The sequence below is a fragment of the Delphinapterus leucas genome, chromosome 3 (genome assembly GCF_059928025.1).
Source record: "Delphinapterus leucas isolate spDelLeu-1000000601 "Yukka" chromosome 3, BTC_Dleu_Yukka2, whole genome shotgun sequence".
Classification (NCBI taxonomy): Eukaryota; Metazoa; Chordata; class Mammalia; order Artiodactyla; family Monodontidae; genus Delphinapterus; species Delphinapterus leucas.
The window spans coordinates 147,730,285-147,874,463 of record NC_143131.1 but is presented as its reverse complement, the minus strand read 5'-3'; positions in this window follow the sequence as shown (position 1 = coordinate 147,874,463).

Sequence of the window (144,179 nt, the reverse complement as noted above, 5' to 3'; positions counted from 1 at the left end):
GTCCTTCTGCTTGTCTGGCATTTTGAACACCCTTCAAAGCTTTGAAGAATTCTCTCCTCCTGGGTCTCTGACTCCCCAGAGAAGCCAGAAACTCTGTTTTCTCAGTAACTAGGGTGCAGGCACAGGAGCAGGCTCTCCGGTCCAGCAGTGGACTCAGATTCAGAGTCAGCGGCTCTAAGATGAAGCAGGTTCGCACAGATGGCGGGGAGGCGGCAGGGTCCAGGGGCAGAAGGTCCACGGTTACATCCGGGCCCTTTGGTATAGTGGCTCTGCTAGGTGCTGGCCACGGTACTGCTCCCTGGAGCTGCCCTGCAGTGGCACGTTTGGGCCGTGTTCCCACGGGCAGAGCCTCCAGCCTGGTCCTCGGGCTGCTCAGGACACGCTGGGAGCCCCCAGCATCCTGTAATCAATTCCGTTTCGGCATCTTTGAAAGGGAGGCATTTAGTGTACGGTGTGACGGCTGCGTGGCATGCCTTTTACCCTATCAGGCACGGCTGATTCCAAAACTAACCCAGACGCTCTGTAGGGTAAATAGGCCTCTAAGTAGGGTTATTCAGATTTAAAAAGTGACTTGGGGGCCATTTAGAGTGATCTGGCCTCCCGCCTCCTCCCTCTCTCCCACTCGGATCCATCCTCTCCTGTGTGGCCAGAATGAACTTTCTCGAACATGACCTGACTGTGCCACTGCCCAAGTGATAGCTGTGCTGGCACTCTCCCTGCCCTCACCCAGTCCTTCACCTCCCTGCTCTGCCACGAGGCTGCCCTGTCCAGGGGGTGGCAGCAGGCATGGGAGGGAGAGAGGAGAGTGGGTTCGGGGCATTTGTAGCCCTGAATCCTTCCCTGCCTGGTCACCATGGTCAGCTGCATCCCTTTCCCATGGCCTTCTCCATGCCGCCGCTGTCTATGGGTTCTGATCACCCCTCCCTGCCCGCCTCCTTGGGGTGGTCACAGCCTCCCAAAGAGGCGGGAGCACATCACTGCGGCTCCAGTCCCAGGTCTGCCCCGCCCCCTGTTCCTTAGCCCCGCCCACTCCGGAGCAGCCGCACTCCTCTTGCCACCCCCCTCCCACAGTCACCTGCTCCAGGAAGCGGTGGGGTTTCCCCCAGGGGTCCAGGGCCTCATCCCCAGAACTCGGGAGTGTCACCTTGTATGGCAGAGACTCTGCAGATGCCATTAAGTTACTGATCCTGAGACAAGGAGATGATCATGCATTAGCCAGGGGGGCCCTAAATGTCATCACCAGCGTCCTTAAAGAGGGAGGCAGAGGGGCATCTGACGACAGGGGACAAGCCCATTGATGACAGAAGCAGAGACTGGGCTGGTGTGCTCTGAAGACGGGGTCAGGGGCTCTGAGCTGAGGAACAGGCTCGGGCTCTGGAAACAGAAGGAGGAAGGGAACGGATTCTCCCCTCAGTGGTTCCACAAGGAATCTTGGCTTTAGCCAGTGACACTGATTTCGGACTTCTGGCCTCCAGAACTGGAAGGGAAGAAATTTATGTTGCTTTAAGCCATTGAGTTTGTGGTCATTTGTGATAGCCACAGGAAACTGATCAGAGGGCTTCCAGGACCCCAGGCTGGACTGGTGGCCCCATCTGAGCCCCACTGCCACCCACTGCTGACTGGTGGCACTTCTCACGCTGCAGGGGACCTGCAGCTGACCTGCCCATCTTCTCCAGCAGACCCCATGCTCGGCCTGTACGCTGTCACTCCTGTGTCCCCAGCACCCGCTGAGGGGCCGGCACATGGTGTGGCGGGAATGAAAACTTGAAGGACAAACTGTGCACCCGGCTATGTCACTCATGGACTGAAACGCCCCAAAGCCGGAATGCTCACTTACAGCCTTCAGGAATCCTAGAAACTCCTCCCCGTGACCCCTTGGACATCAATGCTGGCCCCCAGGACACCAGACGTCAACTTCCTTCAACAGCTCCGACGGGACCAAATCAGGGCTGAGACCCGGGTCCTCCAGTGACCCAACTCCTCAGAGGGCAGCGTTTCATAGCCCGAATTCTTGGGATCCAGGGAGAGTAAAATCTGGGAATAGTGTCCCATAAAGCAGGGGACAGGAGCGGAGGACCCAGAAGATGGGCACAACACCCCTTTCTGTCCCCCGCTCCCCACTGAGATCCGGGGACTCTTAGGAGGGGGCAGCTCAGCTGCGCTGGGATGGGGAGTGTGCAGTCTTCTCTGTGCACTCAGCTCTGTCCTCTGTCCCCAGTACCAAGGGACCTGGGGCCAGAGGCCAGGTCTTCTGCAAGGGATTTGTGTTTGTTTGTTTGTTTTTAGTCACACCACAGGGCTTGTGGGATCTTAGTTCTCTGACCAGGGATTGAACCGGACCCTCGGCATTGAAAGCACCGAGTCCTAACCACTGGACCACCAGGGAATTCCCAGGATTTGGGTTAAAATCACAGGGGTGATTTGGGTCCTCTCCATCCTCCTTCTCTGAACCTCTCCTATCCCCACTCTCCTGGCAACAAAACCCTACTTCTGCCATTGCACTCAGGTCCACTGAGCCCGGTCAACACTGTCACCAGGCGTGGGCTTTCAGCCTGCTGGGCTACCTGCTGAGAACCTCTGGTGTGGCCACCGCAACCATAGGCCACTGGAGGACCAGGTGGCCTGGACCCCATCACACCCACATCGCTCCACAAAGCTCTCCACGTAAGTCTCTGTACTGTCATCACCCCTCTACCACCGTCCCTCCCACTAGCCTGGGGAGTTTCTGAGGGCAGCCAACAGCAACTTCCTCTTGGGTCCCCCAAACCTAGAAATGGCACATACATTTGCTAAGTGAGGAAGCAGAGCAGGGCAGGGCGTGTGGACACTGGGTAGAAGGAGGGTGTTTACTATGGTAGCCCCTCTAGTGGCCACCGCTTTCCTCAGAATATAGGCATGGACACCCTCATCCTCTGCCCCTCAAACCTCATCACTCCTCTGCCCTCTCCTCTCCCACTTCTTCTCCTTGCTCATCCACTCCAGCCATACTGGACTTCTTGCTGTTCTTTGAACCTACAAAAATGCTCCCTGCCTCAGGGCCTTTGCATTGGCTGTTCCCTCTGCCTATCATGCTCTTCCCCCCAGATGCCCTCATGACTTGAGCTCTCACCTTTCCAAAACTTTGTTCAAATGGCATTTTCTGAATTGCCCTATTTTGATTATCCAATTTAAAATTGCAACCTCTAAAGCATACCCAATCTCCTTGGCCTGCTTATTTTTCCCCCTTTTAAAAAATAACAGTTATCCTCTAATATTGATTTTATTATCTTATTGTTTATAGTCTTTCTCCATGTAGGTAGGAACATTGGTCTGTTTTGTTCAAAGATGTTTCTCCCACACCTAGAACAGTGCTGTCACATAGTGGGCCCTCAACAAATATTAGTTGAAGAAATGAATGGATGAATTGAATGAATGAATGATTGGGGAAGCTTCACTGAATGGTGACAGTTAACCAAGTCATGCAGGAAGAGGTTGAGCAATGGGAATCACTGGGGAAGGAACATTCCCAGCAGAGGAGACCTGTGCAAAGCCCTGAGGTAGGAGCCTGCTGGTGTGTTTAGGCAACAGCAAAGAAGCCAGTGTGGCTGGAAGACAGCCAGGACAAGAAGGGAGGGGGAGAGATCAGAGCGTAGAGGAGGCGTTTACTCTGATATGGGACATGATCTGATTTATGTTCTATAAACATTATTCTGTCTACTGTGTAGAAAACAGACTCTAAGGGAGGTGGAGAAGAAGTAGAGAGACTAGTGAGATTTCTGTGATCACTCAAGTGGGAGACCTGGGGGACAGCCATGGAGGTGTGAGGAGGGGTTGGATTTGGGATGTATTTTGAAAGGAGAACTGATCAGATTTTCTTTTGGATCGTATGTGGAGTGTGAGAGAGGAGAGAGACATTACAGGCAGCTCCAGGTTTTAACCTGAGCAACTAGAAGGAAGGAGTAGCTGCCTCCTGAGCTGGGGATGAATGGGACCAGACTGGGAATGGGAAACTAGGTGTTCCATTGGGGCTTACTAAGCACGAGGCACCTATTGGAAATCTAAGGGGAGACGTCAAATAAACAGTTGCATGTATGAGCCCAGAGCTCCCGGGAGACTCCCGCTGGCTGGACAAATTTGGGAGTGACCAGCATTTAGGTGCATCTTAGGGTGAGGAGGTTATGAGCTCACCTGTGCAGGGAGAATGGGGACAGAGAAGAAGGTGTCCAGGGCTAAGCCCCGGGCTTCAGCGCTGAGAGGCGAGGCTGTGAGGAGAAACCAGAACAGGGCAGTGGAGGGAAACCAGAAGAGGGACGTGTCTGAAAAGCCAGATGAAGATGTGTAAAGGAGGGGGCACCACGGGCTGTTCCAAATACTGCCAGTGGGTCCACAGAGATGGGAGCCGAGAACGGTGATAAGGGCAAGATTTGAGTGTAAAGGACCCAGCACAGGACGGACTAGGAAAGGGGCTTCGCCAATGGCACTGTAATCACCCTTGAGGACAGTCATCTTCTCCTGCCTTCTTAGCAAGTCTGGGGACCTGAGGTCACAGGACAGGACTGGAGTCCCAGTTTTGTCACCACAGGCACTCTCCTTATCGAGATGAGACTCTGTTTCCTTTGGTGTCCAATGGGACGGGAAAGCCTGCCCTTGGACGGCTGGGGAAGAGATTGAACAAGAATTCTCAAGGCATATTGAGAAGTGGAAAATAGGATTTCATAGGAGAACATCCCCCATGGTTGGGAGAGGCACCTCTGGGCAAGGGAGAGGAGAGGGTGAGGAAAAACCTTTGAACTCCCCTATTTTGTAACAGGGATCAACAACAACAGAAATGCTAGCAAGGGCATTATTGCAACAATTGGTGAAATTTGAATAAGGTCTGTGATGACATAATAGTATTGCATCCATATTAATGTTCCTGATTCTGATAACTGGACTGGGTCAGGGGAGAGAATGACCCTGTTCTTAGGAAACACCCACGAACTATTTAAGGGTGAAGGATCATCATGTCTGCAACTCACTCTCAAATGGCTCAGATTTATAAAATAATATATATTTAGAAAGAGAGTGAATGATAAAGCCAATGTGGCAAAATATTAACAATTGATGAATAGGATAAAAGGTGTGTGGAATTTCTGCACTATTCCTGCAACTTTTCAGTAAGTTTGGAATGATTTCACAATAAAAATTATCTAAAAGGCCCTAAAAACGTTTGTAGTATGTTCTTCCATATTGTTTGAATCTTGTTCAATGAGAAAACATTGATGTTACTAAAGTGTGAAGTGTTTTTAGTTGTGAAATAGGCACAGTCAATAAAAACCTCTTGTGAACTGTAACTCATAAGCTGTTAAATATTTATTATATTTCTTTGTCATTCTATTCATTATTATTGTTACTGTTATTATTGATATTGTTAGTATTTCGAGTTCTTGAATTGCAGACAGCCGCCTGTTTTTGCGGGTCCCTGGTGCCAGGTCAGGTCATTTCGACCCCTGGGGCCCCGGGCCAGGTCGTTTTCTGCCTTCCCCACCTCGACCCCCGCCCGAGGGAGCTCTCCATCGCCCCCAGCCAGCTCGCCGGCTTTCGGCAGTGCCTCCCTCTGTCCACTAGAGGGCGCCCGCAACTCCTCCTTGTCGGCAACGCGGCTCCGCAGAGCCTGAGATGCCCTCGCTGAGCTGCAGGACCACAGCCCGCTGTAGGCTGAAGCGAACCTGCGAACCCCCGGGGAAAGGGTCTGGGGTCTCTGGAATACAACTCAATTCCCTGATCCCTTTTTCTTTTTTTTTTTTCCTGCATAGTTGGCTGTCGGCTCAAGGGTGACATTGAAAATGCATAAAATTTAATAATTCTGGAGACTGGATCGGGGGAAATACAACTAAATCAACCAACACAGACCACCTACTCCAGGATGCTGAGAAATACACAGAGGTAGGCGACACAGAAGTGGCAACAGAGCAGCCCGTTGGCCAGATTTGGCCCCCAGATGTCCTCTGTTCAGCTTCCTGGTGTCATAAACTGAATGGGGGTGGGGGTCACTATTTAAAAATTTTTAAGTTGGGATATTTCACATAAAATCCATATTTCTGTCTTTGCTCATAAAATGAGGTGAAGGGCCCATATCCTCACATGGGCAACCTCTCTGGAGCTATGGGGCAGTTACCTTCTTGGGACTGGGCATACACTCCAGCTCATCACAGTGCCCACAAGGCCCTATTGCCTCACCCCCGGGGGAAGACAGTTAGAAAGGTACATTTGTCAAGAGAAACTTTTAGAGCATACTGTATTTCATGGCTTGTTAGCTTGATTAGAACTCTTAACTGTTGAGCATAACATATGGGGTCTTCCCGGTACTCCTGCCTGGGCCTTGCATTTCCAGGGACAGACCTGACCACCGGCACCTAGAACACCAGTGACATTTTCAGTAGATGCTCAAAAGATCTGATTTGAAATGATGCACTTGTGGGCCTGGGGTGGGGGCAATGGAGGGGTTAGAGGCTGTCCACTACGAAGTGCAGAATGTCCTGCATTTGCCCGGTAGTGGGGCTGGATTCCAACTCAAGTGCCTGTGGCATTGGGATGGGAAGGATGTCCCCATGCTCAGCCATCAGAAGAAGCCAGATGACGGACTTCTCCAAGGCTCCAGAGTGTCTCAGCTTCGCATTGCCACCACTGAACGAACGTGTTTTTGCATCGGTTAAACTTAGAGATTTAATTTTGTGATAAGGCTACTACCCTGAGTCTGAGAGTCCCGGGTGTCTTGAGAAAGGAAGGACTCAGGAAGGACTCCAGGAAGCTGGTTACCTATGTGGAATGGGTCGGATACAGATGCATGTGTCACATGGTGGTGAACTGGCAATACCAGGCCCTGCATCACCAAGGAGCAGGAAGCCCACTGGACAGGTATGTCGGAGGCCACTCTCTGTTCTGATCTGGCTGGATCCTCTTTTTCCTCCAGCATCTAGGCTCAATTGAACCTAACCTTCTGCCCTCTGCCCTCTGCCTTCTCCCAGGTTGCTTTTTGGGCCCAGAGCTCTTGTTGCTGATTGCATCTCCCAATGGTCATAAATCACAGAGTACTCAACTACTGATTTCTAAAAAGGCATTTCCCCCCAATATGCTCTGCAAAATGCCTGCTCCAGATCTGACTGCCTGGAAGGCTTCTCCAATTCTCTGTTTTCTTGAGGACTTGCTTCTCTCACTTTCCCTGTGATACCCTGGAAATCACTCTAAGTCCACACTAGGCAACGTCAGGGATGCTCCTTAGAAGGAAGCCAGCTAGACGGAGTATCCCTTTCCCCTCCCCCTCCATCCTTCTTTCTGGAATCCGTAATAGGTAGCTGGAAATGCAACAGCCTCTTTGGTCCATGAGGCAAACTAGAGGACGAAAGCAAAGGCTAAGGATGGAGAAGCAAAAATAGTGAAGGAGCCTGGCACCCTTTTGACCATGGAAATACCACACCAGCCCTGGACTAACTACTTGTAGAACTGTTTGAAATGAGAGAAAAATCAACATTATTGTGTATAAACTACTGCTGTCCTAGGCACGGTGCTTTCATAGCAGCTGCTATGAACTTACTCTTACCCATTAGACCGTCTCTCCCCGGGCTGACTGCCAGCTGAGATACCTCTTCCCCTCCCTCTCGATGTAGAATCGACACCCAGTGAACTGCTTTAACCCACTTTGTGGGCCAGGATGTTCTGTTTCTCAGGTGGTTTGTACAATTGTTTATAAGAGAGAAGTGTGTGTGCTGCCTGGGTGTCTCTTGGATAAAAATGTCTTTCAGATGACCTCCCCCCAATCCTCATCTGGATAGAGTGGTCAGGCTGGGCTGACCTTCAGCCAGTATATAAAGACACACTTGTACTGGCTGATAAATTATAAACACTACCACGCAGGTTGTAAACAGCTACTGCTTCAAGCCCCACTAGTGTACCCCTACTCTGTCCCCAGTTTCTCCCTATAACTCTCAGACTCACATAATCCAGCAACTTGAAAGGTTAACACCTGGGGTGGTGAGGGTCTGAGGCTTTGCTCTAACTCACCTGCCTCGTGTGTGTTCTGATGGGTGATGCCCACAAGACGCCTCTGCATCCAGGAGTGGGGAAGGGGCCGCACACCACCCCGAAGTGGGAAGGAAGGGGCCCTGGCCTGGGTGCTGGCTGGGACCTGCTGACATCCAGAGCCATGACCATTCCCACCTGGTTGCTGGTGCCCTGCTGACTCTGATGCCCCCACCTGTGACCAGTGTGACCTCACAGCTTGTTCTTTGGGCTCAGAAACACCCCAGGGAGCACTGGCCATCTCCCTTTCACTGACTTGGTCCCCCCTGGACGCTCACTGGATGCAAACCCCAACCTCTCACCTTGTCCTCCATTCAGCCTGCTGGCCTGGTGGACCACCTGCCCCCCACCCCACCCCAGCACCTGGCTGTCATCACTCACACCACGTGGGCACGGAGTGTGGGCCAACACAGCGCCACCAGCTGGTGCCCCTGCTGCACCTGAGCTCACAGCCCAACACGCGGGGCTGCGTCCCAGGTGGCTTTAGAGCAACCTCTTCCAAGCTCCAATCCCCCTCCTCGCTTCTCTGCTCCCTTTATAGACTCTTCCTCCCATCTGCTCCTGGTTGCGAACCAATATACCCCTTAATCCCTGTTACTTTCCTGTGTAGAGAATTTCTCCATTCCTTTGTCTTAACCCCTTTTGTTTGGGCCAGTGGTTCTCACGAGGGGATCTTTGGGGCCGTTTTGGAAATGAGTGTGGCATCTTCAGCTATCTCAATGATTGGCGGGGAGCCAGTGATATCAGTGGAAAAAGGTTGACTTTTTTTTTCAATATTCACTGTAAACTTATTGAACTATGGCATGAATAGAGAAGCGTACATATATCTTGAGCGTACACACAATACATTTTCACAAAGTGAACATATCCATGTAACCAGCTCCCAGACCAAAACCAGAAGAGTGTCAGCATTCCCAAATCCCTTTGGATCCCCTTGCAGCCATGACCATCTACCAGGGATAACCACCACCCTTTTCCTTTTTTTTTTTAGACCTCCTAGAAATGACTTCATGCCACGTCTGGCTTCTTCCACTCACCATCATGTTTGTGAGATTTCTCCATGTTGCTGCTTGTAGTTCTTGATGGACACGTGGGTTGTTTTCAGTTTGGAGCCATTAGGAGTAGCACTGCCATGAACATTCCCTCACACACTTCTTGATTGATAGATGTACACCTTTCTCCTAGGCAGACACCAAGAAGTGAATACCTGGATCACAGGACAGACATACACGCAGCCTTAGTAGCTACTGCCAAAGAGATTTCCAAAGTTATTGTAGCAGTTGACATTCCCACCTGCCCAGTAGAAGCGTTCCTGTTGCCCTGCTTCCTTGTCAACACTTAGTACTGTCTGTTTCATGTTAGCCTTCCTGGAGGGTGTCCTGTGGTATCACACTGTGGTTGTTGGCCATCTGGATATCCTCTACTGTGAAGTGTCTGCTCAAGCCTTCTGCCCAGTTTACTGTTGAGTCATTTGTCTTTTCTCTTATTGATTTGTAGCTCTTTTGTATTCCAGGTATGACTTCTGAAATGAATATATGGATTACAGATATCCTCACCCATTCTGTGACTTGTCTTTTCACTCTCCTAAAAGTGTCATCTGATAAAACAGAATCTTTAGAGGGTAAAATTCATTAACTTTTCCTTTGAGGTTAATAACTTTTTGTGCTAAGTCATCATTTCCTACCTCTTTGTTTCCTTCTAGAAGTTTCATAGTTTCACCTTTCACATTCTGATTTATAATCCCACACACTTTTGAATGATCCATCAGACATCCATGAAGGTGAAAAACCTGTTTATAAGGATCTGACCTAGAGCCTAGCTCAGCTTTACACATAAACAAAGTATTTTTTTTGTACAGTTTAATATACACTGAGTTTCCCAGAATGTAACTCCTGTGTAAATTTAGAGACGATTATATTTTGTTTTATTTGGAACTTTACCAAGATTTGAATCACCATTTCAGAAGAAATACGCCACTGACAGGAAAGTTGCTTGAGTTACGTGAGTTACCCATATAACCCACCTGTATCTGTCTACATTTCTAGATGATTTTATGTTTGAAATAGGCACACATACTTAGTTGACTCCTTTTCAAACTATTTACTATAAAGGAAGTTTCGACAATCTTCATTGGATAATCGTCTTACTTCTCTTCAATCCAAACGTAGTCATTATAGCTCAGAGCACATATATGATCACTTAAGCTATATCCCCTGGTCTGGTCATACCCAGGTGTCTAGATATTGGTGCACATATGATTTTATCATAAATCACTTTATTTGTATTTCTCTCTTCGATTACAACTAGGGCATTAAATTACTTTGGGAGGGGGAATTACGTGTGTAGATACATTTCATTTCAGGATGGCAAAGGGGATCTTACGAAGCATTTTCTGTAAGAAGGAGCCATTGTGTCTGGTAGAGAGAGGACCAATGTGATCGGCTCTGCCAAGGGGACCTCACATTTCAAATCAAATAAGAACAGTAAGATTTTTTTTTTTCCTAAAATGGAATTCCTCTTAAGCCAACCAATTTTATGGTAACTATAATGTGCTTCCTCTCGTTACATATGTGAAATAGAAAGACCCATCCCAACCCCAGGAGAAACAATGTGTGCATGGCCTTTCTACTCAAAGGCACCTCACCTCCCGCCACCATCTACCTGCCTGAAACCACGCACTCTGGTTCTTCACTGGGTTTAGTTTCACAGGTAAAAAGGTCTGATTTCAAGCCCCAGTTCTGCCCCAGACACTCTTTATGGCCCTGGGCAGTGTGTTAGCCCTCTATGAGCCCACAGCATACATTCACAAAATGAAGAAAAGGAAACTTACTTGGCATATCTGTGATAGTCAAAAGGTAATAGCTGCTAACATGGACTGAGTGTTTATTCCAGCCCAGCTCCTGTGCTAAATACCTTAGCAGGATAAGCTCCTTTTCCCTCACAACCCTGCTATTTGGGTAGGGACCAATCCTGTCCCCATTTTACAGATGAGGAGAGTGGAGGGACAGAGCGTGTAAGTAAACTGCCCTAGGTTACACAGTTGGTAAACGGCAAAGATGAGAGTTGAACCCAGGCAGTCTGACTAGTTCCTGTTAAATAATAACTTGTAGGGAAAACAGTGCCGAGCACAGGGAAAAGATACTCAAAAAATGGCAGCTCTTGCCTACTATTATGTGCTCACTGTCTGTATAGTTCTGAACACGTATATGTATTGTTGCTTTCTCCACCCTCCTCCCCGCCGTAAGAACTGGGCACATGCCCTTGGTTTCATATATCCAACCTTTTCATATATGTCATAGTGAGTTTTAAACAACTTGATTTCTGGGACTTCCCTGGCGGCCCAGTGGTTAAGAATCGGTGCTTCCACTGCAGGGGGTGCAGGTTTGATCCCTGGTCAAGGGAACTGAGATCCTGCATGCTGCAGGGCGTGGTCAAAAAAATTAAAAGAAAAAAAGTAAACAACTTAATTTCTAATATCCCAATTGCCTAAATTTGCCAGGGTTTGTCAACAGGACACTAGTGGAAGTGATGTTAATTTTAATTTACCTGTGAATGATATAGAGAAGCCTGTGTTTGCACTGGAATTCATGCTGACATTTACCTAAAATTAAAATAAAATAAAATAAAATCCCATAAGCAACAAAAAGCACACTATGTCAAAAATACTTCCAAGCCCCAGGCCACTTATGCCTGGAAATACTTGACACGAGGAAACACAACTATTTCCCCCCCCTCCTCCCCACGGCCCCAAGTACTGGTTGTAACAGGATTTGACCTGCATGTCTCTAGATCCTTAAGAATGTTCTCTGATGCAGACCAAGGTCAGGTATGGTAAATAAAGTGGCTTCCAGTGCAAAATAGACTCCACTTCCCAGCAGGTGTGGCTGCTGAAATTTTCCATTTTTGAAAATGGTCCATGGGCTTAGAGAATTTTCGGGAGCTCTGTCATGTAAGGCTGTGTCATGGCAGCCGTCCAGACAGCTGAAGTGTGTGGTCGATAGCAAGCAGCAGGACCCTGGGCTTTAGAGCTGAGTTTCAGGGTGAGTCTCTGCTATCACCCAGCAGTCAAGATGCCTTGGGTCTCTGGGCTTTTGCTTCCCTCCCCATCAAAGGAAGAAGCTGAACAGAAGAATTCCTAAAATGTCCCCAGGTCTAAATTCTAGGAGCTAAGGAGTCAACACTTTCCACAGTTTTGGATCGGTTGGTGCTGGATCACATTGTGAACAAGCCAGGACTCACTTCCTTTGTAGCTGTGTGACTTAGACCCATCACTGTGCCTCTCTGAGCTTCAATTTCCCCCTTAATAAAATTACTGATAATAGTACTGATCTCACAGCCTTGTTGTAAAGATAACATTTAAAGGCCTAAACGTAAAATAAATGCTCAACAAATGTCAGTTTCGTGCTCTCACACATTTGCCCACCTTCTCATTTCACCATACACCCCACTCTCAGCACCATACCCGCCCCGTGCAGTCAGCCCACCTCTACCTGTGCCCCACCCCAGCCCATGCTGTCTTACCCCCAGCAGTACTGAGCGTCTAGACCCTCAAATCTTCAGTCACAAATTAGCATCCACTCACAGACCAACAGTCACAATGGGAACCACCTGATAAATTGATACATTTACGCTTGTCACTTCCCTGGAACATTTGCATTAAGAATTCGAACAGTAGGGAACTCCCTGGCGGTCCAGAGGTTAGGACTCCGTGCTCTCACTGCTGAGGGCCTGGACTCAATCCCTGGGTGGGGAACTAAGATCCCACAAGCCATGAGGCAAGACCAAAAAGCAAAAATAAAAATTAATTAATTATTAAAATAGGGATTAGGGAAAGAAAAAAAAGAATTCTAACGGTAGAATTTCAGTGCCTAGAACAGAGAAGAATCAGTAATTTAAATATGGCAACATGTGCTTCAAAAATTCCATTCCCTGGCTTCCTTGGTGGTGCAGTGGTTAAGAATCCACCTGCCAATGCAGGAGACACAGGTTCGAGCCCTGGTCCGGGAAGATCCCACATGCCGCGGAGCAACTTAGCCCGTGCGCCACAGCTACTGAGTCTGTGCTCTAGAGCCCGCGAGCCACAACTACTGAGCCCGCACACCTAGAGCCCATGCTCTGCAACCAGAGGAGCCACCGCGATGAGAAGCCCGCGCACCGCAACGAAGAGTAGCCCCCACTCGCCGCAACTAGAGAAAGCCCGCAAGCAGCAACGAAGACCCAATGCAGCCAAAAATAAATAAATAAAATAAATATTTTTAAAAATTCCATTCCCTGATGATGCTAAAAAAAGAAGCATTTGGAATAGTTTCTCTTTTCAACATATATTATGCATATAAGTAGCTGGTTCGTCCGTGTGATTTATTTGGTTTCATGATCTGTTTCTTTTTCCACTTGGAAAAATAACCCACTTTAGTGGATCCATCTCAGGAGTTTTAGCAGTGGGCAAAGTCTTAGAGCTTGGATTCTTGTTTGCTTTAGCCAGTCAGCCACCCCAAATTCTTTTTGGAAGTGGGTGGAGCATAAATGAAAAGTTGGTAAACAGAATTCTTTCTTTGGTCTCTTCTGGACAGGCCGTGGTCTCTTCGAGCTACTTCATGGCTCCCAAACTGTAATTATTGGTTGCTTTTTAAAGTGTCCTTCTGAACTGACTGAGAGTATTTAGTTGTTCTAAATTCATTTGGGATCCTTCTGGACCAAGAATTAAAGGTGACTCTTCATTCCTGTAAGTCAGAGATGGCCTCATCTCAGGAAACATTCCAGGGCTGTTGCCATGTTGTGTGGTGAGATGGGCCAATTAAAGCTGCATCCCAGCACCCTCCAAGTGGGACTCCAAGGTAGCCTCGGGAAGCAGGAAGCTTCCTTATGAGTCTGATCTCCAACCTGGATGGACCCTTCCCTCCCATAGCCCTAATCTCTGAGGTCCTGGAATAATGGAAATAAAGAAAGAGACCACTGGACCAGAAGAATTGTAGGTGGTTTTATTGACCACAAAGTCTCAGTAACATCATGGGTTTTGGGTAATGCCCTGAACCACACCTGACTTCCGAAAGAGACAGAGTCTGTTCCCAAAGATTCTATAAGGTCTACTATTTTATAATAGATTCTCAAGCTCCCTTCCACCAATCCTCCCTCCCTTCCAACACAACACCTTATAGAGGATTGAGGGTGGGATGTGAGTCTGGTCAGGAGACACTGCAACCTTTGCCATTTAATAGCAATAATGATGATAACTAATGACATTTATTGAGCACCATATATGCATTGCTTCATTTCATCCTCACAATGACCCTATGAAGTAGGCCTCACTATTATCCCCACTTTACAGAAGAGAGGACTGAGGCTGAGAGGGGGAAAATAAGTTCCTCAAGGTTAGTTAAGTGACAGAGATTCAAACACAGATCTGACTGGCCCCACAGGCCTCATTTCGACAACAGCCACAAATCTGCTGCCTGCTTTGCCTTCAGCCCGAGAGCTTCACACTTCTCTGTTCCACGCAGGCCCCAATCAGTTTCCTGCCGCCCACACCAAACCCCAAAGAGAGAACAGTGGGTGGAAGGGCAGGCTCTGGGGCCAGATGGCTCAGGTGTGAACTCAGGTCCAATGCTTATTCACGGTATGGTCGTGGGTAAGGTACTTTGCCTTTCTGTACCTTTGTTTTCCCGTCCATGCAGAGGAAGAATAATCCCTTATCAGGGCGCCATGGAGATGGGATGACTAGATATGTGTAAGCGCACAGACAGTGTTCGGCACATTGGAAGAACTCCATAAACACTGGGTGTTTTGGTCCGCTTTTCCACCTCTAGTCAACTGCCCGTTCGCCATCTCCACCTCGACATCCAACAGGAAACTCAAATTGGCAGAGCCAAAGCTGAACTCCTGATCTACCCCCGAAACTTGCCCTCTCCCACTCTTTTCCCTTCCAACATCCGGCAACTTTGTCTATCTAGGAGCTGGAAAAAAAAAAAAATTGGACTCCTTTCTTTCTGCACAGCTCACATCTAAGTCACCTGCAAATCCTTTCAGCTTTACCTTTAGAATAGACCCAGAATCCCTCCATAGCTCACCACCTCCACTGCTACCTGGTCCAGGCCAGCACCATCTCTCCCCTGGGTGCCTCCAGCAGCCTCCTCGCTGGGCTTTTTGTTTCTGCTCCTGCCCATGGCTCTCTTCTCCTGCCGTAGCCATAGCGACTCAGGATGCATCATGTAACTCTCCTCAAGGCTCCCGTCTCACCCAGAGAAAATGTCAGCAGCTAATCATGGGTTCACGGAGTTGGTCCTCCACCATGCTTCCTCTCCCTCTTCCTCTCCAGCCTCATTGGTCTCCTGCTTTCCCTCCTAGAGCTTTTGGTCCTGTCTTTCCCACTACAGAATACTCCCTCCCGCCCGCACCCATAGCTGCATGTCTTATTCCTTTACTTCCCGTGATCTCTGCTCGCACACCACATCATCAAAGCAGGTTTCCCTGACCATCCTGAATAAACAAGTCCCCAAGTGGACTTCTGACTGTATGTGTCACAAACCAATAAATCACCAACCTCCTCCACCCTAACCCAGCTTTCTTCATTTCCTCCCAGTATCACGTGTGGATCAGGCGCAGGAGAGGTAGAAAGGAGTGGCAAAGTGCTTGACAAAAGTATCTGATGGAACCGTGATTCCTTGGGTTATATAGGAAGACACTATGGAATAAATAAATACAGTTTATGGGTTTTGCTGGATAGGACGTGATTGGCTCAAAGTGCGCTTTGGACCGAGTAATGCTGAGGAAGTCATTTCAGAACAGACTTGAGACATGCCTGAGCTCCCTTCCAAAAGAACACCCAAGATGAGGTTGGAAATGCAAACTAGGCCCTTCTGAGTAAAGAGATTGGATTGAACACGAGCATCTGATTGCAGTCCCTCAACGGGAGTTTTCAAAGACATAAACCTAAAAGTGAAATGAGAGAGATGAAAATCACAAAACTTTGGAAGATGGAAAGCTTATGCATAAGAAGTCACTGCCTGAGTAGCCCTGACAGAGATGAGTTCCAAGCTCACAGCAGGAAAACGAAGCAGCTAGATTTATACAAAAGAATGCACAGAGAAGCTCAGGAACCTGTGGCACCAGGTACCTCTGGAACTCAGAGCAGAGCTTTGGGGAGGGAGAGCATAAAATAATGGACATTGGTTGAAATCCGTTTAGTAGCAGTTAGATGCCTGGACCTCCCCCGCTACACTGCTGGGTACCTGCCCCTCCCTGACTCTGGCAGAAGACTGACCATTTGCTTTCCAGGGAGGATAAAACATAAGGGCTCTGGTCTGTGTGACATCAGACCCAGTTGATGGGATCTGATACCCAGGGAATCGTATAGAAACAGGGGGATTCAGTGACTGTGGACATGCACCTCTCCTCTACCCCTGCCCCTATTGAGCTTCCAGAATGCTGGCAACCAGGCCTTTGCCCTCCAGACAGGAGGTTGGAAGAATATTCTCTGCTATGTCTAACAAGCTCAGGTGGAACTCTCTGAAGATACTGACACAGGGGATCCCCCATCAACTGGCACAGCATGGCACTCCACAATCAAGCTCACGGTCAAGGAGCTCCAACTATTCTGACAACCACGGATGAAGATATTTTTCAGGAAAGCCTCCACAAGGTAAATCAGAGTACAAAATAAAAGCAACTTAGAGGAAACAGAAATTATGCAAGGAGAAAAAAACTTCCCCAAACTAGCATTGATGACATTCGCAAGATAAGAAAAGACATTGCATCCATGAGACAAGAACAGAATGTTATAAAAAAAAAAAACACTTAACAGAACAAAAAATATTTCTTGAAAATTAAAAATGTGAAAATAGAAGTAAAAAACTCTGTAAAAAAATGGAAGATGAAACTGAGGAAAAGTTTCAGAAAGTAAGTCAGAAAGACAAAGAGACAGAACATGGGGAAGAAAAGAGAAAATAATTCAGAGACCAGTCCAAGAAGTCTCGCATGCAAAAAGAAGAGTACTGCAAAGAAAGAACGGTGAAAACTGAGAGGAGCAGATGTTCATCAACAAAATAATATGAGAATATTTCCTAAACTTGAAGAACAGGAGTCTCCAGATTGAAAAGGAACTTCAAGTTTACAGCATAACGGAAAAAATATACTCACACCAAGGTACATTATTATGAAATTTCAAGAACACTGGAAATAAAGAAAACATACTGCCAAGCTTCTGAAGGGTAGAAGAAAACGGGTCATATGCAACAGATCAGGAATTAGAAAGAATTCAGAATTCTCAACAGCACCCAGGGAGCAAGTAAACAAACAAAAAATAATGGAGCAGTGACTTCAGAATTCTAAGGGAACATTATTTCCAACCTAGAATTCTACATCCAACCCAATTATCACTCGTGTAAGAAGAGAATAAAAATAATTCAGACACGGAAATTCTCAAAAAAAAATTTAACTTCCACATGCTTTTTCCCAGGAAGCCATTGGAAGGTATACTCTACCAAGTGAAGGCTTATGCTAAAAAGAAAAAGACATGCCATATGTAATAGTTCCCTGGGGCTGCCATAGCAACTTATCACAAACTGGGTGGTTTAAAACAACAGAAATTTACACAGTCCTAGAGGTTAGAAATCCAAAATCATGATGTCAGCAGGGCTATGCTTCCTCTGAAACCTCGAGAGGAAGATTCTTCCTTGCCTCTGCCAGCTGCTGGTGGACCCAGGCATTCCTTGGCTTGCAGGAGCAGAACTCCAATTCTCTTCCTTGATCATCACATAGTCTTCCCTCTGTGCATGTCTATCTCTATCTCTTCTCCTCTTCTTATAAGAACATCAGTAGTATTGGGTTAAGGGCCCCACCCTACTCCAGTATGACCTCATCTTAACTAGTTACATCTACAATAAGCCTATTTCTAAATAATGTCACATTCTAAGATTCTAGTAAAAGCATGAATTTGGGAGGGAACGGACAATAGTTAACCTAGTAGAACATACAGAAACAGATGAGAGGAATTCTCTGGATAATGGCAAAGGACTAGCCCAGGCTGACAGCTATGTATGAGGGCAGAGGGCATCCAGCCCAGATTGCGCAGGTTAGATGCTCATAGATTTTGTCAGAAAGGTGAAATTGAGATTTGGAGACTGAATTAATGATAAACACCTAGAAAGTTAAACAAATAAATAATGGCACCAATAAAAAGGCAGTCGTTAATTCCAGGAAAAACAGAAGATTAGTTCATAGCCCCAGTTCTGCAAGGCATATGTAAACATATAAAAGAAACAATAAATGCTTATCAAGCCAAAATTACAACATAAATATATGGAGAGGGTAGGGGATGGAAGTGGTGAAAATGGAGGGAGAAAGTAGTGATAAAGTCCTCATCTTCCCCAGTCAATGGATAAATTGATGGATACTGCCAAAAACTGAAAAAGCCAGAGTTAGCAATTCAATTATATAGAGAGATATGGAGGAACTATTAAGAGAGTTGAAAATACTTGCCCCAGAGAAGGGAAAATGGGAGGGGAGGAGAACAGAGGAATGTTGTTTGTCTAACAAACCTTGCAGAACTAGTTGAACTGTGCATACTCATAACCTCAACAAGAAAAAGAAAAATCAGAACAAGAGCGAGGGGGCTTCCCTATTGCCGCAATGGTTGAAAGTCCACCTGCCGATGCAGGGGATGCGGGTTCGTGCCCCGGTCCGGGAAGATCCCATGTACCGCGGAGCGGCTGGGCCCGTGAGCCATGGCCGCTGAGCATGCGCGTCCGGAGCCTGTGCTCCGCAACGGGAGAGGCCACAACAGTGAGAGGCCCGCGTACCGCAAAAAAAAAAAAAAAAAAAAACAAACCAAGAGCGAGAAAGGCACAAATTGGGCCAATCATCAACAGCCTTGTACATTGAACACACCGTAAGTGTATTTTATCATTAACGTATTTTATGATGAAACTCTAGAGTCAGCTTAACACAGTGGTTCTCAGCTAAGGGCAATTTTGTCCCCCACATTCCTACCACATGGGACATTTGACAATGTCTGGAGGCATTTTTGATTTTCACACCTCAGAGAGACGGTGCTACTGGCGTCTAGTGGGTAAAGATCAGGAATGCCGCTAAACAGCCTGCAATGCACAGGGTGTGGTGCACAACACAGAATTTGTCAACTACAAATTGGCCCTTGCCACGGGCGCTTGCCATCTACCTCTGCAAGGATTATACCTTCAACACCCCCTGAAAGGAGTTCAGGGCGGAGAGCAGAGATGAGGCGCTCTGGGAAAAACTGGCAGAACAGGTCTTCAGATAGTTAGATATTTTCAGGAGCCGACTTTATGAGCCCAATTCTTGTATCTCCTCATATCTAGAAAAAGCACTAAGATCCTTCATGGTGACGTCTGCTCCCTGTGACTCGCAGTAACCCTCACGAGACCTTCTGCAACACATATGTGCTTGTGGACTTCCCTGGTGGTGCAGTGGTTAAGAATCTGCCTGCCAAAGACAGGGGACATGGGTTCGAACCCCGGTCCGGGAAGATCCCATACGCCGTGGAGCAACTAAGCCTGTGAGCCACAACTACTGAAGCCCGCGCACCTAGAGCCCGTGCTCTGCCACAAGAGAAGCCACCACAATGAGAAGCCCGTGCCCGGCAACGAAGAGTAGCCCCCACTCGCCACAACTAGAGAAAGCCCGCGTGCAGCAACGAAGACCCAATGCAGCTAAAAAGCAAATTAATTAATTTTAAAAAACATATGTGCTTGATTGTATGTACTCTCCCTTCACCAAATTCACATATATACTGACCTTCCCCCTACCTCTTTGGAGCAGCTTCTCAGAGTTATCTGAAATGCTGTCTCCCAGGCTATAGTCCTCATTTTGCCCCAAATAAAACTTCACTCGCAACTCTCACGTCATGCATTTTTTTAAAGCTGACAATTTGTTCAACAACTTACAAAATTAATTATCTGGACCCAAATGTCACTAGTGCCAAGGTTGAGAAACCTTTGTTCCACAGTCAGTTGGAAAGAGAAATCCCAGTGAGGAAATCTCGGAAAACTCAGTTACTCTACACTCACACAACACGCTGACACCAGATCTGTGATTTTTTCCCACACTGAGCAATTCTTCAGTTCTCTGTGGACACCAATTGGGTGTCCTACAATTCAACTCAATTCTGACACCATCTGCCTGGAGTTAGCGTCAGACTCCACAGGCTAAGGGCTCAGTCCCGTGAGACTGTCCCCACTGTAAATGCCAACTGCCAAGTCCCAGGCCTCCCACACTTCTGATCGAGTGGCTATAAATCAGGGTTTCCCATGACCCCCTCCACAGGCTCAGTAATTTTCAAGAATGGCTCACAGAGCTCGGAAGTGCACTTTACTTATGTTTACCAGTTTATAATAAAGTATACAACAGCCAAATAGAAGAGATGCATAGGGCAAGTGTGGGGAATGGGGGACATTTGGAGTTTCCATGCCCTGTCCAGGTGCACCACCCTCCCAGCACCTCCACGTTTCACCAACCTAGAAGTTCTCTGGACCCTGTCCTTTTATGGAGGCTTCATTACAAAGCCATGATCATGATCCATTAAACCAGGGGTCCCCAACACTCTGCACCAGTCTGCGGTCTGTTAGGAACTGGGCCGCACAGCAGGAGGTGAGTGGCAGGCGAGCAAGCAAAGCTTCATCTGCTGCTCCCCATTGCTCCCCATCGCTCCCATTACCGCCTGAACCATCCCCTGCTCCATGGGAAAATTGTCTTCCATGAAACCGGTCCCTGGTGCCAAAAAGGTTGGGATTAACTCAACCCCTAGTCCTTCTCCCCTCCCAGGAGGTCAGGGGGTAGGGCTGAAAGTTCCAACCCTCTAATCCTGGTCAGTTCCCCAATCAACCAGCTCCCATTCTTAGGGGTTTTTCAAAAGTCACCTCAACATAAATTCAGGTGTGGTAGAAAGGAGCTCGTTATGAATAACAAAAGACACTCTCTGCATCTTTATCACTATTTTCACTTAGGAAATTCCAAGAGTTTTAGGAGCTCTGTGCCAGGAACGAGGATAAAGCCCAAAGGTCTACTTCCTATTATAAGTCACCATATCACAGGAAGTTGTTGAGATCCTCTAGGTAAGAAATCACAAACTGCTGAATTAAGAGAGTTCTAAGGTAGACTCCATTGGATTTGAGACTGGATGTAGGTGGTGATAGTGGAATCAAGGCTAAGTTTCCCTACTTGGGTATTTGGGTGGATGTTGACCCCATAAACCAAAACCAGGAAAAGGGCGTAGGGTGAGAAGAAAAATAGTTAAGTTGGGCAAGTTTCGTCTGAGTTCCTTAGAGGCCATGGGAGGTCAAGGTGAAGATACTTAGTAAGTAGGGTTCTGGGGTTTAGGACAGAGGTCTGGGGGGTGGACATATATGTGGCAGTCCCCACATTTAGAATTAGGGTTTCATGAGGGTTTCTTTTAAAGCCCCTCTTCACCCAAGACCTAGCATAGTGGCTGACACTTAATAAAAGATGCATATTAAAGGTGTATTGGCTGAATGAAGGAAACGCATGTGTACCAGTTTTCTGTGGCTGCTGTATAACAAATGATCACAAACTGGGCAGCTTAAAAAACAACAGAAATTTACTTCCTCACTGTTCTGCAGCCCAGAAGTTTGAAATCAGTCTCACTGGGCTGAAATCAAGGTGTCAACAAGGCCATACTCTCTCCAGGAGACAATCAAGGAGAGAATTGCTTCTTACCTCTTCCAGCTGCTGGTGGCTGCTGGCATTCCTTGGCTTGTGGCTACATCACTCCCATCTTTATCTCTGTCTTCATATCAACTTGTCCTCTTCTGTGTCTGATCTCCCTCTGCCTCTCTCTTATGACACTTGTGATGGCATTTAAGCCCTTCCCAGGTAATCTAGGAAAATCTCCTCATCTCAAAATCCTTAACCTAATCACATCCACAAAAACTTCACATTTAAGGTAACAGTCACATGTTCCAGGAATATGCTGGAATAACCTGATATGCTTAGGGGCCACCATTCAGCCTACTATACCATGGAAATAGGGTGCAGGTCCCTGGGAAAATAAATCTTAAAATCCTGAAACTGAAGACATGATGGGAAGGCTAACTAACTTAGGTGTTGCGGTGGTTTTAAAATGTTCACAGGCTCTTTGACGTGCTTTTCACGAAGTGGATTCTGATTTTCTTCCCCTCGAGTATGGGTCGGACTTAGTAACTCACTTCTAACAAACAGAATAAAGTGGAGGTGACAGTGTGTGACTTTGGAGATTAGGTCATAGAAGGCCCTGAGACTTGCTGCTTGCTCACTCTCCCTTCCATCACTTACCCTCGGGACAGGTGGCTGCCATGTTGTGAGGACACTCAAGCAGCCCGTGGAGAGGTCCATGGAGGGAGGAACTGAGGCATCCTGCCCATAGCCACATGAATGAGCCCACTTGGAAGCAGATTCTGCAGCCCCAGGCAAGCCTTCAGTTTCCTGAAACCTGGGCTGACATCTGCCTGCAGTCTGACAAAACACACTGAATTAGAACCACTCGGACGTTCCAGAATTTCTGACTGGCAGAAACTGTGAGATAGTATGTGCTTCTCGTTTTAAGCCACTAAGTTTTGGTATAATTTATTATGTGGCCATAGATAACCAATACAAATGGGCAGTGAGAAAAAGATGAAAGCAGCAATAGCAAAGCAAAACCAAAAGGATACACAAGGAGGCAAGATGTGGATGTGTACGGCAGGGACGAGGTAAAAAATTCAAACAGTGGTGGCATGGATCCTGGAAGGCCTATGAGTCTGAGTTTCTCTAGGATCAAAAGGACTATGTTACATATTTCCAAAAATATTTGGCCTGAGGATGAAAGCAGAGACCTGAATTGTATTAGAAAAGATGCATATACGAACCTAGCAACAGTGTCAAAAATGTAGTAAGGGGAAAATAACAACAACAAAACCAAACCCAATAGCTCACATTCCGGCATTGCACTATTCTCCTGGGTGACACTAGCTCTATGGTTTTAATGACAATGTATTTATTGTGTCTGATGATATACCCACACGCAATTAGGTATAACTAGGCCTATTTTAATGAGGAAACTGTTGCTTCCAGATAGATGCGGCTTCTCTACGGTTCCACGGAGCCAGGACATGAACCCAAGTCAGGCTGATTTCAAAATCCACTCTAATCCCGCGGCACCACCCATGTCTCTTTGTAGAATACTTATTTACATTCCTTGGGATTTTTTGAATTCTCTTCTCTCAGCCTTCTTACTAAGAACTCTGCCAGTGTTCCTCTTCCCCTCCATCCTTCAAAAAATCCTTTAATTATTGATTAGAGAGACTCAGAAAGAGCTGAGAGGGCTGGAATGCAGGAACTATGAATTGAAAGCTTTTCAAGACTCTTCCTCATTCTCTTCCCCCCGCCCGCCACCCCCCCACCACCACCACCGAGTCTGGACGTGCAACTATTCTGCCTGGCAACCTTCCTTCTCCCTCCACATCCCCCCACCCCTCCAGAGCTCCATCTGGCCGGAGCACAGCATTGTCTCAGCCCCATTCCCCCTGGAAAATATTGAGTCTGAGTTGACATTGACACCCATTAGGGAGCTGTGCAGCTGTTCCCGTGCAGCTAGACCAAAGGCCTTCCGGAAATTGTTTGCATTCATGTGCCTTCTGTACTCTTGGCAGCTCTGCCAGGCCTGGCACCCCAGGACTGCGCTGGGGTGGAGGTGCTGATTTGCTTCTACTCTTCTTTTCCCCTTCTATGACTCCCTGAAGGGCCAGTAAATTGAGAGTTCATAGCTAAGACAAACAGGTACTTCCCTCCTGCTATCTAGAATAAGCTGGGGTGGACAGGGGATGTTACATCTTTTTTTTCCTTTGTGGTTGTAGATAACTATTATCATTATTTAGATCTCATTTGGCTTAAGTGGCATAAATCCAACTCCAACTGGATCTGGCAAAAAGGGGAGTTTAATAACAGGGTATTGGAGTATCTCCAAGTAAGCTGAAGAAAGGGTAGGGATGCTGCCAGATGGGTCACCATGTACAGTTGCGCAAGCTGCACACTGCACAACCCCGGGGCCACTATCACAAGGTGACTATATGAATGGCACTTCCTGGCACAACTTGTCTAGCTCTTCTCAGTGTCCCTTGTCCAGGTTTCAGGAATAAATGGAAGCAGGGTCTCAAATGCCACCAGGACCCTCTCTGCATTTCTGAAATGGGCTTCTCTCTGAGCACTGACTAAATCCTTCCCACCATGGGCTGATTTCATACGTGTGGTGGATGAAGAATTGTCCTCCACAATGGTGAATGGTTCTTTACGCCCAACATCAAGGAGGCACTGACTCGTGCTGTTATTTGTCCCAGCTGCAAAACCTCTACAGAAGGGCTCTGATTGATGTATTTGAGCTTGGCATTCATCCTTCCATTAATGAAGGAGTAGGATGGCTGGAGGTGGGCATTACCTTTGCCTTAGCCTGAGTCAGACTCCCACGCGGACCCAGCATGTCTGTTCAGTGGGAAGCAGGAGGCATCTGAGCATTCCCTTTGGGGGAATTTAAAGCTTTTAACCTCTGCTTATTTGTTTTTTTTTTGTTTGTTTGTTTGTTTTTTGGTAATCTCCAGAGCCTTTCAGGAGCTCTCAATATCTAACAGTAGGTAGGACGATGTGGAAGTAAAACTGCTCCAACTTAAGGGTGGGTGTGAATTAGACTAACCTCCTCTAGGACTTTCAGTTGATGGAATCTTAAGAGTTTGGCAACATGGGAGCTATATTCATAGTTTGAATATTTGGGGGGAACATTATGATCCTTGTGCAGTCACATGCAGGCAGCTCTCAAGCTTTCTGTCTTGAAGGCAGAAAATACCAATTCTCTTCCCAAACTAACTGCCCACGGAAGCTTGGTAACAACTGCCTCCTTCAAGACAGCAGAGAGGGGCTTCCCTGGTGGCGCAGTGGTTGAGAGTCCGCCTGCCGACGCAGGGGACACGGGTTCGTGCCCCGGTCCGGGAAGATCCCACATGCCACGGAGCGGCTGGACCCGTGAGCCATGGCCGCTGAGCCTGCGCGTCCGGAGCCTGTGCTCCGCAACGGGAGAGGCTGCAGCAGTGAGAGGCCCGCGTACCGCAAAAAAAACCAAAAAGCAAAAAGTAAAAAAAGACAGCAGAGAGAAGAAATGGTAATCTCATAATTGTTCAGTTCATCTCCCTTCCACTCCTTCCTTAGCCTCCCACCTCCAACACAAGTTTGGAAGATGTAACCCGACCTCTTGTCCTTTAATGTTATTACCCCAATAGTACTCTCTCTATATCTTTTTTGAACCCCCAGCTTTTCACCCCAACTTTCATCAGTCACCATAGCTTAGGAGTTTGAACATGAAAGCCAGAGAATGATTCTCTGGGTGTCATGAAATCAAGGGGTTACCCTGAAAAGGGACTGGGGGGCGTGTGGAATGAAGAAAAACGAATACAGCTGCCACGTGCCATAAATATTCTTGGACCATTTAGTCTACATGGGACAAGGGGGTGCATGACTATTAATGACCAAAATAAATAGTAATCAATTATGATGATGGTAATTATGCTTTTGAAATTAGCCTGGGAAAGGATGACCGAGGCAATTTTTTATTCCAGCTCAGGAAAATGGGACGCCAGCTGGTCTAATAAGAGCTTTCATAAAAGCACTGAGTTTCATCCAGCACTGCAAAGAAAGCCCTCTCTGTCCTGTGACCCGGCCCGGCCCTGACATGCCTTCTGCTTTTTAACAAGAACTGAAAGGTGGCGAGACAGACAGTTCTTGCCTTGGCAGCGGGCGAAGACAGCCTTTGAAAAGGCAGGGATTATTTTCAATGGCTCAGTGCTGGGGAGTTTCATTTCCTTTGCCCCCTGTCTCCATGCGCCTGGGTTCCAGCACCGGCGCGGAGGACCTGGAGAGGACTAGGTCGGTTGGCAGCGGTGGATGACCCAGGGCAGAGGTCTGGGCGGGGGAGGACGCGACGGGGCAGTTTGCGGTGACTGGCTGGCTAGGGAGACAGAGGGAGGAAAATATGTGGTTTCTGTACAAGGGACTGTGTGTCCTTCCCCGCACTTCAACCTCTCCAGTAGCTGTTGTGGAGATGCTCACTAATATTTACCTGCCAGCCCTTCCACCCGAAAAAGCATATTTACCAAGGCACAGAGAGGCCCTCCCAGCCCCGCCCCGCCGGTTCCTCTGCTGCTGCACACCCAGCAGCCACGGGAATTTCATGGAAGTCACTCGCTTCTGGCTCCTGCCTCAGTTTCCCGTTTTGTCATTTCTCCCTTTCGCTCGATCTGTTGCTCTATTTCTATCTCTCTATGAAGAAACTAAAGAAGGCCTCTCACTTAGCCACCTGGAGCACCGCTGAAGAGTTTAAGGGTTAGTGGGAATAAAATTCCCCTCTCCCTCTTTTGAGTTTTCTGATACAGACTCACTGCCCAAACCTCTGATAGAGGCTCATTACCTACACCTGAATCAAAGCCTCACCTTCATTCAGTGGCTCTCAGCCTGGGGCGAGCTTGACCCCCAGAAGGATGTCTCTGGCAATGTCTGGAGACATTTTTGGCTGTCACAACTAAGGTGGGGAATGCTACCAGCACCTAATGGGTATAGCGGATGCTGCTTGACATCCTACAACGTACGCAAGGAAGAATGATCCCATCCAAAATGTCCACAGTGCCAAAGCTGAGAAAGCGCGGCTTGATTAACAGCTAAGCAAGCATCTGATCGCCACCACCATCGCCCAGCCTTCCAAACGGCGGGCCTCCTGGAGGCTGTGTGGAAGTCTGAAGGCACCAGCCAGAGGCCGAGCTGCACGCATGCGTCAGTGGCCTGGCAACCACTCCGGCCACTCAGATTAGCTGCTCCAGAGAAACTAAGGCCACAGAGAGGGTTGTAGAAGCTCCCTTCCTAGCCCTTCTGCCAGAAGGGAGGACGTTCTTCCCGTGTGAGCCAAGAAGGAACTTGGGGGGAGGAGAAAAGAGGATCCCTCCATAGGCCAATTCAGGTTGTCTAATAAAGTTCCAGAGTCTGATGGACCCAGGAAGTGCTCTGGAGAGGTTCAGGTATGGCCAAGAGTTAGAAACCATCCTCAAAATATGGCCCTAGTCTCAACATTCACTTGGGGATTGCATACAAAACCTTGTGCCACGTGCTTTGCGTACCCTATTTGATTTCATCCATGCAACAGGATGCAAGATTTTTATTCCTACTTTACAGATGAGGAAACGGAGGTTCGGGAATATTGAGTGACTTGTCCCAGGCCACGGATCAAGTCAGTGGAAGAGCTGGGGTTGGAACCCAGCCTGACCTAAAATAATTTGAAGCCTCCCTCGATTCTGTATCTAAAGAGGACTAGAGACCTGCAAGGGACCAGGCCACATTGGCTGGATGGACTGAAGGGAGAGGTGAGCAAGGGTGAACTGTAATGAACCCAAGGCACTTTGGTCTGGAAAGATCTGGGCTAAGAGCAGAGATCCAAGGTCTGTAATATTATGAGTGTTGTGGAGAGAGTGAACATGAGCTCTATCACCAAATCCCCATACCAAACATTTAAGTTGTGTCCCTTGAATCTTTGACTAGGTCCAACAGAGTAATCTTGCAGAACTCATCAACTCAAAATCAAATAATTTTACTATTAAAAAGCAGCGTTTAGGCTTCCCTGGTGGCGCAGTGGTTGAGAGTCCGCCTGCCAATGCAGGGGACACGGGTTCATGCCCTGGTCCGGGAAGATCCCACATGCCGCGGAGCGGCTGGGCCCGCGAGCCGTGGCCACTGAGCCTGCACGTCCGGAGCCTGTGCTCCGCAACGGGAGAGGCCACAGCAGTGAGAGGCCCGCGTACCGCAAAAAAAACCCACAGAGTTTATTTAGACTTCACATAAGTTCTAAGACTTGGGTAGTAGGAGCAGAAGGTTTTTTTTTTTGGTTTTTTTTTTTTTTGCTTAACTTTTTAAAATTTAATTTTTACTTTACATTGGGGTATAGTTGATTTACAATGCTGTGTTAGTTTCAGGTGTACAGCAAAGTGGTTCAGTTATACATATAGTAGACTATCATTTATTGAGTACCACCTACATGCCAGGCTCTCTGCTAGACCTACACGTAGATGACTTCATTCCTCCCTCCCCAGAATCCCATGAGATGCCCTGAGCCCCAGTTTTAGGAACCAGGAAACTGCCAGGGGCAGAACCAATGGCCCAGAGCCCTGGCACTTATCTATGCATAATGCCCTGGACCTTGGCAAGATCAGTCATTATTAAGGGGTACTGGCTATAAATGGGGATGTAGCTCTACTGTCAGAGAAGATCCTCAAGGGATCCCACAATATTGGCCTCTGACCCTGAGTGCTTCTAGAGACAAAATCCTGAGATATACACCCAGTGAACCCGATTAATAAAGCAGACGTTGGTTTCTAAAAAGCCCACACACACCAAGATGACTCTGGTCTCCATTTGGTGTCCTCAGGAAAAGGGCCTGCTCTTTTTATTTTTTTCTGCACTGACCCATTGCAGGGTCAGGAAGTTCTTCCATATCGACACCTTCAGGCTGCTGCTTAAGCCTGTTTCCTCCTCTCTGGTCCAGGATGGAAATGAAGAACAGCTGGTGGCCACTGTGTCTAAGAATCTTTCATAAACTTCAAAGCCCATTACATAACTAGCCTTCTCCAAGTGAAATCATCCCAGTTCTTTTCAATGTTTCTCAGAGATTATATTTGTTCTCCAAGTTTCCCCTGCAAATTACTTGACCCTTTTGGAAGTTCTCTCTGCTCCTCTTAAGGTGCAGAAACTACAATCTGACCTGATGTGGAGTCCATCACTTTGCAGGACAAGCGTTCTCTCACAGATGTTGTTAGAGGGTGACTTCCCAGTAAAATCAACAGGGAAGGCATGGTGATGGGGTGAAAAGCTCAAAGACCCCTAAGTTTAAATCCTTGCTTCTCCTCATACTAGCTGTGTGACTTCAGGCAGATAAGCTGGGCCTGCAAGATCTCCATGTCTTTATCTCAAAGCAGAAGAAATGACTTTCCCATAAGGCTCTAAGAAGATCATGTAAGTGAAGTACTTGGCACTGGTAGGAATGCTCTACCCAGGAGCTATTGTGACTTTACGGTTATGCCCTCGCCTCCCTACCACAAAAGTGTAGCCACTTCCTTATTTGCAATTCCTTTGAATCAAACAAAGCCAGCAAACCAAAGGCAGGCGTCTCCTCACTGGCCCTGTCTGCCTCCTGAAGAAGTGAGCTCGCTGTCCTGGAAGTGTTTGAACCAGACTGCTTATGCTCCCCAGGGGAGCTAGGGAAGGGGCTTCTACTTTGTGTGGGAATGGGCTTGGTGACCTCCTAAAACCCCTTTCGATTCAAGCTTCTATTTAGAACCCAGAACAACCCAGGCTCTCACCGCTTATCCATTTTCCACAAAGAATCCCACCAGATTTCCTATGGGGGAAATGCAGGAGAGATGGTACCCTGTACCCCTCACAACACACTTCCTCCATTCCTCAACAGACATGACTATCCCCCAAGTGCCCATTCTCTCGTGTTGCCCCTGGTAATCTTCCTCTTCTAAACTCCTCTGCAAATGCTCTGTCTCCTTTCTATTAGGTCAAGCAATGCAGCTTTGCCCTCAAACATGTCTACTCCCGCCAGATCGACTACGGCCAGCTAACAGGAGCCACCCTCCTTAGCAGGCAGTTAAAAGATCATCTGCTCTTCCTGGAGCATGGCCTCTGGAGTCTTATGCCACAACCCGAGAGACTTATCAGAGAATTCCTTTCCTTGACACACAGAATTTTTTCCGAGAGGAATTCCTCGAATACAGTTTTCTCCATCTTCTTGCATACAATTTAATGATTGCTGTCTCCACTTTGAAAGAGCTTTTACCTCTTTATAAAACAAATTATGCCAACAAATATTTATATATGTATATTTTTAAAATTCCCTTGCACTTTTTATCTATTGACTTTACGGTGCTTTTTGTCTAGTACAGCATCTAATAGAGCTAGGCTGCAGCATCACAACTTGCCTATAGGGGGCACCTGCACACACACCTTTTAGCAGTAAATACATCTTGAGATTGAGGGTTCAGGTTATGCGAAATGAACTAGCTGCCTACTTCTCTGCTTTAAGAAACTCAAAACATACTGACTATCCTTGTAGTAAAAGGGAGTAGCTGAACTGGACTCCTTTAACGAGGCTCTAGTTGACAGAGGGCTTTTTCAGTTGACTCGCCATGTGGATTTCTCAGAGAGAGATGCTCTCCCCACAGCACAATTTTGCCTCCTTCAGTGATCCCTGCCAGGTCGTAGTCAACAAGTGTTCCCAAATCTCTTAGGTCACATGTCAAGGGCAGCGAGACCCCAGGATGCAATGATTTTGCTATTAAGACACAGGCGTAGCCCTCTGTTGAAAGGAGCTGGCCTCCTGCCTCTGAATGCAATGTGATACCTTCTCAGTCAAGAGACAACAGCCTCAGCTGGACGCTGCCCACCAATGTTTTCCAGGTAGGCAAACCCCTGGCTCTTTATAATGCCTCCCTCGCAGTTATAATTTCTAACAGCGGCTTGGGGGCAAATCAAAGGAACCACACTGGACAGCATTTGAAAAACAGTCTAGGCCAACATACTGCCTCCATCCAGGACTGGGACTTAAATGAAGGTGGACTTTACCAAGAGCAATTTCTTCCCCAACCTCTACAGCTGGGTGGGGATGTGGGGCTGGAATGAGTTAGAGGGGAAAGTGAACTGATAGCCTTTTTCGTGCACTTTGGTCAGTGGCCTGCCTCTAAAAGATGCAGTGCAGGCCTTTGCTTGCTTCGGTGGAAAGTGACACACTTGACAATAGTAAAACCCCTCTGCTGCCTATTCCCTTTCTGCATACGGCTGCCTTTCCCCACTTGCACTGGCCTGTGAGCTTCTCATTCCTACCAAAGTTGTCAATCAACCAGAAAAGCTGATTTGTCAGACAGCAAATCATGGCAGATTTTCTTTGAAAAAGAAGTGCTGTTTCCTGGTTTTGGAGCACCCAGTCCCCACTAAAGCCTCAGTACTCAGCCTACTCGTGTGAACACACAGATGATGAAGAGGGGCTCCCGAAGGAAAGCTTACTCATGAGCAGAGCTCTAAAAACACGTGCTCATTTATTCAGTTATTCCCTCACTCATTCACTCAACTAATCCTATGTCGCCCCTGCTTGGTTCCAGGCCTGGTGCTCTGGGCTGAGGGAGGATTCAGAGATAGGGAGTACTCAGTCACTGTGTTTCAGTCAGCATCTGCTGAGTAACGAACTACCCCGGTGTTTAGCAGATTAAAACTGCTATTTGATTATGCTCCTGTATTCTCTGGTTAGGAATTCAATCGGGGCATTGCAGGGTTAGCTCCTTGATGTCTGGCACCTCAGCTGGGGAGACACAAAGCCCAGAGGTGACTTGCAGCTGGGGAATGAAATTGTCTAAAGGTCTGGACTTGGATGACTTGAAGACTAAGCCTGCAGACCGGAGCACCTGAATGTGGCCACTCCACGTGGCTTGGCTTTCTCACACATGGCAGCTTTAGAGGGGTCATACCCTTTACATGGTAGCATAGGGCTTAAAGCACAAGCGTCCCAGGCAACAAGGAAGAAGCCACAGGACCCTTTAGGATGCAGCCTTGGAAGTTACATAGGATCCTTTACCCTATTCTGTTGGTCAAAGCCGTCACAAACCCACATATACGTAAGGGGAGGGAACACAGATACCACCTCTCCAGCAGGAGGGGGTGTCCAGTCATACTGTATTTAGAAGAGCATGTGTGATGGGATACTCTGTTACACCCACCTTTGGGAAATGATTTGCCACTCACTGTTGATGGTGGACACGGTGTCTCGGCATGTCCCAGCCTCATGTGCATGAGTCATCATCATTCATTTAGTCACTCACTCATGTGTAGCCCAGAAGGCAGCTGCAGCCTCATCTGTGCTTGAGATCACGGTGGAATTACCTCTGACCCAATAGTCCCATGGCTTTGGAAAGCCCAAGCCTCCGCAGCACTCCTGCAATCCCCGCTTCTCCCATGCAGAGTGGGAGCTGGGCTGTACACATGCAGGTGTGGAACTCATCTATTGTGCTGGGGCAGCAGGGAGAAGGGATTTACATTGCATATCTCATGCAAACAGCTTACAAACTCATATTAGGAACGTCTGTTCTCCGTAGTCCTTTCCAGCCAAGCCCTCCCCTACCCACACACCACACACACACACACACACACACACACACACACACACACACCACTGAGATGTCCCCCCCTTTCCTCCTGGTCAGCAGCCGCAGCCTCTGTGAATCCTCTTCCCACCCACCAATCCCCACATCCAGGCATCCGCACTCTTCTCCCCTCTGTTTGCAGAGCTAGCTAGTCAGCCCTCTGCCGCAGCTCCCGGACGTGCACCCGGAAGCTTTCCTACACGATGAGCAGAGCGAGGGGCCTTCCCAAGACTGCCACCCACTCACCTAATAACGCTCACTCATCACTCATTCAATAAATGCTGGTCAGACAGCTACTGTGCGCCAGGCCCTGGGTGGTATTGAGGACATGGGACTATATTCTGTGCCCCTCTGAATTATGGCGTGTGACAGCTGCTTTCACCTTGTTAGGAGAATGCCTGGAAATGTTATCATTAGTGGTGTATCTGTTGTTATGTTTACACCTTTTGCCTCGACAGACCCCTCGCACCCCTGCAAGACACCTTGCCATGTACTATTAGCTCTACTCCCCCGACTTCAGTCATTTGTAAACCATCCTCATGATTTCAGCCATAAGTGTGTATGACCTGTGTTTTATCGGCTTTATACGTCTTTTAAGTGACTCACTTTCTTTACTTACCATTGAAAAAGATTGTATATCACTACCATAAAGGGAAAACTATAATCCTTTACCATAAATAGAAGGCAACCCTCAAATTAAGTTCAATTTTAAAACTATGCTATGAAACTTTAGCTAAATACAGAAACTTGAGCCCGTGCGCTCTCTCTGTTTGTTAAAAAGGGAGCATAGGATGTAATGGACAGGCGTTAGAGACGGTCTAACCCCACACGGAGACTCACTCCTTGGTGTGATCCAAAGAGTTAAAAAGGGAGGTGTATTTTCACTGAGGGATGTCACGCAATTTCATGCCCTCTCTGTGTAGCATCTTTAGTAATCTCAGGTACCACGAGTGATTTCCATCTAAGTCAGTCAGGAAAGGCACATGCTGTAGCAGTAACAAATAATGCTCAGATCGCAGCGGCTTAAAATACAAAGGTGATTTCTTGCCCTTGTCTACTGTGGGCTGGCAGGGTCCCCACTCTTTCTTGCTGCTCCGGATTCCAGGCCGATGAAGCAGCCATCATCTTGACCATTGAGGGTCATTATGCCGGAGGGGAAGGAGTGATAGGAAGCATGCACTGGCTTTTAATACTTCCACCCAGCAGTGAATACTCACCACTTGTGCTCACTCTTCAATGGCTAATTCAAGTCACATGGCCAGCCTTGACTTCACCTGGGCAGGAAGTACGATCCTACCATGTCCCAGAAGGAGAGAGAGCTGGAATTTTGTGAAGAGCCATACGGACTCGCATCCCACCCATGCACTGAGAACACTGCCCCAAACAGCGGCACCCCAGCCCCTCCAGGCATGGTTTTCTCTACACAGCCCATGACAGTCAGGCAAACTAGACCACTCACCATTCCACGACCATGACCCTGCTCTGGACTCGCCTTCCCCTACCTCTGCTCAAGGCTCCCACTGACTGGAATACTTTCTCCCTGCCTCCCGTCCTACTCACTCTTCAAGAGTCTACCTGCTTCTGAGGCTTTGTCAGCTCACCAAAGCCATAACTGTGTGTGTGCCCTCATAGAGTATAGATTTTCAGAGCTAGAAGGGATGGACCCCTTCATTTATAGCAGAGTTTTTCAAGCCCAACACTGTTCACATTTTGGGCAGAGTAATTCTCTCCGGCGGGGGACGGTCCTGCACGTTGGATTATGTTTAGCAGCATCCTTGAGCTTTGCCTAGAAGTCAATGGCAACTTCTCCCTCCAACTGCGACAACAAAAAGTGCCTCAAGACATCGAATGTCCCTTGGGAGGGAGAGCAAAATTTCCCCCAGTTAACAGCCACTGTTCTATAGGGCGGCCAAGAGGAATTAAATACTGTGCCCAAGGTGACACAGTGAGTTAATGGCCAAAGGGGCTGGAGGAATCCATGCTCTTGCCGTCCATCTCCCCATCCAGGGTTCTTGGTGCTGGTACCCAGGGATCAGGCTGGGAGTAACAATGAGAGAAATGAGCTGGCCTCACATTCCTTTGACACATTTGATGTGCCCTATCGAGCAATTTCATAAAGAAATATGCTCTTGTTCATAAATACACACACACACCCCCACAGAGACAGACATCTGAGTCTGATGTCTTTCAACTTTTGGTTGAGCTAGGAGAACAGAAGTATTTCATTTTCCTTCAGTTCTACTATATGTCATTCATCCAATGACAACACGGCAACTGATGGTGTTAAGAGTGAGGCACTAGGGAGGGCTGGGGACTGTGACACTGGAGGATGGATGCCCCATCTAAGAGACCAAATGTGGTAGCCAAGTTGTTAGCATTTTTCAAATAGTTGAAATCCAGATTTTAAGGAGAGATCTCCTGAGTTTTAGAGGCTGGAAACTAATTTAATTTTTTTTTCTTTTGAAATGCACAAACCCAAACTCCAGGCCACACAGAATACCAGATTTGACCCTTGGGCCACGCAGCTCTCTCATCTCTACATCACACAAGCGACCACGTTGCGTACCCATGTAGATGTGTCGTAGCCGTAACTCACAACCCTCCCTGAACGTCAGAGTCTCCGTAGGAGTCCCAGACAGAGTCCCAGACCTCACCTCAGACATGCTGAATGGAAAGGCCCCAGGGTAGGCCTCTGGGATCTGTGTTTTGAAAAGCTCTGAGATAATGCTGATGTAACAGGTCCCTTGACAGGTTAGAAACCACTGTCCTTAACTCCTCCCCTCCCCTCCCCAGACCGTGAGCTCCTCAGGGGGCGGAGGGGCTGCATCGTATCCATTAATGTTTTCCCAGCAAGCACAGACTAGGTGCTCTTGAACCATCTATTCAAACTGAGGCACCAGAAAAGTTGAAGTGTAATTGCTTCCATGCTTTTCTCTTGGATCTTTTTTTTTTTTTTTAAATCTCTGTTGTATTTGGTTGTAACATTCTTTAATCGACGCCAAGGTTCCTTGGAAGAAAGATGGTCATAGAAGGCGGGGGGGGGGATGGTGGGCAAATCATGTTATTGCCACTTTAAATAAAAGGAGAAAGTCCATGATGGGGCTTCAGTCCCGGGGGCCGGAGGGGCTCAGCTCTCACGGCGCCCTCCCTTGGACAAGCTCCCTAGGGTGCAAACAAGTTGTGGTTTCGTCTTGTATGGGCCTCACTGGGAAGATGTGCTCCTTCATCATCATTTATTAAACCTAGCAACTTTTAAATTCACCCCCACCTCTTTGCAGCAGTCTCACGTCTGGGAAGTGCCCTTCCAGCTCTGTTAGGACAAAGGCCCAAAGACGTAGGTACCAGAATGTTGCAGCATTGTTTGAAGGAGTGAAGTTGTGGACAAGACCTAAGTGTCCATCAATGGGCCATGGAGGAAATTGACTACGGTCCGTAGGGATGACGGGAGACGAGTCAGCAGGTCGCCCTATAGGTCTCTGTCATGAGAGTTCACTCATGCCCTCCACAGCCCTCTCCACCACTTGCCTTTACCAACACACGCGTCTCTTTACCTGGTCACTGTTCATTTTTGGTCTCAAGTTCTAGATTACAATCTTCCCAGGAAGAAGCAGCATGCATGCTTTAAGAATAGATAGGCAGGGCTTCCCTGGTGGCACAGTGCTTAAGAATCCGCCTGCCAGTACAGGGGACATGGATTCGAGCCCTGGTCTGGGAAGATCCCACATGCCGCGTAGCAACTAAGCCTGTGCGCCACAGCTACTGAGCCTGCGCTCTAGAGCCCGCAAGCCACAACTGCTGAGCCCACGCACCACAACTACTGAGCCCACGCGCCTAGAGCCCGTGCTCTGCCACAAGAGAAGCCACCGCAATGAGAAGCCCGCGCACTGCAACAAAGAGTAGCCCCCGCTCACCGCAGCTAGAGAAAGCCTGCGCACGGCAACGAAGACCCAATGCAGCCAAAAATAAATAAATGAATATATATATATATATATAAAAGAACAGATATGCAGCTAGGACTTCTGAAAAGATGCTCATGATACAGTGCTAAGGGGCAGAGAAGTTCCAGAATGGCATGCGTGTCACAGGACTCCGTTAGCAAGCAGAGGGCATGCTGCAAAGTGTACAAAGGTGTGAAGATGATGTCATGAAGGGGACAGGTATGGTGCTGGGCAAGGGTAAGGGAACCAACAGGGGTTGTGAAGCACCCAGGGGGCAGAGACAGCAGGAAGTCACTGCCCTGCCTCAGCCTCAGGGGACAAGGGGAAGCCCAAAGTTACTGAGTCCAGAGAGAGCTGGGCTGTGAAGAAGGACCCAACATGGCCTGTGGCCTCAGGGAGTCCGGCCACTTGGAGAACCACAGCGGGGTAGGGGAGAAGCAGGAGGGGAGAAGGAGAGAGTAAATACCTCCGCCTCCTTCCCCTCCCACCCGTCCATTTCCTGCCGCTGGGGTGTCCCACTGGCCAGCTCCCCCTGACGCCAGAGCCCATGGGAACCAGGGCACTGCCATCTGTGAGGGCGACCTCCCAGACACAGAACACAGTGGCGAAAGACAGAGAAGAGTTTCAGGGCTGGGGGCGGAGGAGGGAGAGGCAAACGGAGTGTGGTTTGATCCCATTTGTGTAAATTATATCTATCTTTTCACATACATAAAAACATCTGAGGACACACAGCAAGCATGGTGGCTGTCTCTGGGGAAGTTGTGGGGGGAGGAGATGTGAGAGGGAAAGGAGAATTTGATTCTATGCACTTTTGTATTCTTGGCATCTTTCACAATGAGCTGGTATCCTGAGAATCAAGTGTTATCATCAACTCCGTGGCGCTGGACACAGGAAATGCCAGGAAGAGATAATCTTCCCTGTGTAGACCAGGCTGGTTCCTCTGAGATACTGCCAGGGACACTTGTTGGCAAAACCCTGGGGACAAAGACAGGGAGGCTGGAAAGAAGATGGGGCATCAGGTATGGCCAGTAGGGAACTGTGGATGGGCTGTGGGTCTGAGGGCACAGCAGGGTAGATCAGTACACGATCCAAAGGCCAGGAGGAGGGGGCTTTTTCCTGCGTAGAGGGTCCTGTGCTTCCAGGGGCTTGCTTCTGGCTCTGTTACTTGGCTGTGGCCCCTAGGGCAATTTACACAACTTCTCTGAGCCTCAGCTTCCTCATCAGGAAGAACAGACTAACAGCTACCCCTGCCACCCCATCGTCTTGCAGGATTGCTGTACGGATTAATGAGATGTTTGTACAGTACCTGGTACCTAATAAACCCTCAATCACTGGTGTTATTACTGTTGTTGTTGTCGTTAGCATAGGCTAAGGTCGCGGTGGATGGGGCCCATCTCTCAGCTGGGATCCCGGGGCGAGCAAAGTAAAGACCCCAGGGTCCTCCTGTTGGAAGCTGCCGACGTTGTACATTCCGTGGTCACGCAGTGTCCCCCTCACCCCAGCCAGCCGCCTGACAGCCTGTAAACAGATGGGCGGGCGGGGTGGCCGGTGAGATAGTGCACATGGTACTGAGCAAATCCAGCCGCAATTTTGGGAAAACAAGTCAGAGTCAATGGGGGCCCCCGTGGACATCTTTGCCTGTGATAGACAGCACACCCAGGGAGGCCTCCAAGGGAAATAATGAGATGTACCAGACCCTGGCGGGCCTCGCCAAGAACAATCTCCACCCTCGATTTCCATGGCTCAGTGCCACGGAGACATTGCAGACAGCCAGAGGTCACCCTGGCAGGGCTCACAGCAGAGGCTACATGGGTCCTCCAAGGTCTGGGAGCTCAAAGAACACTGTCTTCCAGGCTCCCTCCCCTGGGTCCTTGCCCAGCTTCTGGCTCCCTTCCCACTTCATTCACCTGTTTGCTCCTCTCTTCCCAGGGCCTCGGGACAGACCCACAGCCAGGAATACGTGGATGTTTGAGTGCAGAGTCGCCCACGTGGCATGGTGGGAAGGGTGGAGGATGGGGCCAACCGTTGGCCGAGTGTCCAAGGGGCCTTGGGGTGGGAAGCCAGACCCTGGTTTGGGCTGGAGTTGGGAAAGGGCCCATGTTTACAGCCACACATCCTGCCACGTCCTCCAAGTTCCCTGTCTCTGCTCCCCCTGACCTTGCTCCTTGAACAAGGTGAGCTCTGCCAACGCTCTGCTTCTCTCTCTCGTCTTTACCCGCTGACTTCATACCATCTGCCAAGAGCCCATACTGATGTCACATCCTTCTCCCTGCCTTAACAGGGTGAATAACCCCATCATTTGTGCCTGCACTGCACTTGGTACAGACGTGCTCTATAGCATTATCATATTCTTCTGTCAGTTTGAAATTACCAACTACACACACACACACACACACACACACACATACAACTTTCTTCACTCTCCATTCTAAGGCTGATTCCAAAGTTTAACTAAACAGGTGGGTACTCTTGATTTTTGCCAAAATTGGCAAAGGCCGTCAGAAGGAAACCTAGGTTTACACTACCACTGCGTCAGGAATGACACGCGCATTAATACCACTCATTGCTACCTCCCATTTCTATCTGTGGGGGAAGCATAGTGCTTATTATGTTGCATGCGTTCTCTCTAATCCTGGGGATAATTCTAGTGCGTAGCTACTATCATTATGCTTAGGTTATAGGTGAGAAATCTGCAGCCCAGAGAGGAAAGGCGACTTTCTAAGTTACGCATCTCCTAAGTGGCTGACCCAGCTCTCAAATCCAGGAGTGGCTCCAAGGGATGACCTCCCCTCCCAAGCACCCTGCTCTCAAGCTTTCTTTCTAAGTAACAGGTGATGAATTTCCTGTTCCCCGTCATGCCCACAACTGAGCCACTGAGCTTGCGCACAGCCAGTGCTCCCCAGCTCGTGTGATGGGGTGACAGTTTCTCTGGGGCTGCTGTTTCTCATCCACAGAAACTTCCTCAGTCTTCCTACTTCTGCTGCCCACTTCCGCTGCCCTTAATGCTTATGACAACTTGCTGTCACTGGGAAGCTTTTGGTCTCCTTGCCTCCTGTGATTACCCAGGCTTTCAGGGCAAACGTGGTCAGCAATGTCACAGCGACTCCTTGGAGCCTTCCTCAGCAGCCAGTCGGGCCCACACTGCTCCTGCTTCCCTTCCTGCTGTACCCAGTAGGTGGGAATGATGAGGGCCAAAGTGCCAGTGGGTCTGGGATGCCAAGCGGGAACTCTGAGATCCAGTTTCCTAAGTCCAAGTGCAGTTCTGCCACTTGCTACCCTTGTGACCTTGGGCAAGTATATTCTGCCTCTGAGTCCTCTGTCCCACCTCTTTTAGTCTGGGAGAATACAATGTCTACTTTCTAGGGATGCTGTAATGAAAAAAGGAGATGCTCAGTACAAAGAGCTTAGCACAGGCCCTCTCACAAAGTAAATACCCATTAAATGCTAACTTACAGCACTAAAAAATGTGCCAGGCAGTTTTCACAGTAGGTTGGAGGAGGGAAGCCCAGACCCGCAAACAGATCATTTTGATGTGATGTGTCAGTGCTGGGATGGAGAGTGTTGTGGGATGGCATCCACCCACTGAGGCTTCGGATGAGGATCTCCAGAGGAGACACCACCAACGGACTGTCAAAGATGGCACAGGCCCCCTCACATTTGTTAGACACTGTTTGAGGTTATTCTGAAATTGCTTCCCACGTAGATTTACTTTGTCTCTTGCAACTTGAGGTCTTGGAGTCTTCTCATCTGTAAGGCGTTCACCTGTCTTATCCCTCTGCTTTCTCATTGCATCCCACCCTGGGGTCTAACATTACATCACTCATAGCTGTGCTCACCTAAAGGTCTGGTTTTTTCCTTAACATTTAGAAGACAAAGAAAGAAGAAGAGAGTAAGCCGTTGAGGAACACGTTCTACGATGCCAGGCGTTTCCCCTGCATTATCAGCGTTAATCCATACAGTAGTTCTTTGGATTACCATGCTATATCACTCCCATTTTAAGGATGAAAAAACTAAGGGTCAGAGGGGAAATGTACCCAAGTTGACATAACTAGAGATGATATGGCTGGAATCTGTTCTGAGGTTCATCTTAGCCCTAAGACTTCCCCAAATGCCCAAACCATCATTTCATATTGTTATGAGATTGAAAAAGAGGAACAATCTCATGATATAACATAGAAGGAAATTAGGTTGGGCTCACAGTGGTTTCTGCAGTCATTTTTGTCTGAGTCCCCTAACATGTCTCTGATCATCTCCAATGTCAATAATCAATGAACACATCAACGGAGCCCATTTCCATGAGCCATTAATTTGCTTTTCTAAGTCCCAGTCAAGAAGCTGAATTCCATTCGCCTCCCTTTATTTCTCCCCCCCTCAATTCATTTCTGGCCTGGATGGAGCGCCTTGGTGTTGGAAACCATACCACACTATTGGCAGCGCTTCCACCTTGGTCTTCGCAAGGCCCTTCTCACCCACCACTTGCCAAACCAGGGACATGCACCCAAAAGGGGCAGAACTGACCGGTCAGCCCCACCAGACCCAAGTCAATATAACTCATAGCCCAAGACTTAATTTAGAACCCCCTTCCCTGCCACCACGTACCTTGGCGCTTATGTTTGTGGCTATCTTTCTGGCATGAGGATTTCTGCCAAGGTTATTTTAATGCTGACTGACACCTCTGTCTATTCCGGGAGAATATCTCTGGAGAGAAGCAGCTCCTGCCCAGGTCCCAAGACCTCTGGAATGTACTGTGGGACTGTCCATGGTACTTTGGTTTTCTGGGTGGGAATCCCTATTGTGAACTCTAAAGAGCCCTCTAGAGAGATTTTTTTTCCTCCTTTCACATGTTAGAGGCAAATAAATGCTCCCAGCCTCTGCTGGCTCACATTCCTAATCAAACTACCGAAACAGACCATAAAAAGGAACCAAGTGCTGATAAGTTCCACAACATGGATGAACCTCGAAACACTATGCAAAGTGGGAGGAGCCAAACACAGACTGTCACGTATTGGATGATTCCATTTATACGAAATACCCAGAAGAGGAAAGCCCATAAAGCAGATTGGTGATTACCAAGGGATGGGGGGATGAGGGGGTGAGGAGCGACTGCTCAAAGGCTATGGGGTTTTCTTTGGGAGTGATGAAAATGTTTTGAAATTAGATAGAGGCGGTAGTTGTACAATGTTGTGAATGTACTAAAAATGCCACTGAACCATGTACTTCAAAATGGTTAAGTTTTCGTTGACAAATGTCATCTCAATTAAAAAAAAAAAAAAATACCCGAATCACTGCAGAAAGGATTCGACATGGCTGATTGTTGCATACGTGCTTCAGGATACAAAATGAATGCAGTAAGAAATCAGAACTAAAGGAAATGGAGGTAGGAAAGGAAAATGAATTCTGAGTGTGCTTGCCATGCAAACTGCGAGCCTTGAGCTGTCACTGGATTGTAAGAGGTGGCCACGATTTCAACTTGAGCTTCCCAATGGCTGAAGCAAAATGAAAGACATGAGTTCTTCCAAAATTTGCAGTCAAATATTCAGAAAATGCTCTATTGAAAGTTGGAAGAATTTTCTCCCAGGATTCCCCAATGGGTCATTTGTAGAGTGTCAGAGCTGGGGTCCCACTGGTGACAGGTCTCCTGCAGTGCTTCTCTGCCTGACCATTCATACACCAAGGTTCAAACACTAGTCTTTTCCTGAAAGAAGCAGGCTTGGCAAACCTCCCTGCCCATCCCTCCCAGATTCATAAAGGAAACAATCCCATTCAGAGAAGTGTGGGACCCATGGACCACCCCCAAAGAAAACAGAAACTTTGTCTAGACGGTATACCATTCATCAGTCATTTCACCTAATATTTGACGGGCATCTGTGGCCCACTCTGCTTAGGCCCCGGGGGCACAATGGTCAGCAAAGCAAACCTCATGAAGCTTGCCTTCCAGAATGGGAGATAGACATTATGTTTTTAATCACATAAATATATAATTGCTAATAGTATTTAATATGAAGAAAAACCAGAAGAAATGGTGTGTGTGGGTGACAGTGGAGGGACTAGTCATGGCAGCATTTGGAGGAAGGCTTCTCTTAAGGTAGTGACATTTGAGATGAGATCAGAAGGAAGAGTTAGACCAGCAGAGAGAAGGGAAGGCTTCCAGACAGAGGAAAGATCATGAGGAAAGGCCCTGGGGTGAGAGGGAGGAGCCTGAGGATGCCAGGAAGTGACAGAGGGTCAGTGTCACTAAAGCAGAGAGTGACAGAGAGAGTGAAGGAAAGAGGCAAAGAGATGCACAGAGGTCAGGTCATGGAGGACTGAGGAGGAATGTGCAGGTCCAGCTGCACTGCTGCCCACTCCGGGGTGTGGAGGATCACGGGAAGATGGCCGCCAGGGTGGGGAAGGAAGCTGGTTTTGAGGACTGAGGGATGTTAGGATGTTGTTTATGCATCAGTCCACAGGTGCAAGGAGGGAGATTCTAGAATGAACCAGACTCTTGTCCTACTGGTGATATTGAGCTAGAGAGTTCATGCCTCTCACCTAGGGAGACTTTCCTGGCTGCATCTCTATGTATCATTTGCACACGTACCCAAGGTGCTGTTGACGCTTCTTCAATGTTTACCTCCAATTATCTGCAGGCTCTTTCCTCACATCCCAAGAAGCCTGGAGAATGTTTCTGGCTTCCATAGCAAACATTGACTGAGCCTTTATTACAGGGTAGACCCTTCAGACATGACAAGTGCCATGGGAGATAAGCTACATTATAAAGATGAGAAATCTGAGACAGAGAGAGTTTGGAGTGTTTGCTTATGGTGACTCAGGTAGGAAGTGGAAAACCCAGATTGGAGTCCAGGTCTTCCTGACCCCTCAGACGGCTGCCTTTTCAACCACAATTCACTGCCTGTCCATTGGGTGACCCCTGAGGTATGCCTTCAAGGGCTTTCAGTCTTAGGTCTCCTCTATGCCTCTAACCAGCTGGTAGACCTTAAGAAAGGCACTGGATTACCCTTCCCTTTTAAAACAAAGGAGTTGTCTGATTTAGGGTTTCCAAAACATATTCCTCAACATTTTAGTCCCTCAACGTTCTCTTTGAGAAAGAGATCCCAGGGTCAAATCCACTGGAGAAACCTTGCATAATTCACCTCCCTCTTGGTGATTCATGTGTGGTTAAGGCTTTGAGAAATCTCATACAGTCTGGCATTTTCCACACCTATTTACCCATGGTGTGAAATTCCTAAGATAATCCTGGAAATTGATGTTCCAAAGCACACACTTTAAGAAGCTCCAGACTTGAACACCCAAACACTGGATGCTGTCTTCCATGTACAACTCTAAGCTCTGGAAAAAAATATAAGTGGTCAGGATAAATGGATCCTGCCCTCAAAGAAATCCAACTCTCGCGGGGGACATAAATATGTCTACAGTGAATTGCAGTGTCCTGTGCTAAGTGCCTAGCCTGATACCAAGGGACAGGCACTTACTGGATGAGTGAGGGCTGGAAAAGAAGTCAGAGTGGGGTACTGAGATGACCTAGCAGAAGGAGCAGTGCATCCTGTGTGGGAGGAGAGGCATGGGGATGGTCAGAAAGACCGGACAGAAGAGGTCACCAGTTGGGACCTTGAAAGATAATCCAAAACAGGGAGTGAAAGAAAAGATGATCGGAACTTTACAGCCAAGGAGATGGATCACCCAAGGCATGGAATGTTTACGAAATTGTGAGTAATTTGACAAAACTGAATTGGGAACCCAGCAGTGGGTGTGGGGGAAAAGAGGTGGGGGTGGTGTGAGGCTCAGGGTGCTCTCTGAGAGAACATCCTTCTTTGAAAACCTATGAGTTTATGACCCAGGGGCCCTCACTGCCTCTGTTGTCTGTGACACAGCTAGAATTCCTGATCTAGATTTTCTGACAACACCCTGCTGCTCTCCAAGAGTTCATCCACAAGGATTCAGCGAAGCTCTAACCACAAAGGGTGGAGACACCATGGTCAGAGAGTAAAATCCAACCCCAAATTTACCTCCCAGTTTTCCTTATCTGGGTTTCCAAAGGTTATCTGGAGCCCTGCTTATCAGTTAGGAATACTTTAGGCTGCAAGTAACAGAAAATTCAACTAAAGTGACTTAGATAGTTATTTTTTTCTTTATGAGATGGGAAGGGTCAGGGTGGGTGGGATTTCTGGTATCTGGGGGTTTCTCCTACCCCACAGTGCCCTCTTTCAGGTATCTGCCTCAAAGCAGTTCAGTCATCAGGTAGACCCAGCTGCCACCATAGCCCTCTCCTCTACCAGGAGGGAGTTTTTCTCACATAATACAGCTGGAGGTAGGATTCATCAACTCAGTGGTGTCAGGACCACTGTTTCTGCAATTCTCTTCACCTTTTCAACTTGTTTTTAAAATGTCAGGTATGGCTCCACCTGTCGTGACTGTGCTCAAGGTAGAAATAAAGGAGAAGGGAGAAAGTAAGCACACACCTTCCACAGAGCTCCCGAACCTCTCCCACGTGCACATGTCTCATTGCCGTGAACATGTTACATGACTTCCCCTATATAAAAGGATGTCTGAGAAAGTGAGTATTTCATTGGGAGCTGAGTTCATTGCCGCTCTAAATAAAATCAAAATATTGTCAGCAAGGCAGAGGGAGGTGGATACTGAGTCAGTCATAATCAATATCTACCTTCCATGGGCAATATAATTCTTCTGCCTTTTTGGGTGGCATTCTTGGCGTGGGCCCCATGACAGCATTCAGCTCCATAAAATGATTGCTTCTTGGACATTTCTGTAAACCACTCACTCCCCCCTTAGGGTTAATGCAAAAAGAATTTTTACTGTTTATATGATTCAAATGGACTCTGTGGGAATTTAAGGGTTTCTTTAAAAGACCTCAAGAAAAAGGAACAACTAATTATGTGCCTCAAGCATAACACACAGAAAACTCTGACCAGGGTACTTAGAGTACAGGACAGCCTGTGCTCTTGGCGATGCGATGCTCTGCCTTTCTCAGAAGAAGCTGGACATCAGCAGCGTCTTTAGAATCTCATATTTCCTTTGAGGTGGGGTGTGGGGATGAGACTTCTTGCTTCACTTGAGAAAAGGTTAGAGATATTTAAAAGGAAGGCTCAAAATAGATACACAGAGAATGAAGGACAGAAAGGTAGGGGAGGTCTGCTGGGTGTAAAATTACAGCTGTGTCTTTCTTTGATTTTTGTCTTTCTGTTTCCTAAAATATTTTCGTCATGAAGGCTCAGTTCCCTATTCTTATTCTGCCTTTCATCTGAAGTCTTTTTTTTTTTATTTTTAAGTAGATCTTTATTGGCATATAATTGCTTCACAATGCTGTGTTAGTTTCTGTTGTACAACAAAGTGAATCAGCCATACGCATACATACATCCCTCTATCCCCTCCCTCTTTTTTTTTTTTTAACATCTTTATTGGGGTCATCTGAAGTCTTTAGAGTAGGATAATAGTGACTACTCTCCACGGAATGCTTATCCTATACCAGATATAATACTAAATGCTTTATATGCTCCATCTTATCAGGCCTCACAACTGCCCTGAAGAATAAGAACTATCACCATCCCACTCTTCAGATAAGGAAACTGAGGCTCAGAGCAGCAAATTAATATGCCCAGGGCTATCGCATATCAGATGCCAAATTCTAACCACCATACCATTCAGGCATACCATTCCCGCAAGCTATTGCTCAAGCCTAGCAAAACTAAAATGGCTCTTTAACTCAGAGCAGTGTTGAAGACCTTGGTGGTGGCCCATGCCTAGGGGCAGCCAGCCCCTGAGCCTAGCACTGAGCTCCCTGCCAGCTCTGAGCCACAGCGCCTGGTGCCATGGTCTGCTTATCTGCTTTATTTACTCTGGAGGTGGGCACAGGGCAAGGGAACTAATACAAATGGAGCTGCAGCTCAAGCCGGGTCTTGAGTAACGCTGATTTGAGTAGCATTTGATCCTCACAACAGTTCAAAAGAAAATCTAAGAGACTGTCAGTCGTAGTGGTCTGCCCTGCAGTCTGGTAGATTTGAATCCTGCCAGCTGTGTGACCTTGGGCAAGCTTCCTAGCCTCTCTGAGCCTCATTTCCTCTTCTGTAAAATGGTGCCTATCATGGGAATCTTGTAAATACGAAATTAAATAATCCACAGGAATAGCTTAGCACCGTGCCTAGTGCAACTAAGCTCTTGATCAATAACAGCCACCATCTGATTGCTGCTCTATTAGCCCTCTTTTGAGGGCGAAGAGGCCAAGGTGGCCTGCCCAGGTCCCATAACTAGAAAGGGGCAGAGCCGGAATGGAGCCCAGTTCTGAGCTGGCTCTACTTGTGAGCCATGATGCATCTTTCAGTGGGATGTGACCACGGAGCTCCTCCATCAACGCGGTAGCAACATCAGAAGGAAGCAGCGTGTGCTACCAGGGGAGGATTTGCTCTTTCCTTTGAAGGCCAAAACCTCGAGGAATGGAGTGGGACATGGCCAGACTCTGGGCAAAGGTGACTCTTACTCGCTTTTTACTGTCGGCAGCAGGCACATGGGAAGCCCGCATTCCGGGGGCTGCAGAGGGGAAAGTCATAAACTCGCATCCTCCCCAGATGGCATCAGCGCTCGCTATAATATCTTCTGGAGATGTCAGCACATCATAAAGCATTCCTGCTTGGCCCAGAGCAGCTGCTCCTAATTTTGTCCAAGGTTCAGAAACAATAAGACACATGGGCCTGCCACTGACTCTTCCTGTTCAAGGCTATAGAATTTTGGCCTCCAAGGCCTCCATCGGAAAACACTCAGAGACATTCTCCCACACCAGCTCAAACATGCTTCCAGGAGACTTCTCCCAAGTGCCCCTCCCTCTTCAAATAAGCCAAGGGGTTTTCTTGTTTTGTTTTGTTTTGTTTTGTTTTTGTTTACCCCTTTGGGCACCAGAAAAGCACAGCGCGTATTGCACATAAATGCAAACAGTAGGTGCAAGGTGGCCGAAATGGTTTGGTTGTGAAGTTTTCATTAGAAACAGATGACCAGGGCACTGCCTTTGGAGGCGGCTGCCAGTGTCCACTGGGCAAAAGACATGGGGGCCAGACATGGTCAACGTAGCTCTTTGGTGCTCTGCACACTGACACCCCAGCAAAGGGTTTAGCCAGGCTTTGTGGTAAGTTCTGTAAAGCCCCATCTGTGTGCACAAAGAGGAGAATTCTCTTCAACTGGGGCTGCATGTCCGGGGTTCCCACCGTCAATGTGAAGTGCCCTCTTCCTGGAAATCAGATACCAGAAGTGCCAGTCAGAGGCTCAAAGGGGTAGCCTGGACCCACCAAGGATGTGAGGGAAAAATCAGTGGGCTGTGGCAGGCAGAGCAGCAGGTTTGGAAAAGAAGATGTAGGTCCAAGTCCTGCTTTTCTCACTTACCTCCTTTGGGGCCTCAACCAAGTCCCCTGTCCCCCCTTCGGAGAATGTGGTTTATAATACCCTTTCTGCCATCTCATAGGGTTGGTCAAATGAGGAGACATGTATGCAGGCTCTTATCTATAAAGGGCCCAGCACACAGGAGGTGGCCACCTAAAGCTCTTGAATGAAAGAATGAATTTGGTGTAGTTATAAGGGAAAACAGGTTCTAAGAGGGCACTCAGCATGTTCGTGATTAAAGGCTGCCCCATTTAAAGCACTGGGGAGACGTCCTCTGTGATTTCCTGAGCGAGTGGAGGAAGCCAGGATGCATCACAAAGCCAACCCCAGGGGCCCGATAACACCCTGCTGTTTAAAACCCTTCAACAAGTCCCCACTGCCCAAAGCCTGCCCATGACTTCAAAACATGCTGTGAATTGACACTCCCCCAGATCTGAATCAGAACCTCTGAGATGAGACCCAACAATGTGTTTTTGTTTGTTTGTTTTGGTTTTTTAAAGCAGAACCTTTTTTCTTAAGACGCATTTCTGGTTCTACTATTTTCTTTCTTTTTCTTTTTCTTTTTTAAAATTTACTGTGGCTGCACTGAGTCTTCGTTGCAGCATGCAGGCTCTTTGTTGCAGCGCTCGGGCTCAGTAGTTGCGGTATGTAGGATCTTAGTTCCCCGACCAGGGATTGAATTCGGGCCCCCTGCATTGGGAGCACAGAGTCTTAACTGCTGGACCTCCAGGGAAGTCCCCCCAACAATGTGCTTTTAACAAGACTTCAGAGGATTCTAATGCATGGTTGAAAATCACTTTTCCGGGTCCCAGTGAGAGCCCCTTATGGCCAGTGTAACCAACATCAACGTGGACTTTTAAAGATGTAGTAGCCTTCATGGTGGCTTCATTAGCTGCAAGCTTCCCCTGAGAGGTTCTCCATTCAAGCCAGACCTGCCAGGAAGTTGTGGCTCAAACTGCTAGATCATCAGGAACTCCCACCAACTCTAGATAAGCAAAGTGACATGACTGAAGCCTCGTTGCGGGAAGAGAATGTTGCTACCATGAACAGGATGGATTTTAAAGGGATGGAGGCAGATCAATCGTGTCTGGGTACCCTGGGTAGCACTTGGAATACTCTCAGCTGCAAGTAATGGATTATCAAATGAAGGGTGGCTGAAACAATACAGGCCTTACTTTGCAAGAAGCCCAGAGGAAGGCAGGGCCAGTCACCAGGGTTTCGGGTCTTCCCATCTGGTGGCAGTTCGTCTTTCATGGTTGCAAAATGGCTGTTGCAGCCTCCATATGCAGACACCCTTTGCCCATTGGACAGCACCCTAAGTGTGAAGGAAACAAGCAGGACTATCAGGCTTTAACTTTATCTTTCTATTAAAGAGGACAAATGTTCCCTGGAAGTCTCCTAGCAGAGTCCCCCTTACATCCCCTTGCTCAGACTCAAGAGTATGCTCACTCCTGGGCCAATCACTGAGAGAAGAGAATGGAATTGCCGCAACTGGCCTTGATTCCTCGTGAACAAAATCGGGGCTCTTCATGGAGGGGAAGGTGGGGAGAGAATGAGGCCAGGGAATCTGCCAACAACTATGAGAATGTGCCTTCAGAAAGGAACGAGCTCAGAACCCAAAGTGCCGAGTGACAGACGCCGGGGGGAGATGCCCTTGTAGATGATGGAAGGTCCTGCACAGAGTCTGGGGAGCATCAGAGCAGAAGGTGTTAGGGTAGCAGTTAAACCCATGTTGAAAAATAAACTCTGTAGGGAAGCAGAGGCAGAGGGAGAAGAGCAGAAGAAGCAGCTTTGGGTCTTAGAAGATTTTCTTTTATAGGAGCCATTAGATGGACAGAGAAAGAGTATGATGCTTTGGACACCAAGGCCATTCGTGGCTGGGGGTCCATTCCCTACCCAAAAGCTTTTGGGGATCTGTGGTCGAGGGCATACTAGAGGCAGCCCAGCTTTTGGAGAGCTCTCAAATGTCCAGCTGGGCATATGCCAACTTGGGGCAACCCCACACGGGAGTCCTCAGGTCCTGATCTAATACTTGGTCTTTCGGAGCCAAAAGGAAACAGGCAGGGAGTTGGTGTGGGGGACGTGGAGGGAAAACCAAGTTTCCAAGCTCACCAAGAGCTTCCTTTCCAGAATGTGATTCTGTGCCCAGGACTCTGTATCTATTTCCTTTGGAGAGGCGTGGGGATCTCCTTCACCCCCAGGTCCCAGGCCATGCACACACCAAGGCTAGCTAGGGGGATCTGCCGGGCAAGTGGGAAGGACTCAGGGTCCAGGAAGAGGGAGTCAGCAGGAGGCAGGCTGAGACGAAGTCAGGCCCATAGACATCCTCCACCCCATCCCACCCCCCTTCACCCCAGCTCCATGCAAGAGGAAATTGATTCCTGGGATGCCAGGGAGGAGAGCAAAGGGCTTCAAGGGACCTTGAAGAGACCAGAGAAGTTCACAGGGGCAAAGTGGCCCTCCGTAGTGATGCAAGGAGGGTGGTCCTGGGAAAAGCCTGCATCCCTGTGAGCCAGGGAGAAAGGTAAATGGGGTGCAGGTGCTTCTCCTGAGGTGCCTGCCCTGGGCATCAGAGTCACTGAGTCTGCACCGCGTATGGGCTTCTTGGTGAGAAGGCTAAGGCAGGCCCCTCTCCCTCTGCCATACATGCCTAGTACTGGAGTGACAGAGGCATCTGCCTGCCAGGGTGAAGAGGAAAGGAGTTTTAGCAAGCTGCACACAGAATGAGTTCTGCGCAGCCCCCTGTGAACTAGAGCTCCATTTTGCTGACAGCCTTTCTCTCCAAGCCCCCACGCCTGGAGGATTTACTGTTCTAGGGGGTCTGTGTCAGCGCCGCCACCTGCCGCCCTGCCCAGACCCTGGAATAGCCCCGGAGTCAACAGCTGCTTGCCGGCCTCCCCCCAGCCCTCCTGGTGCCCCCTCCCTGCATCCCTGCAGCAGCCCCGATGGGCAGCTTGCCCAGCCTCTGTCCAGGCAGTGTCTCGCTCTTCCTCTCCTTCCCCATCACCAAGGCTCAGCCTCACCTGCCATCCCGCAGCCCCGCCTTCCCCAGAGGGCCGCTGGCGCTCCACCTGTCCTGTCCTCATGGCTGACAAAGGAGGCCTGGAGCCTTGACCCCAGGACACACAGCCTCCCCACTTAGAAGCCACAAGTCTCTTCTTTTAAAGTGTCACCTCACCAATGGAGCCGGCTTCCTCCCGAGTCTCACCACCCGATTCGTCACTCAGAAGGGCAGGATGTCTTTCGTCTTGTTCCTAGTGCCATGGATTATGCCTCTGCTTCTGTTCATCCTTTATGCTGGACAAACTTTTTTTTTCCCTCTTCAATTTCTCTTCAAAATTTACGAAAGTAACACGTGTCCACTCTACTCTGTAAGATGTCGAAAGAAAAAAATCAGCATCTCTCCCCATCCCCTTCTCATCTGCGCTTCCCACGCTTAAAACATGTTGAAGTGTAACCTTTCTCCTCTCCTGCTCACATAAAATATGTGTACAGGTGGCCTTTTGTCTTGGGGCTGGTAGCTTTTGCAAAACTGGGATCCTATAATACATACTTATCTGTGCTTGCCTTTCTCTCTTGACAAGGCGTCATAGCTTTTCTCATCCATAAATAAAACCAAGCACATTTTGGTATGTATTTCCATAGGTTTGATGTGTCACAATTCATTTGTTCAATTTGCTCCCCAGGTGGGTATTTAGGTGGTCTCCGTGTCAGTGTTTGCAAAGCCATTATACACAGTCCCCATCCTCCACGGGGGCAAACTCTGGGCTCAGGGCTCATCCCAAATGCCTTCTCCACCTCCCTTGCCTTCTTTCACCCTCCCTTTCCTTGTGGCCTTGTCCATTTCCTCTCCATTTCTTTTCTGTAATTTCTCTCATTGCACTTAATAACCAGGTCCTGGTGTTCTTCTTTAGTTTTCTGTTTATTATCTGTAAGGATTCTGGAAATGTGTAGGGGGAAGGGGTTCCCCCACACCAGCAAGCAATTCTCCAGCACCAGCTGGGTGTCCTACAATTCAACTCAGTTCTGACACCATCTACCTGGAGGTAGAGTCGGATCCCACAGGTTGAGGGCCCAGTCCCACAGGACTGTCCCCAACTTCAGATGTCAGTCCCAAGTCCAGGTTGTCACCTGTGCTTCTGACGACTTGCTACAAAGCAGATTCCCACGACCCCCTCCTTGGGTTCCATTAAATTTACTAGAGCAGCTCATAGAACTCAGGAAACCTGTTTACTCACTAGATTATCAGTTTATGTCAAAGGATGTCAAGGGATATGAATCAACAGTCAGATGAAGAGGTACATAGGGTGAGGTCCTGTACAAAGGAGCTTCTCTCCGCATGGAGTTTGAGGCCAGGGCACGGTGGTGCATGGAGTGTTCTGGTTCACCAACCCGGAAGCTCTCCAAACTCCCTCCTTTGGGGTTTGTACAGAGGTTTCATTACACAGGCATGATGGATTAAATCATGAGCCACTGTCAGTTGGTTCAACCTCCAGTCCCTCTCCCCTCCCTGGGGATCAACCTCTAATCACATGGTTGGTTCTCCTGGCAACCAGCTCCCACCCTTAGGTCAGGTCCAAAAGTCACCTCATTAACATAACGAGACACCTTTGTTCCTCACCATTTAGGAAATGCCAAAAGTTTTAGGAGCTCTGTACCAGTATCTGGTTGAAAACCAAATATATACTTTTTATTATGAATCACAATATCATGATCTGTATCTCCAGAGAGTCAGAAGCTACTCAGGGCAAGATGAGAAGATTACACTCATCTTTGTTACCTATGGAGTGCTTGGAACTCAGTCAGTATCAATATCTAGCTGTAAGAGTTATGAGTACATGAACCAACCTTATGGGAAAGAGTTCCTTGTGCCTCTAAATCCATGCAGATGTGATGGGTAAGAACATGGGTTTTAGAATCAGGTAAAACCTGGGCTCACATCATTGGTCTAATGATTTGCGAGCTGGGTGTGCTTGGGCAAGCTATTAAATGCATTTGAGCCTCAGTTTTATTCTTTGTAAAATGGGGAAGGTAGTGCCAAACTTGTAGGGTTCTTGTAGTGTAGGGCTGCATGGTCACCAGTCAACGGTGCCTTCTAGAAGCAGTAATAGCACAGTAATGATAATAATGATGAACAAATTAAAAATTAATCTGAACTCAGATATTTTCAGGACGAGAAAGAAAGTTTACTGTTATTCTTTGTAAGTGGTCTATGGTGTGGAAGAGAAGGTTAGGAAGAAGGAAGTGAACTGAGGTCAGGGAAATAAAGGCAATAAGTGATGGTAAGCCCTGGAGACACTAGAAGCAGAGTTTCCTAAACTTGCCTGATCTTAACCACAGAGAACTGTTCGTATACAGATTCCTAGGTCCTTCTCTTGGAGATTTTGTCTCACTGGGTCTGGGATGAAGCTAAGAGACTCATTTTTTAAAACTGCATTTAAAAAATCACCCTGGAGGCTTCTGTTACATGATTAGCTCTGGGAACTATGCAAGGAAATGGATGAACACAGCTGAGTCCTGGTCTCCTGTGTTTTCCTCAAGAAATTTCCTGGTTTCAGGTTTTACATTTAGATATATAACCCATTTTTATGTAACTTTTATATATGATGCAAAGTATGGCTCAAATTTGATTTTTTAACATAAACAATCAAGTTTTTACAAACTTGTTCCATTGATTTATTTCCTTGTTTTGATGCTAACACTATCTTGATTACTGTAGCTTTCTAGTAAGTCTTAAAGTCAGATAATGTAAATCTTTCAACTTTGTTCTGTTTCAAACATCTGGCTCTTTTGGTCATTTACATTTCCCTATGAATTTTAGAATCAGCTTCTCAATTTCTGTCAGAAGGATTTTGATTTTAATTGTGTGAATCAACAGATCAATTTTGGGAAAATAGACCTCTTGACAATATTGAGTCTCTGATCCATAAGCACATAATATCTTTCCATAATTTAGCAATTTTAACGTTTACACATGCAGGTCTTGCATATTTTTTGTCAGATTTATCTCTAAGTAGTTCACATCTTTGAAGCTTTGCTAAATGGTATAAGTATTTAAATTTCAATTTCCCATTGTGTATTGCTACTATACAGAAATATAACTGATTTTCATATATCGATTTTGTATCCTGCAAACTTGCTAAACTCACCTACTAGTTCAAGATTTGTTTTTGTTGGTAGATTCCACAGGATATTCTACATGGACGGTAATGCTGTCTTCAAGCAAAGACAGTTGTACTTCTTGCTTTCTGATCTGTATGCCTTTTACTTCCTTTTCTTGCCTTACTGCACTGGCTAAAATCTTAGGCACAATCTTGAACAGAAATGATGAGAGTGAACATCCTTGCCTTGCTCCTAATCTTAAGGAGAAAGCATTTAGTCTCTCATCATTAAACATGATATTAGCTGGGGTTTTTTCATTGATTCCCTTTATCAAATTGAGGGCATTCCCTTCTCTTCTGGGTTTTGTGAGAGTTTTAAGGGAAAACAAATGTTGGATTTTGTTTTCAGTTATCTACTCCATTGATTTCTAATCTGATCATTATTATTTCCTGTCTCCTGCTTTTTGGGGTTTCATTTGCTCTTTTTTGCGGGGAAGGGGTGGCTAGTTTCTTAAGGTGGAAACAAAGGTCACTGATTTGCAACCTTTCTTATTTTTTAAGACAGGCATTTAGTGCTATAAATTCTCCTCCAAATACTGCTTCAGCTGCTTCCCACAAATTTTCATATGTTGTCTTTCATTTTTCATTCATGTCAGGAGGAGGGAGTGGTAATAGAGATAGTAGAATAGTATCCTCTACCGCCTATCTTACCCTGAGTAGCTTCTGACTCTCCAGAGATACAGACTGTGATACTGTGATTTATAATATAAAGTATATATTTGGTCTTCAACCAGTTTCTGGTATAGAGCTCCTAAACCCTTGGGATTTCCTAAGTGGTGAGAGTGACAAAGCTGTCTCTTATTCTGTTAATGGGGTAATTTTTGGGTCAAATGCTGCTCATGGGTTGACAGATAAGGACTGAACATTGACTTGGAGTTAGCAACATAGAGGTTATTGGTGAACTTGATGAGCTATTTTAGTGGCATTGTGAGGGACAAAAGCCTGATTGGAGTGACTCAAGAGAGAACGGGAGGAGAAAAAGTGAAAATTAGGAGTATAAATCTCCTTTGAGTTTTGTTTTATAGAGGAGCAGAGAAATGGTACAGAAGCTAAATGGGGAATGAAAGGTAATTTGTTTTCAGATGGGAGAAAAGTAGCATGTTTGCATGCTGCTGAGAATTTTTACTGCTTCTATTTAAAGTTATTTAGTTCATTGACTCTACTACTCTGAAATATATGCTTAGTCCTTTTCCCTAACTTTATCAACTCTAGATAATAACTCTTGCCTCTAACATAAAAGATAAATATATGGTTCAATTCTATCTCCTTGCTATCCTTCTCTGCCTTCCAAAGTTTGTGTGTGTGCGCTTTATCCATTGATTACCTATGCAACTTTGAATATCCTAAACCTCCATTTCTTGCTCTGTCACTTTTCATGTTTCTCAACCACTCACTTTGTGAGTTGAGGTTATCAGCACTCTTCCCCTTCCCCAATCTTTTCTTTCCTCCTTCTCATTCCAAGTTTGATTAGTAATAACCGTTTATAGATTGAATCAAATTGGTTAAATGTATAGCATTAACATGTCTATATTAGTATTACTCCTATTGGGCTAAGTGGTATGTTAAAATTAAATTATCTTCTCTAGAAGTCATTTATCCATTTATACGTATATTTATTTATTCAACAATTATTTACTGAGTGCCTGCTACCTTCCAGGCACTGTTCTAGCCACTAGAGATAGCATGATGAAGAAGACAGATGAATTCCTTGCCCTATGAAGCTGACATTCCAGTAAGGAAGCAGGCAATAAACAAGTGAACAAATAATATAATTCCAGATGGAGATAAGTATTACAAAGGAAAATAAAGTGGAATAGGAATTTACACAGTAACGAGGGATACTTTAGACTGAGTAGTCATAGTTTCTGAACAGAGACTTGAGTGGAGTGAAGGAACAAGTCATCCAATAGCTGTTGATTTAACCACCTTATATCACAACACTTGGAACAGCAGAAGGAAGATGCCACAAACGTTATAGTCAAATGGATTTTCTTTTCTTACAATCACCTTCTTTTTCTATACATTTGAATCATGATATGGCACTTTAGATGCTCTCATGTCACAATTCTGAGTCCCTCCAACTCAGAATTGTGACAGCCTTTTATTTGCAAAGGCAAATTGTGAATGGCAAAACACCAAACAATTTAAATGTCAAGAAGTTTAGAGGGAGGGCTTCAAGATGGCAGAGGAGTAAGACATGGAGATCACCTTCCTCCCCACAAATACATCAGGAATACAACTACCTGTGGAAAAACTCCTACAGAACACCTACTGAATGCTGGCAGAAGACCTCAGACTTCCCAAAAGGCAAGAAACTCCCCACATACCTGGGTAGGGCAAAAGAAAAGAGAAAAAACAGAGACAAAAGAATAGGGACAGGAGCTGCACCTCTGGGAGGGAGCTGTGAAGGAGGAAAAGTTTCCACAGACTCGGAAGCCCCTTCACTGGTGGAGACGGGGATGGCAGGGGGGAAGCTTTGGAGCCATGGAGGAGAGTGCAGCAACAGGGGTGCAGAGGGCAAAGCAGAGAGATTCCCACATAGAGGATTGGGGCCAACCAGCACTCATCAGCCCGAGAGGCTTGTCTGCTCACCCGCCAGGGTGGGTGGGGGCTGGGAGCTGAGGCTTCGGCTTCGGAGATCTGACCCCAAGGGAGAGGGCTGGGGTTGGCTGCATGAACACAGCCTGAAGGGGGCTAGTGCACCACAGCTAGCCGGGAGGGAGTCTGGGGAAATGTCTGGAACTGCCTAAGAGGCAAGAGACTTTTTCTTCCCTCTTTGTTTCAGGGTGCATGAGGAGAGGGGATTCAGAGCACTACCTAAACGAGCTCCAGAGATGGTCATGAGCCGCGGCTATCAGCATGGACCCCAGAGACTGGCATGAGATGCTAAGGCTGCTGCTGCAGCCACCAAGAAGCCTGTGTGCGAGCACAGGTCACTATCCACACCTCCCCTCCCAGGACCCTGTGCAGCCCGCCACTGCCAAGGTCCCGTGATCCAGGGACAACTTCCCAGGGAGAACACAGGGCACACCTCAGGCTGTTGCAACACCACGCCAGCCTCTGAAGCTGCAGGCTCGCCCCACATTCCATACCCCTCCCTCCCTCCGGCCTGAGTGAGACAGAGCCCCCTAATCAGCTGCTCCTTTAACCCCGTCCTGTCTGAGCGAAGAACAGACGCCCTCAGGCGACCTACACGCAGAGGCGGGGCCAAATCCAAAGCTGAGCCACAGGAGCTGTGCAAACAACGACAAAGGGAAATTTCTCCCAGCAGCCTCAGGAGCAGTGGATCAAATCTCCACAATCAACTTGATGTACCCTCCATCTGTGGAATACCTGAATAGACAATGAGTCATCCCAAATTGAGGCAGTGGACTTTGGGAGCAACTGTAGACTTGGGGTTTGCTTTCTGCATCTAATTTGTTTCCGGTTTTATGTTTATCTTAGTTTAGTATTTAGAGTTTATTATCACTGGTAGATTTGTTTATTGATTTGGTTGCTCTCTTCCTTTTTTTATATATAGATTTTTTTTTCCTTTTTCTCTCTTTGTGAGTGTGTGTGTGTATGCTTCTTTGTGTGATTTTGTCTGTATAGCTTTGCTTTTACCATTTGTTCTGTCTGTTTTTTGTTTGTTTGTTTTGGTTGGTTGGTTTTTTAGTACAGTTTTTAGTGCTTGTTATCATTGGTGGATTTGATTTTTGGTTCGGTTGCTCTCTTCTTTCTTTCTTTTTCTTCCTTTTTAATTTTTTTCTATTTTTAAGTTTTTTTAATTTTAATAACTTTTATTTTATTTTGTTCTTTCTTTCTTTCTTTTTTTCTCCCTTTTCTTCTGAGCTGTGTGGCTGACAGGGTCTTGGTGCTCTGGCCAGGTGTCAGGCCTGTGCCTCTGAGGTAAGAGAGCTGAGGACATTGGTCCACCAGAGACTTCCCGGCCCCATGGAATATCAAACTGCGAAAGCTCTCCCAGAGATCTTCATCTCAATGCTAAGACCCAGCATTGGGTCAATGACCAGCAAGCTACAGTGCTGGAACCCTATGTCAAACAACTAGCAGGACAGGAACACAGCCCCGCCCATTAGCAGAGAGGATGCCTAAAATCAAAATAAGGTCACAGACACCCCAAAACACACCACTGGATGTGGTCCTGCCAACCAGAACGACAAGATCCAGCCTCATCCACTGGAACACGGGTACCAGTCCCCTCCACCAGGAAGCCTACACAACCCACTGAACAAATGTTAGCCACTGGGGGAAGACACCAAAAACAATGGGAACTATGAACCAGCAGGCTGCAAAAAGGAGACCCCAAACACAATAAGTTAAGCAAAATGAGAAGACAGAGAAACACACAGCAGATGAAGGAGCAAAGTAAAAACCCACCAGAACAAACAAATGAAGAGGAAATAGGCAGTCTACCTGAAAAAGAATTCAGAGTAATGATAATAAATATGATCCAAAATCTTGGAAATAGAATGGAGAAAATACAAGAAACATTTAACAAGGACCTAGAAGAACTAAAGAGCAAACAAGCAATGATGAAGACACAATAAATGAAATTAAAAATTCTCTAGAAGGAATCAATAGCAGAATAACTGAGGCAGAAGAATAGATAAAAGACCTGGAAGATAAAATAGTGGAAATAACTACTGCAGAGGAGAATAAAGAAAAAAGAATGAAAAGAACTGAGGACAGTCTCAGAGACCTCTGGGACAACATTAAATGCACCAACATTCGAATTATAGGGCTCCCAGAAGAAGAAGAGAAAAAGAAAGGGACTGAGAAAATATTTGAAGACATTATAGTTGAAAACTTCCCTAATATGGGAAAGGAAATAGTCGATCAAGTCCAGGAAGTGCAGATAGTCCCATACAGGATAAATCCAAGGAGAAACATGCCAAGACACATACTAATCAAACTATCAAAAATTAAATAGAAAGAAAAAATATTAAAAGCAACAAGGGAAAAACAACAAATAACATACAAGGGAATTTCCATAAGGTTCACAGCTGATCTTTCACCAGAAACTCTGCAAGCCAGAAGAGACATATTTAATGCGATGAAGGGAAACACCTACAACCAAGATTACCCTACCTGGCAAGGATCTCGTTCAGATTGGACAGAGATATTAAAACTTTACAGACAAGCAAAAGCTAAAAGAATTCAGCACCACCAAACCAGCTTTACAACAAATGCTAAAGGAACTTCTCTAGGCAGGAAACACAAGAGAAGGAAAAGACCTACAATAACAAACCCAAAACAATTAAGAAAATGGTAATAGGAACATACATATCAATAACTACCTTAAATGTAAATGGATTAAATGCTCCAACTAAAAGACATAGACTGGCTGAATGGATACAAAAACAAGACCCATATATATGCTACCTACAAGAGACCCACTTCAGACCTAGGGACATATACAGACTGAAAGTGAGGGGATGGAAAATGATATTCCATGCAAATGGAAATCAAGAGAAAGCTGGAGTAACAATTCTCATATCAGATAAAATAGACTTTAAAATAAAGACTATTACAAGAGACAAAGACGGACACTACATAATGATCAAGGGATCAATCCAAGAAGAAGATATAACAATTGTCAATATTTATGCACCCAACATAGGAGCACCTCAATACATAAGGCAAATGCTAACAGCCATAGAAGGGGAAATCGACAGTAGCACAATCATAGTAGGGGACTTTAACACCCCACTTTCACCAATGGACAGATCATCCAAAATGAAAATAAATAAGGAAACACAGCTTTAAGTGATACATTAAACAAAGTGGACTCAGTTGATATTTATAGGACATTCCATCAAAAAACAACAGAATACACTTTCTTCTCAAGTGCTCATGGAACATTCTCCAGTGTAGATCATGTCCTGGGTCACAAATCAAGCCTCGGTAAACTTAAGAAAATTGAAATCATATCAAATATCTTTCCCGACCACAACGCTATGAGACTAGATATCAATTACAGGAAAAAATCTTTAAAAAATATAAACACATGGGGGCTAAACAATACATTACTAAATAACCAAGAGATCACTGAAGAAATCAAAGAGGAAATTAAAAAATACCTAGAAAAAATTGACAATGGAAGGGCTTCCCTGGTGGTGCAGTGGTTGAGAGTCCGCCTGCCGATGCAGGGGACACGGGTTCGTGCCCCGGTCCGGGAATATCCCACATGCCGCAGAGCGGCTGGGCCCGTGAGCCATGGCCACTGAGCCTGTGCGTCCAGAGCCTGTGCTCCACAATGGGAGAGGCCACAACAGTGAGAGGCCCGCATACTGCAAAAAAAAAAAAAATGACAATGAAAACACGATGACCCAAAACCTATAGGATGCAGCAAAAGCAGTTCTAAGAGGAAGTTTACAGCAATACAATCCTACTCAAGAAACAAGAAACATCTCAAATAAACAAAGTAAACTTACACCTAAAGCAATTAGAGAAAAAAGAACAAAAAAACCCCAAAGTTAGCAGAAGGAAAGAAATCATAAGGATCAGATCAGAAATAAATGAAAAAGAAATGAAGGAAACAATAGCAAAGATCAATAAAACTAAAAGCTGGTTCTTTGAGAGGATAAACAAAATTGATAAACCATTAGCCAGACTCATCAAGAAAAAAAGGCTCAAATCAATAGAATTAGAAATGAAGAAGGAGAAGTAACAACTGACACTGCAGAAATCCAAAGGATTATGAGAGATTACTACAAGCAACTCTATGTCAATAAAATGGACAACCTGGAACAAATGGACAAATTCTTAGAAAAGCACAACCTTCCGAGACTGAACCAGGAAGAAATAGAAAATATAAACAGACCAATCACAAGCACTGAAATTGAGACTGTGATTAAAAATCTGCCAGCAGACAAAAGCCCAGGACCAGATGGCTTCACAGGTGAATTCTATCAAACATTTAGAGAAAAGCTAACACCTATCCTTCTCAAACTCTTCCAAACTACAGCAGAGGGAGGAACACTCCCAAACTGATTCTACAAGGCCACCATCACCCTGATACCAAAACCAGACAAAGATGTCACAAAGAAAGAAAACTACAGGCCAATATCACTGATGAATATAGATGCACAAATCCTCAACAAAATACTAGCAAGCAGAATCTAACAGCACATTAAAAGGATCATACACCAAGATCAAGTGGGGTTTATCCCAGGAATACAAGGATTTTTCAATATACACAAATGAATCAACGTTATAAACCATATTAACAAACTGAAACACAAAAACCATATGATCACATCAATAGATGCAGAAAAAGCTTTTGACAAAGTTCAACACCCATTTATGAGAAAAACCCTCCAGAAAGTAGGCATAGAGGAAACTTACCTCAACATAATAAAGGCCATATGCGACTAACCCACAGCCAACATCATTCTCAATGGTAAAAAACTGAAACGATTTCCTCTATGATCGGGAACAAAACAAGGTTGTCCACTCTCACCACTATTATTCAACATAGTTTTGGAACTTTTAGCCACTGCAATCAGAGAAGAAAAAGAAACAAAAGGAATCCAAATTGGAAAAGAAGAAGTAAAACTGTCACTGTTTGAGGATGACATGATACTATACATAGAGAATCCTAAAGATGTTACCAGAAAAATACTAGAGCTAATCAATGAATTTGGTAAAGTAGCAGGATACAAAATTAATGCACAGAAATCTCTTGCATTCCTATACACTAATGATTAAAAATCTGGAAGAGAAATTAAGGAAACACTCCCATTTACCACAGCAACAGAAAGAATAAAATACCTAGGAGTAAACCTACCTAAAGAGACAAAAGACCTGTATGCAGAAAACTGTAAGACACTGATGAAAGAAATGAAAGAGGATACAAACAGATGGAGAGATATACCATGTTCTTGGATTGGAAGAATCAATATTGTGAAAATGACTATACTATCCAAAGCAATCTACAGATTCAGTGCAATCCCTATCAAACTACCAATGGCATTTTTCAAAGAACTAGAACAAAAAATGTCACAATTTGTATCGAAACACAAAAGACCCTGAATAGCAAAAGCAATTTTGAGGAAAAAAAAAAAAAACAGAGCTGAAAGAATCAGGCTCCCTGACTGCAGACTATACTACAGAGTTACAGTAATCAAGACAGTAAGGTACTGGCACGAAAACAGAAATATAGATCAATGGAACAGGATAGAAAGCCCAGAGATAAACCCACACACGTGTGGTCACATTATTTTTGATAATGGAGGCAAGAATATACAATAGAGAAAAGACAGCCTCTTCAATAAGTGGTGCTGGAAAAACTGGGTAGCTACATGTAAAAGAATGAAATTAGAATAGTACCTAACACCATACACAAAAATAAACTCAAAAATGGATTAAAGAACTAAATGTAAGGCCAGACACTATAAAAGTCTTAGAGAAAAACATAGGCAGAACACTCTATGACATAAATCACAGCAGGATCCTTTTTGACCTACCTCCTAGAGCAATGGAAATAAAAACAAAAATAAACAAATGGGACCTAATGAAAGTTAAAAGCTTTTGCACAGCAAAGGAAACCATAAAGAAGACCAAAAGACAACCCTCAGAATGGGAGAAAATATTTGCAAATGAAACAACTGACAAAGGATTAATCTCCGTAATTTACAAGCAGCACATGCAGCTCAATATCAAAAAAGCAAACAACCCAATCCAAAAATGGGCAGAAGACCTAAATAGACATTTCTCCAAAGAAGATATACAAATTACCAACAAATACATGAAAGGATGCTCAACATCACTAATCATTAGAGAAATGCAAATCAAAACTACAATGAGGTATCACCTTATACCGGTCAGAATGGCCATCATCAAAAAAATCTACAAACAATAAATGCTGGAGAGGGTTTGGAGGAAAAGGAACCCTCTTGCACGGTTGGTGGGAGTGTAAATTGATACAGCCACTATGGAGAACAGTATGGATGTTCCTTAAAAAACTAAAAATAGAACTATCATATGACACAGCAATCCCACTCCTGGGCATATACCCTGAGAAAACCATAGCTCAAAAAGACTCAAGTACCACAATGTTCATTGCAGCTCTATTCACAATAGCCAGGACATGGAAGCAACCTAAGTGTCCATCTTCGGATGAATGGATAAAGAAGATGTGGCACATATATACAATGGAATATTACTCAGCCATAAAAAGAAACAAAACTGAGTTATTTGTTGTGAGGTGGATGGACCTAGAGTCTGTCATACAGAGTGAAGTAAGTCAGAAAGAGGAGAAAAACAAATACTGTATGCTAACACACATATATGGAATCTTAAAAAAAAAAGGTTCTGAAGAACCTAGGGGCAGGACAGGAATAAAGATGCAGACCTACTAGAGAATGGACTTGAGGACACAGGGATGGGGAAGGGTAAGCTGGGACAAAGTGAGAGAGTGGCATGGACATATATACACTACCAAATGTAAAATAAATAGCTAGTGGGAAGAAGCCGCATAGCACAGGGAGATCAGCTCGTGCTTTGTGACCACCTAGAGGGGTGGGGTAGAGAGGTTGGGAGGGAGACGCAAGAGGGAGGAGATATGGGGATATATGTATATGTATAGCTGATTCACTTTGATATAAAGCAGAAAATAACACAACATTGTAAAGCAATTATACTCCAATAAAGATGTTAAGAAAAAAAAAGAAATTTAGTTGCCATTCACTGAATTTGATGGATAAATATTTAAATGGTAATGCTAATAAGATCTCATCTTTTTGAATCTTTTTTTTTTTTTTGCCATGGGTAAAAAATAAAGGTCAAGGGAACCCCTCTCCCTTTTAACATTCTCATGAAACAGGAAGATGTCTCAATTCGAAAGAAAAGGTCAGGATAATTCATCCTTCTAAAGGACTCTTCTTTATTACTTTGACAAGTTTAATTTAGTTCTGGTTGCTGTGATCACATCCTGGGTAAAGATACACACTCAGTGAGAGCAATGAGGTCCTGATGAATCAGGAACCCCCAGGAGCCCTTAGTAATGGAATCAGCATGAAGCAGTGAGGTAGAACTGCTGGGATTCTGATAGAATGACTGGATCTGCAGATTACCATGGTGAGAAAGACTTCGAGCCTTCTGGTACATTTTTCACTTCCAAAGAACTTTTCAAGCTTTTTCTAGTTAGTTCTCAGTTTACCTGCAGGGAATATGAGATAAACTGAGGCATGGAATGACACTGAATCAATCTAGTATTCCATCTACAAGATCCCTGGCACCCTTTGTGATGTAGTACCTGACCTGAGAAACTGACATTCAAGAGACCCTTTCTTCCCTGGATGAAGGAACTGGTGTCTGAGTACTCACTGTTTAGGAAAACAGAAGTTTCATGTAAGCGATAGACAGCAAGGCAGTGAAGGGAAGAGAGGACAATTTCTCTCTTACACACCAAGTTGACTAAATAGCCAATTGCCTTAAGAAACAGAATGAACCTTTAAATTCTCACATATACAATTCAGTGATAGAAAAAATTTCAAGGATGTCACCATAATGACTTTTGGAGAGTAAGATTTGGGGGATCCGAGAGAGAAAGAGCTTTTACTTTTCATTTTATATACGTTTACTTGTTTAAGTGTTTCTTACAATGATTCTGTATTCCTTTGGTTACCTTAAAAATTTATAAGCTAGTTTAGCTTTGATTATTAAAGCAAGTGGTATGATCAGATATGTCTCTTTCTTGTGATAAAACTTCATTAGAAGATTCACTGGCCTAGAACTGCATCTCTCTCAGGGCCCCATACAATAATTATACTTTGGAAATGTTTTTTAAAATGGCAAAATGATTGTAACAAGTAGCTAAGGCAAAAAGAGGTGGCCTGGTGTGTTCTCTTTGCTCACTTTGGAAGTATTTGTGAACATTGTAAACCTTAATTTTGAACACTGTAGCCTTTGTAAATCAACATGGCCCCAGAGTTGAAGAGTAATCCAGATAGTCCAAAAAAATTAAAACTATACAAGTGGAGACTTTACTTCTGGCCATGATGGAGTAAAGGGGATCAGATCTACCTTCCTGCCTGAAACAGCTATGAAATTGGACAAAATATATGAAACAATGATTTTCAAGACATTAGACATCATGCAAAAAAGATAGTGACCCCCAGCAAGACTGGGAACAAATGAGATGAGCCTTATGATTGTCCCAGCTTACTACTTTGAGGGTATTACAAGATATGGCATAGGGAGGGAGAACCAAGCAGAGCCCAGAGGACCCTGAGTTTAGGAGATAAAGCTAAGAGTATAGGAAGTTAGAATTTGGAGAGGAGAGAGCTGCATAGAGAGAACCCCAGAAATCTGCAAAGGGTGTCCATGAGTATTCAGCAGAATACTGATCAGTGTATGAAAGTGAAGAAGCTACACAAAGCTGGGGAAAGAACACCAAAAGGATTGGAGGGAACAGTACCTGCTACAATCAGCCAGACTGGAAAACCTCATAGTTCAAGGGGTACTGGGTCAAGCAGTAAGAAGAGTCCTGACTAAATAGTGGAGAATAATGAGTCCTAGACACAATGCTGCTCTGGTCAGCCTAAAAGAAGTTTAAAGGCAAGACCTGAAAGGATCAAACTGTGTCCAAGTGACTTAACCTCATCTCAAAATAAAGTTGAAAAATATTTATAGAAATACAAAAATATCCAGCAACCAAGCAATTAAAGTTCATAATGTCTAGCATCCAATCAAAAATTACCAGGCATTCAAAGAGGCAGGAAAATATGGCCCATAGGGAGTTGAGAAATCAGTTGAAACAGAACCAGAAATGTCGCAGGTGTTAGAATTAGCAGATAAGAACATGACAACAGTTATTATAACTGTATTCCATATGTTCAAAAGTTTAACATTGAATGTGTTAAGTAGAAACATGGAAAACACAGAAAAAGAGACACAAATAAAAAAGATCTTGAGATGAAAACTACACTGAATGGGATTAATAACAAATTAGACATTGCAGAGAAGATCAGCGAACTTAAGACATAGCAATAGAAACCATGCAAAGTAAAACATGGACAGAAAAAATACTTTAAAAAGTGAATGAAGCATTTTTGAATTGTGTGACAACCCCAAGCAGCCTTGGAGTTGTAAATGTGTAAATAGAATTCCGAAGGAGGAGAATGATAACAGAAAAAAAGTACTTGAGTAAACAATGGTAAAACATTTTCCAAATTTGGTGAAAAATAAAACCCCACATACCTGAAAAGCTCAACAAACTCCAAGAACAATAAATATGAAGAAAACTGCTTCAAAATATATCATAATTCAACTGCTCAAAACTAGTGATAAGGATAAAATCTTAAAGCAGCCAGAGGAAATAAGATACATTATATACAGAGGAACAAAGATAAGCAGGACAGTACATTTCTCATTAGAAATTATGCAAGCTAGAAGATAGGGGAGGAACATTGTTAAAATACTGAGAGAATAAATAAAACAAACCTGTCAACCTAAAATTCTATACCTAGTGAAAATATCTTTCAAAATTCAAGGAGAAATGAAAACTTCATTCAAAAACTGAAAGGATTTATCACCAGAAGTTCCGTGCTGTGAGAAAAGGTAAAGGAATGCTTTCAGACAGAAGGAAAACAATAACAGGTGGGAATATGGATCTATTCAAAGAAATAAAAAAAAGAAACCACTGATAACTCTGTTGATAAATATGAGATTTGTTAACTCTGTTGATAAATATGAGATTTTTTCTTAATACTTAAAGTCTTTTAATTGATTATTTAAGCAGAAATAATAACATTGTATTGATGGGTTTATAAAATGTACAAGTAAAATGTATGAAAACAATAATGTAAAGGCTGGAGAGGAGAAACAAAAATATACTATTGTGAGATTCTTATAAGAATGGAGCAATGTAATATCACTTGAAGATAGACTATGATAAGACACAGATGAATACTATAAAGCCTAAAGCAACCACTAAAACAACAACAAAAATAATAGCTAATAGCAAACAAAAAACATAAAATAGATAATAAAAAGTACTCAATCAAAAAGAAATCAGGGGCTTCCCTGGTGGTGCAGTGGTTGAGAGTCTGCCTGCTGATGCAGGGGACATGGGTTCATGCCCCAGTCTGGGAGGATCCCACATGTCACGGAGCGGCTGAGCCTGTGAGCCATGGCCGCTGAGCCTGCGCGTCCGGAGCCTGTGCTCTGCAACGGGAGAGGCCACAGCAGTGAGAGGCCCATGTACCAAAAAAAAAAAAAAAAGAAAGAAAGAAATCAGAAAAGGAGAAGAAAAGGAACAAAGAGAATACAGGAGACAAGAAAATAAATGGCAAACTTGTAGATATAAACCTAACCATATCAATAATCACATTAAGTGGAAATGATAAAAATATCACCCTTTAAAAGGTAGGAATTATCAGATAGGATATTTTTAGTTTTTTGCGGTACATGGGCATCTCACTGTCGTGGCCTCTCCCGTTGTGGAGCACAGGCTCCGGACGCGCAGGCTCAGCGGCCATGGCTCACGGTCCCAGCTGCTTCGTGGCATGTGCGATCTTCCCAGACCGGGGCACGAGCCCGTGTCCCCTGCAGGTGGACTCTCAACCACTGTGCCACCAGGGAAGCCCCAGATAGGATATTTTTTAAAGAAAGACAATTATATGCTGTCCACCAGAAACCCACTTTAAATATAAAGACCCAAAGAGGTTAAAAGTAAATGGATGGAAAAAGTTATACCATGCTAAAATTAATTCTTAAAAAAAGCTGGAGTGGCTATATTAATATCAGACAAAGTACATGTCAGAGCAAAGGATAATACCAGAAACAATAAAGCTCATCTGACAGCAGTGGCATACACATTCTTTTCAAGTGCACGTGAAACATTTACCAAGATAGACTGTATTCTTGGCCATGAACCAAACCTTAATGAATTTAAAAGAATTCAAGTCATATAATGTATGTTCTCTGACAGCAGTGGGATTAAATTAGAAATGAATAACAGAAATATATCCAAATACTTGGAAACAGAGTAATACACTCCTAAATAACTCATGAGTTAAAGAATAAATCAATTGAGAAATTATAAAGCATTTGAACTAATTGAAAAGCAAAAATACAACAAACCACAATTTGTAGGATGCAGGTAAAGCAGGACTTAGAGGGAAATGTATAGCACCAAATGCCCAAGAAGAAATGTCTCAAATCAGTGACACCAGTTTTGATCTTAAGAAACTAGAAAATAAAAAAGAGTAAATGAAACCTAAAGTAAGTGGAAGAAAAAAATAATGAAGATCATTACCTAAACAAATGAAACAGAAAATATAAAATCAATGAAACCAACAGGTTTCTTTGTTCCTTGAGAAAATAAAAATAATAATAAACATCTATCCAGACTCATTAGGAAAAGAGAAAAGACACAAATTACCAATATTAGGAATGAGAGGGGTAGCATCAGTACAGATTCTACAGATATTAAAAAGATAACAAGAGAATTTTTAACATTATGCCAATACTTTCTACAATTAAGAGGAAATGAACAAATTCACTGAAAGATACAAACTACTAAAACTTATTTAAGAATAGATACCCTGATAGCCCTATACCTAAAAAAGAAATTAAATTTTTAGTGTAAAACCTTCACACAAGCAAGCCCCAGGCCCAAGTGGCTTCATTAGTGAGTTCTACCAACATTTAAGAAAGAATTTATACCAGTTCTACACAACATCTTCCAAAAATTAAAGATGAGGGAACACTTCCCAACTCATTATACGAAGCTGGCATTGCCCTGACACCAAAACCAGAGACATCACAAGAAAAGAAAACTAGAGACCAATACCTCTCATGAGTATAGATAAAATAATACTCAATAAAATATTAGGAAATTGAATCTAGCATTATATATAAATAGAATCAATGTAATTCACCATGATATCAAAAGAAAATCAATATGATCATCTCAATAAATGTAGAAACAGCAATTGAAAAAAATCCAACCAATATCTATTCCTGACAAAATCTCAGAAAGCAAGAGGAAATTCTGCCAGCAGATGGCCTTCAGACTTGAACTGTAGCCTGAGCTCTTTCCTGGGTCTCCAGCCTGCTGACCCATCCTGCAGATTTTGGACTTGTCAGCCTCCACAACTGCAGGAACCAGTTCCTTAAAATATATCTTTCTCTCTACATATTCGCATCCCATTGGTTCTGTTTCTCTGGAGAATTCTAACACACAACCCAAAAGTATTTCAGCTGGAGAATGGATAAACTGCGATGCATCCAATAATGGAATTCTCCTCCTAATAAAAATGGTAGACTACAGTTAAATTCAACAACGTGGATGAATCTCAAATGCATTGTGCTGAGTGAAAGAAGCCAAAGTTAAAAATAACCTTTCCCAGATCACAGAGTTAATAAAATGTTATTCATCTTTATGGCACAGATGTGATCTTACTTATTCCACTGTTTACTGTAGACCTCCCACACTGAAATGAAAGCACCACAAAGTTAGATTTTTGCCTTTTTCACTGCTGGACCCCAGGTGTCTAGAACAGTTGCTGGCACAAAGTACACAGAGACTGGTTGAGTATTAAATGAACAAGATTCAAACTCAGGTCTGGCTCCAAAGCCAACTTTTTTCACTGCTCCAAATTGTCTCCTATATCTCCTTGGATGATAGTGAGGAATCCTCTTACATGCTGGATTTGCCCTAAGCATCCCATGACGCATGTTGTTGGCACCATGCATAAGCCAAGCTCTACCAGAGGCCTACTTGGTGGCAGACAGAGCTATATTCTTTACAGAGGTTACTCATTCAGTCCCACCATACACCTGTGCATTGGGGACTATCACCACTGTTTGATGAATCGGAGAACTGAGTTCCAGAGAGATTACATGCTTACAAGATCACAGATTGAGAATTGTCTGGCTCCAAAGTTTTTTACATATTTCTTTAAAAATCACACACTATAGGGCTTCCCTCGTGGCTCAGTGATTGAGAGTCCGCCTGCCGATGCAGGGGACACGGGTTTGTGCTCCGGTTTGGGAAGATCCCACATGCCGCAGAGCGGCTGGGCCCGTGAGCCATGGCCCCTGAGCTTGCGCGTCCGGAGCCTGTGCTCCACAATGGGAGAGGCCACGACAGTGAGAGGCCCACGTACCGCAAAAAAAAAAAAAAAAAAAAATCACACACTATAAACAATTTAATTATTCTTATGAATATTGTGAAACCTAGAACTAGATTTGGGGTTTTAGTCAGACTATGTCAAAAGCAGTGAAAAATGGACATTTGGTCATTCATTATCATTTCAACATATATTTTGAGCACCTACTACGTGCCAGGTAACATGCTAGGCATTGGGAACAGAGTGTTGAATAAAATGGTCCATATTCCTTTCCTCATGTGTGTGTTGTGACAATCGATAGAGTCCTTAACTCAAACTAGCTTAAACAATAAAAGGAATTTTTTGTTCATATTACTATTAAGTCTAGAGGTAGGTCTTACTTCAGGTATGGCTTGATACAGCATCTCAAACCAAGAAGCCAATTTTTCTTTCTTTCTTTCTTTCTTTCTTTCTTTCTTTCTTTCTTTCTTTCTTTCTTTCTTTCTTTCTTCCTTCCTTCCTTTCTTTCTTCCCTCTTTCTTTCTTTCTTTCTTTCTTAACTCTATTCATCCAGCAGTCTTTCTCTTGTAACTAAAACTATCTCTCCTCTTGGTTGCTAGATGATTTCTGGGACCTACATGCTTTCTTAATATGTCTAAATTGAGAGAAGCATCCTTATTGGTAGTGAGGACACTTAGAACTCACTCAGCACCCACTGCTTTTCCACCCATGGCAAACTTTGAAGAAACCACATACGTCAAAAGACCTTCCCCTCCCACCCCCACTTTTTGGTATTGCTGATCTGTGTGGTAACTGAAGCAAAGGAGACTTCAGAGTCTGGCTGACCCTTGCTTTCCATTTTTTGTCATCATTGGCTGTCAGTATGGAATCTGCCATGGCTGAGATATGTGTGGCTATGGAATCAGCCCGGAACTGAGAAGAAAGAGACTTGTTTGAGTTCCAGCTAAGCCACTTCACAGCTCTGTGGTTTCTATAAATCACCTCACGGCTCTGAGCTTCAGCTTCCTCTTTGGTAAGCAGATAGCAATATCTACCCTTGTCAACTTCACAAGATTGTTGTAAAAATGCATTTCATTCATCCATTCATTCAATAACTATTTACTGGTAGCCCACTCTATGCCAGATATTGACCTAGATTCTAAAGATACATCAGTGAATAAAACAAAGTTCCTCTGTCTCAAAGCTTATGGTAGAGGAAAACACACTGTAAATTAATCAAAAAATGAATATATAATATATCAGGTGGTAATGAGGGCTATGGAGAAAAATGACACAGGGTAAAGGAAATGAAGGCTTCTTTGATATTTTATATAAGATGGTACATGAGTGACTATTGGAACAGAGGTATGAAGGAAATGAATGAGTGAGCCATGCAAAGATATTAGGGAAGAGAAGGTACAGCACATGCAAAGGCCCTGAGGTGATGGGATGATTGGTATTTATGAGGAATAGCAGGGAGGTCAGTTTGGCTAAAGCAGAGTGAATGAGGGAAGGGTGGTAGATGGTGAGGTCAGACAGGTAACATGGAGCTAAATCAATTCAGGGCTGTAGGCCATAGTAAAGATTTTGGCTTTTACTCTGATTAAGAGAGAAGGCATAGAATGGTATGAGGTGATGTGTGCTATGTAAAGATCATTCCAGCAGCTATGAGAACATGCTTCATGGGAGCTAGATTGGAAGTAAGGAGACCAGGAAGGAGGCTATTGCAATAAAGCAAGTGAGAGCTGACAGAGGCTTGGATCAAGCTGATAGCAGAGGAGGTGGGGAAAAGTGGTCAGATTGTGGGTATATTTTGAAGGTATCATCAACAAGCCTTCCTGATGGATCGGATATCAGCTGTAAGAGAAAAGAGAGGAGTCAAGAATGATCCCCAGTTTGAGCCTAAGAAGTGAGAAAATGGAGTTGTTACTTATTGAGATGAGGAAGACTGCAGACAGAATAACATGGAAGGTCTCAGTGTACTAGGACCTCAGTTTTGGAAACATTAGTATTGAGATGCCTATTAGACATCCAGATGATGATGTATGACATTGGACATAGGTATTTGGAGTTCAGGGAAGAGGTGTAGGGTGGAACTATAAATTTGGGAGTTGGCAGCCTATACAAAGCCTTAAGAATGGATAAGATAACCTAAGGAATATGTAGAGAGGAAAAATTCTGAGGTCTGTGAAGAGGAAACTCGAATATTTAGAAGTCTGGGAAGAGAGAGAGGCATGGCAAAGAAAAACAAAAATAAGAAACAGACAATGAGGTAGAAAGAGGAACGAGAGAGAGAGAAGTGAAGAAAATGGGTAAGGAAGGAGGGGCTATCATTTCCATTTATTATCCAGTAGCTTGGATGAGTATCATGATGGTAGATATAAAGCCGAATATATCACTAATTACATTAAGTGTAAGTGGATTAAGTAGTTTAATTAAAAGTCTATAATTATAAAAAAAATTAAAAAACAATTTAATTTTGTGCTGCTTACTAGAGATACACCTTAAATATAGGACATAATTAAAAATTAAGATCATAAAAGATATACTCTGCAAGAATTTTCCAAAAGAAAGCTGGTATACTGTAGCAACAGCAAAGTAGACTCAAGGCAAGAAGGATAACTAGGATAAAAATTAAAGTTTCATAATGATTGAAAGGATTAACTCTCCAAGAAAACATTAAATTTCTCAATTTATATGTACACTAAAAACATAGCTTCAAAATGCACAGAACAAAAATTGACAGAATTGTAAGGAAATATAGGCAAATCCACACTCATAGTGGGAAACTAACACTGGGAATTTTTTTTTTAACATCTTTATTGGAGTATAATTGCTTTACATTGTTGTGTTAGTTTCTGCTGTATAACAAAGTGAATCAGCTATACGTACACTTACATCCCCATGTCGTCTCCCTCTTGCATCTCCCTCCCACCCTCCCTATCCCACCCCTCTAGGTGGTCACAAAGCACTGAGCTGATCTCTCTGTAACACTGGGAATTTAAAAACTTTAACAATGAGAAATACTTCTCTCCATAAAAGATATAATAGGCAGAAAAAATCAGTAAGGATATATAAAATCTAAATAACACAATTAACAAACTTGATACATTGGCATGTGCAGAATATTGTGCCCAAAAGAATGTCCATTCTTTTCAAATGTACGTGGAACATTTATGCTGGCCATAAAAGAAGTTTCAAAAGATTGAAATCACTCAGAATATGTTCTCTGACCACAGAAAATTAAGCTGGAAATCAATAAAAAAAAAAAAAGTAGAAATTCCTCAAATGCTTGGAAATTTAGCAATATACTTTTAAATAGGTCACAGAAAAACTTTTCAATGGCAATTGGAAAATATCTTTAACTAAATGATAATGAAAATATATCAAAACATGGGGAATATGACTAAAGCCCTGCTATGAGACAAATTATAGTCTTAAATGCATATATTTAAAAAGAAGAAAGGACAAAAATAAAAAATCTAGTTACCTATCTCAAAAAAAAAGAACTGCAAATTATATCTAAAGAAATGAGAAGGAAGGAAATAATAAAAACTAAGAGAAGAAATTGATGAAATATAAAACAAACATTCAGAAGAGAAAATCAACATGCCCCAAAGCTGGCACTTAGAAAAGAACGATTATAATGTTAGGTTCCTGGTAAGAGAGAAATAGAGAAAGCACAAATTACCAACTTGAATGAAAAAGAGGACATCAGTCCAAAGCCTACAGATATTTAAAAGATAATGACAATATATTATGAACAATTTTTTATTAATAAATTTAAAATTTTAGATAAAAAGAAAAATCCTCAGAAAAACAAAAGTAACAAAAAACTGACACAAGAAGAAATAAAAAACCTGGAATAGTCCTATACATATTAAAGATATTGAAGCTGTAATCAACAACATCTATACAACAAAACCTCCAGGCACAAATGGCTTTCCTCTAAGTAAATTCTTCTAAATATTTACGGAGGAAATGGCACCAATCTTACATAAAGAGTTGAAGGGGCTAAAAAAAAAAGAGAAAATATTTCCTAACTTGTCTAATGAGGCCATTGTAACCTTGACACCAAAAACTGACCTGAAATGGAAAAAATTTACAGGTCAGTGAGTCTTATGAACAGAGATACAAAAACACCAAACTAGCAAATTAGATTCAATGAAAGATAAAAATGATAATAAATCATGATCGTGTTGGATTTGTTTCAGGAATGAAAGGACAATTTCATATCAAAATAAATTACTATAATTTACCATATTGACTGAATAAAGGAAAAAATATGATCATCTCAGTAGATGTATAAATAGCTTTTGATGAATTTCAACACCCATTCACGACTAACTGAAAAATCCTCCTTGCACAGGAATAGAAGGAATAGAAATTAAGTATCTTTAATCCAATAAAATGTGTTTACAGAAAAACCTACAGCAAGTATCATTCTTAATGATACTACTGAAAGCTTTATGCCTGAGAATGAAAATGAGCAAGGATGCCTGTTTTTCCATTTTTATTAAATATTGAACCAGAGGTTCTAGTCAGTGCAAAAGGGCAAGAAAAAGAAAAAGTATACAATTCAGAAGAAAAAAGTAAAACCATCATTATTTGCAAAAAATATGACTTTGTACCTGGTAAATACAAAAGGATCTACAGACAAACTATTTAGAAAGGTCATCATTAATAAGTGAATTTAACAAAGTCCCTGGGTATAAAGACAATTGTATGTAAAAATCAATTTTATTTCTATGTAACAGCCAAAAGCATGTGGCAAATAACACTTCAAAAGAATGCTATTTGTATCAGCATAAAAATATCAACATTAATGATAGAAATTAAGGAAGACTAAATAAATGCAGGGACATACCATATTCATGGATCAGAAGACTCGATATTATAAAGACTTCAATTTAAGCTCAAATTTAACTACACATCCAATGCAATTAAAATCAAATTCCTATAAGTTTTTTTGTGGAACTTGATGAGCTAAATCTATGTGGAAATGCACAGGGCAAAATGCCAAGACAAACTTGAGGAGAGAGAACAAAGCTGGGGGTCTTCAACTATCAAATAACAAGACAGTATGTTGGCTACTATCAAAAAGACAAGAGATAACAAGTGCTGGCAAGGATGTAAAGAAAAGGGAACCCTTGTGCACTGTTTGTGGGAATGTTAGTTGGTGCAGCCACTATAGAAAACGGTATGAGGTTCCTCAAAAAATTAAAAATGGAACTACCATCTGATCCAGCAATTCCACTTCTGGGTATTTATCCAAAGGAAATGAAAACACTAACTCAAAAAGACATCTGCATCCCCTACGTTCATTGCAGCATTGTTTACAACAGCCAAGGCATGGGAACGAGTCAATCAATGGAAGATTAATAAAGTGTGTACCCCGACTGAAGGACCCCACCTGCAGGCAGCCCTCTCCACCCCGCCTGCCAGGCAGCCCTCTCCATCCAGCCTCCCTCCCTGGGTACTGATGACTGCCTCATACACTTGGCATCAGCTCCCAGCTGAGACCAGCATCAGGACCCTACAGCATCCCATGTTTCTCAAAATTCTGCCCCCACCTTTATAAATAGCCCCTTATTAAACTCCTCAAATGACCTGCTTTGACTGCTCCCTGTTTCCTATCAGGGTCCTGATGGATGCAGAAGATAAATTTCAGCCAAGGAGAAAGAAGGTGAAGGAAAAGAAAGCAAAATGAGGTGATGAAAAGCAGCAGGTAGGAGGGGGTGACTCTAGATAGAGTGGTCAGGGAAGGCCTCACCTGGAATGGAGACATTTGGATTGGGAGCTGAACGACAAAGAGAAGCTAGTCATGAGAAGAGCCAATTAAATAGGTCTATTTCTTTTGATATCCTGATCATACCCCAGGGTTAAACACTTCACTGCAGGACTTAAAGCCTTGAATGTGCATGCCCTGTAATTCTCCAGGAAGGTGTAACTAAGTAGCATTTCCCAAACCACACCTTTGACCAAGATCCTTTTTCTCTAAAGCAGCGCTGTCCAATAGAAATCTAATGTGAGCCACCAGTGTAATTTTAAAACTTTTAGTAGCCACATTAAAATAAATAAAAAGAAAGTGGTGAAAATAATTTTGATAATATAGCTTATTTAATACGATATAACCAAATATTATCAATTCAACACATAATATAAAATTATTAATGAGATATTTTCCATTCTTTTGTGAAGACTAATACTAAGGCTTTAAAATTTGGTGAGTTTTGTATGCTTCCAGCACATCTCAATTCAAATCTAGCCACATTTCAAGTGCTTGGTAGCCATATATAGCTACCCTATTGGACAGTGCAGCTCTAGAGAATTGTGTGGGTCTTCTGTTTTGCAGGGTACTCTTCAGGAAACCCTTCCCTGAAAAGGAACCCGTGGCTAGAACCTATCCCCACGGCAAAGAGCTAGGACATAATGATCTTGGAGAGGCAGCAGTGAGCGGTGGTGTGAAGCTAGATCTTAATTCCCTGTCCAGGAATTGAACCTGGGTAGCCTGGATGAAAACCAGGAATCTTAGCCACCAGACCAGCAAGGGCTAGAGGCTAGAAGCTATTTTTCCCTGGCTCTCGCCCCCACTGAAAAATGCATTTCTCACGGAGGGAAAAACTGTAAAAACAGATAGATACAAAGTTTATTATTAGCGACATAGCACAAGAACAAGTGGGAGAGCACAGAGAGAAACAGCTTGTTTAGTAAGGAAAGAAGCAAGGCAGAGATGCACACCTGGAGAGAAAGGGTGTGGGCATCCTCCCTAATGAGGAGGAGCGCAGTAAAGAGGAAGTTAAATCATTTATGTAAGTCAGTTCTTCCGGGTCTTTGTTTACCTTTGGCCAATTATCTGGTTCTTTTTCCACGCCTGACCTACCCTAGGGCCCTCCCCAACATGCGTGCGCAACTTTTTTCCAAGATGGATTCCAGCCCAGAGGCCTATGGGGCAGCCTTAGCGTCACATATTATGTGAGGGTGGTGCCCCCTCCTTTTTGACCCCCAAGGAGCCTTTCTGCGCATGTGCAGTGTCTCCCTTGCCCCAAGGATGGGAAATATGTGACCTCTTGATCCTTTCCTTAAACAGCGTCTAGCCCCTCTTTGTTCCTGCCATGACTGTTATCTTAAGTTGTCCACGAGACAAAGCCTGGCTATTTACCCTGTTTCTGTTGTTACTTCCATTTCAGAGACCAAAGAGGGGGCTGATTGTAAATGCCTAAACTGGAGCCCACCTAGCTCCTGTCTCAGGAAATGCAAACAGGAGGCTAGTTGCAAGTGTCCAGCCTGAAGCCCATCTTTTTCTCGCCCCAATAAATGTAAATAGGAGGCCAGTTGTAAATGCCTAGCCTGGATCCCATCTATCTCCTGCCTCAATAAGTGTCTACAGAATAGTTTAAAAGGGGTCATCCCAGAAAATGTGTGAAGCATTTTGGGAAACATCTCAACCTGTGGAAGAATAAAAAGCAAATAATGATAGGACATGGAGTCAAATCATTCTTTTTGTACAATGCTGTTTTGGTTATCTTTTGCTATGTTAATAAATAAATTTGGTTATCTTTTGCTATGTTAATAAATAAATAAATATACTTTGCTATGTTAATAAATAAATAGTGGTTTAAAACAACAACGATCATTTATTTATTTGCTCATGATTTTGCAGTTGAGTGGAGCCTGGTGGGGGCAATTCATAACTACTCCAAGTGGCATCATCAGGGTCAGTTTGGCAGGAGCTGAAAGATGCATTTTCCGATGATTCACTCACGTGGCTGGGAGTTCACCTGGGCTATCTACAAGTGAAGAATCGTGGGCTTCTCCACGTGGCTGCTTGGGCTGCCCCACAGCATGGCAGCTGGGTTCCAGAAGGGAGAGAGCAGAAGCAGCCAGTCTTGTCAAAGCTAGACCTTGCACTGGCACAGCATCACTTCTGAGGATGGAGGAATACAGCCCACTTCTCAGTGTAGACAAAGAACTTGTGACTATCTTCGATCCAACATAGATGCTATAGTCCTTTCACAACCATATTTTTTGGGAGGTGGTGGGAGGTGGTTTAAGAAAATTTTTTAAAGTTTTTTTTTATTGAAGTGTGGCTGATTTACAATATTGTGTCACTTTCAAGTATACAGCAAAGTGACTCAATTATACATGTTTTTCAGATTCTTTTCCTTTATAGGTTACTATAAGATATTGAATATAGTTCCCTGTGCCATACAGTAAATCCTTATTGTCTATTTTATATACACATCCATATTTTTAGTTGATCCTCCAAGCAACATTTTTTCATCTTGAATAATTTATTTATTTAATAAGCTTGAAATAAATATGACAAAATCTTAACTGTATATGCATGCGTGGAACACAAATGTTTGCTATAATCATCTCTGCATACTTTTTCTGTTTTCTTTAAAATTTTAAATCAGTAGGCTTTATTTTTTAGAACAGTTTTAGATTTACAGGAAAAATTGCAAAGATTCTACAGAGTTCTCATTTAATCCTCCACCCCACACTCACAGTTCCCCTGTTATTGGCATCTTACATTAGTATGGTACATTTGTCGCCATTAATTAACTAATATTCCTATCTCATTATTGAATTTCATCATTTATTCAGATTTCCGTGGTTTTACTTTTTTTTTTTTTTTTCCGTTCCAGGATCCCATCTAGGGTGCCACATTACATTTAGCTGTTCAAAGCGCTTTACGTTCCTCTGGGCTGTGACAGTTTCTCAGACTTTCCTTGTCTTTGATGACCTTGACAGTTTGGAGGAGCACTGCTAAGGTACAGTGTAGGATGCCCTATTAGTGGGATTTGTGGGAAATCTAACCGTGGGAAAAAACACCAGTGGTTTTCTCATGGTTAGATTGAGGTTATGGCTTTGGGGAAGGAAGATCACAGAGGTAAAGTGCTATTGTCATCACAGCATATCAAGGGTACATGGTTTCAACATGATTTATGATTGTTGATGTTGACCTTGATCGCCTAGCAGAGGTATGTTTGTCAGGTCTCTCCACTGTAAAGTCCCTCTTACTTGGAAGGAAGTTGCTGTGTGCAGCCCATACGCTCCCCTCCTTTAGGATGAAGTATCTGCATAAATTATCTGGAACTCATCTGCAAGGGAGATTTGTCTCTTCTCCCTCACTTATTAATTTGTCAATCATTTGTTTATATCAGTACTAAATCATGGATACTTATTTTATACTTTGGATTATAATGCAATACTTACTTTAGTTTGTGGCTCAAATTAGCTGCCAGTGGCTCTTTCATTGATTCAGCAACATTTGGTTTTGGATATTATCATTGCCAGGAGAAAGATGAGAAAAAGGCAGTTCATCCAAGTGATGAGACAAGCCCAAGACAGGGCAGCCCACGTCTGACTTCCAAATCTCCGTTGTACCTACTCAGCCCACCAGGGCCCTTTGCTGTTGCCCAAAGGACTGGCTGAGATCACCAGGAAGCTCCTCCCAGAAAGGCAAGCAGGTTACCACTAGTTGTAGGAGGTCCTTGTGTGTGTGGCCTCTCCACAGTCTGAAAGTTCATAGCCAAGGAAAGGGTAATTATATACCTCAACAGAGAAACAAAAAAAAAACGTCTGAACAGCGCTGGGTCATAATGAAGCGGTTCAAGTCTCCATAAATAGTGCTGCCCTATAGTCCTCAACCATCTCTGAAGCAAATTAAAGCTTGCCTTGGTGCTTGGCATGAACTTGTTTCCCTGCCCCACCCCCGGGGCTACACGGGTCTTCACCAGAAGCACCATCCATGAGCAATGGACCGAGATCTGAGAACACTTACACAAGCCCGACGTACAGGGGGTGAGAGTGCAGTGGTCCCCTCTCGACATATAGTTGATCTGGAACCCCACAAACTGTCTCCACATGGGTTACTCACCCCCAGGCACGAGTGCCCTGGCCATGGGTAATGATTGCACAAGTACTTCTCTTTGTATCCAGCAGGGAACAATCTTGAGAAATAAACTGGCTCTGGATGGAAAGTATAAAAATACCACCATAAAGAAGCTCTCATTTGAAGAAACGTTCATACCCTTCAAGGGTCTACATTGTGTCTGCGGCTCAGACATGTGGCTGTGTTTGGAGGAAAAGGCTATTTCAACCTTGATCTCAATGATGTGTTCAGGAAGTCATTCAAAGGCGAGGCATATTTCAATACCCAAGTTCCCATCCACATAGAGCAAATCCTGTATAGACTTCTATTAAAAACTTTCCTAACACAGAAAATGCTTTTAAATCCAACACCTCTCTTTGCCAGTATTTTTTAAAACAAAGCTGTCATGGCCAACAGGCACATGAAAAGATGCTCATCATCACTAGTTACTAGGGAAATGCAAATCAAAACTACAGTGAGGTACCACCTCTCACCACTCAGAATGGCCATCACCAAAAAGCTTACAAATAATAAATGCTGGAGAGGGTGTGGAGAAAAAGGAACCCTCTTACACTGTTGGGAATGTAAATTGGTGCAGCCGCTATAAAGAACAATATGGGGGTTCCTTCAAAAACTAAATACAGAGTTACCATAGGATCCAGCAATCCCACTCCTGAGCATATATCTGTAGAAAACTCTAATTTGAAAAGATACTTGCACCCCAAGGTTCATAGCAGCCCTGTTTACAACAGCCAAGACATGGAAGCAAACTAAATGTCCATCGACAGATGTATGGATAAAGATGTGGTATATATATATATATATATATATATATATATATTATATATATATATAATATATATATATATTATATATATATATATATAATGGAATATTACTCGGCCATAAAAAACGAAATAATGCCATTTGCAGCAAAATGGATGGACCTAGAGATTATCGTATTAAGTGAAGTAAGCCAGACAGAGAAAGACAAATATCACATGATATCACTTATATGTGGAATCTTAAAAGATGACACAAGTGAACTTATTTGCAAAACAGAAACAGACTCACAGACATAGAAGCAAATTTATGGTTACCAAAGGGGAAAGGCAGGGGAGGGAAAAATTAGGAGTTTGGGATTAACATATACACACTACTATATATAAAACAGATAATCAACAAGGACCTACTGTATAGCACAGGGAACTATATTCAATATTCAATATTTTGTCTTAAACTATATTGGAAAAGAAAAAAAGCTATATTATAAAGTATTCCAAACATATAAGCATGTCTCGAGAATACACATAGCTTTTAACTTTTAACCAAGTTTATCGTCTTAACAGTGTGCTATATTTGCACAGATCTTTATTTTTTTTAAGAAAGAAAACATTGCAGAAGCCCTTGCAGTCTCTGTGTACATCCCCATTTCTTGTCCCACTGCCCCTCACCTGCCCTTAGCTAAAGCTGGTATTCTCGGCCATTCACACCAGACTCTTCTCTCCTGCCACTTACAACCTGTCCACTTCGTCAGGAGCACAGCACTAGGTAAATGCATCAGGAAGCGTGCACTGGGGGGACTCACCTATCAGAACTGCTCAGCTAAAGAACGAGACTGCTGAGCGCAACCATCAGGAAGAGGAGATGGGGCCTTGAGGAGAGAATGGATGAAAAATATGGTGTAGAACTTGAAACACATTTCAGCCTCCTGAAGGCAAAACAGGCTGCGTCAGATAATATGATCTGTTTTGCCTAAACTCTCCTTTGTTTTTCTTAAGTCACTGTGCCCATGATGAAAATGATTTCACATGCCAACATTAAAAAAAGTCTTATGGGGCTTCCCTGGTGGCGCAGTCGTTGAGAGTCCGCCTGCTGATGCGGGGGACGTGGGTTTGTGCCCCGGTCTGGGAAGATCCCACATGCCGCGGAGCGGCTGGGCCCGTGAGCCATGGCCGTTGAGCCTGCGCGTCCGGAGGCTGTGCTCTGCAACGGGAGAGGCCACAGCAGTGAGAGGTCCGCGTACCGCAAAAAAATAAAAAAATAAAAAAAAGTCTTATGTTCTTCATTCTCTTAAGAACTGAGGGAGGGGGAGGCTCAGAGCTGGAGGGGCAGGGCAGGGCAGGGCATTGGGAAATGTGGGTGAGGTCAGCATTGATCTGGCTACATAACACTGTTAAGGTCCAAAGACGTAGTAAGTGTTATCGGACTTCTAAAATATGTTTGATAGGCTAGGGAATGTTTGGGCAGGCTAGTGGGTTCCAAAAATCTATTTCTGCAAGATCTCTGCTGACTGACTTAAAGCTCTATGGATGGGTTCTTTCAGGCACATCAACTGAATCAAGATAAAAACAAAGGCAGGGAGACCCCAAATCATACTTAATTGCTAAATTTCCAACCAAACTAAATTTAAATTTTGTTAGTGAACCCTGAACTGAATCCAACCAAAGTGTTTTCAAAACCCCATTTGCCAGACTGGTCCACACTAGAAGTTTCCAGCACTGTAGACCCAGACCCCAGTCCAGCCTCTGAATTGCTGTCACTTGAAGGGAAGGAAATGGTCAAGGGTCTGTTTTGTGCCAGGCATGGTAGTGGATGTTTCACTCTCTATAGCTTGTTTAGCCCTCACAAAACCCTCTGAAGGACGGCATTAACCCCATTTGATAGATGAGGACATCGGGATTCAGAGAGGTTAAGCAACCTGCATAGGGTAACACAGCCAGGAAGTAGTTTATCTGGGTGGCCCTTGGATTAAACACAACCATATGTAAGCTCTTGTTTTTCTACGGTGGTCTCACTTGTGATGTGTGTTGGTTGGGCTGTTTTCAGATTGCAGGGAGCAGAAAGGTGTCTGGGTTCTCGTTCTCTTGGGACTTGGGAGATGAATTGTAAGAATCCAGAGGAAGTGAAGGAGCCCAGGAAACAAACGTAATCATAGTAGTAGCCAGACTCAGCCTTCTTGGAGAATGAAACAGAGACCCATCCTCTCAGCTGGAGCAATGTGGCTGCTGATTCTAGTGACGCTGCCCCGCTCAACATATTCTCTCTCTCTCTCTCTCTCTCTCTCTCTCTCTCTCCCCCCCCCCTGTCTCTCCTGCTCTGCTTGTCTCATGATTTCTGCCACATGGTTCCATATCTCAGTTCCCAGCAACACCCAACTCAGTGTGTGTGTCTCCCTTTTTCAAAGGACAGGTTGGTAAGAGGCCAGGCACCTCATGGATGGACATCCTCACATGACCAGCTAATCCTTGGCCCCATCACGTGTGCTCAGGGTAGCAAGGTCACGTGACACAAATGTGGTTAATCACACAGAAGATACCACTGTTCTTCAGAAAGGAGGTATGGGTGTGGCGGGCCCTTGGGGTCCCAGGGACTTCTGTATTAGTTTTCTGTGGCTGCCATCACAAATCATCACAAGTTGATATTTATTCTCCCACATGGTTCAGGAGGTTGGAGTCTGAAATTAAGGCATCAGCAAGGCTGTGCTCCCTCCAAAGGCACCATGGGAGATTCCTTGCTTGCCTCTTCTAGCTTCTGGTGGCCCAGGCATTCCTTGACTTGTGGCTACTTCACTCCCATCTCTGCCTCTGTCTTCATGTGGCCCCCTTCTCCCTGTGTGTCTCTGTGTCCTCCCCTCTTATTATAAGGACACCAGTCATTGGATTTAGGACCCATCCTAAATCCAGGATGATTCCATTTCGAGATCCTTAACTAGGTACATCTGCAAAGACCCTATTTCCAGATAAGTCACAGCCTGGATTTCCAGGTGGACATGAATTTGGGGTTACATTATTTAAACCACTTCATCTTCTTTATGGTACAGTGTAGTGTTACACACACACCCCCAAAGCACACCAGGGGCTCCGAGAGCGCAGGGGTCATGCCTTTGTTACTTCTTTTGGACCTGCCCCAGCGTGGCGCCAGGTAGTAATTAAATGCCTACTGACTGGACCAGAGTAGAACAGGAAAAAAATTCGGAAAAATCAATTGATGCATCATTCTATCAAAGCCCCTACCTTCTATAGGCGGCTGTACCCAGCTTTGGCATGCCGTATTCATCACGGCTGGCTGGTAAGCATTTTCTGGGCCACCATACCACACAGCACCCTCCCCAGAGACGTGGATTTGCAACTCTGCGCTGTCTGCTGGACAGAGAACTGCCCCTGTCGCTTCTCCATCCTGGAGTCGCTCTAGTGCCATCTCTGCAGACCGAACCATGCCTTCTAGTGTTTTCCTGCCCATGAGCTGACTGGGTCCAAAATTCACACGAGGTTTCCTTCCCATTGCCTCTCAGTCACTGGAGAAGACAAACGAGTCCTGTTCCGGTTCAGCCTTGTTCACTAAATGTTCTCTGGTGGGAAAACAAACCAAACCAAACCCCAGAACTCGTTTGGTTCTCAGCGATATAAAAAATATTTGGATTTGGTTCGAGGTTGAGCAAACTGGTGCAGTTTGTTCCAGTTTCTGGTTCGTTGTCCAGGCCAAGTCCCTGCTCCAGACAGAAAGAATGTCCCTGGAATGCGTCTTCCAACAAGAGCTCAACAGCTGAAAGGGCTGGACGTCCAGACGGAGGCCGCCTGCTCAGCAGGCGCTGAGGGGCTTCCCTGTGGCTCTCATCGCTGGTCTCCCAGGCCTCGGGGACAGGGCCTGGCAGCACATCTGGCCGGGTTCTCCACGGAAGGCCATGCCACCTTCCATGGACTAGAAGAGAATGCCAGGCCACAGTGCAGCTGAGCCCACCCTCAGCCCAAGGGACCCAGAAGAAGAATGGGGGCAGCTGGGTGGTGGGGATCGCTGTGTAGATCAACCGCCATCTCCACACAAGCACAGCCCCAGGGATCTCCCATCAGGCAGGGGCCCAGAAGAGGACCCAAAGAACTAAGTAAATGTTTGGCTGATCAGGAGACAATGGGGAGTGTTGGGTCCCGGGGGGAAGCGGGCGGAGGCATTCAGATTCAACCTGTTTTGAGGCTGGTGCTCCTTCTGTGCGGCTGGCTGGTCTGAGAAGCCTGCAGAGGAACACTCCATACCTTCCTGTTCGGCAGGTGTGGATTCAGAGCACAGTTTCTAGGGCCTGCGCAGCTCTCTCCCTCCCCAGCCAGGAAGCAATGCAGAGCTAAGGACAGACCATCAGGATACTCAACTGAAGGGAGCCACTGCAAGGGACAGAGCAGCTGGGGGCATTGGGGACACCCAGCAGTGAATCATCAATGAGGAATTTTGAAAGGAAAACACATATTTCCACTCTAGTCTCCCTCCCACACGGATCCACACATCAAAGGGGTCCTGAGACACAGGAACTAGTCAGCAGGGCTGATCGGGTTTGCCCTGAGTGCTGGAAACCCGAGGGACCAGTAGGCAGATCCCTGAGGGGCTGCCCCAACTCTGTGATGTAGGGAGAGACACACCTCAGGCCACCACGCAGGAAGCTGACAAACACTGTCAAGGGAAACGGAATGAAAGCTCCGAGAAGTGGTCCAGTCCAAACACATCTATTTCTCAGAATTATCTTTCCTAGATCCTTACCCTTCAACCAAAGGGCACCCTTATCAAAGGCAAGTCGGTTGTTCCCTGACTTAGCTCGAAGCCATTTTTATTCTGCCTTGGTTACGTGAATGGTGATCGTGGCCTGAGACGTAATCCAGAAACATTTCCGAGTGCTGGCCACCCGGACAGGATCAGACCCCTCGCACACGTGCTCTCAGCTGGTTGTGCGTTCTGTTCAACGACGCTTGCTACGTGCTGGACTCAATTATAGGTTTCCATATACTTACATCTTCATTAGTTCTACATTGCCGAGTAGATGGAATGTGCTGTCAGCTTTAAAAAAAAAAAAAAAAAAGTGTTATGTTTTTTTTCACGGATTCAACACTGTCTAGTCCTATTTAAAAAAGAAAGGAAAAAAAATAGCTTGGCTGAAGCCTATATTGCTAACGGGCATGGAATTGATTCACAAGTTCCCAACTCTAGTTATATAAAAGTAATTACTGCAACCTAGAGTAATTGGTTCCATATCCAATATTCGCAGAAGGTTGTATATATATGGATTTGAATTGGGAGAGAAAAAAATGAAAAAAATATAACAGAGAGCATTTAAACTACATATATATATATATATATATATATATATATATATACCCTTAAAAACATCTTTAGCTGTGTGGGATACAGATCTTTAAAGAAACAAACGAAGCAGAACTGGCAGAGACCAGACCCCAGAATTCCAAGACCGGGCAGTGGATAGTCTGGGCACTGGAAGTCATGAAGAGCAGAGTCTACGGTGGCCTGGAAGGCCCATTCCACAGGCGGCAGCTTTCAGCACGTGGTGGCCACCTCTTGTTCAGTGGAAGAGCCTACTCCACAGCCCTGGTGAAGCCTTTGCCTGACTCCCAGTCCATGGAGTTTCATATCTTATTTGTGGCTCTGGGAACCCAGTTCCCACTCTGTCCCCCGGGTGGGTTCCTTAGAGCTGGAAGGTATTGGCATAAGAGGACACAGCATGGGGTCAGCTGCAACATTCCCATATGGCTTCAAAAACCACTTCAGCAAGGAAAGATATCCAGTGGGGAGGTCTGTGGACCTGAGGAACCTATATGGGCAAACAGAAAGCCCCTCTGAGTTGGAAACTCAGGAAGGGAGTTAAAGGCAAGCCTTCCTCAGTGATGTGAAGATGATGGAATTGACTTCATGGGTGTAAAGTGAGATTTAACATTGATCTCTGTTACATTTCATGCTTGGCTGGAACCTAAGATCTTTTGGAGCTTTCTTCCTGCCACCTACAGAATTGCCTTTCTATCCTGGCTTTGTTTCATCTGTAAACGTAATAAGCCTATGTTACATATCATTAATAAAAATGCTAGAGGGAATTCCCTGGCGGTCCAGTGGTTAGGACTCTGCGCTCTCACTGACAAGGCTGTGGGTTCAATCCCTAGATCCCACAAGCTGTGTGGCACGGCCAAAAAAATAATAATAATGATAATCAACGGCTTGAGTCACGATAAACTGATTTTAAAAAAAATTAAAATGCTAGATAAGGAAAGCCCTCAACCACCCAGGGACCTCCACGCAGATGGGCCCCCTCCCACTTATCAAGGTTCAACCAGGTGCACGCTCACCCATCTCCTCTACCCTCCCTCACACAGCTCCCCAGCTTACCTGTCAGGATAATGCCCGATCTGGGGAGTCGAGAGGAAGGCACAACTCAGGTTGCCAAGGGTGTCTCCTCTTTGTTTGGGTTCACAGAGAGTTAGCAAACATGGTGTACTAACATGACCCTGTGGAGCACGCACGCAATTCTGTGGATGCTGGCCCAGGCTACTCCTGCAAATTCCACACCACAACTGGAGAGACTTCTGGCTTCTGCTCCCTGTTATCTCTGGCCAACCTCTGTGGATTCTCAGCCTGGCAAGAGAGGCCGGTTTCTAAAATTCTGGCAACGACATGGGGTCTGTCACACGCTGCCTTTGATTTGGAGGTCTTGGTTTAAGCTCAAACCACGTAATTTTCATTGGGTTACTGTTCATGCCTCCTTCTCACCTCAAATTTGGTTCATCAAAGTCAGTCTTCCAGAAGGGTATGAGGGCCCAACAGTCCCCAGGGGTGTTTCCTTGATATACACTCCATAAGAAATGTCAGGAGAAGCAGAGACACTCTTGTCCCTCCTTCTTGAGGTTCAGCCCAAGGACATGAGATATTTTTAATTAAGAGGATGAAGAAAACTAAATGTTTGAGATAGATGATTGGAAATCCAGCTAACTCATAATCAAAGTGCATTTAGTCACTTGAGAAAAGACAATGTGACCTATGGGATGCTGCATAGGCATAAAAGCGTTTAAATTCAGAACAGCTGGAGTCAGCAGAGTCCCATCAGCGTTCCAGAGACCTGGCCTGAGGCGGAACCGGGGGATGATGGCAATGCTTCTCCCCACGATGGTGCAGGGCTTTCTGCTCTCCCCGTAGACTGGTGGAACTGCCACGTGTTCCCATTTTACACACTGACAGCAGTTATGATTAGAAAAGGTTTTGCTGCCAATTTGAGCATATATAAACCAGCAGGACGAGAGAATAAATTTCAGCTCCTTCTTCAGCTGGCCGAGAGGCAGCTGCGCATTTGGAATGTAAAGGGAAGGTCTGGGCTGAGAAATTAGAGGAGAGATATCTGCCATCAGTCTTTCAGAGGAGGGGGAAAGGACTGTCCAAAGGTATATTCTTTCAGAGCTCTGGCCTCAGTTTCCTTCTCTTTAAAATGCTAGAGCTCTTGGGCAATTGTGAGGATTTAGTAACATAATAATGCAGGTGGGAACACTATTGGGAAAGAAGGGAGGAGAGAGAAAGAAGGAAAGAGAAAGATTAAAGGAGAGAGAGAAAGAAAGACGCAGAGATAGAGAAGACTTTGACTCTTTACCCACTGATCTATATACTGACTGAGGCCAAACCAACCCACAGAGAAATGCAGAGCTGAGATAATTTTGTTCATTCGAAAACTATTTATTATTCTAGATACTGTTCTAAGTGCCTTGGTTACATCAGTGAATAAAGCAGGTGAAAATGCCTGCCCTCGTGGGCAGAAGTAGTGCTGAAGCCTGATCAAACTGTACCTGAAGCCTTGTTATCCCTAGACACTTATCTGAGCCAATGAATTCCCAACGCTTTTAAGCCAGTTTTTGGCTTTTTTGTTACTTGCAAAGCAAAGTATCCTAACTACTACCACCATCCTCTAGACGTGGTGGTACCTGACCAAACCCTGGTCACGTTTCACTCCACATTCAAATTAAGGGGGGGACACAAAAAGATAAAATGTACACGTCTCTGTTTGAGAAACTCGCCACCTCTGGGTGGCATACAGCTCTTATAAATAGCTAGGAAGCAGATTCAGGCTGGAAAGGAATTTTAACAATTTCAAAAAAAAAAAAAGATAAAAGGGAAAGAAAAAAGGGGAAGAATTCCACAGGAAATTGACGGAGAATTTGGGAGATAGAAGGCAGCAAGCATCATTGGACCATGGCCAGAACAAGCCTCCCCTTATTAGAAGCACCAGGAGAGCCTGAGTGTCCAAGAGCAGTAGGACCATCCCAGAGTCTCTCACTGGAGAGATGTTTAATGAATGGTATTTCAGGGTACAATTTATACATGTGTATAAGCATCCTTTGTTCATTTTGCCCCCTAAAACTCACTTCCACTTGGGAAAGATAATGCTCTGAATTTCAAGAATCTCCAAATAAATGCTTTTTTCTTTTACACAAAAGTAGTGTTTTGTTCTCCACTTTTGTAGGGTTCATGAAATAAATCCCAGTTGTCTTGAAGTCTAACGGGATATGTCACCCTAACTGAGGAGCAGGGCTAAGGATTATGATACAAATGCTGTCAGAAAGATTTGTAAAAGCGATACGCGGACTTCCCTGGTGGCGCAGTGGTTGAGAGTCTGCCTGCCGATGCAGGGGACACGGGTGCGTGCCCCGGTGCGGGAGGATCCCATATGCCGCGGAGCGGCTGGGCCCGTGAGCCATGGCCGCTGAGCCTGCGTGTCCGGAGCCTGTGCTCCGCAACGGGAGAGGCCAGAACAGTGAGAGGCCCACGTACGGCAAAAAAAAAAAAAAAAGCGATACGCATCCTCTTCCTCTTCTACTAGGAAGTAATCTAACAGCTAATTGTTGCCTTTTAATAAACCCTTTCGACGTTGTAAATTGCCATGGACATTCTGCTATTTCTGCCTCATCGGCATCTACTCCTCCATCTTTTGTTAACAACACCCAACTTTCCTTGGGAAGCCAACCTTCCTCTACTTTCAGGCCTTGTGGTTCAGTTAAGTCTGACCCCCTGCTTTAGGGGAGGACAGGAGACCCAGACCCAACCAATCAGAGCACCACACCCTCCTGGCCCCATGATAATTGGTTTGAGGATGGTCACATGGCCCAAACCAAGCCAATGGGAATCAGTCCAACAACTCCAGTTGAAATTATTGGGAAAGACACTGTCCCTTTCCACTGAGGGTGCTTAGCTGATAGGCTGCAAGTCCAGAGTCACCGTGGTGCTAATGGGAACACAGCAGGACTGAGAGATAGGGAGAGATGGCACATCTGGACCTCCAGATCCAGCTATATCTGATGACAGGCTCTATCTATGAACTCTTTAAGATATCTGAGCCAAAATTTTGCTGAAAACAGTTTAAGTTATATCTCTGTCATTTAAACCAAACTTCTTCCTAATTCATAAGTAAAGCCTGCCTGGGTATTCCCTACCAAGCTTATCCTGCACAAGACACATGCTATCACAGAAGTTTCGAGTAGCTTGGTCCCCACCATCTACCCCGCGGGCATCTTCCAAACGCGGCTTCCCTTTCAAAAGATGAAGTGTTCACCATGCTGCTCCTCCGTTCATTCTCACTCACCGTAAACTCCACTTGTTCTCAAAGCTGTGTTCGCAGACCCCGCCTACCTCCACTGACCCCATGGACCTTTAAATCTGATGCAGTTGCTGCAGCCCAAGATCTTTTTTTGAGAGGAACCCCAACTCCGGTTGCCGCATATAATGTTCTTGTGGTGGCAGACAGGAGGGCACACACTGGAGTCCTGGTCAGTATGAACTTACCTCGGCCTTTGGACTAAAGTTCGACTTGGCTTCAGAGAAGTAAGGATGCGCTCAGGGGAAAAAGCAGCTATAGCACCATGGAAACAAAATCAAGAGGCCTTCCGTCACGGGTGTCTCTGAATTCTTCCCAGAGAGCTTGCTGCAACCCGGCTCCCTGAGTCCTGAGTCCCACCATAATTACTGAGTGCTTGCTACAAAATCCCGTGATTACACTTCTGTGTTCTTTTCTCAAAAGGCCTTTAAAGACCTCATTACCCAGGTACATGTGGCCCTCAAACTGAGTGGTATTCACATGCACACAGAGAAAGGCTGGCCACCAGCCCTGATTACTATCTACCGCCTTCCAGAGAGAGAGAGCTGTGGGCCAGCGTTCTACGAAAGGGCAACCCAAAGGGCAAGGGCAACCCCCTGCCCTGAGGGGGAACGTGGTAGGTGAATAATGCCTCCCAAAGATGTCCCTGTCCTAATGCCTAGAACTCGTGAGTGTGACCTTACACGGCCAAAGCGGTTCTGCAGCTGTCATAAAGTTAAGGATCTCGAGATGGGGAGATTATTCTGCATTATCCAGGTGGGCTCAGTGGAATCACAGAGATCCTTATAAGAGCGATAGGCTGGCAGTGAGAGTCGGAGGAGAAGGCCATGTGATGACAGAGGCAGATGTTGGCGTGATGCACTTGGAGCAAGGGGCCACCAGCCAAGGGATGCAGGTGGCCCCTGGAAGGTAAAAAAGACAATGAAAGGAATTCTCCTCTAAGGCCTCCAACACTGGACTGCCTGAACTGTAAAACCTTGACTTCTGGACTCCAGAACTGTAAGAGAATAAATCTGTACTGTTTTAAGCCACTGTGTTTATGGTACTAGGAAACGAATTCAGGTCACATGGGTCAAGATGCCAGCAACAGCTCCCTGGCTCTGGTTCTCGTGGTGGGGAAGAAGCTACAGGTGCATGATAGCCTCCCCATTCCATAGTTCCCAGGACACCCTGGCCCTTCTCCTCCCGTGGAGGAGACCCCTGAGCTCAGATGCAGAACCCTGCTATCAGACAAAACTGGCTGGAGCCTCTGAGGAGCAGGGAGCCACGTGCCTCGACCAGTCACTGACTTAGCTATAGCTGCACGGGATGCGGCATCTCCCACTGACGCGTCCCTGCCAGAAGCACTGTATAAACAAAGGATGGCTGACATCTCAGAGAAGATGTGCATCAAAGAATGCAGGAAAACTATGCATATTAGTTTCCTGTGGGGCCACTGTAACAAATTACTGCAAACTTAGTGGCTTAAAAAAAAAACAAAACAGGAATTCATTCCTTTATAGTTCTGGAGGCCAGGAGTCTGAAATCGGTCTCACTGGCTAAAGTCGGGATGTCAGCATAGTGGATCCTTTGGGAACCACTGAGGGGAGCATCAACTATAGAAACCAGTGGTTATTTTGTGGTCATTACAAAAGTCAATAGAAATAACTGCAAGCTAAATCAAACCTACCAAACAGAGTAATCTATTTTCAATGCGGAGTTCTCTCTGGGCGAAGCCAAGCTAGTTTCTTCTGACCATTTCTGGCCTTTATACTAATGCCTTATTGGCGAGAATTCTAGCAATCTGCATTCAAGGTCGTGTGCTCATGTGTCCCCTTCCCTCCACTGGACCTGCTGAGACTCAGACTTAACTGTGTATCCATGCATAGGCACCAGGAGGGAGAGAGGCTTCTACTGGATGTAACCCAATGGGTTAGAGCTGGTCCGTACTGGCTTTTACCCAATCTAGAAAGCAGCCAAGTGCCCAGAGCTGCCCTCCACTCGTACAATCTTATCTTATGACCAAGAGAACAGAATGTTCCCTGTCCCCACAGATCAAACAAAGACATAGGAAAATGGTGGCCTGAGGGCATGGCCGTTAATACGCCAACAGATCGTGCCCCCAGGCAAGATGTTCCCATGAGCGGAAAAATCCAATACAAAACCTCAAGATACAACTCATCTTTCTCCCTAAATTAACATCAACACCTGAACAAAGAGCCTACCTTAGAGTCCTTCCATCATCACCACCACCACCATCACCACGTGGGCTATCATTTATTGAGTACTTATACATACCACTCTGCATATACTATCTCATGTAATCCTTTCAAGTTAAGTATTATTTGTATTCCCATTATACAGATGAGGAAACTGAGGATCAGAGAGATGGAGTAATTTGGCCAAGTTCATTTCATTCAGTCCTTATGTTCTTTCCAACAACTGCCGTCCGTACAAGTTGCTACATCCATGTAGAGTGGGATGTTTCATCAAAAATACTCACGAATGAGGGTTTTGTTTGGTTGGTTTGGTTTTGTTCCTGCTTTTTCCTGTCACCCCATGATGATTCCCCCATTCATGTAGCAACCAGGGTAGAGTTCTACATTCTCTACCCCAAGATGACACTGCACAAAGAATCTTTTCCTGTTTTGACTTTCAAAAGTCTAGTCCTTTCAAAACCACAAAGGGCCTATTTGCAGAGACAGCACAAAAGACTTAGGCGAAGCTGTGATTAGGAAGGGCAAAGTTCCCACCAAATCCAGATCAAGGTTCCCCAGACTCAGGGGAGGGAAGAGAGGTGGAGGTGACTTAAGGGATGAGAGAGGGGAACCCTGTCTCCTACCCCTGGACTTGGCCCAGAGAGGATGGAGAGGAAGACAGAGGTCCCAAACTTCAGTCATTTATGTGTCGACGCTGTGTATTTTTGCTGTGACTTTTCACCTGTGGCAGCATTTACCTGCTATTTCTCTTTAAATCAACTTTAAAATAACTCTTTTTTAAAACTTGGCTTCCTCCTGGGCAATAGTAGTCTTAAAAATCAGAGATTTGATGTGCTAATTGTATTTTTCTAGTACTCGTGAAAATAAATACATAATAATTAACATTTTTTAGAATGCTTGCGCATCACCTAAATGCTAGCTCCACTTGGGGAAATCCTGTGTTAGTGTTACCTCTCCCAGGGAACATCGTTTCACTTTCAGATCTGAGTCCTGGGGAACTGGGCATATGATGAGGGTTGCCCTGGGCAACCATGAGGAAAATCTGGGCCAGGGTAGGGTAGGTACTGAAAATGGTAAGACAAAAGTTGACAAGGAAGAGAGAAGGAAGAAAAAGCTGACAGCCCTAGAGACAGCCACAGCACTCACCAAAGCACCACGCTCGGTAAGACCACTGGTTTGTGACATTCTGGGAAATAAACACCTTCCAAATATTCCTCGGGTACGTACCTGAGTTTACTGTCACGAGCACACCCTGACCTTTGAATCTCATAGATAGCAAATGACCTGAGTTGTGGCTCCCTTCTGGAAAATAATAAGAATGTGACCCCAACTGAGTGATTTGGTTTTGCTCTGTCTACAAACCCACATGCCCACAGGGGCCAGGGAGACCATGAGTGAAATGGGCCTGGTATCAAAAAAGCCACGTTGCAAGCAGGATGAGAAATGGCCACTAATGCTTGACCTCATTAAGGGCCAGGCAAGAGGGAATAGTGGGGACTGTGGAGAACTGGAGAGCAGGCATCAGCTTTGCTTCAGTGCCAGACAATTGCTTCATGCCCAGATAGGTACTCACTTTGGCCAGATGTTCAGATTTTTTAAGGTAAGCTAGAAAAAGATATTGTTATGTGCATGCTGTTAATTTTTTTTCTATTTTTTGGCCATGCTGCGTGGCACACAGGATCTTAGTTCCCTGACTAGGGATCGAACCCGTGCCCCCTGCAGTGGAAGCGCAGTGTCTTAACCACTGGACTGCCAGCCCCATGCTCTTAATTTTTAAGTGTTGACAATCCGAATCAAATGAACAAAACTCTCTAGCAAACACTATGTGGATCAAATTTGGTCCAGCGGCATCCAGTTGTAGCCTCTGTGTTTGGACCGTGAATGCAGGGACCACAGCTTACTTCCCTCTGGAGAGAAAACTTTACACATCTGTCCTCATAGACCCAATAGCACCTGTGGGGGGAGGGGGGGCTGGTAATCCCCAGGGTGCAGAGGCAGTGATATGGCACTGCAATTAGGACAACAGGCCCCAGTGCCTGGGTTCCTCAGCTGTGTGACCTTGGGCAAGTTACTTCATCTCTCTGTGCCCCAGTTTCTTCATCTATAAAGCAGTTCAAAGATAATGGTAGAGTGTTGGGAGGGGAAGTTAAATGAGACTATATGTGTCCCCCACCAGGCACATATAATAGTAAACATTAAAAAAAACATTGGCTCTTGATAAGTGACTTGCCTGAGGTCACACGGCTCTTATACGAAAAGCCCAGGTTGGCTGACTCCAAAACATGCTCTTTCTACCAGACCACACGTCTCCCTGTCACATGAACAGCAAATTACATCATGTGCAAACCCCTGGCTAGTTTAACATTATGCCCAAATAAAACTCCCTAGCAAGTTACTCTGACACATTTAGTGACATACAGCCTGGGAATTCAGCTCAGGTGAAAGCTCTGTGGAGCCACGGGAAGAGCTCAGAGCATGAAGCCACACAGGCCTGGATCCAGACCCAGGCCACAAGGACCTCCCCTCTCTAAGCCTCAGTATCCCCCTCTGAGAAATGGGTGTAATGGTTATACTAGCTACCCCACTGAGCTGCAGGGAGGTCTCAAATAACATGAAGGCAAACTTCAGAAACTGAGAAATACCTCACAACCGCTAGCATGGTAGCTGATGTCTATAATTATTTAACTATCACATGGTAACAGAGTAAGCATTTCTGGGTTTGGCTGGACAAGGCCAGGCTTCAGCAGAGGAGCCCAAGAAGTGGCTCTGGGCACTCCTGGACCAAGGGTTGGAGGGAAACTCAGGAGACGTCTACGTCCATTGCCAGGAGGTTGAGAAATCAAATTGGATGGGAATCAGGGTGGGGAAAAATTACTTCTCCTCAGTAAAGAATAGAGGAGCTTAGGTCTCTGACTTCCAAATGGGGAATACAGAGTAGTCACCCAGCCATTGTTATTTAGTAAATTAATTAACTGCCAAGGAAGAAAGTGTGGAAATAAAAGACTAAAATAGATATGCCATTGAAAAAATCAATATCTAAAAATAGTGTGCTTAAGATGTGTGCATTTATTGTATGTTCAAAAAAACTGTAAGCCAAGAGTGAGCGCTGGTTAACAACACACATGCTGAAGTATACTAGGTTTGTGTACTGATCTCTGAAGCTTACTGTGAAATGCAGCCCAAAATTATTGATGGATGTAGAAGGAAGGGCTAGACGGAGAATACATGATCAAAACAAGTAGAGTAAAATATTAATGCATATAGAATCTAAGTAGTAGGTATACAAGTGCTGCCTCTAAAATTCCTTCAACTCTGCATTGTTTGAAAATCTTTTATAAAAAGATTTTCAAAAAGTAGTTTAGATGACAAGAAGAAATAGTTACACTCTAATGATAAGCGGGAAAAGCAAACTACGTGACTTCAATTATATAACAGCTCCTCTACCACCATGATGGGACTTCAGGCATTTTAGAAAAGACTCCCTTTTGAAAAAAAGGAGAAAAACATCTCGGCTGAAGTATTATCATTGGAGATTCATCTGCAGCTCAAAGGCTTCTGACCTTCCAGAATCCTCTTTTTATGTTTAGGGAGTCCTTAAAGAAAATATTCCTTAAGTTATCGACCTACATCTAAGAGGGAGAGAAATTGACAACCAGCTGAGAGTGAAATCGATTTGGGGAGTAGCCAGGTAAGAGGCGACCCCTACAGAGATGGGAGCAAATGGGGTCCGGTGAGTACAAACCACTCTGTGGAACATGGTCTTCTCCTGGCTGCATCAGAACATTTGCCATATTATGTCTTACAAACAGAGAAACTGAGGCACAAAGATGAAAGGGGACCTACCTCGGGTCACAGAATACTTCATAAATATGAAAGCTGACAGCAGCATCTTCACCATCTCAGCCACGGGGTCTGCTTTACCCAGTGCACCTGCCCTAGAGAACAGGAAGTCGGAAGCCAGGAGCCGATGTGCTCAGGTGAGGTGTAGAAACCGTCACCAGAACTGCATGCATGGGCCTCCTCGGGGGCACCCATTTCATCCCACTACTTCCAGGTGGGCAAGCACCACTCTGATTCTCTGCCATTGCTCTCCAGGTGTCGGGGGAAGAAAGAACAAAGCTAGGCATACTCCATCATTTTCGTCCACCACCAATCCTAAGGCAAATCTTTCTGCCACCATATTCACCTGTCACCTTCCTGAGGAAGAAACCTGCAGGCGTGGTGGCATCGTGGGAGGGCAGGGGAGGGACAACTGTTTTCTGAGCAGGTCTGACCCCTGAGTGAGATGACCAGAGCCTCTCCACATGACCCGCTGAAGACACTCCGATGAGAAGTCAGCTTGGAGACCTCAGTTCCTGAAAATGCTAGTCGAACCGCCTCTTAACTTGGCTAGTCACTCAAGCATAGAATTACTCAGAACATCTTCGCCCATTAAACTGCCCCCATTTTTTTTTTCTTTACAAAATCTGGCTGCTCTTCCCAAAATGTTTTGACTGGAAATTTTTGAAATGCCTTGAATATATTTATATGCAGTTCTTTGAAACAAGGGTGATTTCAACCACCGCTTTGCTCAGAGAGCTTGCCCTACTCTGCACTGCAGTGTGGAGCGAAGGCCTGGAGTCAGAGCCTCACAAGTCATAAAGCTCGAACTACAGTAACGCCATCCGGAGGCCAGAGACACAAAGCAAGCATGTCACTCACCTCTGACCGATGGCAGGGGCCTCTGGAGACTGGGTTCAATCTAAGAAAATAACCACTGAGGCAGAAGAGGTGAAAGGAGCTGCACTGGGGGACAACTAAGAATCTCTCCAATGAAAGTTCAGCATCATCCCATTGACAAAGCATTTATTGAGCATCTACTATGTTGGAGATTCAACCAGAGAGCAAGAGAAGGTGTGCATAACCAGAGCCATGCTGGGTGGTAGAGAAGACCATATGACTCTATGGGGACTGGAGAGCCCAGGTGCAAAGCAGAAAGGAGGTCAGTTTGGGCTGCAAATTATAACCAGGACAAGCCCACTTTGCAGCCCAGTTCACAAGCCTCCCTTCCGGGGTCCTCACAGTGGCTATATGACAGCTTCCCACAATCCATTTTGCTCACCTGAGGTTATCACCTCCCTGAGAAACCTTCTGTCCTGACCACTCCAAGACACTCAGCATCCACACCCCTAACTCAGCAAACACCACTTTGGGTTCTTCCCAAGAATTCCGCCAGTTTGCCAGCTGCATGGACATCTGTGGGACCCTTTTAGAAAAGATGTCCCCAAATCTCTTGATCATGACACTATGTCCAGTTGGCCCACTCTTCTCCACAGAGCAGGGAAGAGGCCAGCTTGCAAGAGGTGGTTTCGCTTAGCCCGGCCTCTCTACCACCTAAGATGTGAGCTGTGATTCTCTGGAGTCTGGGAAGGATGTATTTGGACTTCTTGGAACACAGCAGGCTCCCTGGCTTCTTGAACTTAATGAGGAGTGAGACGCTTTGCTTTGATCTCTGCCCCAAGCCATAGAAGATCAAAATACTCTGGATCTGTATTTACGTAGGTAGCTCCATCTTTAGGCAATATTGCACAGAGGGCCTTAACCAGTGTTGGCACCTCCCAGGTGCCAACTACTCCCAGGTGTAGTATCCCTCCGCTGCCCACACCCAGCCTTGTAAGTCTGTGCCTTGGCTCCTCAGCCCCAAAGCAGGACATTAAAGGCTTATTGAGCTGCATCTTTAATAATATTTTTTTTAATGTTTAAGAACCGCCATAAAAATCCATTGGATGGCATTTTTTTTTCCACTTTGGCAAAACTAGAGTCATAGTCTATGTTATTACAAACTCAACCACAAGAGAAGAAAGTCATCCAGTCACAATTTAGAAAATCACATTCCATTAGCACTGGAAGGGCATAATAGCCGAGCAGAGATGTGTCCAGTCACATCTGTCTTTTTCCATAGACACTTCTCCCCCCAGGCCACTATTGAGCAACTTGTCCCCTTTCCAAGCAGCCTCTACGTGCTGGAGACTGACCTGAAGTGATTCTCTGTTTTCTCAAACCTACAGACAGAGAGGCCTTAGACTTAACATAATTTGAGAAACCCCAAAGGAAGACCCCTTGACACTCCCCCACCCCGCTCTGCCAATGTAGAGATTTGTTGGAGGCTCTATTAACGCCAAAAAGTCCCTTATAAATGTAAGCTGCTCCTGGAAGAGATAATGCATTAAAACACATAGCCATTCACACTTTAGTATGACGTTTTCTGATAATAGCTATTATTTATTGAGCATCTAATCTGGGCCAGGCACTGAAGCAGGCCCTTTAGACAGTCACTTTATCACATTTGGAAGGAATTAAACTTTGTAAAATTTTGGTGAGGGAAAGTTTGGACATGTCTGATTAGCAAGTGGTTAGGATGGGGATGTTAAGTATATGGACATGATTGACACCACATAGAGAGATAGAAGGCCAAGGGGGAAGTCATGAACTTTAATGGAGAACTCAAGATAGGCTTCACAGAGGTGGTGTTTCACTGGGATTTTGAAGGATAAGAAGCAGTTCATCAGGTAGCCAAGGTGAAGAAGGGAATTCTTGTAGAGGGAATAAACATGGGAAAAGCGGTACCGGTATATAAAATAATATTATCTATCTATCTATCTATCTATCTATCTATCTATCTATCTCTGTCTGAGTTCCAGCAGGAACACTCAAATAAGAGAATTCAAGAAGGATTTAGCAAACAGACTATTGACAAAAGTGTGGACAAGATACAGGAAAACCACAAAAGGTAGTGCGGGATTCCAGGTGCTGTACCACCCCTGGACCCAAAAGGATGAAAGAAGGCAGCAGTTACCCAGATGCAGAAAGAGAAAACTATGTAGAGAAGGCCACCTTAAGAGGATGCGAGACTTCCAAGTCACGCAGCCAGCCTGAGATGACCTCACAGGGAGGGAGCCAGGGGAATAAATCCCTCCACCTCTGTCTCCCCTGCCCCTACCCCCAGAGCTCCTGTGGTGCTCCCCATAGGCCCACACCAGCGGGAAGCCAGAGGGCGAGGCAGGGGAGCCTGGATGATGCACCCCTAGTGAGCTGACTCCTGGGGCTCAGAGCTGGGCAGAGCCGGGTGCAGGGGGCTCTGGGGTGTGGACAACTAGAAAGCACCCAAAAGAATGTATGAGATGTGGCTGGAACATGGAGTATCGGGGGTGGAGGGGGGCGTGATAGAGGGACACAGAGCAGAAATGCGACTGCAGTGGAGCCTGTCTGTCAGGCTAAGAGTAAGCGGGAACCACGGACCTGACGTGGTCATAGAGACCCTGGCCACCGCTGGGCCCTGGGAACAGGCGTCAATCAGGAGGCACCTGGCAGCCAATGACTCCTGAGCTGAGCCAACAGCTTCCTGAGCTTCCCAGGCTGCCCTCTGGAAGCGACCCCAACCAGCCTTGTCTCTTGGAGCCCGTGACACCGCAAACCAGAGCCTGGGAACACAGAGGGGTGCCGGCTGCCAGTGGCTACCGAGAGCGCAGCCCGTAACATCTTGGACCAGTTAAAACTAGTCTATCTCTTTTATTTATATTCCATTCCACCTTTTCCCCCTCCTCATGTGGAAAGAGAGCCCGGGGATCAGGAGCTCAGAGGAGCAGGTTTCCCAGAAAGACAAGAAATGCCTGTCCACTTCCCCCAAGGAACAGCTCCAGGCGGCCAGCCGGGAAGCCCGGTCAGTCCTGCCCTGTCAGGCCTCAGAAAACAGACGAGTGCCAGCCCCTCTCATCTGGGAAACATTAAAAGCAAACTCTGAAGTGATTCACTAAAAGTCCTCCAGTGGCAGAAGACCATCACCCAGATGTGAACATAAACACAGAGGGAAATTCCAGCATCAGAATGGTTTCAGGTCTTTAAACAAATGCGTGGCTATTTCAGGGAAGGGAAGAGTCTTTTGACTGTCTTTCCAAGCCCCCAGAATCCGAGTCAGACTCTCTCCATCCAGCAGGCCAGGCAAATTCCTACAATGCCAAACACAGAAAACTGTGAAAACACTCACTTGACTCCCTGGGGCCCTGCCCACTTGAAATTCCCAGCATCCCACCAGCCAAGGCCAGTCACCCAAGCTTACCAAGCTTCTGGTGGTGCAGCCTTCAGCTCAGCCTTTGTAAAGCACCGGAAATTAAAGCCGAAGCAATTGGTCCATTCTGCTCTGAAAAAAAAATCAGCATAGAAAATAAATGGAGAGTAAATCAGTATCAGGCAAAACTGAGAGTGTGTATACACCGATAAAACATAGTAAAAACGAAAGAAAATAGAAGTACATTGGGGCACAGATCACATGTTATCATGTCTATTGTCTGGCAGAGTGAGTGGCACATGGTAGGTGCCTGATAAACATGTCAGGAAAGAGAGAAGGAAGGAAGGAAGGAAGGAAGGAAGGAAGGAAGGAAGGAAGGAAGGAAGGAAGGAAGGGGGGAGGGAGGGAGGGAGGGAAGGAGGGAAGGAAGGGAGGGAGGGAGGGAAGGGAGGGAAGGGAGGGAGGGAAAGAAGGAAGCCCACGTGCAAAGATAATTAAAGAGGTAATACTACAGTTTAAAAGTGTAACAGATTCAGCATTGTTTAATTATTACACTTCATAATTCACATACATAATGTATATGTACCATACATAACATGATAATACAACTTATAGTTCTTAGTAATACAGGCAAGAAAAGCAAAAATAGATAAATAAGACTATATCAAACTTAAAAACATTTATACATCAAAGGATATAATCAACAGAGTCAAAAGGCAACCTAGGGATGGAAGAATATATTTGCAAATCATATATCTAATGAGAGTTAATACCCAGAATATATAAAGAACTCTTACAACTCAACAAAAAAATCAAATAAGTCGATTAAAAAATGGGCAAAGGACTTGAATAGATATTCTGCAATAATATGCAAATGGAAAACAAGGACATGAAAAGATATTAACACCACTAATTATCAGAGAAATGCAAATCAAAATCATAAGATATCACCTCACACCCATGAGGATGGTATTATTTGTTAAAATAATATATGTGTATGTATAACTAAATCACTTTGCTGTACACCTGAAACTAACATAACATTGTTAATCAACTATGCTCCAATATAAAATAAAAATTAAAAAAATAAAGTGTATACAAGTCATGTTTATCATTAAAAACAAAACAAAACAAAACCCTCCCTATTTCTTCCTCCAGCCTGGGGCAACCACCAGTCTCCTTTCTGTCTCTAAGAATCTGATTACTCTAAGTGCCTCATATAAGTGGAATCATACAGTATTTGCCCTTTGGTGTCTGGCTTATTTCACGTAGCATAATGTCTTCAAGGTCCATCCATATTGTGGCATGTATCAGAATGCCCTTCCCTTTTAAGGCTGAATAATATTCCATTGTATGTATATACCGCATTTCGCTTATCCATTCATCCATTGATAGACACTTGGGCTACTTCCACCTCTTGGCTAATGAGAATAATGCTGCTACGAACATGACTGTGCAAGTATCTTTTGGAGTCCCAGCTTTTGATTCTTTGGGGTATATACCACTGGGATTTCTTTTCAGTGATGAAATTTCCTCTGAAAGCTGGAGGGTGGGGCGGGGAGAACCCAGCATTTGCTGAGACTGGGTAAACGATCTAGCTGTCAGATGGTGGAGAGCATAGCACTTGTGAACTTACTCATATTTAGATTAGACTTCTAACTCTACCGTGATTACAGACAATTATGAATCTGTGGAAACCCCACTCGTCATCACAGCCAGCTGCACATTCCCAGGGAAGATCAGTGCAAAGGGGAGAGTTTGGAAGCCTGAGAGACCTGGGTTCAAATCTCAGGAGAAGCCCTTATTAGCTATATGGCTCGAGCAGGCCAGAGACCCAATACCCAAAACATGAAGGTGATAAAACGCTCTTCACATAGTTGACGTGAAGACTAGTGAGAAAGTATACACAGTGCTGGTGTGTTGTAAGCGCTCAATAAACACTGTGTTTCCTCCACTCTGCGGTACCTCCCCCTTTTTTTCAATGTCACGTTCTACAATTACATTTCCGAATTCAGGGTGTGCTTTACCAGATACCAGCTTTATCATTGCCTGTGAATGGAGTGAACTCAGCCAAACTGCTCTGGAGAAATCACAGAATTTTCCCAAGAAGAAGCTGGTGTAAAAGACCCCAAGGTGAGAATGCCCAGCACTCAGGGCTGGCATGTTCACCTGTCAAAGGTCCCTGTTCACCTCAGATGAAAGCAGGTTTCCAAAGAGTAAGTCCTCGGCCAGTGTTATGTAGCAAAACTGTGAATCACGTGACTGAGGAACAGACCCAACAGTGGAGCAAAAGGGTTGAGGATGAAGGTCCTGGAATTAGCAGTCCTGGGTGTGACCTTAAGAAAGTCAATTCATTTCTCCAAACCTCAGCTTCCTCATCTGTAAAATGGAGCCAATAATAGTGTGCCTCCCAGGGTGGCTGTGAGGAGTAAGAGGTGGGTAGCGTTGTAACGTGCATGGCACAGAGCCCACACTGGGCAGCTGTGGAGCCCAGGTGAGATGAGCCAGGTCCCCTCTCCCCTCACTCCTCAGGCATTTCTGCAGGAGAGGGGGTTTAATGGGAAGTGTGCACTGTGCCCTGCCCCTTCTCCAAACTGTACCATCAGCACCCTCCACATTTTCTTTCATCACCCTTAAGGCCTTGATCATAAAGTTTACGAGACGTAAACAGTATCTCATCTACCCGTCCTTCCATCCATCCACCCACCCATCCATCCATCCATCCACTCATCCATCCATCCACCCATCCATTCATCCATGTACTCAAGAAGTAAACAGTAGCTCATCTACCCGTCCATCCATCCATTCATTCATCCATCCATCCATCCACCCACCCATCCATCCATCCACCCACCCATCCATCCACCCATTCATCCATGTACTCATCCAACAGTTATTGAGTGCCTGCCCTATGCCAAGCCTGACATAGCCATTGGGAACCAAAAGATGAATAGAACAGGCCTCTACTCTACAGGAAATCACAGTGGAAGTGGGGGAGGAAAAAAGAGTAACGACAAGAACAGCAAACACTTATTTAGGGCTACATGCTAGGCGCGGCTTCAAGTGCCTTTGCATAATACATTTAATTCTCCCAACAGGCCTATGATTTTTAATAAAGCTGGTAAGTAGCGGAGCTGGAATTTGAACTTGAGCCCTCTGGCTGCAGAGTCCATGCTTCCAACTAGACTGAGAGTCAAAAAACTTTAACATCAGGTCTGGTACAGACACCCACACATCAGGACAAATGTCAGTGATTTTGCGATGCTCTCAAATGCCAGTCAAAACCAAGCCAGCTCTCCTTCAACTGCTTTTAACCTGTAGACTGTAGGACCCTAACACTAATGGAGTCTTGGGCAGAGGTCACGGGATCGGACTTGGGGGTGTGAAGGAGGGTGTCCAACAGCTCCCCAGAATCAGCGGGCAGCCAAGTGCTTGTGGTGCTTGAACGCACTGAAGGTTGATGAGTGGTGAACACGTAAATTACACTCCATCCCTCATGAGTCACTGAGCGCTATTCTCACACACATCGGCTCATTTAACCTTCAAGAGAGCCCTGTGAAGGAGATCTAATTGCTGTCCCAACTTCACAAAGGAGCAACCTGAGGCTCAGTGTCCCCGAGCGGGGGACACCCAGCACACCTGTCGAAGGCCCTTGTTCAGCTCAGATGAAAGAATTATTTCCAAAAAGAACATCTTTGGCCCAATTCTACATGCTTGCCAGAAGCAAAGGAGTTGGACCTGCATTCAGTTTCTTTGCCTCCCACCAATAACCAGCCAGATGTCAGGGGGTCCCTTCCTTTATTCTCTGCCCTGCTGTCCCCTCCTCAAGGCGCCACTCTCCTAGGTGTCATGCCCATAAGGGGCCCTTTTAGATGACACCCCACAGCCTCACTCCGGGTCTTTCTTGCTCAGCCACTGCCTCACACATATGCATACTCCCCTATTTCCAAACCGAATCAGTACCAGGCTCAGTGCATTTTGTCAAGTATCTTGAAATACTGTAAACTCATTCATGTGACGGTATTGATGAATGATAACAGGTGTGGTTTTTAAAGGGGGCCTTCTATTTGGATAGTATAGTAACACACTGGAATGGATCATTATAGGAGTTTCCAGTATCCTGGAAACTTAATATGCCTCATCATATACAGAATATTACCTGAGGATGACATTCATTCATTCATTTCTTCATTTCGTGTCCCAGCCAACATTTACTGAGTGCCTTGTACCTGCCAGGAAATGTCATGTGTGCTGAGGACACAACAGTGAGCGAGACAGTCGAGGTCCCTGGTCTCAGAAAATCCACTGTGTAGCTGAGGAGACGGAGCTGTAAGCAAAGACCTCGCCAAGGAGTTTTCATTCTCATTCTGAGGATTATAATAAAGGGTGGAAGCTCATGCAGGGATCAAGGTAGTCAGGAAGGCCTGCTGGGGAAGCTGGTCTCTGCTGGGCACTGGTGAGTGACCGGGAGCTCACCAGGCAGAAGAGGGCATATGCAAGCACTCTGGTACCTGCAACTGTGCAGAGTCTGAAACGGCACAAGCAAGGCCGGCCCTGGGCCCACTCATTTCATGAGGCCCTTAAAAGGGGCTGAAGCTCACCACAGCCAAGGCATTTGTGCCAAGCAGTAGGTAAAAGCAACAGGCCAGGGTGTCCTTGGGACTGAGTAGATGGCAGCAGTATGTCCCTCCCTTTGGAATGTTAGAAATAGAGTCTGTGTTCCTGGGGTTCTCGGTTCCCTGTGAAATTGCCCAAGTTGATGATCGTGACAACACAGGAGGCAAATCGGTTGTCTCTGCACACAATCTGCGGTGTCTCCCTGACCCTGGCATATCCAAGGAGCTGTCTGAATATTCAGCTGCCCTTTCCCCTGCCTGTCAAGGGAAAGAAAGGCTTCGGCATTAACCGTGACAATGACGGGTGACCTGAGAGTTTTCTTTGACCTGCCACCTAAGGTAAGTGGCGTTTTGCAAAGATCCCAAGACTTTGCTTTTAATTCAGCTTGAACCCAAGTTTCCCTCCCAGGCACTATCTCCAATGTGCTGGGTTGCCCAGTGAAAAGAATCATAGCCCTTTCCTTTTCTGGCTTTCTCTGATGCAACAAGCCTCCAGCAATCGTCAGAAAAGAGGGCAAGTAACATCCGTGGTGGAGACAAGCCTATGAAATTAGTTCAAACATACAGCTAGGCACTGTACTTACTGCAGAGAGACACATGCTGTTCCGTGGACACAGGCCTATTCGTGAGTCACCAGGCATAATGGGGCATTGTTGAAAGTGTTGGAAACATGAGAATTTCCTCACTGCCCAGCTTAGGTAATGTTGGAGTTACATTTGCCTCCAGAAAGGAAGTCAGAGAGACTCAGCCCAACTCCCAGTTGCCAGGCCCAAACCATAAGGCCACCATGTTTTTAGGCTGACTTGTGTTCATAGGAGTCACCCCAGGTTGTGTTTAAGGATCAACATCTCATCTGCATACACAAGAGAAGTGAGTGCTTTGACAAAGGACATGCACAAAACTCTAGCCAGAGGGTCCTAGGCCAGGGGGAAGGCTATTTTAAAGACACACACACACACCAGGGCTCTGTCCTATCAGATAGATTGGTGGGAAGAGGAAAAACTTGCCTATGATTTGGTGTGAGGAAGGGATACGGCAGACATGCAGGCAACAATCCATCTAGAATAATATATCATAGCTCTCATTTCTTGAGTATATTATGGGCCAGGCACTGTTCAGTGCTGTATGTGTATGACTTCATTTCTTCCCACATCCCTAAGATCCAAGTTGGGTCCTGCCAGCCTCGTTTACAGAAGGAACTGAGAGGTGACAGAACACGCCTATGTCACAGAGCCAGTGCTTCGCACACCTGGGATTTGAACTCAAGTCTGAGGGATACTAGAGGTGGTGCCCTTTCTTAACCACTATACTATACCACATGATGAAATTTAGGGGGAGGAAATTTGGTGGCCGAGTGTCATTTAATTATCCTTAGCCCTGGATAAGGGCTGGCACCGGGATCCAGTTGCACGGTCCCAGACCCTGAGCTCCTGTCTCCCGTGATCCTTTGCACCTGCTTCTATCGCAGCCCTGTCACACAGCTCAACACCAAGATGGCTTGTGAGAACACTGTCTCCCCACTAGATCCAAGTCCCCCAGAACAGGCACTCCATTGTATTCTCTGCATCTGCCACAACACCTGGAGCTGGGCTCACACTCCAAACAGTTTTGTGGGTCCACATGAATGGATGGATAGAGAGTCACCCACGTGCATGAATAATTCAGACAAACTGGGCTTGATTCCAAGCTCAGTCACTGGCTGGCTGGGTGGCCTCGAGCATGTCACCAGGCCTCAGTTTTCTCATCTGTGCCATTGAGAGGTTCAATTACAACTGTATCTACAAAATGGGAGACAGATCCCACAGGTGGAATGCAAAAATGAAAGTTCTTTGTTTTTATTATTTTATTTAAATTGATATTTATTTTCTCCATAGAAAAATATAACTAGTTCTTCAAGCCTCTGAAGTTTTCTTTTATTATAAGGCTAAGTTAAAAAAAAAAAAAAGTAGTTCATCTTAAGAGTCTATTCAATCTTGGACCCCATACAGGTCTCTCTGTGTCATGCTCACCCCACACCACTCTTTCCCACACCTGCCCTCCAGCCCAAGGACCCTCCTGTGGTCTAGGGTGGAGAGAGGCCCTGAGGCTTTTCCTTGATCTTCATTCTAATCCTATGTTACAGAGAAATTGTGCCTGTTCCCCTCAGGCCCCCACTTTGGTTCACAAAGGCACATTTTGGTTGTCTCACCACTGGACATGGATTCAGGCTGGAGAGCAAGTAGTTAAAATTGGGTTCGGGAAGCAGCCCACCCGAGCTTGAATCTCACCACATTCTAGCTATGTAACTCAGTCTGGTTTCTTAACGTGTCTGTGCTGAATCCCTTCCTCTGTAACCTGGAGGTCCTAGTGGCAGTTATTGTGTGAGGAGTCAATGAATTCATAGACATATGGCTCTCAGAACAGGGTTTGGCATGTGGAAAGCAAATAATTTTAAAATTTGTTTGGAAACATAAAAGGTCCCGAGTAGCAAAAACAATCTTGAGAAAGAAGAACAGAGCTGGAAGAATCATGCTCCCTGACTTCAGACTATACTACAAAGCTATAGTCATCAAAACAGTATGTCTCCCTGGTGGCGCTGTGGTTGAGAGTCCACCTGCCCATGCAGGGGACACAGGTTCGTGCCCCGGTCCGGGAGGATCCCACATGGCGCGGAGCAGCTGGGGCTGTGAGCCATGGCCGCTGAGCCTGCGCGTCCGGAGCCTGTGCTCCGCAACGGGAGAGGCCGCAACAGTGAGAGGTCCACGTACCGCAAAAAAAATAAAAAAATAAAAATAAAAAAACAGTATGGTAATGGCACAAAAAAAAAGACAGATCAGTGAAACAGAAAGCCCAGAAATAAACCCACATACTTACGGTCAATTAATCTATGACAAAAGAGTCAAGAATATACAATGGAGAAAAGACAGTCTCTTCAATAAGTGGTGGTGGGAAAATTGGACAGCTACATGTAAAAGAGTGAAAGTAGAACATTCTCTAACACCATACACAAAAATACACTCAAAATGGATTAACGACCTAAATGTAAGAACAGATAACTATGAAACGCCTACAGGAAAACACAGGCGGAACACTCTTTGACATAAATAGCAGCAATATTTTTTTGGATCCATCTCTTAAAGTAAAGGAAATAAAAGAAAAAAATAAACAAATGGGACTGAATTAAACTTAAAAGCTTTGGGGTATTATTTCTTCCACTTTTTATTCTCACAATTAAAACCCAGCTTCTCCTGAAGTGTGGCAGCCTCTGTCTGACCCAAGGAGAGGTCACATATGAGGAACTGGAAGGAAAGAGAAGCACAGAGGTGGCACGTGAAAGTCAGACTCTCCTGACAGCCAGCATCCAACAGGGAGGAGTGGATGCCCATTCAGGACTCAGGGACGCAAGAGTCCCAGGGCAGGAGAAGCCCAGTGACTCAGCCCCGAACTCCCCAGCTCACATGGCCACAGAACTGGGTCAGCAAGTTCAACACAAGCTTGTCACACAGGTCCCAGCTGGCATCTGAGACACTTTATGACCACCTCAAATGTCATTCCTCACATGTAAAATCAGGATGGTAATTATGTCACCCTTGAGGAGAGGTTGTGAGAATGAGCTGGATTAATACACATAAAGAGCTTAGAAGGGAGCCTACGTATCAACTTTCCCAAATGTTAGAGCTTATTGTTACCTCGGTTAATTCTTATTTTCTTCTTCGTGGCTTTCTGCATGTCCCTTTTTCCTATGATGGGTATGAATTACTTTTACAACTAGGAAAATATGGAAATAGGGAAAGGATCTGTTTTAAAGAAAAAAAAACAATGATTAAAGATAGAATAGCAGTGCTGATGGCTGTGAGGAAGGGAGAGGATATGTCTAGTTGGGGGTAATTCTGGGTGGGCCTCACAGAGGCAGCAGCATTAGAGATGGGCTTTCAAGCATGGGTAGAATCTCATTTAGTGGTGAGGGGGCTCCCTGGTGCACCATTATGAGCCAAGGAACAGGGAAATTTGGTGCTAATGAAACAGGTATGAGGAGAGAAAACCCAGCAATGCCAGTAGATGAGATGGGAAGAAGATCCTGTGAGGAGAATATTTCCCAGAATGCCTAGTTTCTGGGCAATAAGGAGGCCAGACACATAAAGTGAGGGCAGTCTTTAAAACAGAGGCACCTTTCTTTTTTACTGATCCAGGCTTAGAATTGTTGCTGGAAAACACAAACTGATCATTTACAAGAGAAGAAATTAAAAAATGATCATTAAAACCATGGGGAAATTGTGATAAAGTATCAATAAAATAGGCCAATATACACAAGAAAGTTTAGAGGAAGAAACAGAGGCAGAAAAAGGAAGGACATGAAGATTATTTTCACACCTGCAGAAGTAATAGAATTAAATTCAATGCTTCCTGAGACAATATAGACCACCACATTCTCTTCAGTCTCACCTCCAAGGCCCTTCACTAAATGAGGTTCAGTGACCCCCCCCATTCACCTCCCTGGGCCCTGGCAGCCCACTGCTCTCTGCTCTGTTGAGGGAGCCTTATATGGGTAGAGGATGAGGGTGTGTGTCCGGTCTTTATAGAAGCATCAGAAAATGAAATGAAAAGCCAAGCCAGCTGGCATGGGCAAGGAACTTTAGAGCAAACTTCTTCCAATCTTTTTTTAAGAGCTCCTCCAATTAGACGTAAGCAAATCAATAGACAGTGCTGTGGCACTTCAGCGTTGGGTAGGAATCCCACTTCTGTCATCTCAAAACAACTCCAGGTAAGGGACCTTCCTCCTTGGGGCATGAGTTCCCTCATCCACTCAGTAAAAGGGATGATACAGACCCTGCAAGGTGGCTAGGAGCACGAGAGAGAGGAACGCACGGCCAAACTCTGGCCTTAACGAGGACCACCTTTTCAAACAGTCAGAGAGAAAGAGGAGTATGTACAAAAATGTGCAGTGGCTCCTCTTGGCTGGAGAGCAAAAGCTGGAACTGAGGCCTGCTGCTCAAGTCCTTAATTCCTCTGATTCTCTGCTACCAAGTGCCCTGGCCAGGAACAAGCATTCAAGTGGTTAAAAGTCTCCTTTTCCCAAGATGCATAATAGGAATGGGTGGTTCAGTGCAGAGCTGAGCATGCAGAGTTATGGGGCTGGTGGCCCACAAGCAAACCTTAAGCAGTTTTTATGGTCACCTGTTGGTACTGGGCAAATCCATCTGCAGCTTTGAACTAAGATAGGGGCAAACACGCCCGCTTCGGGCTTCCCTGGTGGCGCAGTGGTTGAGAGTCCGCCTGCCAATGCAGGGGACACAGGTTCGTGCCCCGGTCCGGGAAGATCCCACATGCCGCGGAGCGGCTGGGCCCGTGAGCCATGGCCGCTGAGCCTGCGCGTCCGGAGCCTGTGCTCCACAACGGGAGAGGCCACAACAGTGAGGGGCCCGCGTACCGCAAAGCAAAACAAAACAAAACACACGCCTGCTTCAGGGCAGCTAACAGGAGATTCAGGAGGCTTCTAATTCAATGGACTAATTCTACATGAAGCAGAGATCATTCAAGAAAATGGTGCTTCTTATCCCAGACTCTTGAGAACATGCCCTGGTTCTCCCTGGCCCGTCCTCACCTTCCAGGTCACAAAATAAGCACAAAAGCCTGACATTTGTGGACTAGTCATTTGATTTAGGAGCTAAAATCTGCTTCTACTGACTCAAATAAGGAGCTCCACTGCCTACGCTGCGTCCTTCTTGACTCAGTAACAACAAGGAAAATATTTCCTGCAATATGGCCTTTCTTTCACTCATCTTCCTGCCTGGAGTCACATACTGGGCAAGGCAGCCAGGAGTCAAGTTCTCCCTTCATTTCACCATGTAAAATGCTGCCAAAGTAGCACCAATATATTCCATGGTCTCAGCTTAATTCCATCTTCATTTAGCAAAATCCGCTGGCACCGTCAATCCGCCTTGAGACTCAGCGGGGCAGAGTAAATAAGCCATTTACACAAAACTAAGTTAAGATGGCATTAGGTGGGAAGGGAAGAAGGCCACTGCTGACAGTGACCAAGCACTGTGCTTGCCATAACCTATGAGTCTAGTCCAAGGGGAGGGTGGTGAAGATGCTAGCAGCTCAGGAAATTCAAGTTTAGGATAAGTAGTAGACAGCACAGCTTGTCACAGCGAGCAGGTAGTATACACGGGAGACAGTCAATGCTTTCTAAATAAATTCATAAAGGACAGATCCAGAAGGGATTGTGAAAGGAACCTAGAACAGGCGACATGTTTATGAATCAGAAGAACAACTAACGCAGATGGGCTTCTCTCTCCCCTGCAAGGACAATATTGCCACGGCAAGGTTGAACTTCACAATAATTAAATCATAAATATGACTCTGAGTACGTCAGGAGAGCAAAGATATCGCAACCATAAACCTTTATAATATTTTACTGTGCTAAGAATTTACGTGGCCTGCCTGGTAAATGGGCATCGCTTCATCAATCACGTTAATTATATGAAAGGTCCGTCTTGCTATAAAGTACAATGCAGCTGCACCACCAACTTGACTTAAAGCCAATGTGTCAGCTATAATGCACGTTAAATTAGCACCAATCTGACCTGCCTTCTTAAAATGTGAGAGATATGGGAAGAATGATTTCAACGATCTTGGCCTCTTTTGAGGCCATGACAGTACAAGAAAAACTAAATAGATGTCCTGGTTTTCTTTTGAGAAGCTATCCAGCAGCAGGGAGGGACATTTAGCATCAATCCCCTGCCTCAGAATCCTGCTCCCACTTTTAAGTGGTCTGAGAGTCCCGACCCTGGTGGTGGGGGTCATGCCAGCAGCAATGTCTCTCTTCCCCCTTCGAAATCTCCTTGCTATTCCCCAGCTATAGCTTGGATGTTTCAAATGTTGGAGCACTCATTACAACGCGGCTCCTTACCTCAAGGAAGATATCTAGTTCCCCCAAGTTCTAATTCTGCTTTCCTGGAGATAAGGAAATAAAGTTAATCTTCCTTTTATAGACCAGGTTCTGCCAGTTAAAAGGTTGTTAGCTTCAAGAAAAAGAAAACCCAGCTCAAAAGGGATGAAACAATGAGATTTATAGACTTATCTGAAAGACAGTCCCAAATTAAGGTGGGCTTGCTGTGTGGAAGGGCAATTGATCTAGCGGCCTGGCCATCTCCCAAGGCTGGCTGCCCTTGTGGTCACAGGACGGCTGTCAATAACCAGCAAGACTACCTGCTTTCTGCCTACTGTTGGGGGGGCGGGGTGGACAGAGAGAGGGACCCTTCCTGAATCCCCTCATTAAAGTTCAGAATGACTTTCCTAGACACCCCTACTAAATCCTTCCACCTTCCATCTCATTGGCCTGAAATGTCTTCGATCGGCCCATCTCTGAAGCAGTCACAGAGGCAAAGGGATGGGACTTTCCTGATTGGCTTAGCTATGGATCAACCAGGGCCCATCCAAGCTGTGGGTCAATCTGCCAACGCCCCCATTGCTGTTACATAGTGGGAGAAGGGTACATGGATGTTGGAGGGGCAACCACCGTGTGTATTTCATGGTCCTTCTCCTTTCCTGCTTAGAAAGCCCAGCCCCTTCCCCTGATCCTTCAAAGGCCGGATCCCTGGGCCTTTTCTGGACAGCCTGCCCTCCCCAGCACTCAGCACTCTGGGGAGCTAATCTATGTAGGGGAGCCCTGTGTTGATATACTGGGTGTCTAGGAACTCTGGCTAAGCCCAGCCTGTGGCTTTTACAACCATGTCATGCTAGGAGCTCATACTGGACAAATCACCATGAGCTTCAGTGCAAGCTGGATTTGGATTCCTGCTCTACCACTTACTGGATGAGTAACCCTGAGCAGCTTATTTCACCGCCTCATCCATGGTTTTCTCATCTGTAAAATGGGAAGAAATAATAATACCTACTATACTGGGTTACTTTGAATACATTAAAGCATTCACTGCGTGGGGCACAGTAAGTTCCTCATAGATCTTGGTATTATTATTATTAAATGATAATAATGAATTGGTTATCTCCCATCTGGTACCGATATCAACCTCCAATTGTACAGGAAAGTAAAGGCTTTCTGCTTCTTCACTCACACCGGATCCAGAAATGTGATCCTTTCCCTCTGTGGACGCTCAGTTGTGCAGAAAGCCCTGCATTCGCTATAGGAGAAACTTGCTCTCTGCCCTCCCAGAGCCCGCCCCCGCCCCCCCCCCCGTGTCCTCCCTCCAGCTGCTCTGCTGCTGCCCCCTGCCCCCTGCCCCCCAGGCCCTTGCTATGTAAGAGAACTAAGCAGAACAGCTCTGTCACAAGAGAAATACCCGTTTACAGAAACTGCGTGTCTTTTTTCTGCAGTTTCAGTTGATATGCTGGGCCTCTAGTTACTCAAATGTAACAAACCAACTTCTGCACTAGGAAAGTTAATTATAAGGAAAAATATCAGAGCAGCTGGGATGATTTCAGTAGCAGCCATTCATCTTGTAAAATACTCAGCTTACTCCAGGAGCTAAAAGGAAAAGTAACTCTCACACTATGTTTCTTTGCAAGTGTTTCTATTATGAGCTCTTCACACCAGCACTGGGAAGCCATGCAAATAATTACCCATATTGATATCCTTAAGCAGTTTTAAGAAATTTGCCAAAGCAGGAATGAGAAGGAAAACTGACTGTCCAGCTACTGTTTCCTCCTTGGAGTATAAAGCAGTGAAGGAGTAACTCATGTTCCAGATCTTAATACTTCCTTCCCTCCCAGGCTGAGAAATTCTATTGTTCGAGAACTTTCTTGAGCTCCCACCCTGCAATCTGTCCAGCACTCTGTTGCTTTGGCTTGGTCCCCTGATCTCCGTCCATTTGCCCTGATTTGATTTCATTCTGCTTAGCCCTCTAGATAGGCACCTTAGCCAAACTGGCCGCCTGGCTGTCAGGGTGGGTCTTCCAGTTCACTTTCGGCCCCAGGCCCTGCAGCCATCTGGTCGGGTCTCTCCTGGCCCTGCGCTCAGCCGGACCCTTGTCCTGATGACCTGATGACTCCCTTGTTCAGCAGGGGAGTCCAGGCAGGTAATATGGAGACCATCCTCTTACACACTCTGTGGAACAATACTTGAGTGGGTTCAGGGTACATATCTCAACCTTGATTTTGATCTCAAGGAGGAAACTCAAGTTCTTGCAAAAAGCATCTCCCTTATCTGAAAGACTGGATGAATCATGAAGCTGTTTCTGTGTGAGAAGCCTGATATGGATGAGGTCTCACAAAGAAAACACATGGTGGATTGGACGGCTGTTCCCATTTCTTCTCTCTTCCCTCTGCCACATGGCCTTGCAGAGCAGGGAATGCAGAGGATGCACTCCCACTGCACCGACACTGGGCTTGGTTTGCTCTGCTTTGGCCAAAGGAATGTTAGCAGACGTGACGTGAACTCTTCCAGGCTCACACAGTTTTGTATGTCCTTGACGCTTTCATGATCCTCCATGAGAAAGGGAGGCCCCAAGTAGCCACCAGTCCAAAGAGACTTGGACCTAACCTGTGGCTCAGAGCCAAGCCCGACCAGTCCCAACCAGGACACAGTCAACCCCAGGTCCGTGAGCAAGAAAATAAATGTTTGTAGTTGTTTGTACAAAGCAAAACGCAAAGCAGAACTGCCATTGCCCAAAAACACCATTACTGGCATCCTGACCACAAGGCTCCTGATTGCCCCAAATCAAGACATGGCTGCAATCAACAAAATGAAAAGGCAACCAATAGAATCGGAGGAAATATTTGCAAACCACATATCTGATAAGGGGTTAATAGCCAAACTATGCAAGGAAATCATGCAATTCGATACCAAAAATAAAAACAAATAACCCAATTTAAAAATGGACCAAGGACCTGAACAGATATTTTCCCAAAGAAGACATTCAAACGGCCAACAGGCACGTGAAAAGATGCTCAACACTGGTCACCAGAGAAATGCAAATCAAAACCACAATGAGATATCACCTCACACCTGTTAGAATGGCCATCATCAAAAAGACAAGAGATGACAAATGCTGGAGAGGGTGTGGAGAAATGGGGAGCCTCCTACACTGTTGATGGGAATGTAAATTGGTGTAGCCACTATGGAGAACAGCATGGAGGCTCCTCAAAAACATTAAAAATAGAGCTACCATGTGATCCAGCAATCCCACTTCTGGGTATATATCCAAAAGAAATGAAACACTATCTCAAAGAAATATCTGTACCCCCATATTCAGTGCAGCATTATTTACAATAGCCAAGAACTGGAAACAACCTATGTGTCCGTCAACAGATGAATAGATAAATAAAATGTTTTATATATATATATATATATATATATATACACACACACACACATATGTATGTATATATGTGTGTATATGTATTGTATTATTATTAATATTATAATAATATTAATATTATTCAGCTTTAAAAATAGAAGGCAATCCTGCCTTTTGAAACAACATGGATGAACCTTGAGGGCATTATGCTAAGAGAAATAAGTAAGAAGCCAGAGAAAGACAAATACTGTATGATATCACTTATTATGCAATCTAAGAAAACCAAACTCATAGAAACAGAGAACAGGGTCAAAGGGATGGGGTTCAAGGATGTGGAATGGGTGAAGGTGGTTAAAGGGTACAGATTTCCGGTTATAAGATGAATAAGTTCTAGGGATCTTACATACAGCATGGTGACTATAGTTAAAATACTATTATATTGTATATTTGAAAGTTGCTAAGAGACTAGATTTTAAAAGTTCTCACCACACACGCACCCACACACACAAATTGTGCCTATATGCAGTGATGGATGTGTGAACTAACCTTATTGTGATAATCACTTCACCATATATACACATACCCTATCATTACATTGTATACCTCAAACTTACACAATGTTATATGTCAGTTATATCTCAGCAAAGCCAGGAAAAAATTAGAGGATGGTAAATATTTTTAAAAAAGATGCAACTACAAGCCTTGCAGAAGAGAAGAGAGAAGAGCGGCCACTCCATCAATAGCCCCCAGCAGTCTGCAATGATGATGGACCAAGGAAATCAAAAGAATCCTGGATGGGACCTGGCTTCTGCTTTTCTTCACGTGCCCCATGTGGTGAACGATTGTGTTTGCCTGCCCCACATCCCTTTCTCCTTCCTCTGGCACCAGGCCCAGACGCCCTGTGGGGAGCTGCTGTGCCTTTACTATCAGCCCTGTGGTGAAGGAAGGCTCCCCTGCTCTCTGACTCTAGGTGTGGGTTCCTGGTCCTAGCATAGCCATTCAGCATATTCCATTATCCTGGCCACAGTGAGTGGGTCAAGGATGGGCACATAACCCAGGCCAGACCCAAAACAGGCAACCAGGGGGCTTTTGCAGGAAGTATTAGGGAGGAGAAGCTCTCTTTCTGGTAAGATTTGAGCCTGGATCTGCTGGAGCGCCACACACAGACAGATTGCCCAAGAATGAAGCAGACACAAAGGAAAACCAGGGCTAAAAGATGGAAAGAGACAGATGTAGAAATACTTTGTGTGAACACCTGGATCCAGCTGTGCCTGAAGTCAAACTATCCTGAGCATCTCAGATATATGAGCCCATAAATTTGTTTTTGTTTCTTCAGCCAGTGGAGTTGGGTTCTTTCCCTCCCCCACAGACAGGGTCTTAATTGAGACACTCCCTTTGTTAGCTGCCCTGTGCAGTTGCTTCTCTCCATCCTTTTATCTTCAAGGTCTAAATTTAATGTGAAGAAAAGGCATAGAATTTTCATGCTCCTCCACTGGAATTTCTGTTGCTGGCCTCCATCATTGCTGAGCTGGTGACACCAAACATTTGAGCGTGGCAAAGTCCATCACTGTTGGTCAGGAATACTGCATAGCACGTATTTATTTATGCATGTATTTATTATTTTCTCAGCAAGTGGTTAAACCTTCATTTTTTTCTTGCAGAAAAAAAAAATTGAGCATGTCACCACCTCATTTCGCCACCTCCCCCAGGATTCAGGGATATGACAGAGTTGAATTGGATATGTCTGAACTTTAGAGTTAAAAACAAATCAAACCACCCCCCCTTCCAAAACAACAAAGACATATTTTGTCACAGAGGGTCCTTTCCCTTTAAATGCATTCCAGAGCAATGCCACAAAGGCATGCGTCAGGCCAAATGCCATCGGCTGCTGATTGAGGGCCATGTGAAGAACGTCTTCCCCTTCCGGCCACCCCCCAACCCAGCTGTCAGGGCTCCCCACTTGGAGTCCTCGAGTTCCTGAAATGATACGGGCAGTGCAGATGTCACAGGGCTCATGTAAGGCATGAGCGTGGCCTTGGCCCTTGAAGGCTCCCCTGCTCAGCTGTCACAGCTGATTGGGCCACTGACCCAACCAACGGCTCCCTCGGAGAGCTTCCAAGACAAGACCCACTTTCCCCTGCAGTCAAGCTCCCGATGTGCCGGGTTTGTGGCTCTCTGGACGGGCAGTAGTAACCTCTCTGAAGTCATAGCCTTTACTGTCATTTCTTTTTTTCTTTTTAATTCTTTTTTTAAATTGTGATAAAATACCCGTAACATAAAATTTACCATCTTAACCATTTTTAAGTGTACATACAGCTCAGTAGTTCGAAGTGTATTCACATTGTTATGTAACCAGTCTCATGTTTTTATCTTGCAAAACTGAAATTCTGTACCCATTAAGCAATCATTCCTCTCCCACGCCCAGCCGCTGGCAACCACCATTCTACTTTCTGTTTCTACGAATTTGACTACTTTAGGTACTTCATATAAGTGGAATCATACAGTATTTGTCTGTTTGTGACTGGTCTATTTCACTTAGCATCATGTCCTCAAGGTTCAACCATGTTGTAGCATGTGTCAGAATTTCCATCTCTTTAAATGCAAAATAATATTCCGTTTTATGTATATACTACATTATTTTTTCTTTTTTGGCCACACGGCATGCAGGATCTTAGTTGCCTGACCAGGGATTGAACCTGTGCCCCTGCAGTGGAAGCAGAGTCTTAACCCCTGGACCGCCAGGGAAGTCCCTATACTACATTTTCTTTATATATTCATCTATTGATGGACATTTAGGTTACTTCCATATCATGGCTTTTGTGAATAGTGCTTCAGTGAACACGAGGGTGCTAATATCTCTTTGTTAGTTTTTTTGGATGCATACTGAGAAGTGTGATTGCTGGATCCTATGGTAATTCTATTTTTAAATTTTTGAGGAATTGCCATACTATTTTCCACAACAGCTATATCATTTTACATTCCCCAGCAATGCTCAAGTCTCCCAATTTCTCCACATCCTCATTAACACTTGTTGTTTTCCAGGTTTTGTTTGTTTATTTATGTTTGTTTTTTATAGTCTCCATCCTGATGGATGTGAGATGATATCTCACTGCAGTTTTCATTTTAACTGTTATTCTTGTTGTAGTGGCCAATGCTGCAACATTCTCCTGTCTGTTTTCTTTTCTTTCTTTCTTTTTTTTTTAATGTTTCGGAAGTGGGTTAATTTCACTTTAAAGTTCAGTGCCTAACCAACTTGCTACTGTCTTCTAAGATAGAGATTCTGCTGCAAAATCACAGGGGCCTGGAACTCCTAAGTGACTAGCGCCATCCTCCCCTTTACGGAAGAGGAAACAGAGGCCCCCAGAGGGATACTGCCGTGATTAAGAAATCCAAGATGGGCAAATCCGGAGGGAAAAGCTGGCGCTGCCGCTCACGAGCTGCAGGACTGCAGGATGCCTCTTCGCTTCTCTGAACCTTGTTGGGGTTCTTTTCTGCAAAATGGGAATATGAACAGTATCTGTTTCACAGGGTTGCTGTGAGAGTTCAGCTAGATAACACGTGCCAGTGCCAAACGCAGTGCCTGGCACACAGTCAGTGCTCAATAGATGCTAGTGGCTGTTGTGGATATTGCTGTATTATTCTTATTAAATAACTTGCCCAGGTCCTAGGACCAGTGAATCAAGTTTTCTGATTCCCAGTTGATGTTCCTGCTGTGATGACTCATGACCCCACCTTCCTCAGTGGACATGTTCACTTAAACAGCCCTGTGCCCGTTACGTGACTGTAAATGATTGCCATGATTCTAAAATGTACACTGAACCCAATCCCTCAATGGTACACCCCATCAATGCCATGCAGGAGGACAGGCGACAGCTGTGGGAAGCCCCTGCTGGTTGTCACTGCAAATTCTGGAACAGTCCAAGGTAGCAGAAGGCAAGGGCCAAATGACAGAGAGGGGGCTCGGGAAGTGCTCAAGGGATGGGGTCTTCAAGACCTTTGACCTCAAAGAAGTTCACACGAACTGGTCTGACGCTATTCCTAAGTCACCGGGGAGCTGCTTTATCTTTGTCTCGATTCCATCATGCTTGTGTCTGATACTTCACACTTTACAAAGATTTCCTCACTCAATAAATAGTTCTTGAGAACCCACTCTGATCACGAAAGATGTGTGTGCTGGGACACACTGAAGAGCAACGTCAGAGGGTCTGGGGAGCGAGACAGATATTCAGAAAATTGCAGAGAGCGATGGACAAGGAAGGGAGGAGAGGCAGTGATGGGTGAGTTATGCCTTCAGACAAATGGAGCTAAGTCCTGCTGGGTACTCTTCAGAATCCATGTGCAACATCCTCAGACTAGGTCCATTGGAGGACGGGGAGGCTGGAGCATTCACCCATTTGCTCTCATCCCCAACTGGTTGAGGTTTTCCCCTAGAGGCATCAACACCCCCCAGAGAGAGCCCCCAGGTAGCTGGAGGTGGGAATCTGTCAGTGTGCTGGGTACTGTCGACCTCAGCTGCAGGTGAGCTCAGATAGCCAGGTGGCTGTAAAACAAGTGTCAACAGCATCTGCTATAGAATCTGTCACCACCCACCATGAGATTATGGAGTGGCTTCTAAAATAAGTGTCCTTATTGGTCAGGGAGAGGATTTGTGCAAACAAGTCACTGGGACTCAGGAAACATAGATTCTGTGACAGCCACAAATACATGCAGAAATACTACCAAGAGCTCAGGCTGCAGAAGACTCTGATTCACTCACTCAACAGATATCTACTGAACACCAACTATATGCCAGGCACTGTGCTAGGCTCTGGAATAGAACAGTGGACAAAGCAGACATGGTCTCTGCTTTGGGCTTACAGGCTAGCAGGTGAGACCAGCATTCAACAAGCACACAACGAAATAAGTAACACTTGTGACAACTGGTTTAAAAGTGCAAATCTTCTGCCTGCAGATTCGATAGGGAGGAATGCATTTTCTGCAGAGAAAGACCATCTAAGAAAGTCCAGGAATCTATAGCTTTTGACAAAGCTGCAAAAGTCACCGTGCATGGTCCCAGGATATAATGAAGACAGAGTAGATTAGTCTCACGGACTAAATGTGTGTGTCCCCCCAAAATCTGTGTGTTGAGTCTCTAATGAGATGGCATTCAGAGGTGAAGCCTTTGTGAAGCAATTAGGTTTAAATGAGGCCATGGGAGTGGAACCCCCGTGATGGGATTAGTGCCCTTATAAGAAGAGAGACACCAGAGCTCTTTCTCTGCCATGCGAGGGCACAGCAAGAAGGTAGCCATCTGCAAGCCAGGAAGAGAGCCCTCACCAAGAACTGAAACTGCCAACACCTTGATCTTGGACTTCCCAGCCTCTAGAACTGCAAGAAATAAATGTCTGTTGTTTAAGCCACTCAGTCTGTGGCATTTTGTTACAGCAGCCCGAACAGACTAAGACAATGGCGTTAGAAGTGGTTCTGAGCATGACCAGGGTACTCCTTCACAGAGAAGCTCCCTCATCCATGCAAAGAGTGGTACAAAAGGATATAGGGGCCTTCCTACTAGTCAGGCAGAACAAGAGTATCTCCCTAAAACTGGGCTTCTATAAGGAAGGGTCAATATGGTTCCACCAGAGATCCAGTCATTGAAATGACTGTGCCAGAAAGCAAGAAATACAACCAACACTCTAAGGATGGTGGATTACCAAGAGAGAAAAGTCTGGGCTCCTTGATGACATTGTTGAGCCCTTGTGCTAGCTTTGGAAACTCACCTCCAAACTTCTTGTTACGTGAGCTAATTAAAAGTCTTTACTGCTTGATCCACTGTAAATCAGTTCTGCTATCACTTGAAGCCAAAAGCATCCCTCACTGACATAACATACCATTTTTCTCAATACCCTTCATGAGAACTGTTCTTCTTCCCATGAAACAGTTAAGGAAACTGATACCCAGAGAAGTGAACTGATGTGTCTAAGGTCACACAACTAACAGAGGTGGAATTAGAACTCAGAGCTTCTCTGAATCCATGCTAGTACAAGATGCTACAGTGAATATAAGCCCTGTTTCTCCCCCATGGAGCCTCTACCACATGCTGACACCTTACAGAGCTGTTTTTAGTCTCCAAATGCCACGAGGCACTGCACCACCAGCTGCTGCCTCCTCACTCAGTGCCATTGACATGACGTGTCAGCACAGTGGCCTTTGCTGTTGTGCGTGATCAGAGGTCCCATGGGCATTTTGCATCCTTGCCTTGACAGTTTGTACTGTTCACTCCCTTCTTGGGACATTCTTTTCTGCCAGCTCCCCTAGAACTCCATTATGTCAGCACATACACACATTCTTGCAATATTTAAAATACTGGTTATGAAAATTATGGAATGACATTAAAACATTATATGTTAAGTGGAAAAGCAGAATACAAATTGCATGCACAGAGCTATGACAAAAATACACAAGGACGTAGAAAATGAAAGCAAAAACACAAGACTGATTGCTGCGATTGTGGTGGTGTGGTATGATTGTGGGTGATTTGTTTCTTCTTTTTTGATTTTCCAAATTTTATGTTATGTACTTACAATGAAAAAGTAGGTTAAAATGGTTTTTTAAAATATGTCATTGTTTATCCGGCCCCTCTCCTTCGAGGCAGCAGAGCAGAGAACGCTAGTTAAAAATATGAGCTCTGGAGCTTCACTGCCTGAGTTCAAATCTCAGCCCCACCCTTTAATAGCTGCATGACTCTCAGAGAGTTCCTTAACTATTCTGTGTCTCAGTTTCCTCATCTGTAAAATGGGGCTAATAAGAGCACTTGTCTCATAGGGTGGTTTTGAGGATTAAGTAAGGTAACATTTGTAAAGTCCTTAGAACGGTACCTAATACAGACTGTAAGTGCTATGTAAATGTGTGTTGACTACAAGTCATTTCGTCGTGCCTTCTCCACTGGGGAGCATCTTGGAAGGAACTGTGATGTAGAAGCAGGACAAACCTCGTGTTGTTCAGAGGGACCCAACTGGTAGAAGTTTCAGAGAGATGGATTTGTGCTCAAAATAATAAAGAGCTATCTCATAACAAGCAGGCTGGAGGTGAACTCCTTAGCAATTCAGCACTGAATACGCTCTGATGCTTTATGGCTCAAGAAGTATCCATACATAAGGCCACCAGAGAATTAAGTGCTGGGAAGATGAGCAAATCTCCCCCAGTGCAGAAAGGCCCTGAACAAGTCTTCCTTTGCTTAAATAGGATGAAGTCCTCTAGTGGCCAGGAGGTGACATTACAACTCCTTATCTGAGTCCCAACATAGGATGCCCAACGGTTGCTGGCGACCTTTAGCTGGGTTTGGTTTTACCAGGCATATCAAGGGAGAATGGGGCTTCCCTGGTGGCGCAGTGGTTGAGAGTCCGCCTGCCAATGCAGGGGACACGGGTTCGTGCCCCGGTCTGGGAAGATCCCACATGCTGCGGAGCGGCTGGTACCGTAAGCCGTGGCCGCTGAGCCTGCGTGTCCGGAGCCTGTGCTCCGCAACGGGAGAGGCCACAACAGTGAGAGGCCCACGTACCAAAGAGAGAATGCAAGGCTCCTTCTCTCCCCTTGCAGTGGCTGGAAGAGCCAAAACACATTTCTTAAGATAGAGTACCTGTATGTTTGTGGTATAAACCCACTTTATGCAGCTGATCTCCAAAAAGGAGGTCCCCCCCCGGGCACATTTGATGGTGTGTGCCACTTGTGTACACATTACATCTGCTTAGAAGCAGGGGGCTCTAAAAAGGATGGCTTAGAATGTGTTAGAGATGGAATAGACCTTAAATTAAGTCCTCTCATTTCAATCCCTTCACTTTATAGATGGGGAAAATCCAACATTTAGAATAGTGCCTGGAACACAGTAGGTACATCATATATATCATAAATATTTTATGAGAGCTTGGTGTCATTACTTTAAGAGTAGGCCTCATCAAAAAACTCACCTGATGGTACCTTAACTGTTCTTTCTTTCGCAACTTGGCATTGGTAAAATGCCCATGAAAACAGGATGCTACATTAGGAATAATCTTCCTTTACTTTTATATTTTATATATTATCTTATGGCTGGTAGAAAGAGAAATAAACAGGTGAGAAGAAATAGACAAATAAAAAAATAGTCTAGTGTAGGGCTCAGCAAACTTGGAGTAAAGGGCCAGACGGTAGATCTTTTAGGCTGTGTGGGTCAGGCAATCTCTGTCATCACTACTCAAGTCTGCCATCTGTAGCATGAAAGCCAGCCACAAACAATACATAAGTGAAAGGGCCTGGCTGGATTCCAATAAAACTTTATTTACAAAACCACCAGTGGGCTGGGTCTGGCCTGACAACCTTTCATCTAACGCAAGAATGAGGAAACTTCCATTCTTCATATACGACAGAAATGGTTAATGGATCATGGTGTCAATTGATTGCCTGAGTCCAAAGCCCAGTTCCAGGCCCTTACTAAATGCACTACTTCAGGAAATTTGTTTAACCTCTCCATGCCTCAGTTTTCTCATGTTTAAACGGAAGCAGTACAGAGACTGATACTGAGGAAGCGCACTATAAGCGTTAGCCGCCTTTTTCTGATCTGTTTTCACCATCATTATTTGCTTCCATTGACGGACAGAGTCATGAACATTAGATGAGATACGGACATGAAAGTGCTTTGATATGACTGCACTAGGCAGATTGGAGGCATTCTTCACGGAGTGCCCAAATGCATAGCAATAGCCCGTGCACTCACTCCCCACTGCTGACATGCCAAGGGAAACTGGATATATTCTTCTTGTGTCAGTGGAGTAGTGAGGGAAACTGAGGCTCTGGAAAACTCAAAAGAATCATTAAAAATGGCAGTTTATTGACTTGGCAACGGGCCCCCATTCCTTGCCTACTTTTCAGCCTCTTATCAGCAACTTTGGGTTCCAGTGACCATACTGGGCCTTGTTTGTTCAGAGATCTGCTCAGGAAATAGATACTTAAAGTTCTTTCAGATCTGCTCTCCTACCCTCCTCCATCCTCCTGTCACCTCCACCTACTGATTTCTGGTCTTCGTTATCTGTGCCTCATCCATTGATGAGGATGAATTTCTTCCTGTTCCATCATCCATCATCCACCCACATCCTGGGTGATCTTTAGAAAGCAAAGATCTGACTCTCAGGCTAAAGGTCTGCATTGTAAAAAATGCACATGGGTCCCTTCACCTCCTGGGTACCCACCAGTGCACCAGTCCCCGCTGTAGTTCCTCCCATCCCGCACCCATCCTCAGGGACTTTGACTCCAGTGCCAGGGACATGCTCACCCTTGGCTCAGCTCCACAGCAGGGACCCACATGCTCTTGGGAAGGCAGCCCCTCTGCCATCACCACACACACATACCAGCACTCTTCATCTCAACACCACAGGCTAAGAAATCTTCAAGACCAATTCCACCGTGCCTTAGTCACTACCCGGAGCCCATGACTCCCATCCATCCCCCATCACCTGGTCTCTCCTCCCCAAAGAGCTTTGTACACTCTGCTGTGACCCAGCTTATGACCCCTCCCAATCTCCCAGCCTTGGGTCCTGTGGTTCTCACTGTCCATTCTCAGCAAAATTCTCAATTTTCATCTTCTTCCCTGGATGTTCCCTTCACCAAAACCCAGTTCTCTCTTGAAAACTCTGCCACCTCTGCTGTCTGCTCAAAGGTGGCTCTTCTCTTTCCCAAAATCCATGTGTCCCTGGCCCAGAGATGGAGGAGACATCCTACTTGTCATGTTCAGGCCTTTATCTCTCCCACTTCCCTAAAAAAAGCTCATCAACCTTTAGAAGCTCACGCCACTAGACTAGACACCCAGCCCCTCCCTGCCCCAACCCTGTGATGCTTTACATTTATTAATTCATTAAACCTCTCAAAACCCCATGAGGTAGGTATGATAGTCAGCCTCATTTTCCAGATGAGGAAACTAAGGCCCAGGCTGAGTAGTTTGCCAAAGATCACACAGAAAAGATTCAAACTCAGGAGCTCACACTAGAGTCCAGCTTCTTAAGCACTCCACCCACTCACCCCCAGAGACAGCAGCGTCCTCCACCCAACCCTATTCCTTAAAGATTTTAGCACCAGCCTCACTGCCTCTCTTTCCAAAAACCACTCCTGTCATAACACTTAGCAATTTCAGTTCCATGAAGACAATTCTCCCAATACCCTTCCCATTTAGTTCCTCGGCCTCCTTGCCTCCAATTATACAGTTCTTCATCCTATAATCTTCAATGCTTAGGCTGTGTCATTGTCAATAATTGCATGTTATGGACTGAATGGTCAAAAGTCATGTGTTGAAGCCCTAACCCCTGATGGGATGGTATTTGGAGACGGGGATCTCAGGGAGGTAATTAGGGTTAAATGAGGTCATGAGGGTTAGGTCCTCATGATGGGATTAGTGCCCTTATAAGAATTGACACTAGAGAACTTGCCATCTCTCTCTGTCCCTCAGCGTGACAGAGGTCATGTGAGCACATAGCAAGATGAAGGTCTCCTACAAGCCAAGACAAGAGGCCTCAGAATGAAACCTACCTCATCAGCACTTTTATCTTAGACTTCCCAGCCTCCAGAACTGTGAAGAAATAAATTTCTGCTGTGAAGCCACCCAGTCGATGGCATTTTGTTACAACAGGCTTAACACGCTAATACACTCCACTCTCTCTAGAATCCCAATTTCAAACACCCCACCCACAGACCACTATGCTTGTCTTTCCACTTTACACCCCTTATGAACCCAATTCTAACCATCTTAAAAACCCATCAGCACTTCCATCAGTGACCCAACCACCAAGAGAATCTGTCCCCCTTGCCTGGTTTGATTCCAGGGTCATTACTCCCTTTCAGACATGTCAGTCCCAGTACCCATAGTTCCTTCTTCTTGCCCAGGAAAAGCCTAATGAAACCCAACCTCCCGCCTACTCTGTGCCCACTCCTAGCAACTGAACGTGGCTGGAGAGACACACCCAGCTGTGCTGAGGGACTCACCTCAACAATCACAATCTCAAATATCCCTTGGCCCTGCCCAGTAATCCCATATTTCCCTACTCAGCTTCTCCCCCGCTCATCTGGGGAACATTCTCTGTGCCTTCTCCTCAAGCTTCCAAACCTCCTCCCCATTGCTCACTCTCAACTGATAACCTTGCTTTCATTCCTCCGTGAGAAAACAGTAGCAGTCAGGAGAGGAATTCCACACGCAAACCCATTGGATCTACTCACCTACCTGCACCTGTCCCTTCTCCCTGCTTTCCTCCTGTCACTGAGTGGGCTCTTTGCAAAGGCCAGCCCCTCCCCAAGCCCTGGATGCCTAGATGCCATCACCTCTCACTTCCTCTAGGGCATTATAACAGCAATGAACTCCCCTGGCTCCTGCATATTTGGTGTTCCCCTCTCTGCTGAATCTTCCCCATCGTCTTACAAACATGCTGCTCTTTCTTCTCTCTAAAAAATACTTTTAACTACTTTGACCTCCACCTCCCCCTCCAGCTACCTCCATATTTCTTTGTTTTCCTTCACAGAGTAGATTTTCTAAAACATTAACTAAACTCGAGCTGTCTAGTTTCTCTCCTCTCATCCTCTCTTAAATCCACTCCAGTCAAGCTCTCAGCCTCACCACCCCCTGGAAATGGCTCCTTCCAATCCCACCAAAGATCCCCACGGTGCTCAATCAAGTGGTCAATACCCAGCCCTCACTGCCTTGATCTCCAGCAGCATTGACAAAGATGACACACCCTCCTCTTAAATGACAGCGTGATCCAAAAAGTATCAAACACTCTCAAAAATGTATTGCTCAGTAACTGGATTATACAAACAAGTAGTCAAAACCCATTCTTCAAGGAGCTATCATTTTTATTTCCATCGTCTTATAAACCTTCCACATGTGCCCCTTGTCTCCCATGGCCCATGTTGATCCTGGGTCTGTAGCCCAGACCTGTGTAGCATATCCCAGATAGATGATTGACATGGCAGTCATGATACATTTCTTCATGTCCTCAAGGATGGGAGAAAGAGGTGGTATAAGCCACAATTCTTGAGTAATACAATTTTTATTTTGATTACTGAAGGATGAAATTATGTCCAGTTTGTCTTGAATAGACCTGTACTTCCTTCACTTGGCTTCTGGGACACCATCCTTCTCGCCTCCCTGGCCTCCTTGGTAACACAGTGTGTCCAAAAGCTCCTCCTCTATGTTTACTCTCACTCCTTGGAGCAAGCATCAGGCTCTTGGCTTTAAGTACCATCCATATGTCCATGACTCTCAGATTTCTATTTCCAGTGCAGGTAACAAGATCATATATCCAACTACCTACTTGACATTGCCACCTGGGTGGCATCGAATACACATCTTCAACTCCTGACCTTCCCACACACATTAACCTGATGCTCCCAGTCACTTCTTCTGAAGACGTCCCTTTCATTCTACAGTTACTCAGGCCACAACTAGCTTACCTTCACAATAGGACACCCTCTGGCCCTTCACTGCTCCCCCCCTCAGCCAAGGTAGCTTCGCGTTTCACCTGAATTATTGCAATGGCCTTCTTCCAGATGCCCTGCACTACTCTTTCCTCTCGCACTGGTTTCCTGTGGCTGCCTAACACATTTCCTCAAACTTGGTGCCTTAAACAACAGACATTTATTATCTCACAGCTCTGGAAGCCAGAAGTGCCAAGTCAAGGTGTCAGCTGGGCCATGCTTCCTCCAGGGGCTCTAGGAGAGAATCCTTCCTTCCCTTGTCTGGCTTCCGATGGCTGTAAGCATCCCTTGGCTTGTGCCTGCAGCACTCTAAGCTCTGCTTTTGTTTGCACATGGCCTTTCCCTCTGTGTCTGTGTTTTCTCTTCTTTCTCTTACAGGACATTTGGCTTTGGGTTGGAATAGGTCCCACCCATATAATCTAGAGTGATCTCGTCTCAAGATGCTTAACTTAATTACATCTGCAAAGACCCTTTTTCTAAGTAAGGTCACATTCACACGTTCTAGGGGTGAGGATGTAGACATATCTTTTGGGCGGCCACCATCCAACCCCCTAAACTTTTCTAGAGTCTTTTTTTCCATACAGCAGCCAGTGAGAGCCTTTAAAACCATACATCAAATCATGTTGGGCTTGAAACCCTCCCTAGGCCCTCATCTCATTGCCTAGAAGACCTAGGATATGGTTCCCACTAACTCTCTGACCTCACCTCCAGCCCCTTGGTCCCCAGACCTTCTGCTGTAGCCTTCCGGCCTCGTCCCAGCTCTGGGTCTTTTTCCTTGCTATTCTGTCCGCCTGGAGCACTCTCCCCACTCCTGGCTCCATGCTTCACCCTCTCACTTCCTCCTAGGTCTTTTCTCCACCATCACCTCCTAACACAGGTCTTCCCTCTGCTCCTGCAACTCTCTATCTGCCATGGTTTATTTTTCTTCACTTTATTTTTCTTCTCTTCCATCATCCATTGTATATTGCTGGTTTGCTCATTGTCTGCCTCCTTTATGGAATGCAAGATCCATGAGAGCAGGGGCTCTGTTTTGCTCAAGGCATGTTATGAACTGAGTGTTTGTGTCCCCCCAATACCCCTGCCCTCAAATTCATATGTTGAAGCCCTAACCCTCAATGTGATGGTATTTTAAGATGGGGCCTTCGGTAATTGGTTTAGATGAGGTCTGAGGGTGGGGTCCTCATAACAGGATTAGTGTCCTTATAAGAAGAGACCAGAGAGCTTACTCTTTCTCTCTCTCCACAATGTGAAGACACAGCAAGAAGGAAGACATCTGCAAGGGAGCCCATGAGAAATAGTGTTTGTTGTATAAGCTACCCAGTAGATGGTATTTTGTTATAGCAGCCCAAGCTGACTAAGACTGACTGTGCTATCTCCACTATCTAGAACAGTGCTTGGTGGGTGATGATGCCCCATAAATATTGCTAGTTAAAACCTTCCCACAGTCCTCTGGGAAGAGCCTATATCCCAATGAGGAGGCACTTTGCTTCTTTTACTGAAATAATGGGAGGCAACATGAGGCTGCAGTCAAGCTCTGGAGTCCTTGTCACTCTATGTACACATGTCCATGCTCCATCCCAGCACAGATTGTGCCAGCCTGTCGTGACATGATACATCTGTCTGTTCCACAAGACTAGGAACTCTTCCTGAGATGAGTGGGAATTCCAGAGTAATGTTTCCTGAAGTATTTTGGGTAGCATGATTTATCCCAGAGCAGCGATTTTATTAGCGGGTGTTTCCAGTAACACAGCAGACCAGGAAAGAACACTTTCGCTGGGTGGGTGTAATAGTGCACATTATTTTCATTTCAAGTAACAGAAAACCCTACTCAGGCTCAAGCTTTAAAGGGAACTAAAGTTTTTGGAGGTAGTATAGGCTTCAGGTATGGGCTGATCAAGTGGCTGAAAAATGTTGCTCAGCATCCGTTTCCTTCCATCTTTCTGTGGACCTTCCTCAGCATGTCTTCATCCTAAGGCTGACTCCTCTCATGGTCACAAGAGAGTTAACAGGGTTCATCTTCCTCATTTGTATCTCAAGGGGAAGAGAGTTTCTCTTCTCCACAACTTTAAAAGAACTCCACACCACATTCCCACTCCTGAACCAATTCACTGTAGCAAGAATTAGGTTAATTGTCTTCAACCAATAAAAGTTCACTACCGGATCTGCAAACCACATGCTGGGAAATTTGGGATCCATTTAGGAAGCAGGAAGGGAAATGGATGCTGGAGAGGTGAGCAATAATTCTCAGCACAGTGCGAGTCTTCCAGAACATCAAACCCTCCCAGGGGACTGCTGCCCCTGTCTCCACACAGGATTAGTTTCTGGGTGCCCGCAGCCAAGTTATGGCTTTTATGAGATATGAGCGAACCTAACCATGGCTTTGGAACGTCTCTTTTAGAAATTAGTGGTGAGCAGGCCAACCATACAATTAAGTATTGAATTTTTCTATAAACACACAAACACAGATACACACAGAACAAGACATGGCATCAAGCCCTCCACACAGATCCCTTTCCCACCAGCCTATCTTGTGCTAAAAGACCTCTGGTTAGAGAATGTGGCAGATGATGGAATTGAAATGTTCCATCATAACCAAAGCAGATTCTCGGCAGCAGCTTTGCCCTCTGCACAGCACGGAATGCCTTTATGTAAGTGCATATCTATGTATGGTGACCCACAGCATCAATCTTGAGGGTTCTTGATCTCTTTACTCTCAATAACATAGTATATTATATATACTATATATTATAATATATACTTACTATATATTATATATAATATATACATATAGTATACTATATATAATGCATGTATCTATTATACAATATACAGTTATACTATACTTATATATTACTTATATATTATACTATATATGTTTTATATATTATACTATATGTAATATAGAGAATGTTACACTGTATACTATATATAGTATATACTATACTATATATACTATAGTATATACTATATACTATATATACTATTGTATATACTATACTGTATATACTACAGTATATACTATACTATATATGCTATATATATAGTATACTATACTATATATACTATAGTATATACTATACTACATATACTATATATAGTATATACTATATATACTATAGTATATACTATACTATATATATAGTGTATTATATACTAGTATATACTATATATACTATATATATAGTATATCATACACTATATTATATATACTGTATATATACTATATATAGGAGTATGGTATACTATGGTGTTAGACATCCAAACCCTTGCCATTTCTTCAGGGGATGGGGAGGAACCTTCCCTGCCCCTGACTTTGGACTTGACTATGTTATTTGCTTTGGCCAATGAAATGTTAAGAATGGCTTGCAACATGCCTGTGTGACTGGCATTGCCCTCTCGTGATCTTGCCTTGGCTTAAGGAACCAGCTAGTATAAGGAGGAGCATGTGGAAAAGACCTGGATCCAGCCTGCAGCAGGAGCCCAACCCAGCCAAGTTCCATGTAGATCAGGAAAACCCTGGCTGACCCGCGGACAGGTGAGCTGAATACCCCTGAGATTCTGTGTTTGTTTATTACACAGTCAAAGCTAGTGTATAGTAAACACTCAATTCATATTATGATTGTTGGCATGAAAAATTGCATATGGCTCATACAACCAGGGTATTCATTTGGAATGTCAGGTTTGTGATATTTGCTCTCATACTAAAAGTTTCACTGCAAGCTCTCAAGGGCCCATTTGGGGTCTGAGCCAGTAGGCATCCCATGGTGTGGTTGACCAACGGAACCATTAACACACTTCCCCTCTGATCTGCACCAGTGTTTTTCCCCAGTTCTCTACAGCATCACCGCATTCTCCACTCACCCATTTGAGCAATGTTTATCAAGTGCTTTCCACATTTGCTAGGCAAGAGCACAGACCACAATGAACAGGGCAAACGAGGCTAAGCCTGCAAGAAGCCGCATTCTAGTAGGGGAGACAGGTAACAGACACACATGAAGAAAGAAACAAGTACAGACTGATGAGAGCTGGAAGGGCAATGAATGGGTAAGGAGCCAGAGAGTAACTGGGAAGGCCACTTACCTGGTGGTCAAGAAGGGGTGAAGGGCAAGTACAAACTGCAAAGTGTCTGGGGAACCGAAAGGAGCCATGTAGCTTGAGAGGAGTGCAGTAGAGGCGAGAGGGAGAGAGAGTCCATCCACATTCCTCTTTCCCAAATTTCTTTGTCACCAATTTTCCAATCATGTTCCTTCCAAGTCCCTGACCATCCAGCCAAACCATTGGCCACAGCCCATGAATCAATAGTTCACTGGCCACTTCTCCTTCCAAGCAAAGTGAACAACCAGGTACACTGCTCAGAGTTCTGCCTACTGGGAGGATTTCCCTTCACCACGTCCTCCAGGGATGTCCCAGACACGGGCTGTAGTGCTGCAGCCATCTACTTTCAGGCGGTGCCTGCCTATCGTGAAAAACCACCTGTAAACCAGGCCCCAATCTTCTTTCCTTCTGTCAGCTGATCATAGGGAACTCCCCATGAGACCATGGTGCAGGCTGGGAGACAGAAAGCAGTGTAGTAGGAGTGGGGACCATGGCACTTGGGCCACTTCATCATGTAATTTACTTGTGTCTTCAAGGCCCAGCCACGTACATATCACTTCCATTTTGAGTATGAAATATCGCTATGCACACCGAATTTTATGACTTGGTAAATCAGATAACACCCAGCTCATGATAGATAGCTCAGGTCTTATGGTAACCTGGTGGCCCAAAGTTAAATGTGCAGTCTCTACTAAGGCCCAGGGGTAGGTCAAGAGCTGTTTCTCAAAAGCAGAGTAGTTATCTGTGGATGATGGCAGCGTCTTGCTCTAAAATCCTAAAGGCCTGTGCTGGGATTCTCTGAGAGGGGCCTGCCAAAGGCTCACAACAGCATCCTTAGTGCCACGAGCACTTCAAGCAGCATTGGAGCTCCTGGATCCTGTGGCCCAAGTGGAAGACCGTCTTGCACAGCAGCCTGGCCCTATTGTTGAGCCTTTCTTCTGACTGCCACTCAAAACAAGCAGCTTTTGGGGTCACTCAGTAAATGATTCAGAGCAACACCCAAATGAGGAAAACGTTGCCTCCAAAATCCAGAGAGATACCCGAGATCTTGTGCCCCTTTCTTGGTTGTAGGAGGAGTCAGATGCAACAACTTGCCCTTCACCTTAGAATGGATATCCCGACATGCTCCACTCCATTGACCTCTAGAAATTTCACTGAGGTAGAAAGCCCCTGAATTTTAATTGGATTTATTTCCCACCCTCTGACACACAAATTTCTTCTTAGTAAGTCTGGATAAGTTGCTACCTCTCGCTCACTAGGTCTAGTCCCCACAAGGTCATCAATGTAATGGACCAGTGTGATATCTTGCGGAAGGGAAAGGCCATCCAGATCCCTGCAAACTAAATGATGACATAGGTCTGGAGGGTTGATACGCCCCTGAGGTAGCAGAGTGAACGGGTAGTGAATTGCTTCTGTTTGGCCTTATGGACAGGAATGGAGAAAAAAGCATTTACCAGATCAATAGCCACATACCAGGTACCAGGGGGAGTGTTAATTTGCTCAAGCAATAAAACCACATCTGGTATTTCAGCTGCCACTGGAGTCACCACCTGGTTAAGCTTAAGATAATCCACTGTCATTCTCCAAAATCCATCTGTCTTCTGCACAGGCCAAACAGGCGAGTTGAATGGGCTATGGATTATCAGGCCAGTCAAGTTGACACATAAAATTAACCGTCACAGACAGTCAGGATTTTAGCCTCTAGGAAGCCTTGCAGGCAAAAATATGGGCATCTTGAAGAAACTACTGGAAGCATTCAGAGCTAAGGTGGAGGACCCTTCATAATGAAAACTAGCCCAAGAAAGAGGCACCGTCTTCCGCCAGGGTGATCACTTCATATGGAATAGGGTTAACTGCCGGTAACAGAAGGAATACGTTTTCCTCGTGGGAAATGAAACTGTGTAGTCTCTGTGGAAAAGGTAGTGGTCATGGTGTTATTTTCTGTGGCCTGCATGATGCTAAGGAGTGTTTGCCCTTAGAAAATTAAAAAGAAACCAACCACAGATCATAAGGAGAAAGTGGTTTATGGTTGAAATCACCCGCTGTCTCCCCATGTGGTGACTACTTGGCACCCCGTCAATTTAGCCAAGCTGAAACGATCTTTCCCAGAATTCTCTTCCACGCACGTAGAATTCTGGGCCACAGGAGAAATTTGTGCAGGATTTGGAAGATGGACATGAAGCTGCAGCCACGTTCAGGCTCAGAATCCACATTCAAGGTCAAGGTACAGCTTGAGCGCATCGTCACTCACCTTGTGAGTGTCAGGCAGCAGCCAGGCTTCAGCTTTCTCGGCCCCCACTGGATCTCCTCTTTCGGCTTCTCTAGGTCCTGGGCCAGGAGTGCTGCTCTGCGACAAAGTGCACCAGCTTCTCCTGCAGGGCATTTGTGTCCCATAGGTGGAGTGTTTGCAGGTGGATGAAACTGATGCGGGTCCCAGCACCTCCTTGTGGGTCCCAGCTTACCCTGGCTTCCCCCACTTCACAGCCACCTTCTCACCAACAGCCAGCCCTTCTGACTTCAAGCGCAGTGCCAGATGCAGAGGCAATGGCCTTACGGAGGGTTGTACGAGCTTCCGCGAGCGCATAAGGTCAGATCCCTAAAATCAACCCTTCATTCTGTATCACAGACATTCTGTTTCTCTGGTAGAACCTGACTACCACACACCCCTACATCCCTTCTCTAAAGCTTGAACAGAGGAAAACCCCCTTCCCATCTAAGTGGAGTCTATAGTGTCTGCAGGCTCATGAAAGAGTCGGCCCTTCTCTGTGTGGAGGGTCCCAAGGAGGCGGGGGTGACAGACAGCAGAGACACAAAGGCAGAGCAAGAAGGGTACGTAGGGGAGGATGGAAGAGAGGGGTGTCGGGATAATGAGAGACATATCTGTAGGACTTCTCCAAAAATCTGCCCCACAACCCGTGCATACAGGGAATAAATCAGCTAAAGTCCTCTTTACAGAACCCAGGCCTTGACCTGTGATTCTGAGAAAGTTCACAGAAATACTTAAGAAAGGAGGAAACTGTCATGACATCTTAGTCTGGGGGAGGTACCACACCTGGAAAGTGGGTACCTCCTGTATCTGACTGCTGGTAAGACACTGGCCTCCCACATGGATGGCAAGGCAGAGAAGATTGCCAAAGGCAGAGGGGTCCCCAAGGCTGAGAGGCCCTCAGGCCTGTTGCCCTCATCTTTCTGTTGCCCTCATCTTTCTGTTGCCCCGTAGGGCGTATGGGATATCCACACAGAACAGGAAGGAGGACCTTACTATGTGCGTTACATTTGTAACCAGGAAACTGATGCTTCCTCTCTGTCCACAGGAAAGTTAGAGCAACACCTCCTTAAAAGAGCAGGGACGCTTGTCAGGTGTGAAGGATAGTGATATTTCATCCCCCTGTCTCCTGTGCCAATCACTGTTGCCCTGGCAACGCCTACTCCTGGGCTCTCCTGCCTGTGGAATTCAAGCGGTCACTTCATCATCCCCTCTTTGTTTGAAAGTAATGGGAGGATGAACAGAACAACCTGCTTAGACCAACCAAATAATAAGAGGCCAGGTGTGACTTCGAGTGATGGCTTTCAGTTCTGCGGAAACTATAGAACTGACTTAAAACATAGAGTCCCCAGGGCAGGGAGAGGAGAATGTCATCTCCCCAGCAGAGCCCCATCGTGGGTCATCGGGGATTCTGTGAGCAAGGCCAGGAGAGAGTGGGGTCAGCAAAACCCTGAAAGCCAGCCAAGGCTGCCACAATCTGCGACTTTTGCTTCCCTAATGTGTATAGTATCCCTGTAAGGTCCAGTATGACGACGTATTTTTAAGTCCTTTCTCGAAACGAAGCCTTTCTGAAAAACCAAACATGAAATGGTTCCCCAGAGCTGAACTGCACTAAGTGAAGTACAGATGCTGGGCCTGGGATGTCCTACTGCACAGCCAAGCCCTCCAAAGCCCCCCATGCACCCTGCATCCTCCCCAGAAGCCCCTGAGGTGCCCGTGAGGAGCCTCGGAGTCCTCAGAGCACAGAGTGGAACTATATATCAGAAGAAGCCCAGAGTGAGCCCCACTGGGTGGCAAAATGCCCACGGCATTGGTGTGGCGGAGGGAGGGAGCTAGGGCAGGGGGCCGGAGGTCAGATTTCATAATACCAATAATAACTACAGACACCATTTATTATATGCCCGTAATATGCCAGCAAGACTTGCAAGGTGAGAAATACTATTCCCATTTATAAATGAGGATTCTGGAGCACGAAGAAGCAACTTTCTGAGTCGCACACTCCTGAGATTCAAACAAAGGTGTGGAAGCTCCAAAGCCTGTGCTCTTTTCCGCTGCGACTGCTGTAGGGCCATTATCGCCTTTGTCTTCCCAGCACCCTAGTTCCTTTGGGGAACCTCCCTTGCCTGTTCTGGCGGGGTGGCCCATCACAGCAGCCTGCCCCTCCTCTCTCTCCCCTGGTGCCACTCGGAAGGGTCAGCCAGCCCAGCTGATGACAATACCCCATCTCCCTGGCAACCGTGCTCAGGCCACAGGGCTATGGATGATACCGTCAGGACCAATCAGAGCCGAGCGCGGGAAGGACCTAGCTTCTGGCCGGCTTTGAAAAATCTGCAGTGACTGCATAATGGCTCCTGCAGCCCCCGTGGAGGTGAGGTGCCAAGTGACCCCCAGAACTATTCAGTGGACTCCTCCATCAACCCAGCCGTACAAGAACAAGGGGTTTTATGAGGCCAGAATTTGTGGAATTAGGGTAACCAACTTGTCCCAGTCTGGCTGGAACTTTCCCCATTTTGAAACTGGATGTCCTGTTTCCCAATAAACCCCTCCATCCTGGGCAACCCGGGGTGTCTTGTCACCCCAGACAGCGCTGAACTATGCAGCTGAAGATGGGGAAAGAACCTGGCTCGTATCAGGGCTGAGTGCAATCTTGATGGGAAACAGTAAGAATTCAGAACGCTTTGCTCACGACGTTCATCGAGAGACTGTCTCAGGGGAACTGGCTCTGCCCAGCGGATATGGGGAACAGGATGTGTCCACAAGTGGTGCAGCAGGGAAATGTTCCTCTGTTATCCATCTGACCAAAATTAAGAGAAAATATGCATGTGTTCCCTTTGGAGCCTTCTTCCAAAGTCTCTCCATCACATGAAGAAATTCCACTTATTGCCTCCGTGGCTCGGCTTCTGCTACGGGTTCTGCAACCATTGCAGGCCAGCGAGGAGAGAGCAGAAAGGGAAGCCAGGGCCCAAGAATCCCAAGTGATTGTCAGAACCTGCATTGCCCTTTCTCACCTGGAAACCGAGCGGACTGAGGTGTGACCCTCACTGAGGATCCAGAGATGAGTCCAATCCTCCCCTCCATTTAGTGTCACCTCCTGTCACCCCTCAAAGCCTGCTGTCAGCTGTGCCCATTCCGTAACTCCTGGGATAATCCCCTCCACCTTATCTGCCTGTCTGTCCTTTCAGAGTCAGCCACACCTCACCTCCCCCCCGGAAACCTCCTGTAACCCCTCAAACAGAAGTCCGTACTGGCCCCCTGTCGCTTTGCACTTTCTACACACCTCCAGAGGGCATGACATGAGTTTGAGATCATCCAACTGCACAATCCTCTCCCCACCAGACTCTACCCTCCTTGTTACCCACCCACAGGGCAGCAGCCCACAAAGGGCTGAGCCCAGAGGAGATGCCGCCTCCAGACAGGCACGAAGAAGGGAGGGAGGAAGGGAGGGAGATCTCCATGGTCTCAAGAAGTGAGCAGAGTGACCTGAGACTTGTTAGCCTGAAGAAGACAAACCTAAGTACCCAAGAGGCCACCACATCAAAGGACAGAACAAAAACCCATCCATTCCTCATATGATCCAGTCCTGCCCCACTAGAACACAAGGGCACTCTGAGTAGTTGAAGAGCAGGAGATGGAGAAGTGCTGAAGGAAAAGCCTTCAGGTGCATCACAGAATCCACTTCTGGGATTCCATGTACATGCACTATCGCTGACGTTTTCAAGACACGGGCGATGTATGACCGTTAACGCCAGTGCAGTCATGAGAGGTGATGCAGTTATTTGGAGAAGCAAAATGTCAGGCTTTGGTTCCCGCCCCTGGGGGTGGAGGGCCTGCTGTTGCTTCAGGCCAGCCCTGCAGCCCAAGGGACTGCCCCCCACATGTCCACAGGGGGACAGCCCCCTTCCTCCCCCGCAAGGCCAGCTCAAATGTCTCTCCTGCAAAAATCCTCCTCAGAACCCCCAGATGGGAGTGGAGTGGGTTTTCTGAGTGCTTGGGGCACTGGAGGAGACAGAGTGCAGCTGTGCTTTGGAGCCATCCTGCCAGGGTTCAAATCCCTACTTCCAACTTATTATCTGTGTGCCCAGGACAGAGCCACTACCTCTCTTGATTCAGCTTCCTCACCTATAAAGCACAGATGGTAACAAAACCCACCTGCTGGGGGGCACTGTAGCAATGAGTTAATACATGCAAAATGCTAAGGACAGAGCCAGACTTGAAGGACACTGCTAGAGTTTGATGATACCACTATCATTATTATTTCTCTTAGGATAAACATCACATCCTTTCTTGCAGAATCGCCACTGATGTACTCTAGACTAAAGGTGTCTCCAGAGAAGAAATCACTGACCCAAATCTTGGTTTTGCTCTCAGCCCTGTGTGGCTTGCACAGAGTAAATATAAATCGATAGCTATTTCCTCAATGAGCATGCAGGTGCATTATAGGGAAGACACTCTCTGGCCCACTGCCCACACTAGAAAAATTAAATCTTGACACTAGGAATATTCAGCAACCCTTTCCCCCCAGCAACTTGGACCATGACGGCAACTGCATTCAGAGGCAGCAGGTGTGGGTGGGCTTTTTTAGCCTCTAATCCTCCTTACTTTTTTCTTGTCCTCCTCAACCTCCTTTCCCACAAATACAAAGGAGATGGGTTCTGTAGAAGCTATACAGCAGAAGTTAGAAATCTGTGGTCAGTGGAAGAAAGAAGAACCACACGGCAGAGCGAAGAAGTCTGAATACAAAGGCAGGCTCTACTGCCTTGGATGAGTCAGTCTGAGGCTCTGTGCCTCAGTATTCCTCATCTAGGAGATGGGGCTAAGATATCAACGTCCACTCTCAGGGAGGAATGAGCAAGATTGCAAATGGAGTGCACGGCATGGGGCCTGGCACCTGGAAGAAACTCTGGGTTCTGAGGGCCAGGAGAGCATGGGGTGTCCAAATCCATGTTTGTCTGCAACCGCAAAGCCCTCGAGGGCAGAGGGAGCAGCTTGTTTAGATTCACCTTTGTTTACTTTTCCCAACAGCCTGGTACATTGCTGTGGGCATATCATGGCACTGCACAAATATCTCCGAAGAACTAGGAGCCTCTGGCCTCTTCAGGAAGAAGGAAACTTAAGCACTTAGTTGGGGGACTCAGGGCAAAAATTCAGATTTCCTGCCTCCAAGTACGGAGTTGGAGACTCAAGACACTGTTTTTACAGCCAGTGGCCACACACAAAAGAACAAGAAATGTCTGAGTGTGCCAGGGTCCCGATCTGGCTGGCCACGAATGACCAGGTTTTCAAGATGGAAATAAAATAAAAGGAACACCCATCAGTAATGTGAAATGTTAAAACAAAACCGAGAAAAAATGCAAGCCCTCCCCAACATCAGCAACTAGAACGAAGGGAAGAAAAAAGGAGGCAGAACAAAAAAGAGATGGAGTGAAGGAAAACAAAAGAAGAAAAAGAGCAATAGAAGCAGGGAAGAGGGCTGGGAAGGAAGAAGGAGGTTCCCTGAGAGTTACAGTAAGACAGGCAGCATAGCTGCTGAAGAAAGAGCCGAGGAGGGTGTGGGTGCAGAGGCTCGGATCAGAATCCTCCAACAAGCAGCTGTGGACAGATCATAGCTCATTCAAATAACTGAAGTGTAACTCACGCTCAAGAGCCAGAAGCCTTAACCTGGAAACTGGGACAACTGCATTGCAGCTGAGATTGAGTTTAAAGAAATGGTACCAGTACCATACTGTCTTGATTACTGTAGCTTTGTAGTATAGTCTGAAGTCAGGGAGCCTGATTCCTCCAGCTCCATTTTTCATCCTCAAGTTTGCTTTGGCTATTCGGGGTCTTCTAACACACCATTGTAAAGCAATTATACTCCAATAAAAAAAGAAAAAGAAATGATAGCAGTGGGGAAGACAAAGCCAGGCTCCGCTGGGCTTTCCAGTCTGGCCCTGAGCAGGGAAGTGAGGAACATTTCAGCAACACAGACAGGGTAAGTGCTTCCCTAATTTAGGGATTGCTCCTGCTGAGACCTGGTTTGTCCTTGGGCAGTGCAAACTAGGAGGACAAAAGGACTCGGGTCCATTCCAGCTCCGGACCATATAACATACTCAGTGGAGATGGGTTATTCCAGATGCCCCAACATGCGTTCCGTTTCTCAGGAGCAGCCCTGGACCTTTATTCCCATATCCATGCCTCCCCCAGGTGCCTGGGGGAAACTGATTCCACCCTCCTACTCTATGGTTGGGCGCCTGGCTTGGGTCAAAGTTAATTCATATAATCCTACTGTCCTGGTCATGAAAGTGCTTCATGTTCCATAAACTGGTCCAATAAGAGTAAAACCCAGGATTTTGTTCAACAGTTGTAGAAAGAGATATTTTCTTCTCTGCTGGATATGATTAGGAGTAATGCAGCCCCAGGGCCGGGGGCGGGTATAGGTAACCATCTTGGGACAATGAGGAGAGGATCGATATGAGATTGGAGCCAAGTCAGAAGAAGCAGAGGGGAGATTTTGATCTAGGTTACATTACTTCTGGATCCAGCTGCTCCTGAAGGCCCTCAGTCAGATCATTTGAGTGAATCAACAAATTCTCTCATATGATTAATCCAACTGGAGTTTTCTGTCATATGCAATGGAAAGATTCCTTACACAATGTTTTACTGATTTCATGCATGATCACCTGTGTTACCAAATAATAATAATAATGTAAAAATAAAGATAAGTGCTAGAATAAACACACGTGGGAAACAAATGTAAGCACATTAAATCATTTCATTTCCTCAAGGGCTTGCTATACACCCATCAGAATTGCTAAAATTATAAAAAGTGACCATATCAAGTGTTGGTGAGGATATGGAGGAACTGGAACTCTCATAGACCTCAAGAAGGTTAGTGTTATGTATAATAATTATACTGGTGTACATCCATGTTCACTGTAGCATTCTTCACAATAACCAAGATATGGAAATAATTTAAGTGTCTGTCAACAGAAGAATTGTTAAAGAAGATGCAGCATACATATATACAATGGAATATTATTCAGCCATTTGCAATAACATGGATGGACCTTGAGGGCATTATGCCAAGTAAGAAAAGTCAGAAAAAGGCAAATATTTTATGATTTCATTTATATGGAACCTAAAAAAGTCAAACTTGTAAAATCAGAGAGTAGAATGGTGGTTACCAGGGGTTGGGAGTCGGGGAACTGGGGAGATGTTATTTGAAAGTACAAACTTACAACCAGCAGATAAATTAGTTCTGGAGATCTAGTGCACAGCACAGTGATCATAGTCAACAATACTGTATTATAAACTTCAAAGTTGCTAAGAGACTAGATCATAATTGTTCTTGCCACAAAGAAATGATAATTATGGGACACAACAGAGGTCGGTGTTAGGTAATACCACAGTGGTAGTCATATCGCAATTATAAATGTATCAAACCAACACATTGTACACCTCAAACTTACACAATTTTATATGCCAATTATATCTCAATTAAAATAATAATAACTATACTGAAAATAATAACCATACTGGGAGTGTGAACACCGTTCACAGGGAATTCATGGAGAACCATGGGACTCCAGAGGCAGGAGGGACTCCATGAACATAGGTGAGAATAGAAATAATCATAATGAGAACAATACTGCCTTCTACTTGGTCCTAAGTCCCCCTAACTCCTCTTTTCCCCCACCCACCCCACACCACCTCCAACCACCAACATCAACATCCATCCTTGCCATCAACACAGGCTGTGTGTTGGGGTGGGCATGTCCTCTGCTGTGAAGTGGGAATGATACCCTGAAGGCAGGAGGCTGAGAATGGTCAACAGGATGCCTGCCAAGGCTGCCTTATCCCTAAGTCCCTGCACTGCCCTGGAGCCGGGAAAGGGTCCTAACCACAGACAGCCTGCCTCAGGCTGAGCAGCTCCCTCTGGTTCGGCTTGACATAGGAAGAGAAACCACATCTCCTCCGGTAGGAATCTGACCGGGGACATCCTGAGATGTGGGGGCAGCAATTGGTGGGAGCTGAGCTAAGTTATAGGGGCTCATGGTGAACCCAAACCATGGAGGCCAAATATGTGAATAAACAGAAGTATCAGAGAGGTACACAGAGCAGAGGGTGAGGCCCCCAGACAGCAGTGAGGGAAAGAGCAGGGACCTAGCAAGAAGCAAGCACATTGTGGACACAGTAACCTCAAGAGATACAGGGAGGGTCACAGCGAGCCCCAGGGCCACCTCAGCCCCCAAAGCCTTCCTGGTCCCCCTTTATCCTTTGTACTCTTCACAACCCACCCCTCCTTCAAGGGGCCTTGATGGGTCACCAGGTTAGCCAAAGATCTCCTCCACCCACCACTGCAGATGGACCATGTCCTATAGGAGAGGGCCCTGTGACTTCTCATCTCTTACCGGATGAGGCTCCTTCATTTCAGTGGCTCGCGTCTTACTGACTTTACAGTTTCAGACCCAGGAATTCAAAAGCCATGCCAGCAAGATGACTTTCTTGGACCTCCAAGTCTATCCTCAAAAAGGTAAAGAGGAGCTGAGAATCACTGTGTCCTCTAAAAACATCTCAGAAGACAAGGAACCAAAAAAGCCCAAATGAAAAGATGGATTGAAAGTTATTTCTTTGACCTACAAGATTACAGAGAGACCAGTTGTGAGTGTGTGCGTGTGTGTGCATGCATGTGTATCCATGTATATGTGTGTGTGACCCTTTAATCCATTCACCTAGTTAACCCTCCATGAATCTCTAAGCCTGGACAGGGAGGGACCCTGAGGCTGAGAACATGGAAGGATCATGGCCAGGGGAGGGACAGGTTTGCCCATAATAGGGCACTAGAGAACCTCCTGGAGTAATGGAAATATTCTAAATCTTGATTTAGGTAGTGGTTCTACAAGTAAACATATGTAAACTATCATCAAGTTGTACATTTAAAATTGGTACACCCAGATTAGTTCAAGATGGCGGAGTAGAAGGACATGCACTCACTCCGTCTTCTGAGAGCACCAGAATCACAACTAACTGCTGAAGAATTATCAACAGGAAGACACTGGAACTCACCAAAAAAGATACCCCACATCCAAAGACAAAGGAGAAGCCACAAAGAGATGGTAGGAGGGGCACAATCACAATAAAATCAAATCCCATAATTGCTGGGTGGGTGATTCACAAACTTGAGAACACTTATAACACAGAAGTCCACCCACTGGAGTGAAGGTTCTGAGCCCCACGTCAGGCTTCCCAAGCTGGGGGTCTGGCAACAGGAGGAGGAATTCCCAGAGAATCAGACTTTGAAGGCTAGCAGGATTTGATTGCAGGACTTGGACAGCACTGGGGGAAACAGAGACTCCACTCTTGGAGGGCACACGCAAAGTAGTGTGCACATCAGGACCCAGGGGAAGGAGCAGTGACCCCAGAGGACACTGAACCAGACCTACCTGCTAGTGTTGGAGGGTCTCCAGTAGAGGCGGGGGGTGGCTGGGGCACACCGCGGAACAAGGACACTGGCAGCAGAAGTTCTGGGAAGTACTCCTTGGCATGAGCCCTCCCAGAGTCAGCCATTAGCCCCACCAAATAGCCTGTAGGCTCCAGTGCTGGGCTGCCTCAGGCCAAACAACCAACAGGGAGGGAACAGCCCCACCCATCAGCAGACAAGTTTTACTGAGCTCTGAGCTCTGCCCACCAGAGCAACACCCAGCTCTACCCACCACCAGTCCCTCCCATCAGGAAGCTTGCACAAAACTCTTAGATAGCCTCATTCACCAGAGGGCAGACAGCAGAAGCAAGAAGAACTACAATCCTGCAGCCTGTGGAACAAAAACCACATTCACAGAAAGATAGACAAAATGAAAAGGCAGAGGGCTATGTACCAGATGAAGGAACAAGATAAAACCCCAGAAAAACAACTAAATGAAGTGGAGATAGGCAACCTTCCAGGAAAAGAATTCAGAGTAATGATAGTGAAGATGATCCAGGACCTCAGAAAAAGAATGGAGGCAAAGATCGAGACGATGCAAGAAATGTTTAACAAAGACCTAGAAGAATTAAAGAACAAACACCTAGAAGAATTAAAGAACAAACAAACAGAGATGAACAATGCAATAATTGAAGTGAAAAATACACTAGAAGGAATCAATAGCAGAATACAGAGGCAGAAGAACGGATAAGTGACCTGGAAGACAGAATGGTAGAATTCACTG